Source organism: Phascolarctos cinereus, unplaced genomic scaffold, assembly GCF_003287225.1.
Source record: "Phascolarctos cinereus isolate Bilbo 61053 unplaced genomic scaffold, phaCin_HiC Scaffold_4;HRSCAF=312, whole genome shotgun sequence".
Taxonomy (NCBI): Eukaryota; Metazoa; Chordata; class Mammalia; order Diprotodontia; family Phascolarctidae; genus Phascolarctos; species Phascolarctos cinereus.
This window is the reverse complement of record NW_027555847.1, coordinates 618,738,144-618,870,108: the sequence shown is the minus strand read 5'-3', so window position 1 is coordinate 618,870,108 and position 131,965 is coordinate 618,738,144. Positions and strand designations below refer to the sequence as shown.

General features: G+C 40.0%; 1 protein-coding gene across 1 annotated transcript; it reads right to left on the bottom strand.

Annotated features, from left to right (window-relative positions):
* Window positions 1–61,520: 61,520 nt before the first annotated feature.
* Window positions 61,521–128,285, bottom strand: LOC110193307 (DEP domain-containing mTOR-interacting protein-like). The gene is given in 7 exon segments (XM_020964982.2): window positions 61,521–68,024; window positions 114,024–114,104; window positions 114,107–114,130; window positions 117,461–117,531; window positions 125,988–126,122; window positions 127,443–127,466; window positions 127,469–128,285. Coding segments are annotated over 7 exon segments (645 nt in total). The 5' UTR covers window positions 127,650–128,285; the 3' UTR covers window positions 61,521–67,895.
* Window positions 128,286–131,965: the final 3,680 nt, after the last annotated feature.

The following is a 131,965-nucleotide window of genomic DNA, read 5'->3' as shown; positions in this document are numbered from 1 at the left end:
CTCAGTGTTTCTACTTTTCCCCTCCCTTGCATTTAGGGATTTCCCCAGCGCCCTAGCATACGCAATGCCCACCACCATCCTTCAATTCTCTTCCCAGGAGAGGTGCTCCAGCCTGGCCCCAGTCAAATTTGAACGAGACGGCCCCTAGCGCAGATCAGCGCCCCAAACTCTAATAAGCTCCGCATTCCCACCCCCACCCCACCCCACTCCCTCAAGAGCTTGCACAACCTCCACCGCCGCCGCCTGAATTCTTTCGGTCACTTTCAATCTAGGAGTCTCCTGCACAGCTAAGCGGCAAGGAGGAGACAGGTGGCCCCTTAGGCACCGTTTCGCATCTGCGCTTCAGTTAATGCAGTTCTCAGGGGTCATTCTTCGAGCAGAGCTTTCGAGGAGAAAAGCCACGAGTACAAGCCGTAGCCGACTGGCAGTTAAAAAGTACCCGGGCGCCACCTGGTGTCTGCATGGGTTGCATTTAAGGCTGGATCTGGGGCAGGTGAAATGGACGAGTTATGGAACACGTGCTCACTTTCTGGGCTGGTCATAGGAAAAATGAAGAAGGTCGCAAAGTGTGTACCTTTGCCAGAGTCTCTGGGCAAGCAAGTTGTCCTGCTCCTCCACTTGTGCCATGGAATTTATCCTTTCCCCCTCCACATCGTGGTCTCCAATCACTCACTCTCGTCTTCCGTTTCTTCTGGCCCACTGATTGGCTCTTTCCAAGTTACCTACAAGATCCTTTTATTGTTTGTCGGTCAGTCGTGTGTGACTCATCGTGACCGCATTTGAGGTTTTCTTGACAAAGACACTGGAATGGTTTGCTATTTCCTTCTTCAGCTCATTTTACAGATGACAAAACTGAGGCAAATAGGATTGAGTGACTTGCTCAGGGTCACATGGCTAGTAAGTGTCTGAAGCCAGTTTTGAATTCAGGAAGATGACACTTCCTGACCCCTGGCCTGGCATTCTATCCACTGCCCACTATAGCTGCCTAACCTGACCATGGCTCCAATCTAAAAACAAAATTAATGAAACAAAACAAAAAACCTTGCATTTGACCCTACCATCCCCTCAGATCATCATTCTATAGCCTGGTCACAACCAAATTACTAAAAACAAGAGGTATCTATACTCCTTGTCGATTGATTAACCTATCACTTACTTCACAACCTCTTGCAGGCTGGCTTCTAGCCCTAGTCATCCCCTGAAATTGCATTCTCCAAAATTACAAAGATCTAAATGCTAAATTCAATGGCCTTCTCTCATTCTATTTGTACTCTCTGCTCTTTTTGAAACTGTTGACAATCACTACTAACACCAACACACAACAAAGGCTAATACCCTTCTCTTGTGTGTTTCCTTCTTTTGCTAGATTATCATTCTTCTTCAATCTGATATGCTGGGCATCCCCCAGAATATAGGTCTTCTTCTTTCTCTCTTGACGATTTCATCAGATCTCATGAGTTTGATCATTATCAGAAGATTCCCAGATCTAAATATCCTAAATATCTCATATTGCCACTGTCTGCTGGACTGAGGAAACTAAGGCTGAGCGAGATCAAGTTTCCCAGAGTTACACAGCTAGTAAATCTCTGAAGCTGGATTTGAATCCAGTTCTTCTTGACTCCAAATCAACTCTTTCCACTTCACCACCTGGCTGCCACTTCAAGAGTATTTGCATTTTTTTAGAGAATAAAGCCTTAAGCTAAAGTAATGCAGTTCTGATGGTGCATTAGGAACCTTTCTGGCAAATTTGAAATCTCACCACTTTGGTTGTCCTAGGAGCATTCTGGCATAAAGGATACACAAACATCCTTCAGTGAAAAGAGCTCTGATCTGGGATCCAAGAGCTCTGTCTCTACTCCCAGATCTGTCTAGTTCCAGTTTTGCTTTTAACCACTTCTTTGTTTTGGGGTACATCACTTCATCTCTCACATTTACAGCTTAAAATGCTTGATCTGTACAAAGAAATGGTTAGACCAGATGATCTCTGAGGTTTTTTCCAGCTCTGATGGTCTATGACTTTATGAACAACCTCAGTTCTACATAGCACAATAGTAGGTACACAGTATTTGTTTAATAAATACTTACTGAGTGATTGGAATTTCAGGCATCAGTAAATGAGTGAATGAAAGAGGATGAGTTTGGGAAGGGCCTGAAATCTTTCTGAAATACCAGAAATCACATCCCATAAATCTCTTCTGCGTAAGGGTAAAAGTAAAGGCAACCCTTCCCACTACCTAAATATCATTGAATCTTTGATCTGGAAGAAATCATGAAAGTTGATTCAAGTCTATTAATCTGCCTTCAGTTGGAGCTACAGTCTGGCACACAGATAATGGAGAAACTTTTTTAGATCTTTAGAACTAGACGGATTTGATTGTCTAACTAGATTCTAGATCCTAGAACAGCTGGCTACCATTAAAGGCTTTAGCACCATGCTGAAATTATTGTTGTTCAGTTACGTCTGACTCTTCATGACCCCATTTGGGGTTTTCTTGGCAAAGATACTGGAATGATTTGCCATTTCATTTTCCAGCTCATTTTACAGATGAGGAACTGTAGCAAACAGGGTTAAGTGACTAGCCCAGGGTCACACAGCTGGTAAATGTCTGAGGCCAGATTTGAACTCAGGAAATTCTCTTGACTTCAGGTCTGGCACCCTATTGAAGTTTTTGAGTTGTTAAAATGTTTTCTAAAACTGCATAGGAAATTAATCTCCTGTCTCCTCGAGTGCCTTTTGAATCATAGTGATGCAATAATGTTTGCTAAATAGCCATAGGGAATGTCTGCTGTATTAAAAGCATAAAAGGAAGAGTACCCCTAAAATATTTTCATAACTTTTGATGCTTTGTTTACATTTTACATTATATGTAAATTGCTGTTATCGTCTATTATTTTAAATGAGTATTCAAGTATTCAGCACTACTTGGTACAAGCCTCTGTGTTAGGCACTATGAGGGGGATACAGAATCATAAAATCCCAGAGCTGGAAGGGATCTCGTAATTACATCTATGACCTGTACCACCCACACCTCCTTTACAACTTTGCCCAAAAGTAGTCACCCAGACTCTCCTTGAAAAGGTCCCCTTAAAATGATTTCAAACTATGTCCAACAGAGTATATATCCTTTGACCCAGCAATACTAATACTAATACCCAAAGGAGATCAGAAAAGGAGTAAAAGGACTCATATATACAAAAATATTTATGGCAGCTCTTTTTGCACTGGCAAAGAACTGGAAACTGAGGGGATGCCCATCAGTTGGGGAATGGCTGAGCAAGTTGTGTGTGGTATATGAATGTAATAGAATGTTATTGTGGTTTCATTTTGTTTTTTGGGTTTTTGGTTTGGTTTTTTTGCTAGGCAATGGGGTTAAGTGACTTGCCCAGGGTCAGACAGCTATTAAGTGTTATGTATCTGACGTCACATTTGAACTCAGGTCCTCCTGACTCCAGGGCTGGTGCTCTATCCACTGTGCCACCTAGTTGCCCCTAGAATGCTACGGTAATATAAGAAATGATGAAGGGAATAATTTCAGAAAAACCTGGGAAGACCTGTATGAATTTATGCAAAACGAAGTACTGAGAGCCAGGAGAATAATATACACAGTAACAGCAATTTTGTAAAGAGTTAGTAACTATGATCAACACAATGACTCACCATAATTCTAAACGACTCATGAGGAAACATGCTATCCACCTCCAGACAGATAACTGATAGACTCAGACTGAAGCATAATTTTTCTCTTTTTTTCTTTTTCTTATTTTTTTTTCTGATATTGCTAATTCAGAAATTTGTAAGGTTTCTTATGTCCCTTTGGGTGGAAGAGGGGGCAAGAGGAGGAAGATAATTTGGAGCTAAAAAAAAAAAGACTAAAAAAATCTCTGTGTTTTAAAAATAAATATATAAATAAATAGAATAATATTTTTTTTAAAAAAAGAAAAGGCACCTTTATGAGGGTACCCACTACTTTCTAAGGCAGCCCATTCAACTTTTGAAGAACTCTGAAAGGATGAATAAAACCCCAAGTCACAACCTCCAAGTAGGTTACCATCTACTAGAGACAAATAGGCAATATACACAAATAAACACAAACAAATTTTGTGTGAGACTATTAGAGTTCATGGGGGCTGGGGAGGTGGGTGGAATAGGAGATGACTTTTTTTTCCTTTGTCTAGGCAATAGGGTTAAGTGACTTGCCCAGGGTCACACAGCTAGTACGTATTATGTGTCTGAGGCCGAATTTGAACTTAGGTCCTCCTGAATCCAGGGCTGGTGCTCTATCCAGTGAGCCACCTAGCTGCCCCTAGGAGGTTACTTATGACCACAAGAAATAGGGAAGGATTCGTGAGTATGGTGCACTTTAGCTGGGCCTGTGGAAAGAAAATAGTTGTTATTTTTCATTTCCCATTGTGTGTGAATTTCCAGCGTTTCATGGGAATGTTTACATAATTAACGTTTATCTTACAGTAAGCTCTTGGAAGTTTTTCAAAGTACAAAAAATTGAGTCATAGGAACAAGACTAGAAAGAGGTTGCAGAGGAAGCTACCTGGGGCTACCTGTTCTAATCCCAGGAAGAACATCTCTAAATTATCAGTAGGGAATGCATCAATTTTGGTATTATCAATAATGAAGAAAAAAAATTTACTGGTTTTACACTGCCCCCCTAGTTTTGGTAAATGAAGCTCCCAAGGTGATTTGCCTATATCATATAACCAGGAATAGCATTAAAATTAAAAGACATTTTCCCATTCTAACTCAAAAAGTAAACTTAATCCAAAAAGTGGCTTCATCCAAAGACTGATGTGAGGGGGAAAAAATGTTCAAAAGACAATTCTAAGCCTGAGGACCTTAGCCATTTTTTTTCTGGCTGACTAGATGTGGCTGTGAGTCTGATTCACAAAAGAGGTAAAATAGCCTTAGAAGCTAAGACACTACAATGTCACCCACTCCACACCCAGGTTATATAGTAACTACAATTCAGCAGAAGAATAGCAAATGGCAGCAGAGAGCAGTAGAGAAACCAAACAGAAAGCCCAACAAACATAACAGATGAAAGCACTGAGGAAAGACCAACAGGTAATGGTGCAGCAGAGAGAACAGCCTACCAGTGAATATTGCAGAGTAAGCAGGTATGTGTTACAGCTGAAACTCCAACCCAGGCCTCCTGACTCCTGAGTCAGTGCTATTCCCACTACATTATAATATGCTTTCCTTACTGAAAACCAAATCTCCTACTTCAGATTAAACTCATATTGTCTTGTTCTGTTTTATGGAAGAGCAGACTCCGTGTTCTTCACACAGGCACCTCCTATGATTGAGCACTGTCATTAATCCATTCTGTAACCAGCAGAGCAAAGGCAAGAGAAGTGAAAGGGGAGTGTTCAGACCTCTGATCAAATCCCAGCTCTGCCACTAGCTGAACTTTAGCGAGGTAATTAACCTCCTTGGGTCTCAGTTTTCTCATCTGTAAAATGAAGGCATTGAACTAGATGGCTTCTAAGTTCTAAATCTATGTTCTTATAAACCTACTCTTTTCAAGGGCTCAAGTTAACCATGGCTTAAAAAACAAAGCAAGCTCTATCAGTTGTGATAGCATCTTATGTGCGTGTACAGGTATTTGTGTGTGAGTAACTTAATAGTTTTCAATTGCATACTATTTTAAGTAATTTATATTTGTGATACATCTTTTCCTATCCCCTTTCCTCTCAAAAAGGAATGATCAAGAGGTTCTACAGCAGGAAGGATATTCATTCAACAAACATTTCTACAACCATGCCACTTCATTTCAACAATCTTCTGCATGCATGTGGTTGTTCAGTCATTTCAGTCATGTCTGACTCTTTATGACCCCATTTGGGGTTTTCTTGGTAACTGAAGTGGTTTGCCATTTCCTTCTCCAACTAATTTTTAGATGAAGAACTGAGGCAAATGGGGTTAAGTGACCTGGTCAGGGTCACACAGCTAGTAAGTTTCTGAGGGCCAGGACCTAGATTCAAATCCCAACTCTGCCTACCAGTCAGTGTGATACTGAGCAAACCACTTGATCTTTTTAGGCCTCACTTTCCCCATCTGTAAAATGAGAGGATTGTACTAGGTAGTATCTAAGATCCCTTCTAAACCTATAATCCTCCTTGAGGTTCAGGATTGTTATGGGTCAAGAGCAATCACAGAAGTCTTCAGGGAGGAGATGGCATTTGAGTTGGGCTTTAGACACTCGTCATCTTTGAGAATGAAGGATCAACAACAACAACAATGAATGATGCAGAGAATTTCAACAGGCAAAGAGCAGGAAGAGGAACCATCCTAGCAGAGGGCACAGGTGAGCAGAGTTATGGAAGTCCATGTATATCCAGATGGCACACAAGTCTAACTTGACTGGACCATAAAATGAATGGAGGACAGTAATAGGAGAGGAAGTTCGAAATAGAGTAGATTATTGAGATCGTTTAGGGCCAAGCAAAAGAAATGTAACTTTACACAGTAGAAAAAGAGAGGAAGAGAACCTCTAAAGACACCTGAGCAGAGAAGCGACATGGCCAGATCTAAGAATGACAGATTTTTCTGCCAGTAGTATGGAATTCAGATGGGCTGGGGGACAAGGAGTCAGCAGCCTTATGCAGTGCAAAAAATGGTGAACTTGGAATCAAGAGACCTCAATTCAAATCCAGACTTTTCTCAGACTGCCTCTGTGCCTCTTACTGCCTTGGCAAGTCACTTTTAACTTGTATTTGTTTCCTCATCTATAAAATGAGAAGTTTGGACAAAAATTCTAAGGTTCCTTCCTGCTCTATGGTCCTAAGTATTGTGGTGAGGGGGCTACTGTAATGGCCTAGATGGATAGTAATGAGGGCCTGGGCTAGGGAAATGACGGGGGAAATCAAGAAATTCAGTTGTTTTTAACTTTCCACTTCCACTCCCACATACTTTACACCCTGCTTTTATTTGTCCACACTGAAAGAAGACACCAGGAAAGATGGAGTCTTGTTTTGTTGTTTGGGCCATAGCTATAGTCATCCTCTCTGGCAAACAGCTCACCCAGTCACTACTCTCCAATGCTACCTGTCAGATGAGGTTGGCTGAAGTTTGGTTGGGGTTCCAAGCCTTGCTGGAAGAAGTGATGAATTCATTAAACAAACAAACTAAAGTTTTAGTTACAACACACAGTCAACAGATTGTAGACTGTGATGCTCCTTCCTGCTTCCCTACCCCAGGTAAATCCTATCTTTGTAATTATTCCTCTTTCTAGTTATTCTCTCCTCTGGCCAATCTCCCTCATTCCACTCCAACCCCAGGCATCCAGGACCAACTCATTTATTAAAACTTTGTGTCAGATTATTTCTTCTAAAGTGTACAGAGGAAATATGGTGTAGAAGGAAGAGTATTCAACTGGGAGCAGGAGATCTGGGTTCTAGTCCTAAGTGTATTATTAATTAGCTCCAAAAATTCGAGCAAGTCAGTTCACTTCTCTGGGCCTCTGTTTCTTTATCTGTAAAATAAAGTAATCATCTGTCCTAAATAGGTCCCCTCCAACTCTAAATATAATAATACTATCTGCAAATGAACCATTCTCTAACTCTACCTTTCTGTCTCTTCTTCCTGAGAAGATTGCAATCTCTGAAAGAACAGCAATAAGGTCTGTTAATTCCCCACATGGTCCTACAAGGTCCCTCAAAATGCATATGGTATTGAAGAGGTACTTGGGTGCTTGTACTTGGACCCCACTTCCAAGATATTTCTCCCTAGCCTCAAGGCACTAACCCTGACAGTTTCCCTCCAGCCCAAAGATCCTATCTCTGGCAATAACTCATGAGTGGACCAAATGAGGCAAACTACCTCTCCCTGTTACAAGAACAAGCTGACCTCTCTAGAATTTCCCTTGTATGAACAGGACTATCTTGTAGCAGCAGAACTATCAAGTGCTGATGCCCATGGTTACTGTATACAATCCAGAGGTCAAGCTATAGATGTCAATTCCTGAAACTATCTTGTTACAGACATAACAGACAAAAATATACCCTTTAGGAACCTTCTCTTCCCCACCTCCTCCACAGTTTCCAGTACTGAATGACATAGTTGTATGTTACCACCTAATTAGCATCCTTGCCACACAATCTACTACTTTTCCTGTATAAGCTTTAGCATCATTTCTGTTAGGTTGCAAGTTCCCTAAGGAGCTCTGCCCACCCTGGAAGAATTCCTTAAGGACCTCTGGCCCCTGTATAGTGTAACAATAAATCTTTGCCACCTTGACTTAAAGAATGCTTGAGTCTATGAATTCATTCCAGACAACCCCATCCTATACTCCTGTCCTTGAGGGGTCTCAGTCTCTCAAACATCAACAATATATTTCCAGATAGTATAGAAAGAGTTCTTAAATAAAAGTACTATATAAGCACAACTGCTGAGAAAGTGAGTCCTCCTTTATTAAGACTGTTATGAAGAAAAGGTACATTCTTTTAACTTTTCACTGATCTAGATTTCCCTTTTCTCCCTTAATGAATTACCACTGGAATATTCTGCATTTAAAGGCCTGTGGAACTACACAAGAGTATGTGGGCTTGAATCTCTTATGTAATTCCAATTCATGTTTATTTATATAGGTATTTCTAGTAGCTCTAGGCCCCTTTAGTCTAGGTGTTTTTCCCTAGGTAAATAGATTGCAAAAGTTTAAAATCTGGTGCAATATTACAGCATCATAAACACAACCTTTCCTATGCAACTCTATTATAATATTCACCATTGTTTCAATAGGAAAGATTGAAGTCTTTATGAAATAAAGAGAGGAAGGAAGGAAGGAAGGAAGGAAGGAAGGAAGGAAGGAAGGAAGGAAGGAAGGAAGGAAGGAAAAAAGAAAAGATGGGAAGGGGGAACAAAATGAGAGGGAAGGAAAGAAGGAACAAAGGAAAGAAGGAAGGAAGGAGAAAGAAAAAGAAAAAAGAAAGGAAGGAAGAAAGAAAAAGAAAGAAAGAAAGAAAGAAAGAAAGAAAGAAAGAAAGAAAGAAAGAAAGAAAGAAAGAAGAAAGAAAGAAAGAAAAAAGAAAGAAGAAAGAAAGAAAGAAAGAAAGAAAGAAAGAAAGAAAGAAAGAAAGAAAGAAAGAAAGAAAGAAAAGATGGAAAGAAAGAGGGAGGGAAGAAGGAGGAACAAAGTGGGAGGGAAGGAAGAAAGGAACAAAGGAAGGAAGGAAGAAAAGAAGAAAGAAGGAAGGAAGAAAAGGAATTTATTAAAAATTTGCTTTAGGTCAAGCACAAACACGTATAGAATCAGCTTCAAGTCAGGTGAAAAAAAATCTGTGTTCCCCAGGGTAAAGGAGCAAGGCAGATGGTAATGCATCTTATTTAATGTAATTTCCATTGATAAAAACTACATCTGTCAAGCCATTTGACAGTTCCAATGACTGATGATAAACTTTATTCTGAGTTTCAGTAGCTGTGGCTGCTTCAGCTGCTCAACACAATTGCTCAAAAGGTGAGTCTTGTTAAGACTGTTATGAAGCAAAGATATGTCCTTCTAATTTTTCATTAATATAAATTTCCCATTTCTCCCTCAATGAGCTACCTCTGAACTGTTCTCTATTAAGAGGCCTGTGGAACAAGAGTATGTGGGCTTGAGTCTCTTGTGTAATTCCATTAATGTTCATTTATATAGGTATTTCTAAAAATAGGTGCTTCACAAGGCACTTCTTTCTCTGGATAATGGCTGTGGAGGCAGAGCTGGTGGTCTGGGAGTAATGAGTTGGGGGGGAGTGCATCATGTTGCTACTATTCCTGAGGTGTCCACAAGGGTCTCAGGAGAGTGTAACCACAAGTATTCTAGCAGAAACACTAATAAGTGCAACATGACATTCCCCAATTTTACTAGATAATAATGACTGATAAGGGTATAGGGTTTTAAAGTTTGCAAAGTGCACTGGGTACATTCAATTCTCATAAACACTCTGTGAGGGTAAACATGGAGAAAGTGGTTAGGAATGGTGGCTCAGTGAGGTTTCATGACTCTCCACAGTCACACTGCTAGTACATGTTGGAAGTGACTTGAACCCATCTCTCTCCAAGTACAGTACTTTCCATTAGACCACACTGCCTGCCTTTCCACACCAAAAAGACAACTTGCCTACCACACACACTTCTAGTCGGAGGATCAGAAGCACGGGACATAGCAGACACACCACATCTACCTTCCCTTCTCAGCCCCCATTGGCTGTTGTTCATATCAATGATGAGGGTAGACAGAGGCTCAGCTAGTTTAAGAGGCTTCTATGAGGGGACCTTGCACTACTACAGTCTTCCCTCTCTGTGTGGTTGGTATTTGTGAGCTAGCCTACACTCATCTAGAACTGCACATTTTTGGGAGCTAGAACTGTTTTTTCTTTAGCTCCTTGTACATACCTCAGACTGTGAAGAAATATGAAGTTAGAGTCTGGGTCAGCATCAGTTCTTTTGTAAGATATTTCTCTAAGGATCAGGCTCTAGACCTGACTACTTAGCAGTTATCCATTAATTGACAACTACCTTTAGGAAAGGATAATGATATTCATAGGCATGACTAAGTGTAGAACACTCCATGCATAAAGACAATACTATTTTACATTGACATAGCACTTTATGCATTTTCTATGTCAATCATCTCATGTAATTCTTTCAAAGGATTTTTCAAGGTGCAGGCAGGTAGCAAAGCAGGTAGAATGCCATCTTGGAATCGGAAGACTCACCTTCCTGAGTTCAAATCTGGCCTCAGACACTTACTACTCAGACACATACTTACTTGTATGACCCTGGGCAAGTCACTTGATCCTGTTTGCCTCAGTTCCTCATATATAAAATGAGCTGGAAAAGGAAATGACAAACCATTCCAGTATCTTTGCCAAAAAAAACAAACTCCAAATGGTGTCACAAAGAGTCAGAAATCACTAAACAAAAAATCTTTTCAAAACGTAGGGGGTAGCTATAGAAAGAAAGGTCATCCTTGTTTGACAAATGAGAAAACTAAGATACAAGGGATTAAAGAGGAGGAAAAGCAATCTTTGCCCAGCAGAAGGATCATATCTTGCACTAGATTTGGACACAGGTACCTGCTTGGCAATGCAATTAATTCACCTGACTTAGGATCAAGAGCTGAAAGAGATGACAAATAGAGAGATAGTCCAAGATGTTCAGTTTACAGAAACAGAAATTAACACCCAAAGAGGATCTCTGACTAAGTCACACTGCTAGTTAGTGACAAGGCTAGGATTCAAATTCAGACACCCTTACCACTCTACCACACCATCTCTCACTCTGATTTCCTGAGTCCCAAGTCCAATGCCCAATTTACCACACCATGCCACTTCCCTTTGAGAGGCAGTCTAAAAATTCTTCCTTTTGGAGCAGAAGATGAAGAGCCAGCCCCAGAAAGAGATAGGTACGTTCCTGAGAGAAGGGGTTTCTGAACTGATTTCAACCTTCAATCGTGGGAGAACTTCTCAGAAACATATCACGGTTCATACCAACCCTCCTCAAGTGAGCCTGCCAAGGCTGATCTGTCAGCACTTGGGACAATAAAGTAATTTATGAAGACCTTAGATGACAGACTAAAGTAAAAATTGAATATGTGTTCTTACAACAGAGGGGGAAAAATGTATTTTTACCAGAGACATCTCAAATCAATTGTCATCTGTACCCATTTGATCCACAAAAACATGTGTATGTCATTTACCCGTCATTAATGACTACTGGGACACTGTTTTCCCTAGCTGTTGGCTATTTTATTTAGTACTTCAGGCACATTCAAACAAAGAGATCATAACTTCTGACATTGAGAGTTCTTTGATGCTAAGATGATAAAGAGAAACTTTTAAAATAATATTTACATATCATAGAATCATAGCTGAAAGGGACTTCAGAAACCATCTAGTCTCACTCTTATATTTTACAGCTGTAGGGCTTTACACTTGTAGGGGAATTTGTAGTTTCAAAGTAACTTTCACATTGTCTCACTCAATTTTATAGTAGCCCTGGGGTAAGGGTAAATCTTTTCTAGGAAAAGATTTGTTTAGAGTTGCCTATAGGTAAAGGGTTAAGAGGTTCCTACAGCTTCCTTTAAAAAAAAAAATGTATTCAGCACCTCCCTGGAAATCTACTTTCTTTAACCCTTTAAAATTTTTTTTTCATTTGCATCATTTCAAAAACCATAAAATATTTTTAAATGATACATCTTAAATTTAATAATTTATTGTAAATTTGTGGGTTTTTTCCTGCATTGAAATTTTGATGATGAAATACTACATCATGTAACTGCATAGTATCATATTGCAAACAAGTCATTACATGCACACATTCCTGCCGATGCATACTGGACTTCCTGAAAATGTGCAACAGGCTTGCCAGCCAACACTTGCTTATTGGCAGACCTGACCACTGATTAATTACAACTTGCATTTTGTGTGTTTATTTGGAAAATAATGTAATCGCTACAACTTTAATTTTGTTACACAACAGATGAAACATGTACTAACGGTTTTTCAAATTTTTCTTCTCTTCTTTTCTTATGCTTCCACAGCCCACTTATTTTTATTCAATGGCCCCCAATTGCACTCAAGGCTACTCCCACCCCTTCAATAGTCCCAGCACTCTTCAGGGGCTGGTATTGCCCACTTTGGGAACTTAGAGACTACATGAATAAAATGAGAAGAGCGCTGGATTCCAAGTCAAAGACCTGGGTTCAAATTCCCTCTGTCATTTCTTTCCTGAGTCTCTATACTTTCTCTCAGTTTCTTCATCCATAAAATAAGGAAGTTGTACCAGATGACTTCTGATGTCACTTTCATCTCTGAATCTTTGATCCTATGACCTCTCAAAGTACCTCTCATCTTTTGATTCCATAATGCACTGAAGCAGAAATTTTATTGAATCCAGGGTATCCTTTTTTTCCCCTGTTTTCTTTCACAGCTGCAAAATATGGTCCTCTTTGTCATGGTACCATTTTCTTGTTTGTTTACACACACACACACACACACACACACACACACACACACACACACACACACACACACACAAAACTGTTTTGGTGCTTTCATAGTTCTTAGTTGTTTCCACACCAGATTACTTCATTTTGTTTCCCTGATGAGTTTTAGAAAGATGCATCACCAAGATGAACTCTAAAGGAGTTGAAAGCTCCAGATTTCTTCATTTGGAGTTAGTTGGATTTCCTGTGATGAGATAATGGAAAAAAAATTAGGATGAAAATCCAGCTGAGGGATAAAACTTCAAAATAATAAAATCATCTTTTGGACAAGACTTAACTCTTAATAGGATTATCTAGTTAGGTTCCCTTGCCTCCAGGCAAGACCTCATTCCAAAGCAACAGAGAACTGTCCTATTTTTGGAAAGCACCAAGAAATGAAAGTCATGACATCCTACTATTACCCCATTTCAGTATTTTGTAGCCTCTCAAGCCAGAAAATTATTTCATCTCTCTCATCCAAATCCCTCTGCAGAAAAAGCCATCCCAAATCTTATCTATTTTATGCAAAGGAATAAAATTTTGTGTTACTTTTGAGATGTGATAGCACCCAAATGACACTCAAAGAATTTGATGCAATGCTTTTTGTTTACTCCCAAAAAGCTTGCTTTCGGGGGTTTTTTTAATTTTTAATTCATCTTTAGAAATCACCCATTTAAAAAAAAAATGTCAGGTATTTCTTGATGCCATGTAGCGGAAAAAACACATTGGATTTGGGTTCAAAAGACTTGGCTGCAAACCCATGACCAATGTGACCCTGAACAAGAAACTTTACGTTCCCAGCCTCCATTTTATCATTTTGGACAAGGAAATAGTAAACCACTCTAGTATCTTTCAAGAGAACCCTAAATGGGGTCACAAAGAGTTAGACACAACTGAAACAACTAAATGACATTTTCTCATCTGGTAAATGGGCATAATGATACCTGTAGAGTCTCCCTCATTGAATTGTTAGAAGGATCAAATGTGAAACAACATGCAAAGTACTTTATAAAATCTTTAAGCACTGTAGGTACAGCATTGAACCACCTGGTGGTGCCGCTGCTTCTAACTTGATCCTATTTACCCATAAGAACTAAGTATGAGAAGTCACAGCAAATAGAACTATGGAAAAGTATCAAGCTCTCCATGGTTCCAGAAAACTGGTGACCTCTGTCCCCTAACTCTGTCTCTTCTGTGTGGTAACCCTTGCACTATTAGTCTGAGGAGTATAATCAACTTGGATTTATCCAATCAAAATAGCTCGCAGGCTCCATCCCACTGGGAAAACAAGGCCCAACTCCCTGAGTCTGCTATATTTCAATGTACCCTAATCATGTAAACATAATAAAAATGGGTTCAGTCACACAAGTGACCAGACAAGAATGATTGTTGTATATAGTTTCTTTACTCATAGGTATGATGTCAACAAAAATAACGTCAATTTATAATAGAACCGCCATAAAGCTATGCATATACTTCTTTTTTTTTTCAGCCAAAGACAAGGTTTATTAGAACATCCGTCACATTAGGCAGACTCTTAAGGAGTCTGAAGATTAGTAAACTATTGGCTAGATTATAATAATCTGAGCCTATGCATATACTTCTTGCTAGATGTAGACAATCCTTTAAACAGCCTATTGGTATGCCCTAACCCAAAACTTTTAGGAAAGACACAGTTCAGTTACTTATCCTTCATCGGACCTTCCCACAACCACCGTGGCAGTGAACAAAACCACTTAAGCAATAATATACACTCTTCCACACTGTTCTACCCACAGGCTCCAGGAGGATCAGAGCCAAGTTAGTTGAGGTAATCAGGAACTCAGCCTTATTTGGATGCTCTTTGTGGTACAAAGAAGTAATTTTTAGAATGGCCATCAATCTTGTTTCAGCTGTAGCACAGAGAGAAGCCCAGCTAGAGATGAGGGAATGGTTTCCTTATTGGCTATTTTCTTACCTTGTCAATCTATGTACTGAGGTATGGTTTCCTGACCTGCCCTGGTGGCACAGTGGATAGAGTGCTGGGCCTAGAGTCAGGAAGACCTGAATTCAGATCCAGCCTTAGATACTTACTAGCTGTGTGACTTTGGGCAAGTCATTTAACCTCTGCTTGTGTCAATTTCCTCAGTTGTAAAATGAAGATAATAATAGCACCTATCTTTTAGGGATGTTGTGAGAATCAAATGGGACTATTGTTGTTGTTCAGTCATTTCAGTCTTGTCTGACTCTCCATGACACCATTTTGGGTTTTCTTGGCAGAGATGCTGGAGTGGTTCGCCATTCCCTTCTCCAGCTTATTTTAGATGAGAAAACTGAGGCAAAGAGAATTGCGACTTGCTCAGGGTTACACAGCTAGTAAGTGGAGGTCAGAATTGAACTCAGGAAGATGAATGAGTCTTCTTGACTCCAAACCTAGCACTCTACTTCACCACCTAGCTGCCCTTTAAAATTTTTTTAAAATTACTTAGCATCGTGCTAGGTACATAGTAGGTACTTTCTCTGAAAATTTTCTTTCTCTAGTAGATTTCTTTCTCTGAAAACTGCCTATTCATATCCTTTCACCATTTATTAACTGAGGAATAATATTTTACTGTAAATTAACTCAATTTCTTACATATTTTTAGAAATGAGATTTTTATCAGAGAAACTTGCAGCAAAGATTCCTCCCCGCCCTAGTTTTCTGTCTTCTAATTTTAGCTGCATAAGTTCTGTTTGTGAAAAACATTTTAGTTTCATATAATCTAAATTATCCATTTTATCTCCTATGAACCCCTCCATCTGTTCTTGTTTGGTCAAGAACTCTTCTCTTCTATGTTATACAAATTAGCTTGTGATACCCTTTACCTCTAAATCACGTAACCCATTTTAAGTTTATCTTTGTATATGTTGAATTAATCTGATCAAGGCCTTTGATACTGTCGGTCATGAGGGCTTATGGAAAATTATGTCAAAATTTGGTTGCCCAGGGAAGTTCATTAATACTGTATGTCAATTTCATGATAGCATGCTTGCTCAAGTTCTGGATAAAGAACAGTGCTCTTGTGCTTTCCCAGTCACCAATGGAATGAAGCAAGGCTGTGTTCTTATGAAAGTGAATGTTGAAAACTATCTTTACATGTAATTGGAAAAAATAAAATACTATTAAGTGAAAAAAAATTTAAAAACAGATCCTAGTTTTATACCTTACTTCAATGTTTTTTAACTTTCAGTTTCGTTAATCTCTCCTTTATTTTTCAGGATTTCTATTTTGGTGTGTAATTACGGATTTTAATTTTTTCTTTTTTTTCTAGTTTGCTTAGTTGCATGCCTAATTCAATTGTTCTTTCTCTTTTTTATTGATATAAGTATTTAAAGATAATTTCTACTTTGGCTGAATCTGACAAATTTTCTCCTGTAGTAGCTAGCATTTAGTTAGTGCTTTCAGATTTGTGAAGCACTTCACGTATGCCACATTTAATTCTTGAAAATATTATCTGAGGTAGCTGTTTTTATTAGCCTCCTTTTACTGATGTGGAAATTGAGGCTGAGAACGTTTAAGTGATTTATTGAGGGTCACAAAGTTAAATAAGTGTCTGAGACAGAAGTTAAATTCAAGTCTTGCTGACTCAAAGTCCAATACGCTACCCATACGCCACCTAGCTTCTCGCAAAGCTGGAAAGATGAAAAACTATATAGTCTCCTCCCTCAGTGTTGTCCTCAAGTGAAGGCTTGATGACTAAATGTTGGAATGTTCAGAAGAAATTCCTATTCAGTATGAGTTGAAATGCATAATTGCTGAGATCCCTTTCAGCTCTGAATTTCTATGATTTTGTATTATTCTTTGAAGGAGCTTACAATCCAGTATGAAGGATTTCGTATGAACATAAATAAGTGTAAGACAAGATAGAATGTAACAAGGACAACAAAGATATCTAAGTGACCTAAGAACACTTTAGGAAGAAGGGGTCATCTGTAAGGACTGGGGAACGCTTCCTGGAAAAGGTGGAAGCTGAAAGTAGCCCTTGAAGAAAGGAAAAGGAAAAGGAAAAGGGAAGGGAAGGGAAGGGAAGGGAAGGGAAGGGAAGGGAAGGGAAGGGAAGGGAAGGGAAGGAAGGGAAGGAAGGGAAGGAAGGGAAGGGAAGGGAAGGGAAGGGAAGGGAAGGGAAGGGAAGGGAAGGGAAGGAAGGGAAGGGAAGGGAAGGGAAGGGAAGGGAGGGAGGGGAAGGGAAGGGAAGGGAAGGAAGGGAAGGGGGAAGGAAGGGAAGGGAAGGGAAGGGAAGGGAAGGGAAGGGAAGGGAGGAAGGAAGGGAAGGGAAGGGAAGGAAGGAGGGAAGGGAAGGGAGGGAGGGGAAGGGGAAGGGAAGGGAAGGGAAGGGAAGGGGAGGGAAGGGAAGGGAGGGAGGGGAAGGGAAGGGAAGGGAAGGGAGGGAAGGGAAGGAAGGGAAGGAAGGGAAGGGAGGGGAGGGAAGGGAGGGAAGGGAAGGGAAGGGAAGGGAGGGGAGGGAAGGGAAGGGAAGGGAAGGGAGGGAAGGGAGGGGAAGGGAAGGGAGGGAGGGGAAGGGAAGGGAGGGAGGGGAGGGAAGGGAAGGAAGGGAGGGGAAGGGAGGGGAAGGGAAGGGAGGGGAAGGGAGGGGAGGGGAAGGGAAGGGAAGGGAAGGGAGGGGAAGGAGGGAGGAAGGGAAGGGAGGGGAAAGGGAGGGAAGGGAGGGAAGGGAAGGGAAGGGAAGGGAAGGGAAGGGAAGGAAGGGAAGGGAAGGAGGGAGGGAAGGGAAGGGAGGGAGGGAAGGGAGGGGAGGGGAAGGAAGGGGGGGAAGGGAGAGGGGAGGGGAAGGGAAGGGAGAGGGAAGGGAAGGAAGGGAAGGGAGGAAGGAGGGAAGGAAGGGAAGGGAAGGAGGGGAGGGGAAGGGAAGGGAAGGGAAGGGAGGGGAAGGGAGGGGAAGGAAGGGAGGGGAGGGAAGGGAGGGGAGGGAAGGGAAGGGAAGGGAAGGGAGGGGAAGGAGGGGAAGGGAAGGAGGGGAAGGGAGGGGGGGAAGGGAAGGGAAGGGAAGGGAGGGGAAGGGAGGGAAGGGAAGGAGGGGAAGGAAGGGAAGGGAAGGGAGGGAGGAAGGGAAGGGAAGGGAAGGGAAGGGAAGGGAAGGGAAGGGAAGGGAAGGGAAGGGAAGGGAAGGGAAGGAAAGGGAAGGAGTACAATCCAGGCATAGGGGACAGTTAGCACAGGTCCTTATCTGGTAGCCTACAACCTCTAGGACAAGATTCCCCCAATCTTTAAGGGGATTGTCTGACCCAAAACCTCCAGCTGACTGCCTGTTAGCCACTTGCTGCCAGATTTCCTTGAACAATGGTTTCATGCCTTCTGGGACCTCCATTCATTGCTAAATGCCAGACTCTCTGCTGGTGTAGACCACCAGCCCATTAGGACCTCCATCTGTTGCCTCAGCCAGGCTTCCTGGATGCCAACTGTCTGCCTGTCTGGACTTTTTTGGACTGCCTACCGCTGGGACCTAGTTGCATTTGGACTAAAACAAATACATAATCAAAAAAACACGCCATGTAGTGAATAGATTAAGTAAAGAGATTTGAAATCAGCAAAGCCCCTATATTTGATTCCTGTCTTTAATACTTACTAGCTGGTGGACTATAAACAAGTTATTTAACATAATCTGAGCCTCAATTTCTTCATCTGTAAATGTCAGTTCTTCAAGAAGCCATGGAACTGATCATGACTTGCTCATTAATTAGAAAAGTCTTAGAAGCTCAACGTTTTTCTTGCTCACTTAGTTAGTATATATCAGAAGAACCCAGGTCTTCATGTCTCAAAAATCCAGTAATCTTTGGAGGGCTAATGGGAGACAGATTGCCTTGCCCTGTAGCCATTCAGAAAAAGTTTTTAATCAAAATCTATTAGGCAATCTTGGGTCACTATGGAGAAAGATGGGAAAAAATAAGTTGGAATCAAAGTCAATGTGATTAAATTCTTATTATCATTTGTAACAACAACTCACATATCTATAGCATTTTAGATCTATAAAATGCTTTCCTCACAGCAACCCTGGGTGGTAGGTAGCATAAGTATTATTATTCCCATTGATGAGGAAGTTGAGGCTCTCAGAGATTAAGTGATTTACCAAGGTCACACAGCTAAGAAGCATCGGGGTTGGATTTAAATCTAAGTCTCCTAATTTCAAATCCAGCACTTTTCCAAGTACATTACACTGAGATGCCAATTAGTGAGAAGGGTGGGGAACTAGAATCATTAATTGGCAGGTGTGAAATACAGAAGGAATTTAGGACAGCTTGGTGGAGCTCAAAAGAGCTCACAGGTAAACTTAACAAAGTGTTCCTCTATTTTCCAGTCTTTCTCTTTCTTACCCTCACCAATGGTACAACTTCCCAACCTCACTTTGATTTGTACCTGCTACCATGTGATTTTTCCAACTAGTGCCACCATAGAGTATGGATATGGTAACATAATGCAAGTACCTTGCTAACTTTAAAATGCCATATAAATGTCAGCTACAATTATTAGTGTTGTTGTCATTCCCCTTATAGGTTAAGGAGGGGGAAACTGATGGAGACTTAAGCAAGGAGCTTGTATGGATACTGTTGGTGAAACACTTGAACTAAGCTGCGAACAGGGAGGTTTCCAGGCAGCCTCCTACGTAACATCTTTAAGCCCATATCCTTCCTAGTCAAGATAAGTAGTATCCTTATATACTCAATGAGAGTGCCAATATCTCCTAGACCACATTCAAACAATTAGCATTTATTATGTACCATGTTTGAGTTACTGCGCGAAAGCACTAGGGATACACAGAAAGGCAGAAAAACAATCCTTGATATCAAGGAATTCAGTCTGGTGGAGGAGATTATATGCAAAAAAACTACATACAAACAAGATATAGACAGGATAAATTGGGGATAGTTCAGAGAGGAGGCACTAAAATTGAGATTGAAGTACACATTCTTACTGACCATCAACCATAGGTAATCAGGGTTTGAGTTCTCTCAACTAGATTGAACCCTGGGTTCTTATGGCCATTATGGAGCAAGCAAGTAGGAAATTCTAGTCAAAAGGAGATTTTTTCAGTCCTAATTAATTTTTATTCTCTTTTCTTGGCCAAGAATAATGACCCTTGGACTGGGAAGGACTGAACAAACATGGTTAATAGAGAGTTGAAACCTGAGATAAGTAAAATGGAAGAGAGCATTTAGCTGTCTTCATTGTATTCAAATCAAGCCACCATACCAAGATGAATGACATCTTAGGGACTGAAAGTATTTACAGGTGTGATTGCTGATCCTCCATCTGTGATCTTAGAAATATCAAAAGGGACTGGGAGAGGGGACATAATATTTTTAAAAGGGTAAGGACTATTCCAGTTTTTTTTTAAGTGAAGAGGGTGTAGTCTTCAAACCATAGACTGGTGAACCTTACTTGGATTCCTGGAAACAAAATTCTAAAGCATACTATTAAAGGGATAGATTATGGACTTTTAGAATGGAAATGGTAACCACTGAGAGCCATCATGACTGATTTCATGAAGAATTGGTCATGCTAGATTTATGTACGTTCTTTTTTGACAAGATTATAAGACTCATATGTCTATCATCTGAAGCCAGCCTAGTTACAGTGCAATCAAATTTTAAGCCATGGCAATTTAAAAAACAAAAACAACAACAACAAAACACTAGGGCACAGCAGTTGTTGTGATCTGCATTAATAGGTAGAGAAAAAATGCATCAATAAAACTATGGAAATGTATTAAAATAAGAAATGCTAGTCTAGCAGACCTGTGAAATATTATAAACATGATACAGCTAGATTTTGCCAAAGCATTACGCAAAATCTGTCCTGCTATCCTTGTACTCAAGATGAACAGATGTGGGCTAGAGATAATTTAGTTCAGTGAATTTAGAGGTGGTCAAATAATCAGATGTAAAGAGTAGTCATTAAAATATCGATACAAATTAATATGTCTCTAATAGAGTGCTCTAGGGATGCATCCTCCCTGACCCCACGTAGTGACATTTTTACAAGTGACATGAATGCTGTTATACTTGACATGCTTGTCAAACTTGTAGATGATATAGAGCTTAGAAGAACAGTTAACACATTGGATGACAGAATCTAAATCCAAAAGGCGCTAGAATCTCCTTTCAAAAAAAATCTGGGAGGTTTTAGTGGACTGAAAGCTCAGCTTGAGTCAATAGTTTGACAAGGCAACTAAGAAAAGTTAATGCAAAGTATCTACAATGAGGGAGGTGATGATCCTAATAGCTCAAATCTGGTTGAACTCTGTCTGCAGCACTGTTTTCAGTTTGGGACTCTACATTTTAGAAAGGTCATTAGGAAGCTATAACAGCTACCTTGATAGGAAGGAAACTGGAGGTCATGCTGGAAGTGGAACTGTTGAAGGGCCTGAGGGTGTTTAATCTCAAGAAGGCATACCTTTGAGAGGTTGCTGTTTGCCCTTCATTCTCGAAGAGGACCTTGACATCAGGAGGTGATGCCATAACATACAAGTGAATTGGATTTGGGTGAGGGAGGGCTGTGCAAAGTCATCAGCCTCATCTTTGAGAGGATGAGAAAGCTGTCTGAACTATTTGGAGGGATATCATGTTAAATGGAAATTAAACTTATTCTTGGTCCCGGAGGAGGAAAAAAATGGAGCAATGGATGGTAGTTGCGGAGAATTAAATGTTAGTTTGATAAACGGAAACATCTTCTGAATAATTAGATCTGTCCAAAGTGAAATTGGCTGATTTCTTTGCCATAGGAAGTGTTCGCTTGCCTAGCTGGATGAAAACATCATTAATGTTGTAGAAGGATTCCTTTTCAGATAAAGAAAAAAATATCTTGCACTAGATATAACCATAGATTCCTTCAAATTCTGAATTGTTGTTGTTCAAAGAGGACCCATGACATCACAGGGTGATATCTTATACGTGAATTCAAGTTAAGTGAGGTAGAGCTGCATAAAGTCATCAGCCTCACTTTCTCTTCCAGAGTCATCAAAGTCCAGTGGCAAGACAAGTCAGGACAACTGACGATGGCCTGGGATGCAGTGAATGACCTTGGAGTCTACCATGTTTGACCGAGCTCTAAGCATTCTACAGTGTCTGCGTCAGCCACCCTCCTGGCCGTTGGAACATATTGTTCTGATCTACCCATTCTGCCAGGGGAAGTCTTTACATGTTTGGGGTAGAGATTGCCTAATTCGCTGTCGGGTTTAAGACCTGTCGGTTACCCTCAACCAAGGTTAGCTGTCTGCCAAGACAGTTTTACTGGAATGCTGCACATGTTACAGTTTCATGGAGACACAGGTGAGAGTTGGGGGACAGGTGATCACCAAAGGTGGATGAGGAACCCTGAAAACGATTCAGCAATCCCTCACACAAGAGATGCTAGTCCCCCTAAACATACCAAACACCTCAACTCTGAATGATAACTGCATGTAGAATCCAATTAATTGTTGTGAAGTCCTGGCTCTTTTATTTATTTATTTTTTTTTTAAAAAAAGCTCCCATCCAAAACAAAATAAAATAGGGACCCCAGAAAAGGAGATGTGAGGCGAGATCAACTTCCTGTGAAGATGGACATTAAAGAATTTTCCTAAAATCTACACCTTCAGAACAATTAATGAGCAATTTGTAAGGCCAAAGGTTCCCCACCCCTGGTCTAGAATATCAGGCAGAGAAGTTTGTATTTCATTCTAGAGACAATAAGTCAGTTAGGGTAAACTTGTCGCATTTCAGATCCTGGCTAACAAAGGAACTTCAACTGTGATAATAAAACCAACAGGTACGTTGACAGCTCCTCCAAGGGTCTCCTAGCATGCTCATTCAGAGTCAGACAGTAGGGGGCTCTCTGCAGTCAGGAATGAAATGAACTGTTCTTGGCATGGCCTTCTGGTCTGAATATATGAAACCCCACTCTGCCTTGGTCTGAAACGAAGTCCTGCTGCTGATGGGAAAGATTTTTGTCCCACTGGAACTGCTCCAGCCTCAGTCCCAATTCCAGCTCCAAGAGTTTTAGCCAATTTGGACTCATCTCCAAAATGTAAATAAGTCAAACATTCATTTAACCAACTACATTCAGCTCTTTGTTGGGCAACATTTCCTAAAGCCTCTTAAGTTTTCGGTTTCCAGAAAGTTCCAAGCTTATGACAAAGACCAAGTGTATGCGGACAGACCAGAAGAGAGGGAGAGGGTTTTTGTAGGCCTGTGTCCCTGTACCTCTGTAATCGCTTGACTTAGAGATATGATGTGACCAGTCAGCTATGGCTACCAGGTTTCTCCCAGTGGTCAGTGAAGTCCAGAAACAAAGTGACATTTTACATTACCTAGGGACTCCAGCTCTGCCCCTAACTCAATGACCTTCAGCAAGTCACCCAGCCTTTTTCAATCTCAGTCTCTTCATCCATAAAATTAAAGGATTTGACTAGAATCCCCTAAATAAAAGGATTTGTTCTGGAAAGTTTGGATTCAGTCAATGGGCCACACCTGAGGGCCTAGAAGGCCACATGTGGCCTCGAAGCTGCAAGTTCCCCACCCCTGGACTGGAGGTCTTAAAGATCCCTTCCATATCTAACATCCTGGGGTTTATTATTTCTGATAAAGTATAATCTTGGGTCACTAATCTGTAAATCTCAAACACAAAGGGACTTCAAAGTTCTCTAGTCCAAACCATACCTGAATAGTAGCACTTTCTTAAATATCCCCAAGTGCCTCCATTTCAAGACCTCCATTGTTAAGGAGCTCATTACCTTGTGAGAAAAGCAGCCTGGAATAATGGCTGAGTTGCTTTCCCTGAATATAGGAAAACCTGGGTTCAGATCCTACATCCAACACTGATTAGTTGTGTGATCATGGGCGAGTCAGTGTCTTTACGATCTGGTTTACTTTCCTGCAAAATGAGGAGAGTATTATGCATGTTATTAGGGATATTATCTACCTCTCAGGGTTGCTGTAAGGTTTAAATGAAATAACATAAAATGAAATGAGTCTTGCAAACCTTGAAGTATTTTATTAATGCCTGATATTACTCTAATAGATTTTATTTCTTATAGAAAATCAAGTTTGACTGACTTCTCAGTGTTCCTTCAGAGCTATGGGCTGGCAAGGCCAACAGAAGGACCTCACTGAGGTTTGTCATATTTGTTTGGTTTGTTGTGGTTTCGTCATGTTTCAGTTGTGTCCGACTCTTCATGACCCCATTTGGAGTTTTCTTGACAAAGATTCTTCAGTGGTTTGCCATTTCCTTCTCCAGCCCATTTTACAGATGAGGAAAATGAGGCAAACAGGGTTAAGTGACTTGCCCAAAGTCCCTCAGCTAGGGTCTGAGGCCAGATTTGAACTCAGGAAGATGAGTCTTCCTGACCATAGGCCTGGCACTCTATCCACTAGCTGCCTAATACAATTGGTAGTAATCAATCAAGAAACATTTATTAAGCACCAGCTATGTGGCAGGCACATTGGGGAAACAAAAGGAGACAAAACATGGTCCTTGCCTTCAAGGAGTTTATAATCTAATGAGAAGACAACATGCAAATAATACATACAAAGCAAGCTATATGTAGGATATATGGGAAATAATTAACAGAGGGAAGGCACTAGAAATAAGAGGGGTTGGGAAAAAACTTCCCGTAAAAAATAGGATTTTAGTTGGGACTTAAAGTAGTAAGATTTTGACTCAGTCCTTACTGCCTCCAAGACCAGCATCCACTATATCATTCAATTAAATGTGAAATGGATAAATGTCATCAAAATGTAGTACATCAAAATGGTTAGAGAGCTGGCCTCAGAGCCCCAGAGACCTGGCTTCAAGTCCTGCTTCAGACATGCTGGCTGCCTGACCCAGGGCAAATCACCTAACTTCTCAGTATTCTAAGAAGTTTTCCCATTCTATAAAATGAAGAGATGCCCAGTCACCTTAGTAGAGGGAGTTTCCTTATGAAATTGCTGGTGCAGTTCCTATCTCTCCACTTTCCATATGCAGCTCTGCTTGGTTTCAACTCCATAGGACAAGATGTCCCCCAGCATAATCTGATCGCTGGAAATCTCATCATATGCAGCTAAATTGGATACTCAATACCGTCCAGCTCCATCAGCCTTCCCTCCCCTCCGACTGGAGGGCTGGAGGGCGGAGCACTAAATTCCTCCCAACACCTCCCTTTCAGCAGGACAAAAATTGGACTTTTAGCTCATTTTCCTCCACTTCCCATCTGCAGCTCTGTCTGGTGTCAACCCCACAGGGTAAGATGCGTTTGCGTGGTCTTCCCCTATTAGATTATAAGCTCCTTAAGGGCAGTGAGGAGGTACAGTAGATAGGAAGTTGAGTCAGGAAGACCTGAATTCAAATCTGACCTCGGACACTTACTAGCTCTCTGACCTTAGGCAAAGCACTTAACCTCTGTTTGTCTTGGTTTCCTCATCTGTAAATGGGGATTATAATAGCACTTAACTCTCAGGCTCATTATGAGATAATATTTAAGTGCTTAGCACAGTTCCTGGCACATAGTAAGTTCTATACAGATATTAGCTACTATCACTATTATTATTTGTATCCCTCGGTGTAGGGATGGCATGGTGTCTGGCACATAACAGGCCCTTGGTAAGTGTTTATTGAATTGAAGCAGTTCATTCCACTTTGTCATAGACATAATTCACAGAATCACAGATTTAGAGCTGGAAGGGACCCAGAGGCTGGTTAGTCTAATCTCCCCATTTTATAGACGAGGATCTGAGGCACAGAGGTCACGTAACTTGCATGGCCATGGTCATACAACTTGTGTCCGAGGCAAGACTTGGACCTAATTTCTAATTCCTAAACCAGTAGCCCATCCGCAAACCATGCATTTTTTTATTTAATACCAAAATTGACCTTTCTGAAAACTTCCACGCATTCTTTCTAGTTGTCTTCCTGGACCAACAAAAACATATCTAATCCCTGTCTCATATGGACAGGTCTTCAAATGCTTGGAATCAGGTTTCGTATGGATCATAAAGCTTTCCTTCTTTAGGACAGTCCTCTTCAGTTTCTTCAACTAGTCTTTGTATGGCATTGATTCAGGTACTGCTGCTAATCATTCTAGGGCCCCTTCTATGAACACATCCAATGTGTCAGTGTCTTTCCTAACGTCTTTCTGCTTAAACATAGAGTACTGTGCAAGTGGTTAGAGCAGGAAGCAGATTACCGGTTGGGTCGTCACCTTCCACATTCTGGACAACTTTTTGGATACCATGTCACACTGTTGACTTATATTGAGATCGTTGTCTACTGAAATCCCTCTGTCTTTTTCATGTGAGCTATTGTTTAATCATATTTGTGCAATACTTTACCAGTGTAGTTGATTTCAAACCCAAATACACTTACTATTACTATTAAATTTCATTTTATTAGATTTGGTCCTTATTTCTAGACTGTCAAGATCATTTAGGGTTCCAGTTCTATCAATTGATGTATTAACTATCTCTCTCAACTTCACATTGTTTACAAATCCAATCAGCACTGTTTATACCTTAGTGCAAGTTAGTGGTAACATACTATTGAACACAAGGGCTGAGGACAGAGACCTGGGTTATTTCATCTGAGACCCTGCTTCAAGTTGACATCGATCCATTGATTCCCATTTAGAGGGTCCAATTGTTCAATGATGTCTAAAGTCTGTAACAAAACTTATCATTCAACACATATTTTTAGATCTTCTCCACAAGTTTTGTCATGTGCCTTGTTAAAATTTTATATCTATGACATTCCATGGACTCATCAATCTACTTATTCTGTTTATTATTCTGTCTAAAAAGGAAATGAGGGTAAACTGAAATTATTTATTAATAAATAATGCCTTGTTTATCTGTAGTGATGACCACTTACTTTTCTAAGCTAAGCTTTAATAGCATTCTATAATTTGGCCAGGAATCACATTCAAGTTTGTTAGCTTGTAAATCAATCAATTACTGAACAAATGTTTATTGCGAATGGGCTACTGGTTTAGGAATTAGAAATTAGGTCCAAATCTTGCCTCGGACACAAGTTGTATGACCATGACCATGCAAGTTACGTGACCTCTGTGCCTCAGATCCTCGTCTATAAAATGGGGAGATTAGACTAACCAGCCTCTGGGTCCCTTCCAGCTCTAAATCTGTGATTCTGTGAATTATGTCTATGACAAAGTGGAATGAACTGCTTCAATTCAATAAACACTTACCAAGGGCCTGTTATGTGCCAGACACCATGCCATCCCTACACCGAGGGATACAAATAATAATAGTGATAGTAGCTAATATCTGTATAGAACTTACTATGTGCCAGGAACTGTGCTAAACACTTGAAGTGCTACTTATTTAAGCAGTCTAGAGTTTGGTGAATTTGTTTTGAAAATTGAGCATTTAGCCTTCACTATCATTGCAGCTCTGCTTATATTTCTCCATGATTGTTTTTTAAGATCAATAATTTCTCAGAAAATTGTTTCAATTCCCAGAGAACTATAGTTCATCCAAGAAATGCAGTTCATCCAAGCTTAGAAACTTTAACTCACTGAGGTCAGCTGGAAGTTCTTCTACTGTCCCCTCACTTCTAGAGAATGAAAAAGCATTTATTAACTCCTTGTTAAGTACCAAACACTGGGCTGAGTTGAAGATATAAATACAAAAGCAGAGACAATCTCAGAGACAGCACATTCTTTCTTAAAATAAGTCTTTATTGATGCATCTTGTTTTTTAAGTCACCATTAATTTCTCCCAGTATCATTCCCTTCAACCCTCCAAGACAATTATCCCCCCCTTTTTTTTTTAGTGAGGCAACTGGGGTTAAGTGACTTGCCCAGAGTCAAACAGCTAGGAAGTATTATGTATCTGAGGCTGGATTTCAACTCAGGTCCTCCTAACTCCAGGGCTGGTGCTCTATCCACTGCACCACCTAGCTGCCCCTAATAAATAGTATTTTTAAAGGAAAAAAAAAGAGAAGACAATGAGCACATTTGATCAATATTTTTCAAAAGTCTGAAAATAGATGCAATGTACACTACTTGCGGATCTTCTACCTCTACAAAGGGATGGTATGAGGGTGTCTTCTTCTACCTCTTCCTTTGAGCCATGCTTGATCTTTACCTTTGTGAAAAATGGACATTTGATTTCTCCATGGTTATTCTTTGTATTTGCATTATTGTAGCCAGAGAGTTTACATTGTAATAGGAGAAACAATATACAAAGGGAAGTGGTTGCCAGTGAGGGAAGGCAAAGTGGAGTAAACTCATAGGAGGTAGGTGCTACTACATCCTCATTTTACAGATAAGGAAACTGAGGCAGACAGAGGTTAAAGACTTCCCCAGGTTCACACAGCCAGTAAGTATCTAAGGCTGATTTGAACTCAAGTCTTCCTGACTAGGTCCAGCCTCATAGTCCTCTATCCACTATGCCACCTAGCTGCCTCAGGTTCACAGGGAGGTAGGTGGTAGGTAGAGAACAGCCCATACCTGGTATAAAAGAGAACATGGCGGCTAAAGTCAGCTAGGGAACAAATCATCAAAGGATGAGAGGCACAGAGAGTAGTGCATGTGGTGGGCAGAATAAGGAACAATGAATTGGAGTTAAAAAGAGGTTATTAGGGGCAGCGAGGTGGCACAGTGGATAGAGTACTGGCCCTGGATTCAGGTAGGACCTGAGTTCAAATCCTGCCTCAGACACTAACACTTAGTAGCTATGTGACCCTGGGCAAGTCACTTAACCCCATTGCCTAGGCCCCCCCCCAAAAAAAGAGGTTATTTAGACTTAATGTCAAGGGGAAAAAAAACCTTTCCTAACACTTTTGTTGTTTTGTTATTCAGTCATTTTCAGTCATGTCCAACTCTTTTTGACTCCATTTGGGGTTTCTTGGCAGAGATACTAGAATGGTTTGCCATTTCCTTCTCCAGAATATTTTACAGATGAGGAAACTGAGGCAAAGAGGGCTAAATGATTTGCCCAGGGTCACACAACTAGTAAGAATTTGAGGCCAGATTTAAACTCGAGAAGAGGAGTCTGCCTGACTGACTCTAGACCTGGCACTCTATCCATTGTACCACTTAGCTGCCTTTCCTAACACTTAGATCTATCCAAAAGTAGAACAAATGGCCTGGGGAGGGAGTGGGTTCCTCCTCAGAGGAGATCTTCAAAGATAGACTGGATAACCTTTTGTTGGTTGTGCGATGGTAGGGGGACAGGACAGGGATTCCTTCTGGGTATGATTTGGACTAGATAGGTGCCGAGGGCCCAAATAATTCTAAAAGTCTGTGACTGTGTTTGATCCACCCCACCCCCACCTGTGTGCTGTACGATGTCAGGACATTCACAGATATCTTTGTTGGTCAAAGTTCATGGTTCCTGACATTTCAATGACCACACACAGTCATATGCCACTGGGAAGAAACAAGTAATGACGCAGTCAGATCCAGCCTAGCACTGCCTACCAGAGTGTGAATAGCTGAGCTTGCTTCTGGCTTTCTGTCGCCAGAGAAGTATGCATTGGGTGTGTTAGTAGGGGGGCTCACATAGCACAAAATATCAGCAATAACAGAGATCCAGACTTAAGCATGCCATGGAAATACTGCTTCCCTTCAGCAGGGTGGGGGTTATACCATATCTAAGAGCATTTTGAAACATCACTTCATTATCTTAAAAGGTCTTTTGCTTGGGGAGGTTCTGAAATGAGCAGCTGTGGCTACTTCAGGGAGACCCACAAAATGTCAGCCATATGGATAAAAAGAAATGTATTTGAATGAAGTGGGGACTCAAGCAGAAGGTGTGTGGGGACTCGGGCAGAAGGTGCGTGGGTATGGATGAAATATGCTATAAATATGCACTTCGCTTAACTTAGCATGAGAGAGGGTGCATCTCAAGAGTTATGTTGAAATTGAATCATAATCAAAATGTTGTAGAGGAGATCAGTTTTTTATAGAAAGAATTGTCCATGACTAATGTGGAAATATGTTTTACATGATTGGGCATATATAACCTATATCAAACTGTTTACTGTCTTAGGGAGGAGAAGGGAAAAGAGGGAGAAAAATTTGAAATTTGAAATCTTATTTAAAAAATGAATGTTGAAAATTGCTTTACGTGTAATTGGAAAGAATAAAATACTATTCACATCAAAACAAACAAACAAGAGTTGTCAATCAATTAAAAATATTTGTTGAAAACCTGTTGTGTGCCAGGTACTGAACTAGGGCGCTATGGAGGATATAAAGATGAATAATGCTCTGTCCCTGCTCTCATGAAGATTATACTCTAATTGTGGAGAAAAATCTAGCCATGTCATATTCCCTACTCAATAAACTCCAGCCTCACCTTGTCACTCCAGTATCAAGTACAAAGACTTCTTTTGCCAGTTAAAGTTCTTCCCAATCTGGTTCCTTCCTTCCTTTCCAGGCTTACACTATTCCATCCAGTCACACTGGCTTCCATACTATTTCTCAAACACCAAGGAAGAGTCGACAGAATATTAAACTTGGAGTCAGTAAAACTTGGGTTCAAATCCTACCACAATCACATACTAGCTATATAAACCAGGATAAGTCATTTAATCTCTCAGTGTCTCAGATGCCTCATCTTTAAAACTTTGAGCAACTAAGTCATTTTGACTATTATAAATATCCAAATTAACTACAAAGGACCTATAAAGAAAGATGCTATCTTCATCCAGAGAAAGAACTGATAAATAGACATATAGAAGAATTTTATACAACACACACACACACACACACACACACACACACACACACACACACATCTCTAGGGCGGGGCAGCTAGGTGGTGCAGTGGACAGAGCACCGGCCTTGAAGTCAGGAGGACCTAAGTTCAAATGTGGCCTCAGACACATAACACTTACTAGCTGTGTGACCCTGGGCAAGTCACTTAACCCCAATTGCTTAGCTAAAAAAAATAAAAAGAAATAAAAAGAAAAGAGTATATCTCTAGGGCGGGAATGGGGGAGAGGTGGAGGGAAGAAAAAAAGGAAAAAAATTTACATGATAACTTTGTCATATATTTGGAGGGAATAGTAAGTAGTATGCGGTAGATTTGCAGATTCATGTGCAATCATCTTTTTTATTGGACTGTGTTATGGAGATGCTTTTGTTCCATGAATTGAAAATAAAATAAATTAAAAATAAAATAAAATGAGAGGGTGGGACTTGGTTTCTAAGCCCCTTATGATCCTATGGTCCCTCATTCGTATAGCATTGCATAGCCTGTCTACTGTTCTGGAATGCTTTACCCCCTTAAGCTGGGCCTTGAAAAATGGGGAGAGAATCAGTAGATAGAAAGAAACAAGTCTTTCAAAGAGCGGGGAACAGTAGGAACAAAGTTATGGAAGCAGGAAAGCACAAGGTAGGTTTAGTGGTCCAAGAAGAGGCTATTTTAACTGGAGAAGAATATTGAGAAAAAAGGCTTGATAGGGTAAGGGCTAAATCATAATAGGTTTAGAGCCAAAAGGGACCCTAGATATTGTCTAGCCCAACTTCCTCATTTTACAGATGAGTAAACTGAGTCCTAGAGAACTTAATTGACTTGTCCAAGGTCACACAGGTAGTAAGTGGCAAAGCCAAGATTCAGAGTAAGATCTTACTGGAGTTTGGACTTTGTGTTGCAGGCAATGAGAAGCCACTTGAGATTCTGAGGAGGTGAACGACATGAAAAGACAAAAACCAAAACCCAGCCACATCCCAATTTATGTTTCTAAGGTCCCAGGATCATAGGCCTAGAGTTGGATGGGGTCTTGGCAGTGATCTAGCCCTACCCTCTCATTTTACAGATGGGGAAACTGAGGCCCAGAAAGTTTAAGAGACTTACTTGAGTAAGTCATATAGCAAGTATGTGGTAGAGTTAGGATTTTATTTGTCTCCAAGACTGGAATTTTTCACGATGCACCACACTCTTTCCCATGAAGTTTGGACTTTGGTACGTCATTTTCTTGAAACAAAGTTCAAATGGAACATCAAATAAAGCAAGGATAGATGCAGACATAGCTTAAAAATGTTTTTCAGCACAGGCTGTGAAGGAATAGGGTGTCTGTATGAATGCTGGCTAGCTCACTGGTGATGGCGATTCTTTTTTATGTTTTTATTTGAACTCAGGTTAGCCATGGAAAACAAATACCAGAGTGGTTAAGTGATTTGCCCAAGGTGATGGAGGTAGTAAATAGCGGAGTCAGAATTTGAACACAAGGTCTCTAACTCCAAATTCATTATATGAATGGGAAAGAATTTTTCGATACATTTCAGCAGCCCAGATCACTGGCCTCTCCCTAAGGCAACTGGCCCACCCCCAGCCCACCTAGATCATCTAATTAGCTTACCTGACATTCCTTTCAATGTTGTACCTGGCCCACCCCAGAATACTTACCACTTCTTAATTCCATCCAGATCCTTTCCTTGTCCCTTTTTTGTATATAAGTATCACTCACCCCCATTAAGTTGCAGATTCCCTGAGCATCTTGCCCCCTTCTATTGGTGTTATATATAATAAACCTTGTTATTTGACTGGAAGAAGGTTTGAGTTTGAGAATTCATTCCAGGTGGACATCACCCTGTACCCTGATATTTTGGGGTTCCCAGTAACCCCAGACTGCATCAAAAGTACATTGGAGGAGGGGCAATTCATATCTTCAATGAGGCAAAGCCACTGATACCCTTCCTTGCATTGTTCCTGCCATACCTGGTCTTGAAAGACTGGATGCTGCCCCTCACTGGGCGCCATCAGAACCAGCTCCAGCGGGTGCTACTTCACCACTTGGCTGTAGTCACCACAACCTCAGGCTTAGTACATACACCCTCATACCAGAGGTAACCTGGGCTCTGATATACTGTCATCTCCTAATCCATTTAGGATGTCAGTATCAAGTACCAGACTCTCCGTTCTTCTCACTGATTCCCTTCCATAGCTGGACTCCACTGGACTCTACTGTCCAGAGGGACACCATCCTTCTCCTTTGCTTTTATACTTTCAGTTTCTTCTTCTGCCCTGTCCCATTGAATGGTCTAGGGAAAAAAAAAAGACCAGCCTATTGTCTCTTCCAGTAATCAGCTTCTTCCTACCCTATGCATATATAAGTAAAAGCTCAAAGTATCTCATCATTTTCTATTTGTGAATAGGCTACTAAGGTCTCAACAAGGCAAAGTATGAAAAGGACTTTGTCCCCTGACATATACATGTCATGTTCCTTGTACTAGATTGTAAACTACTTGGGAACACAATCTGTACCATATTTATCATTGCTACCTCTTCTCCACTGTGCTTAGGAACTTAGCAAACATTTGTTAAATTGTACTGAAACCCTACGTGTTCCAGAAGCCCACTGTAATATTATACAGCTGATTGCCCATTTCTAAGATGGCTCCTAGGGAGCTAACTGCCCTGTGTAATGTTATTTCACCTAATAGCAGAAACAATTAACAGTGTTGGGCAGGGTATGCCTGGATCATAGAACTCGATTATTACACAGTTCACTAGATAGTTGATGACTCAGAAACAACCCAGACATATGGCAGTTCTTGCCTTACAATACCTACTGCCAGACACCATAGGAAGCAGCTGTACACAGTCTTGGAACTGTTAGACAATCTGTGGGTTAGGGGAGAGAGGGAAGGAGGAATCTGTCAAAAGGAGGAAAAACTTGAAGGAGTTCACCCCAAGGGCACACTCTCATGTAGGACTGGCTAATCTCTTTGTACTAAAATATCTTCCCCAACATTGTCGAAGTTTTTTTTTTCCACTTCATTTTGCATCACTGTCTGTAATCATAACAATAGGAAACTGACAAATTCTATTTTAAAAAAAATCCAAATATATCTGGGGACATAAAGGGCTACTGAGTCATTTGTACATAAGTACAAATTGGGAGGAGACAGGAATAAGCATTTTTGAGTGCAAAGCATTCTACTAAGCACTTTATAAATACTTCATTCGATCCTCACAACAGTTCTGGGAGATAGAGGTTATTACTACCCTCATTTTACAATTGGGGAAACTGAGGCAGAAAGAGGCAAAGTGATTTGCCACGGTCATGCAGCTAGTAAGATTTGAACTCGGGTCTTCCTGACTCCAACCCCAAAGCTCTATGTGTTGTGCCACCTAACTGCCTGATTTAATTAGTTTAATTTAAATTTCTTTTCTCCTAATAACCTGAGATTATCTATATTCAGGTAATGAGAGTCTTGAGATGAAGCAGAGGTTAGGTAATTTCAGAATATTGGTCTTGATAGAATATTCTACTGGAGAACATGAGGATATTGGATACCTGAGGGCTTGATGAAGTAGCAGAAGGTTCATAAAGGGAGGTGGAAGGCTGCTAAAGAAAATATTGCTTATTTTTTACTCTCCCCCCTGCCCTTTTTGGTCTCTCTGCTGTTCCTGCTATCTCCTGTGCTATGTATCTCACTAATCCCAGAACCCTGACACCAAGCTACTATTATCCATACCATGGTTCAGCTGCGTAGGCTTTTGTGGGATTTCCTAGAAATCTCCCCTCCCACACCCTAGTCCCCAAACACCCTTTATTAAAACTTAGTGTTTTAGACAGTTTCCTAGGGTCTGAGTACATAAGGTTACACAATCCATGGTTACACAATCATTATATGGGAGAAAAAGCACTTGGAACATGACCTTCCTGACTCCAAGGCTGTCATTCTAACCACTGAGCCACTTCTCCTCTCCCAAAGACCTGTCTCCTATAACCTTGTTTCTACAGGAAAATACATTTGAACCTTCAATATATAATTGACAAATGAAGTTTTGAAACACAATATATTCGAGAGTTGGGATTGCCTCTATTATGCAGACACAGGATAAATCTTGCCTCTTCAAATAGTAATATGTAGGTAGAGCCCCGGAGAATTTTTCTTCCATTACCTGTGTTATTAAGATGATTTCCTAAATCTAAAACTCATAAAAGTCCCAAACCTATATACTGACAAGGAGTATGAATTTTTAGTTTTCTGTTGGAATTTTGTTGATATCATAAGATCATAGCTTCAGAGCTGAAAGGCCTTAGGCCTTATCTAGACCAATACTCACCTCTGTTTCACAGAGGAAGAAACCAAGGCCCATAAATTCCAAATGATTCGTCCAAGTTCATATAGCAGAAGATGTCAAAATATAGTTCTTGATTCCAAATCCAACACTCTTTCCACTGAGGCACATTGCTTCCTGTAATATCAAGGACCACAGTAACATGAACAAAATATTTTGATTCAGTGGAAGAAGTATTAGACTAGGAATCAGAAGATCTGGGTTTTTAGCCCCAGATCTGTGACTTCAGGGAAGTAACAACTTTTCTGAGCCTTATTTTCCTCATCTGGAAAATGGGAATAAAACCACCTGACCCCTCAAAGGATTGTTGGGATACCTCAAAGTGATATATCAAGAAAGGGCCACATAAATATTTTATTATTATTATTATGAGCATAGAATTCAGCAAAAGCTAGCATTATAGAAGGCTCTGTTTTAAAAGGCAGATGGAAACCTTTTTTAAACTTTAATTTTAAAAATGTGAAACCTTTCTTGATAACTTGTTTTTATATCACCTTCAGTTCCAAATAAGTCCTGCTGTCTCCTCTCTGCAGTTCCATTCCTTGTAACAAAGAATAAAAAAGAAAGGAGGAAAAGCAGGTCAGCAAAACCAACCAATACATCTGTCGAGTCTGACAGTACATACAGTGATCCATGCCCATAGTTCTAACCTCTGCAAAGAAGGGAAGAGGGTACATCTTCTCATCCCTTCTTTGGGATCAAGCTTGGGGAAGAAGGGAACAATAAGGAAGAATTTGAACAAGGAAAAATTTGTGTCGTTTAAGAAGTCAGAGGTAAATATCCTACCCACCGTCTCATAAGCACTAAAATGGTTGCTTTAACTAAGTTAATTTATTTATTCCTTCCAAATTACAGTCAACAAGGGATCCAATACATTCATTCAATAAATATTTGTTAAGCAGTAATAAGTAAAATGCTGTTCTCGGTGCTATGAAGGATAAAAAAGAATAAGGCACATGGAGCTGCCTTCCTGAAGCTTACAGTTTACTAGAGAATTTAAGGCATGTACACATATAATTATGGTGCAAAACAGAGACCAGTAAGTGCCACAGGGAAGGAACAAACAAAGGGCCATAAGAGATCCAAGGAGGAAATGATCCTCCATCCTGCTAGATGTAGGGATGGGAATCGAGGATAGCTTCAAATAGGAAGTGGCATTATTTATTAAACATATACCATACATGTATTTGAGACATGGGGAGAATGATGGAGTCTGAGCCCTTGACTTCACTGACATAAGGAACCATTCGATTAGGAAACTCCTTCTACCAATGCTGATAGGGACTTTCTCTGTAATGATAGCATTAGAGAGTTGCTGAGCATAAGAAGTTATGTGACTTACCCAGGGTCCACACAGCCACTATAGATCAGAGGTAGGACCTGAACCCAGATCTTCCTGGCTATAAGGCCATCTGTCTAGACGGAAAGTTAGCTTTCTAATATTGGGGATAGGAATATAGAAACAAATTAGTCCTTACCCTCAAGGACCTTAAAAAACTAGAGAAATGAGGAGGAGTAATTTTAGTGGGGCAACTAGGTGGTGGATTGGATAGGGTTCTGGGCCTGGAGTTAGGAAGACTTATCTTCCTGAGTTCAAATCTGGCCTGAGACACTTAGTAGCTGTGTGACCCAGGGCAAGTCACTTTACCCTGTTTGCTTTCACTTTCTCATTTGTAAAATGAGCTGCAGAAGGAAATTACAAACTGCTCCAGTACCTTTGCTACAAAAATCCCAAATAGAGTCATGAAGAGATGGACAGGACTGAACAACAACAATTTTAGTGGAGAAGACTAATTGGGATGATAGGGAAAGGCTTCAGGTGGAGGTGCCATGTGAACTGAGCCTTGAGGGGAGTTAGACAATCTGAAGAAGGATAGTTAGGATTTCTACAGGCAGAGATGAGGGGAAAGGCATACTAGAAGGAATGCAAAGGGAGGAATTCCAGGTGTAGGAAAATGACGTGTTCAAGAGACAGGTCCAGCAGGGCCATGGGAGTACAAGAGGGTCAGTGCTGGGTAATCAGGCTGGGAAATGAGGTTGGTGACTCAAACTGCTTTCTGTGGAATCCCTTCATTTGTGCTACGAACTCAAAAGAAGAGGAGAGCAAATTCTGCCGCTTGCAGCCTTGGCTTGGCTGCCTGGGAAGGGCGGGGTCTTCCAGCCACATTCCCGATGCTCAGCCCAGTGGCAAGAGGGGTGATGTGAGCGCCAGCGACTCTTCAAGGAAGTGAATATGGTTAAGGCTGCAGCTCGGCAGACTGACCACTCTGCGGTTGCAGAATCCTCTCTCGCGCAAACATCGTGTTCCCTATAACGGCGGGGACCCGTTGCGAAACTCCTCCACATTCCGTTGGGCCTCCACCTCCTCCCCAGTGGCTCGGCTGAGAGCATCCCCGAAGAGGCACCGAACGGGGCTGGGGGGGAACTTCGGGCAGTTCAGCTTCGGGCAGATGTAACCATTGCAAAGATTCTCAGGGAAAACAAGCAGAACCAGGGCCTAGACCCTTTGGTTCTTCGCTGCAACGTGGTGAGAAGAGGCTTTTTTGTTTGAGCCCAAGTTTGTCATACATCACCTGTGTCCTACAAGGGTGGAATTAAAAGGGGAGCTGTTGTTCCTCCCTCGTTTTTGAAGAGGGGCAATGACATCATGGGGTGATGTCCTGACTTACGCAGGGATTAAAGTGAGGCAGAGTTGTGCAAAGTCGTCAGGCTCACTCTCTCTTCCAGAGTCATCGAAACAAAAGTAAAGTGACTGCCCGGAGAACGTGCATTTAGTGTCTGAAGCAGGATTTGAACTCGGATCTTTCCGACTCCAGCTCAGGTCCCCCACGTAGGAATGAGATCTAGCTGCCCAAATACTACCTCCACAATCTATAGACCCTCATCTACCCCCTTTTTCACTCATACAGCCACCATTCTGTTTGAGGTCCTTGTCACTGATTGCCCACCTGTATCATTGACTGGTCTCCCTTTTTACAGGTCTTTGCCCTTCTCCAATTCATCCTCAAGACAGCTGCCAAAGTGATATTCCTTAAGCACAGTTCTGACCATGTTCCTGCCTCCCCTGCTCAAGTGACTCCTATTGTTTCTAGGAGAAAATACAGATTCCTTACTTAAAGTCCTTCACAGTTTGACTTCAACATACCTTTCAGGCTTATTGTACATTACTCCCTTTCCTGAATTCTTCATTCCAGTCAAACTAGTGCACTATTTCTCTGAGACAACATTCTATCCCCCATCTCCATTCCTTTATACAAGCTATCCCCCATACCTGGAATTCTCTTCCTCCTCAGCCCTGCCTCTTATTTAAAAAACAAAACAAAACAAAACTAAGAGGCAGGGGTAAGGAAATACAAAAATGAAACCATCCTTGACCTCCAAGAGCTATTTTCTATCAAGGGCGACAGCGTGTGCATGGATGCGCGCGCGTGTGAGTGTGTGTGTGTGTGTGTGTGTGTGTGTGTTAGTGTAAGAGTGAAGGTTTGTATCCCTATGACAATTAAGGTAAACGCAGAAACCCTAGAGCTCTGCTTGAAACAGTCAATCGAACAATTCTATAAACTAAATGAAAATAAGTCTTTCATCAATTCAAGAGGGTTGAAATACTTGGGTCTTTGGGTTATAGTAGATGATGTCACAGGAACTAGGTGGTGCAGTGGGTAGAGCACCAGGCCTGGATTCAGGAACACTCATCTGCCTGAATTCAAATCCAGCCTCAGACACTTACTAGCTGTGTGACCCCTGGGCAAGTCACTTCACCCTGTTTGCCTCAGTTCCTCATCTGTAAAATGAGTCAGGGAAGGAAATGGCAAACCACTCCAATATCTTTGCCAAGAAAACCCCAAACAGGTCACAAAGAGTGGGGCATAACTCAACAACCACAAAGATGTCACACAGAAAATATTTTATGATTGGCTGAAAGACTCAGACACAGCTCTAGGACTACATATAATATAGCCAGTGAGTTTGCAAGCACACAGTATATCAAACAATCAAGCTTTGGGATCTTCAGGCTCAGCAGTGCCTTGAGGAGACAGACCTTTTGCCTGTAACACAGGACAGTAGGGAAAGGGGGAGCGAGCCCAGAGGCAGTGACACTCCTTTCCTGCCACTGACTATGTTGTTGGAAAGCCTAGACCAATAGGACACAGGCATGGAGCATAGAGACACCAACGAAGAACAAACAGGGATAGACATAAACAGAGATAGTCACCCAAGAAAGGAAGAAGCTCCAAGGCATGTGACCTTTTGAACCAGAAAAGAAAACCAGTTACAGACTCAAGAAAAGAGTTCCAATAACCAGGAGTCCTGTGATTACTTTTAGCCACATGCATTCTCTAGACATGTACCTCAATACATCTTACTAAGTTCAAGGCCACTCTTACTTTGGACTGTATGTATATTTGTGGCAGACTGTGTTCCAGGGTTTGGAGGAGGAAATGTTTAGACCAACTGTTCTTACTATATACCATCTTAGTAAACGTCCTTTTATAAAGGCTAATTTAGGCTACTGGAGGATAATCAATGGAAAGCAAACTGGTGGTGGCTCATGTGTGATGGTACTAGAAACAGCAGCCTCTCAGAGTTATCACTGGAGGGGGGAAGTAGCAGCTGCCTTCTGGGAATCTGGCCTGCCAATGCTAGTGAGAGTTGGGGATTTAGCTCCAGAAGGAGTACTACAAAAATACTTTTATAAAATAAATAAAAGATAATTTTGAGGGGGAGAGAAAAAAGAGAATATGGTGAAATGGATAGAGAGTTGGCCTGAGAACCAGGAAGACCCAAATTCAGGTCCAGCCTCTGAAACAGACTGGCTGTATGGCCATGAGCAAGTCATTTAATTTCTTTGCTTTTGAAGTTAACTCTTAAGACTATGAGTTGCACATGACTGATGTGGAAATAGGTTTAATATGATTGTACATGTATGTATAGCCCATTTCAGATTGCATGATGTCTGGGGCGGGGCAGGATTTTGGAACTCAAAATCTTACAAAAGTAAATGTTGAATAGCAAAAATAAAGACTATAAGTTGCAGAAAGGGTACACATGTGCATTTGTAGGGATGGTTCACTCGATTTAAGTTCCTTGCACCAGTGAAATCATAGGTCTTATTTCTATCTCAGTCCTTGTGGGAAGGGTACTAGTAGCTTGAGGGAATTAAAAGGCCTCAAGTATATGTTGGCAATGAGCCAAGCTTTGAAGGAAACTAGGAATTCTAAGAGGCCAAGGAGAACAGGGGAGTATAGTAAGATGGCTCCTAGGACTATTGATCCTGCAATTGGGGCTTCTACATGTGCTTTTGGTAGTCAGAGACAGAGGCCGTATAGGGGTATTTTAACTATGAATGCGGTTATGCATGCATATCATAGGATTGAGTTAGAGTAAGAAGGTTTTAGGGTATTTGAAATTATAGTCACAGTTAGGATATGTAGTGATCCTAGGTTGTTGTGTATAAATAGTAGGGCAATTAGGAGAGGAATGGATCCTACTAGGGTATAGAACAGGAGGTAAAGTCCGGCGTTTAGTTGTTCATTTTGGTTTTCTCATCGTGTAATAATAATTAGGGTGGGGATGAGTGTGGTTTTGAATATGATGTAAAATATTATGAGTTCTGATGCTGAGAAAGCTATAATTAATGATAGTTGAAGGATAATTAGTGTAGTTAGGTAGGTTTTTTTCGGTTTATGCTTTCTTTATTTAGGTGATTCTGGCTGAACATATAGGAGAGGCAGGCAAAATCACTGAGACATGAAGGGTTGTATTTGAGAAACAAGAGAGTCAATCTGGCTGGACCATGGAGTTTGTAAAAGGGAATAATGTAAGTTAAATAAATATGACAAGGTAGATTGAGGTAAGGTTAGAAAGTGCTTTAAATATCAAACAGAATTTTGTCTTTGATGCCAAACTGAATGTGTTTTCTTCCCTTCTTCCTAACTTCCTTATTACTCTTGAGGGTACCACTATTCTACTTCTCCCTCCTTCTCACCCTACCCCATCCAATCTGTTGCCAAGGGCTGTCAATGGTTCCTTCCTAACATCTCTTGTATATATCCCCTTTCTCTCCTTTGACACTGCCACCACTCTGGTGCAGGCCCTTAGCACCTCACACCTAGACCACAGCAATAACCTGATTGATCTCCTCACTCTAGCCCATTTCCCATTCAGCTGTCCAAGTGATTTTCCTAAAGTGTAAGTTTGACCATATCATTTCCCTATTCAATCAATTCCACAACAACAATAGGGGCCCCTTTCTGCCTCCAGGAAAAAATATAAAATCTTCTGTTTGGCTTTTAAAGCCTTTCCTAACCTGGCTCCTTCTTACCTTTCCAATATGTACTGTGGGATCCAGTGACGTTGGCCTCCTAGCTGTAGCTACTCCATCTCCCAACTCTGGGAATTACCACTTGTCCTCTAATCTTTCTCCCTCCTCATCTCTACCTCCTGGCTCCCCTGGCTTCCTTTAAGTTCCAGCTAATATCTTGCCTTCTGCAAGAGGCCTTTCCTGGTTCCCCTTTAGTTCTAGCGCCATATTTCTTTTGATAATCCCCAACATTCGTATTTTCATTCATATTGTGTGTTTGTGTGTGTGTGTGTGTGTGTGTGTATGCATATAGCTTTTTTAATGTTTCCTCCCTGTTAGACTGGGAGCTTCCTGAGAGTAGGGAATATCTTTTACCTTTCTTTGTATCTCTAGCGCTTAACAGGGGCTTAATAAATGCTTGTTGGCTGACTGACTGGTCCTAGACCCCTGGAATTTATTGAACAGCAGAGTGACATGGTGAGATCAGTGCTTTAGGTAAATTGGTTTGTCTGTTGGGTAGAGCAGTAACGTCAAACTCAAATGGAAATGGGTCCCTTCAGGTTGCGTATTTACTTGTTCAGTTGTTTCAGTCATGAGCAACCCTTGGTGACCCCCATTTGGGGTTTTCTTGGCAAAATACTGGAGTGGTTTGGCACTTCCTTCTCCAACTCATTTTACAGAAGAGGAAACTGAGGCAAAGAGGGTTGAATGATTTTCCCAGGGGTCACATAGATAGGTGTCTGAGGACAGATTTGAATTTAGGAAGATGCGTCTTCCTAACTCCAGGCCTGGGCACTTTATTCACTGTGCCACCTAGCTGCCTTCGAATATTAACTTAGAAAATCACAAATTAACATTATCTGTGTTGTATTTTTTATTCATTTTGTTAAATATTTCCTAATTACATTTTAACTTGGTTCTGGCTACACTAGAATAGTGGGCAGCTAGGGAGCTCGGTGGGTAGAGTACTGGGCTTGGTGTCAGGAAGATCCAAGTTTAAATCCATCCTCAATCACTTACTACTATGTGACCCTGGGCAAGTCACTTGACCTCTCTTGGCACTAGAGAAGGAAATAGCAAACCACTCCAGTATCTTTGCCAGAAAACCGCATGGATTGTATGGTCTACAAAGAGTCAGACAGGTCTGAACAACAACAAGTATTTGACTTTGATACCTCTGGGTTAGAGGATGGACTGGATTATCATTTTTATTGATATTTTCAGCAACACACAGAGATCTTTTAGGGCTGAGGTTTTCTGATACTCCTCAAGTTTCACCACATCCATGGCCACCTATTTAGTTTATAAATAAAGCTGGACCTGGCAAGGGGTGTGGCCTAAATTAGGGAGTGGAAAAACCAGCAGTCTTGGGTCCTAAGCCCAGCTTTGCATCTCTGCACAAGTCTTATCACCTCCTCTTTATTCTCTCAGTAAAGGAAAATCCACCCATTCCATGGCCGTCATTTCTGCTTATCCCCAACTTGGAAAAGGAGGTTTACTCCTTACTCTTAGGAAGCTTCAGTACTTTGGTAATACCAAATGCCAGTCACTCAGCACCTGGGCAGGGAGCAGGGAGTGTCTGACCGGGCACAGGGAGAGGCAGGCTCTTTATCAATATGTGACTGGAAGCTTTGTAGGCCTGGGGACAAGAAGGGATGTGATTAGAATGATCACAAACTCCCCAGTTGAGCAATAAAGTAAATGTCACAGCTAGCTCATATGTCTTACTGCATGTCTAGGCTTCATGTCTGACTTGTAAATTTAGCAGCTGTGTAGTATTATATTTTTTAAAATTTTGGCTTAAATTTATAAAGTGTACTTTAAGTTTTGCAAGGTATTTCACATACATTATTTCATTTGAAACTTAAAACCCCTTAAGGTGGGTGCTACTATCATCATTTTACAAATGAGGAAACCTGAGGCTGAGAGAGGTTGAATTAATTGCCTAAATTCACATAGCTAATAAGTGTGGGATTTGAAGCCTGATTTTTCTGGCTCAAAGTTCAACACCTTGGCCCTTATGCCTTTCCACTTTACAATTTCCTTTTCAGAGATTGTGAGGGGTTTTTTGGTAGTACTACTAATTTTGCTCCCCTACTTTTCCCTTTTAGGATACATGCCTAGACGGCTGCTCCTCACCCGGGACATTCCTTTGCATTCATCTATGAAAGTGATATGATTTTTAAATTTTTGTAATGGGTTTGCGCTGACCCTCTCTCCACTCTCACATTTCCCATGATACCCCAGGACTTTTAACTGTCAAATGCCTACTTGAGGTTTAAGGTTTAATCCCTGGTTAGGAAACAGTGAAACTAACAAACCCCTAAGAAAGACCAGACCTTTCCAGCTTAACCTCAATGGCATCATGTTCAAACCAAATGCTCATACAGCAAAATGCAAGACCTTTCTTTACATTTCTTAGAAAGCTTATAGGCCTGCTAACAGCAAAATGTGTGGGCAGTTAGGTGGCACAGCAGATAGAGTGCTGGGCCTGGAGTCAGGAAGACATCTTCCTGAGTTCACATCTGGCCTCAGACCACTTCCTAGCTGTGTGACCCTGGGCAAATCATTTAACCCTGTTTGTCTCAGTTTCCTCATCTGTAAAACAAGCTGGAGAAGGAAATGGCAAATCAGTCCAGTATCCCTGCCAAGAAAACCTCAAATGGGGTTACACAGATTCAGATCGACTGACAACAAAAAAGTGTACGATGAATTTAGGAACTGAAAGAAGACTGAACTAAAAACAGCTCCTGAGGGCAGGGACAGTTTCATTTTTGTCTTTCTTTCTCCAGTACTTCACATAGGGTCTTATCCATCCCAGTTACTCAATAAATGAGTGTTTGACCTGTATTTAAACAGCCATATACTTCATCTAGAAGATTAAACACCAGGGACAAACCTACCCCACACGGGAGGACAGGCCGGTCTTTGATGATACTTGAAAGAGTTTCTTAGAAGAGAAAAAAGCTGTGGCTGTTTTTTCAGCCAAGGTAATTTATATTTGCAATGCCTCCAGTGTCTTCAGACTGCTCCTTGCTGCTGAGGTATCTTTGCTGGGTGCATTGCTCTGTTGGACTCATGGAGTCTAATACACAGCCGTGATCTCTCCCTTCTCTAGCTTTGGGCTCAGCTGAAATCCTGGCTTAGGGACTGCTTAGGGACTTTTTTTTTTTCTGGGAATAAAAAGAAATGGAATCCATACCCTAGGACCAGCAGGAGTTTTGGCTTTGGTGCCAAGCAGGCTCTTGGCTTGCCATCCCCTGAGCAAGATTCCCAGCTCCAGACTCTTGGATCGTTCTCTGACTCAACTGGACGCTACAGCTGGCTCCTTGCGACACTAAATAGCTATCATGTGCTTCTGCTTCAAAACATCCATTGCCAATGGGCGGGGGAGGGCAGAGAGAGAAATGCCCTCCTCCCCATCGCTATACTCTCCAGAAGGCCCAAGAGAAACAGAGCAAAATAAACTCTTTCTTCAGAGTTGACTAACTTAGAATTGTTTGGGTTTTGATGGCTCAGAGTGAGTGTAAATAGCAATATTTTTCTGTTCTGGCCAGAAACCCTGAAGGTCTTCCCTTCCCAGATTGATTTTTTTTTTTAGTAGGTAAAAGAGGCTGTCTCTCACCTCATTTCTTACCTAGCTTTGATCACTCAGACAAAAAGGCCAAGGTCTCCCATTGCATCTGGGGCCACCTCCAGTCATCCTGATCTATGTCTTGCTACTGGACCCAGATGGCTCTAGAGGAGAGAATGAAGCTGGTGACTTTGCCCAGCTCTGCCTCACTTAAATCTAACTCATTTGCAAATCAAGACATCACCTTCCTGATGTCACTGCCCCTTTTCAAGAAGGAAGGACAAGCAACAACTTAGAATGGTGCTAGGCTGCTTTTTGTCTCAGATGCAATGGGCACGGTCCTCCTTATAGTATCTCACAAGTCACCTTCATCTAGTGGCCCGTGCCCTATAATTCCATCAGACTGATTTAAGGAACTTCACACTTTGAGGACTGTTTAGGTAATTCCTTTACAACTATATTGTTGGGTTATTTGGGGAAACTCCCTTCTTTACACTTATATCACATGTATGTTATGATAAATTTTCTATATTTATTTTATTCTCTACTCCACATCTCTTCCTCCAACAAAATGTAAACGACCTCAGGGATGGGCCTATGTTGTGTTATTCCTTGCATCCACAGCACCATACATAATGCCTAATACACAGTAGGTGCTAAACAAATTATATTGTTATTGCAGGGGCTGATCTAGATCAGCAATTCTCTAAGTGAAATTCTAGGACCCCTAGAGTCCTTTAGATTCTCATCTGGGTTAAAATTAATTTTTATAATAATATTTTATAATATAATATTTTACAATAATATTAAGATATTTTCGGGGCAACTAGGTGGTGCAGTAGATCGAGCTCCAGCTTTGGAGTCAAATCCAACCTCAGACACTTGACACTTACTGTCTATGTGACCCTGGGCAAGTCACTTAACCCTGATTGCCTCACCAAAAAAATATATATATTTATATTATATCACATATTATATAATATTATTATTAATACCATTGTTATAATTAATACTATTAAATACTATTAAACCCTCCTCCCTTTTTCAACTACATTTCAATGTTAGGCTGGATTTTCTTGACCTACTTCATTCAGAAAGTCAGAGAATAAGAATATATTAAGTGTCTACTATGTGCCAGGTACTGTTCTAAACACTGGGGATACAAAGAAAGGAAAAAAGACTGTCCCTGCTTTCAAGGAGCTCACAGACTAATGGGAGAGACAACATAGGTATGTAAAAACAAGATACAGACAGAATAAATTGGGGATAATCAACAGAAGGAAGACAGAATAAAGTGAGATTAGGAAAGACTTCCGATAGAAAGTGTAATTTTAGGTGGGACTTGAAGGAAGTCAGGGAAGGCAGAAGATGGGGATGAAGAAGGAAAGCATTCCAGGTATAAGGGACAGGCAGTGAAAATGTCTGAAGTCAGGAGATAAGACACTCTTGTTAAGGAACAGCAAGGAGGCTGTCTCTGGAGGAGGTAGGAAGGAAGAGAAGATAGAAGATTACTGAGAAGTTGGGGATGGGGTGCAGGTTATAAACACCAAACATAGAATTTTTCATTTTTTTCTGGAGGTGACAGGGAACCACTGGAGGTGATCGTGTGTGTGTGTGTGTGTGTGTGTGTGTGTGTGTGTGTGTGTGTGATGATCAGATCTATGCTTTAGAAAGATCACTTTGACAACAACCAACATCAATGAAAACAACGATCACAACAGATTGAATTCAGAAACAGATATAAAAGTCTGTCTTCTATGGAAATCAGAGTCCAGTTTATCTTTCCTATTATCCTTCTATTCCTCCTTATTTTGTGTTCTGGGCAAAGTGAATTACTCTGGACTGCCCCCCCCCTTTTCGTCCTCCCCTGCCCCACCTCTCTGTCTTTGCTCATGCCAACTGCTGTGCCTGAAATGAACTCCTTCCCCAACTTTATCAAGGTTTACCTCTGGTACCACCAGGGAGCAGATGCCACCAGGTGAAATCCATCTTGCTGTTTTTCAGTTGTTTTCAGTCATATCTGACTCTCTGTGACCCCATTTGGGGTTTTCTTGGCAAAGATACTAGAGTGGCTTGCATTTTCTTCTCCAGTTCATTTTTACAAATGAGGAATGTGAGGCAGCCAGTGTTAGGTGACCTGCCCAAAGTCACATAATTAGTGTCTGAGGCCAGATTTGAACTCAGGAAGACGAGTCTTCCTCACTCCAGTCATTCCTCACTCCTCTCTGTCCACTGTGCCACCTAGCTACCCTGAAAGCGATCTATCCCTCCCCAAATCTCACCTCCAACTGCTTGGACCTCTTATTTTTTTGCATTCATATGACTCTGCCCTCTTATCAGCTGATTGCCCATGGCATCTTCCCAATTACATTGTAGGTCCCTTGAGAACAGGTCCTATGTATTCCTGTATCTCCAAGGCTTAGCACAGTGCCTCGCATCCAGTAGGCACTCAATTAAGGTTGGGTTGTTGTTGCTTCTGTTGCCAGTGGAGTAGCATCTCTGTCACGTTCTGTGAAGCTAGAAAGGCCTCAAGCAAAGCTTGGTATGTAAGAGCCAGCCTGGCTAAGTTAAATTAGGAGCTTCTTGAAGGCAGGAACTGTCTTTTGCCTCTTTTTGTATCCACAGCGCTTAATACTGTGCCTGGCACATAGTAGGTGCTTAATAAATATTTAATGACTAGACTAAGTTCAGAGAGGCTCATCACTAGAAGGCTGGCCACTGAGGCATTATGAGATAGAAAAAAAAAGGCACAGGTCACAAAGTCATGAGGCTTAGATTTGAAACCTGGTTCTAACACTTACCAGTTGTGTGATCCTGGAAGGTCACATTCTCTTTGGGCCTCACTTTCCTCATCTATAAAATGGGGATAAAGTTGCTAGAGTTACTTCAGAAAGCATTGAAAAAAGTATTCAATCCACAGGTACTTGAGTGCTTACTATGTGTCAAGCACTTAGAAGCTGGTGATGCAAAGACAAAAATGAAAACAATCCCCCACCTCGAGGAATTTACACCATTGGGGGACACATGCATGAGGATTTACCTAACATGAAAGGAATAAGGGCTGGATTTGTAATTTCATTGGCATAAGGAACTATTAGATGAGGAAATTCTCTCCACCAATGCATGTCAGCACCTTCTCTGAAACTCAGAGTCTTAGAGAGCTGCCTAGGGCACTAAGAAGCGAAAAGACTTGCCCAGGGTCATGCTCCAGGTGTCCCAAAAGTTTTAGGGCAGTATAGCTTAAAACTGCCCTAAGACTTTTGGGACACCATGTATATGTTAGGGTTTAACAGCTTAGAACAACAGTAAGACTTTCGGGATACCATGTATATTATATGTTGCACCTTCATGGCTCAAAACTGCCCTAAGACTTTGGGGATACTATGTTACACTTGAGGCTTTAATAGCTTAAAATAGCACTAAGACTTCTGGGGCATCAGGTACATTATACATTACACTTTAATATTTTAAAACAGCACTAAGTTTTGGGGCACCGTGTGTATGTTGGACTTTCATAGCTTAAAGTGGCCCTAAGATTTTTGCAACTTCCAATATATATTAGCAGTGGGATTTGAACCTAGACCTGGGTTCTGAAGCCAGTTCTTAATCGACTCTGTGATATGTGTGTTATGGTATCTTTTCAGAGGAGGCTTTGATGCGCTAATGAGGTAAAGTTAGGAGATCCCCAACAGCAAAGAAAAATCACATTGTATTAAGTGCCCATGAATGGGCTCCTCCGTTTAGCTCCTTTATTTTAAGTACTGAAAAGTCTTGGATTGTTACCAATCCCTTCCTATTCAGAAAACAGTGCTTACGTCAATGGGCTTAGCCAGTATTCCTGAGTCTATTCCATCTTCCAAGACTGTCTTAGGTGAAGGATATGCTTAAATTCTAAAAGGAAAACACCAGCAGACTTCCCTTGGTTTTTGATTCAGGGAAGATCAACTCAAGGAAAAGAGGTGGGTGAGGCAATAACCGAGCTATTGGCAGCTCTCAGGTTTTTTGTTTTATTTTTTGGCTAGGCAATGTGGTTAAGTGACTTGCCCAGGGTCACACAACTACTAAGTGTTGTGTCTGAGGCTGGATTTGAACTGGGGTCCTCCTGAATCTGGGGCCGATGCTCTATCTATTGCGCCACCTAGCTGTCCCCAGCTCTCAGGTTTTACATAAGGACAGAGGTTTCCAAAGCTTCTGAGCAGAGTCCACCTACCCCAGAGGGCCATATTCTGCTGGCCTAGGGAGCTGTGAATAATCTTCACTTTGGGTATGGTTAAAGAGCTCAAGTGGAAAGGGATGGGGTATCAGGCCCAGAATCTCCAAGTTGGAAGGAATCTACTTCAATAACTACTGAATTGAAGATTTAGCCCCAAAGAGAATACCATAGTCAATGTTCCTGATAAGTTTTGTTTGAAGCCTTTGTTTGAAGGCCTTCAGTAAAGGGGGACCTACTTCCCATGCACCTGCCCATATTATTTCTGGATAACTCTACTTCCAATCCAATCCAATCTACATTTATAAAGCACTTACTATGTGCCAGGCATTGTGCTAAGTGCTGGGCATGCAATTAATAAACAGAAAGATGCCCCCTGCCCTCCTGAATCTTATAATCTAATTGAAGGGGGACAAGACACAAAAGGAGGTGGGAAAGCAGAAGGTGGGGCGAGACCAAGGGACACCTGGTATAGGGGCATTCTGTTCTGTGGGGTCAACATCAGGCAGAGTAGCAGATGCACAGTGGAGTAAGCTGAAAATTCTAGTTTCTGCCCTCTATAAAGGCAGGCATTGGGAGGAGGTTTGGTAGTCCTCCAGTCAGAGGGGAGACAGGGCTGAAGGAGGTGGTATCAATCAAGGCTTGAGTTAGCAGGCTGGTGATGAGATTAGAGGTGATAAAGTTAACCTGGGAGCAGCATCTGTGGAAGTTTGTCTCTGTTTCTAGATTAACCTCTTTTGCTCCTCCCAGCTCCTGCTCCTTGCTTCTTGTTCTGACCTCTGAGGCCAAACAAAACAAATTTAATCATGTCCAAATTTGTGATCTCACTGGTATGGAGAACTTCCAGTGAGGAAACTCCCTCCACCACCATAGGTTGGCAACTGTTGTACAACATAAGTCTTAAACAGTTGCCTGGGGCACTGACAAGTTGTGACATGCTGAACGTGTGTGCCTTTAAGGTAGTACTTGAACTTGGATTTTCCTGACTTCAAGGGCAGCTCCTCATCCACAATATTATCCTCTTCTTCCATTTCATTATTGTCTGACTCTTTGTAACCCCATTTGGGATTTTCTTGGCAAAAGTACTGGAGTGGTTTGCCATTTCCTCGTCCAGCTCATTTGACAGATGAGGAAACTGAGGCAAACAGGGTTAAGTGATTTGCCCTGAGTCAGGCAGATAGTGTCTGAGGCTAGATTTGAACTTGGGAATACGAGTCTTCCTGATTCCAGGCACAGTGCTCTAGCCACTGTACCACCTAGCTTCCACTTTAAGTCCATTCACATACTCCAAAAGAACAATCCTGTTCCCCTGAGTCTTTTCTTCTTCAAACTAAACATACTCTTTTTTCAATTAATGCTCTTATGGCATAAACATGAGTCCTTTTACAGTCCTGGAACAGAGGGAGTGGGAATGGAAAGATGCCCTTCATTTCTCCACTGCTTTTTAGAAACTCTGTCTAGTAGATAGAAATTAAAAATATGGAATACTTTACTTAAACTGCTTTCTGTGGAGCTGGTCCAACTGATTTTGTTTCCTTTGAAAGGATAGATTTCCCTTACTTCCATGGATGCCATGAACACAACTTCCCAGCCCCTCCCCTTGGACTCAGAGAAAGGTGTTTAGATCCCAGGTATATTCTGCAAATCCAATGGAGGTCATCCATACTCTTCTTTGACACCATGTGCTCTCTGGCAGTCACGACACAGAAAGAAGTCAGGCCTGACTAGCTGAAGTATTGGGTAAGTCATCTAATAACTGAAGAAACAAAACCTTACTTTAATGCCTTACCAAGCATGAAAGAGAGTTGGGTCCTCCAGATCTCACAGGGTGTGCTAGTCTCCACTTGCAGTCCTAGCATGTTCTACAACACTAGAAAGGTTTTGTGTATGGGTCCAGCAGTAGACTGCTATCCAAAGATTCATCTAACCAAGAATAAAGAGGCTCCTCACCAGAAGGTTGGCCATTAGATGGTTATTTATTTATTTATTGGCTATGGCAACCTGGCAGGGTGCTTGGTACCTATTAGTTTCTCAATAAATGCTTGTTAATTAGAAATATTATAGAAGGGATTCTTTGTTCGGGCTGGATCACATGATCTTTGAGGCTGCTTCCCAATCTGAGATTCTGAGCTCCTGGGCTCAGGAATGAGTAAGAGAAAGAGATTGGTTTGTATTGTATGTGGGAAATTTGCACAGTATTTTTTGTAATGTCAGGCAGCTTGTTGCTGCAGAAACTCATCTTTTTAATAAACCCAGCATTCCTCCAGTCAGCCTATATGTCTGTGAACCATCGAATACTACAACTTCAGAAGAATCAAAACTGCAGATGACTCAAAGGAAAAAATACCTGTTGAGTGTAAGCATGCGCTGCAACATGGCATTTCAATGATGTGACAAGTGGTGTAAAAGACATCATTGATAGCATGGATGACAGAAATTCAGTCAGACTGGTCACATAGCAAGAATGAAAGACAACAGCTCAAGTCCTGGATTGACATCCAAGAAATTGTAAAAAAAATTCAAAGGAAGGTCTTCAGTGTATTGATGGAGATCTTCTATGAAGGATTTACATTAAGACATGTATAAAAATCACACATGATGATAAAGCCTGGCAGGATGGTAGTTTCAGAGGATTAAAAAGTTGGGCCTGGAAGGAAACTTGAGGGTGGTGCGGTGGATAGAGCATAGGGCCTGAAGTCAGGAAGACCTGAGTTTAAATCCTGACTCAGATACTTCCTAGCTGTGACCCTAGGCAAGTCACTTTAACCTCTGCCTGCCTCAGTTTCCTCATCTGTAAAATGGGGATAATAACAGCACCTATGTCCTAGGGTTGTTGTGAGATGATAACTGTAAGGCGCTGACCACATAACAAAAGCTATACACGTGTTAGCTATTATTATTATTTTACAAATGAGGAGACTGGCATTCAGTTTTATTTCTGACATTCAGAGGGTCACAGAGGTAGTAAATGGTGGATCCAGGTCCTCCGATTCCAAATTTAGCACTCTTTCTATGATGCCAATAGTATTATTCCTACACTATTTTCTACATGTAATGGTCATCCTGTTTCTGGGGCACGCAGAGGTCATAACTGTCCCTCAAGTCACCCAGGTTTGTAATCCTAGTGCCATCCCCAATTCTTGCCTTTTCCTTACCTATCCACATCTAATCAGCAACCAAGATTTTGTTGTTCTTGTTGTTGTTGTTGTTGTTTTGTGAGGCAATCAGGGTCAAGTGACTTGCCCAGGGTCACACAGCTGACCACCAAGTCTCTTTAAGTCCACCTCCGAACCATCAGCCAAATCTGTCCCCTTCTCTTCACTCACAGAGCTAGTCGGGCCCTCATTACCTCTCACCTGGACTAGTGCAAAGGCCTCTCATTGGCTTCTCCATTGCAAGTCTCTTTCCACTCCAATCCATTGTCCACATAGCTTCAAAGGTGATATTCCTAAAACACGAGATTGACTACGTCACTTCCTTGAGGGACACCAGTGACTCCCAGATACCTCTGTGATGAAACACAAATTCCTCTGCTGGGCTTTTAAAGCATCTGTCAACCTAGTTCAAGTCTCCCAGACTTACTGCCCATTACATATCTAGTCAGTTACTGTGTCTAGAGTTGGGAAGATCTGAATTCAAATCCAGCCTCAGATACTTACTAGCTCTGTAACCCAGAGCAAATCACTTAGCCTCTGTCTGCCTCAGTTTCCTCAACTGTAAAATGGTGATAATAACAGCACCTACTTCCCAGGGTTGTTGTAAGATCAAATGAGATAAGCATTTGTAAAAGCACTTACCACATGTTGTTCAGTCGTGTCCAACTCTTTGTGACCCCATTTGGGGCTTTCTTGGCAAAGATACTGGAGTGGTTTGCCATTTCCTTCTCCAGCTCATTTTACAAATGAGAAAACTGACGCAAACAGAGTTAGGTAACTTGCCCAAGGTCACACATCTAATACCTGAGGCCAAATTTGAACTCAGGTCTTCCTGACTCCAGGCCCAGCACTCTATCCACTGCACCACTCAGCTGCCCTGCACATAATAGGTGCTTAATAAATGCTTGCTCTCTCCTCTTCCCCGATCCACTTTTGTACTCTGTTTTCCAATCAAACTGACCTTCTTGCCATTCTCTACACATGACATTTCATCTCCTGTCTCTGTGTCATTGCATAGGCCCTCCCCCACTTCCTGGATCATCCTCTGTCCTCACCTTTGCCTCTTAGAATCTCTAGCATCATACAAAACTCAGATTAAGTGCCAACTCCTACATAAGACTTATCTTGATCCCTGTAGCTGCTAGTGCCCATTTAAAAAGATGTTTATTTATTTATTGTTAGTTTTCAACAACATTCACTTCCATAAGCTTTTGAGTTTTAAATTTTCTCCTCTCTCCTCTTCCTCCTCTCCAAAGCAGCATGCAATCTGACATCAGCTCTACATTTGCATTCATATTAAACATATTTTCACATTAGTCATGTTATAAAGAAGAATTAGAACCAATGGGAGGAATCACGAGAAAGAAGAAACAAAACAAGAGAGAGCAAATAGTAGGCTTCCACATGCATTCAGACTCCACAGTTCTTTCTCTGGATGTGGATGGCATTTTCCATCATGAGTCTTTTGGAGTTGTCTCAGATGGCTGAGAAGAGCCAAGTCTATGAACGTTAGTCATCGCCTGATGTGGCTGTCACAGAGAACAATGCTCTCCTGGTTCCGCTCACTTCACTCAGCATTAGTTCATATAAGTCTCCCTAGGTTTTTCTGAAATCTGCCTGCTCATCACCTTTTTTTTTTTTTGGTGAGGCAATTGGGGTTAAGTGACTTGCCCAGAGTCACAGAGTTAGTGAGTGTGTGTCTGAGGCCAAATTTGAACTCAGGTCCTCCTGGCTCCAAAGCTAGAGCTCTATCCACTGCACTACCTAGCTGCCCCTTATCACTTCTTATATCACAATAGTATTCCATTACGTTCATACACCATAATTTGTTCAGCCATACCTCAACTGATGTAGTGCCCATTTTCTACCTTGAATTATTTTGTATTTATTTTGTATATATTTGCCCCATATATATTTTTATTTCCTTATCTGTGTATCTGCTGTTTCCTCTTATAACATGTAAGCTCTATGAGGACAGGGACTGATTCATTTTTTATCTGTCTCCTCAGCGCCTAGCATGGTACCTGGAACACAGCAGGCACTTAATAAATGCTTATTGGTGAATGAATGATCTTTGAGTTCTGTTAAATGTCCTTAATGAGAACAACTCTAATTTTCAAAAATCTTCTTTTAGTTAAAACAATAGCATTTAAACACTGCTGTTATTTAAAAATAAGTCACGTGGAAGTATTTTGACTTCAGTTATATCCTATTAATAACAACATCATTTGAAACATACTGCCAACTCACTATCAAACATTTGGTGTGATATATGGTGTGTTGCTTTAACTGCTATTCATCAAGAAGTAATTACACAGGTTATTAATAAGGAAATGATACAAAGGAGAGGGGAAGGGAAGAGGGAAGCAACAATGAATTATTCAATTCAAATTTTGCATTTTTTGCAACCTCCTGATGATTTTTTTGTGCTTGTCTTCCTGGACTTTCAGCCTTTCAGACGATGTGGAGTTAGAAGACAAGGGCTGAAAAAGGCAGAGATTTGAAAATTGTGCCTACAGTCTGCACATTAATCCTCCCCACGACATTTTTTAATAATGCCAACACATCGGGCATAGTTGGCCAGCCACATTTCATTTCCCCTGTGTTCTCTAGAGGTTTTGTCTCCCCACTGTTCCTAGAGTGAGTTCTTTATTTCTTACATGCAGCTCATACTTTATCCTGACAAAGCTTTAAAATGATGATTCTTGCTTTGCTGAATCCCAGCAGTAGTCAGGCCTTTAGAGGAAGTAATAGAAGACTAGGTCTTTGCCCCAGGGTGTATGTTTTTAGGGGAAAAAAATAGTGCAGCATCAAAATTTCTAAAGACAAAACAAATTCTACTGGTTGAATAAGCACCTCCCTTTTGACTGTGGAATCTTAGGTATTGCAATATGGATTAGGGGAGGGATTCCCACACTGATGAAAATATAGATCCATCAAAGTGTCATATCATCCAGCACGTAAAAAGTGCAAGAAATAAAACTATGGAAAATAACTTTCCCTTATAGAGTTTATGATCTTTTTTAGGGGGAAAATTGGGCATAAAATATGAGGTAGCTAGATATTGCCAGAGTGATGGATCTGGAATCATTAAGACCTAATTTCAAATTCAGTCTCAGACACTTACTAGATGTATGACCCTGTCTACCTCAGTTTCCACATCTATAAAATGTGGATAATAATAGCATTTACCTCCCAGGGTTGTTGTAAGAAATCACATGAGATAATCTTTGTAAAGTGCTTTGCAAATCTTAAGGTGCTATACAGATGCAATCATCATCATCATCATCATATTACCAGTTATCATCATATGTACATAAATAAGCCTAGCTTCTTTGGGCCTCAGTCTCCTCATTTGTAAAATGAAATGCTTGGTGATAAGACAAAGTGATTTCCAGATCTAATATTCTTTGATTTCCTAACCTTATCTCTTCTAGTTTCTATTTATGGGAGCAAGCTGGGTGGGGACAAATGTCTTAGGGGTATTTGATTATTTAGGACTCAGTCTTTAAGCAAGACAAAAAATATATAATTGGAAGCTGGTCACTAGAGAAACATTTCTTTTCTTTTTTTTTCTGGATGTGTTATCCTGCTGCTTAAAGTGAAAGTGAAAAAGAAGAAGGATAATTTGGTGGTCTCCTAAAATGAAGGTAGCAGTCTATCTTCATCAAACTCTATGTCATACCCTGAGTGTATTTTTTTAAAAGTGCTTTCGTTTTTATTTTTACTCCATTTTGAAGCAGCCCAGGTTGAACCAACGTCTAAAAGCATACTGGACTTTTTATATAGCACTGACTTAGTGGTCTGGCTTACTCCAACACTACTACAACCTCAGATCACCTCTGAATTCTGTTCTCTCTCTCTTTACTATGTTAAGTACTAGACCTAAGGAATCTCATTGTTTATAATCTCATTATTCATGGACTACCATGAACTCCAGGGATACAAGGTTTTTAGTTTCTTTGATTCCTTTGTGGCAAAACCCCCCCCTCATCTTTCTACAGTATTGTTTCTTTAACGGGATAAAACCACATTTAGAAGCAAGTTTCAAAGTGGGAGGAAAAAACTATCTCCCCCCTTTTATGTTAGCTTCCTATATATGACCCATCCTCAGGATCCAAAACCCAGTTAACAGCTGACTTTTCTCTCATTCTGCTTATAGTGGGTCTGCGACCAGCAAGCAAAACAGGCAACTTACGTCTAACTTCAGAGGGCAATTGTTATGACTTGAGCTTTTATGAATCAAGGTATTTCAAGCCTTTTAGGTTTCAGTTAGAGTCTCCCTTAATATGTAAGAAAAATGATGGCATGACTAGACTTCAAGAGTAAACCCCCAAACAGATGCCATAAAAAAAAATGGGCAAGCTAGACGGCCCAATGGATAGAGCACTAGGCCTGGAGTCAGGGAGAGTCATCTTCCCGAGTTCAAATCTGGCCTCAGACACTTACTAACTGTGTGGCCCTGGGCAAGTCACTCTACCACGTTTGCCTCAGTTTCCTCATCTGTAAAGTAAGCTGGAGAAGATAAGGTCAAACCACTCCAGTATCTGCCAAGAAAACCCCAAATGAGGTCACAGAGAGTCAGACACAACTGAAAGGTCTGAACAACGAAACATTCATAGTTGCATTCTTCATGCTATCAAGAAAGTGAGGACAAAATAGGGGTCCATTTATTTTTAAAGGATAGATTATGGACAGAAATGAGAAAGTCATGCAGTACAAAAAATGCAAAGGAAAATTAAAGTAAGATCTCTTTCATCTACCATATTAGCTATTCTTTCTAGCTTTGTGCCATCTGCAAATTTAATGAGTATGCTACTCATGTCTTAATCCAAATCATTGACAAAAATGCAGATGAGCACAGGGCCAAGGACAGATCACTGGGGCCCTCCAGAATGTAAGAGGCCTGGCAACTCTTGCCAACGTCTTCATAGCTCACGCCTTTATTTTTCTTGGTATATTCACCTCACACAGCAGAAGGAACATATAGCCTGTTCTTCAACTTTCTTGGTCACAGAAAGTCCATTTGTAGCCACAGTACAGGGGCGGAGGTTTTTCTTTCCACATTCCTTGAATCTGTCTCCAGAGGCTCTAGAGAAGGCAACCACAAACATGCCTATACAGCCATAACTAAATTAACATGTCTTCTGCGCACATAGCTCCTTTATAAAGAAATGATGGTGTCTAAAAACAAACATATACCAAGAAAAAACACCCCTTCCTAAATCACTACACAGTGTGGTATTGGCAGTGTTCTCTGTGGGCCAGGAGTAAACTAATTGCTGTTTACCGCTTTATTTGAAGAAGCATGTTGGAAAAATTGTTGGGAACCTGCTAAGACATTAACGAAATCTCAGCTAGGTGGTACAGTGGTTAGATTGTTGGGCCTGGAGTCAGGAAAATCTGAGTTTAGACTCAGCCTCAGATACTTAGAAGCTGTGTGACTCTGAGAAAGTCACTTAATCTCTGTTTGCCTCAGTTTTCTCATCTATAAACTGGAGAACATAAAAGCACCTACCTCCCAGTAAATGAGATTACAATTATAAAGTGGTTAGCACAGTGCCTGACACACAGTAAGTCCCATATAAATCATTTGATGAAACCCTTTAGTCCCAGTTTGTGCAGAAGATATCAATATAAATGTTAGTTGTTGTTCTCCAGGTAATTTGATATATTATGGCATAAAGGGTTCAGGTCTGAGACTGTGTGACCCTAGTTAAACCATTCAACTTCTTACTGCCTCTAGTATCAATCTAAGACTAAAAATTGGAAGGCAAGTTCTGATCTATTCATTGGGAATTCTGCAAACTAATGAAATCACATATCCTGTCTCCCTCCACTCCAAAGACATGTTATTTTCTATACAGCCTTAAGTAACAATGGACTACAGAGAAAACATGTCAGGTAGAGAGGAATTATGTTTGCAGTTTCCCTGAGACATAAGTGATATTTGTCTGGTTAATGTAGTCAAAGGACACAAGAAAGAGATAGTAGGAAAGAATCCAGCTGCCTTTAATTAGTTCAAGTTACTGAATCTGGATAAACTATCAACCCAGGCTATAAGAATTGGGGGGTATGATTGTGAAACCAGTGTGAGTGGTCTTGGAAAAACGGCTGGAGGAAAACAAGCATTGGCACAATTTCCAACAAAAGGAAGAAAACAGAACTTGTAAACTTCAATTTCTAGCAAAATTCTAGAACATAATAGAAAGAGAAAAAAAATGACCACAAAACTTCTCAAGTACATTTGGCTTCCTCAAGAATAGGTCATGCCAGATTAACTGAATTTTCTTTTTTTAACAGTCACTGTGCTGGTAGATCTGAGAAATGCTATTCACGTAGCACTTTTGAATTTTAACAAGGGAAGGTCTCACATGCTAGCTTTGTAGATAATAGAGAGAAATGGGGTGAGATGATAATAAATGTGAGCTAGATGGTTCAGGGGGGCAGCTAAATGGCTCAGCGGATAGAGCACTGAGCCTGGAGGCAGGAAGACCCGAGTTCAATCTGACCTCAAACGTTTACTAGCTGTGTGAGGGGAAAGTCACTTGACCTTTGTTTGCCTTAATCCACTGGAGAAGGAAATGGCAAATCACTCCAGTCTCTTTGCCAAGGAAACCTCATGGACAGTGTTGGTGCGCTATGGTCCACAGGGTCATGAAAAGTTGGACACAACCGAATCACTGAACAATTAGTTGAATGACCAGACTCAAAGTGTACTTATTTACAGATTTGTCTCAGTTTAGGGAGAGGTTTCTAGTGCCCCACTACATCAGTTTTTGTGTTTTTTCATCCATGACTTGGATGAAGACATAAATGGCATACTTATTAGGTATTGTAGATGGTACGAAGCCAGAAGGGATAGCTAACATGTTGGACAAAAGAGTCAGATAAAAAAAAAAGATCTCAATTGGCTGGGACCATGAGTTGAACATAAGAAAGTTTAATAGGAATGAAAGTAAAGTCTTTTACTTTGCTTCAAGGAATCAACTTTTTAAGAGCAGGATGGGAGCAGGTTGGCGAGATGACGCTTGCTGAAAAAGGTCTGTTCTGATCACACTTTCATTGTTCTCACTATGGTCAGCTCCCAGTGGCATATTTTAGGAACGATACAGAAAAGCTGAACTATTTCCAGAAGAGAATGACCAGGATGGTGGTGGGGAGAGGGGATTAAAGAATTTACCATAAGTGTGCTGAAGAACTAGGGATGCTTATTCTGGAGAAGAGAAAGCCTTAAGATAGAGGAGGGATGGCCGTGACACATATCTGTAAGTATCTGAAGGGCAGCCATATGGAAGGGGGATTAGATTTGCTCTGCTTGGGCCCAGAAGGCAGAACTAAGAGTAATAACTGGTATTTGCAGAAACAGATTTTGGCTCATGTAAGGAAAATTTCCTTAAGAATTAGAGCTGGACATCTTAAAGTAGAGACAGTATGGTATAATGGTTAGGGTGCTGGACTTGGACTCAGAAGCCCACTCACCCCTTCTTGTCCCATACAATTCTTGCCCATATCTTTCGTAATTCTTCCACAGAGAATCTGCTCAACATAATGGATTTCTTTGGAAATTCAGGAAGCACTTAGATTCAAATACCACCTCCATTACTCTAGATATGTGGCCCTTGACAAATCACTTACTCTCTGAGCCTAAAGTTCCTCCTCTGTAAAATGAGGGCATTGGATTTGATGACCTCCATGGTCTAAATCTTTCGGCTCTACATCTGTGATCTGATGATGCTAAGGCTGGTTGACTACTTATTGAGGCTGTGGCAAAGAAATTCCCAGTCAGGTTGAATTAGACAACTTACGGGGTTCCTTCCAACTCAGAAAGCCTGTAATTGGATCAGCTACTTTCCGCTCCTAGCCTGGTCAGTGTCAAGGAGCTAGTCCACAGCTAAAGGTACATTCTAATGCATTATCTATCTATATACTTATTCGTTAATTCCCTCATTCATCCATTTATTTATCATTTTATTTATTCATCCATTTACTTGTTTTTTTTAATTTTTTGTTTATATTTTTTTGTGGCAAGATTTTCTTCCAAATTTTAGGTGTTAAAATGCTTTATTAATATTTAGATTATATATTTTCTGCATACTTGACTTTTAATTAATACATTCCCTTTTAAAAAGTCCTGCTCTGGCATTTCACTGTGGCACAAAAGTTGTCCTGGTTTTCTGAAGGCTCTTGCTGGAACACAAAGTCTTGTAGGCCCTATTAAGTTGGAAAGACTTCCAGGATGAGCCTCACAATAAACTGTCTGTCTGCCATCAAGAACCAGCCCAACTGAATAGCTATATTCTCAGACTCATCGCCACCTTTGGCCTTACAAAGATGAAAACAATGGTTGCATTATTTATAACATGGAGTTGTTGTGAAGATAAAATGAGATAATATGGGAAGGTATGCAAGCTAAAAGGACTATATAAATGTCTGCTATTCTTATTGTTTGTACTACTCTCCCAAGAGCCACGTCACAAGTTGATGATAGAACCAGGACTAGAATCTTAATCTTTTTACTCCCACCCCACTGCCAACATTCTTTTCCCTCTATTACACTAATTTGTTGTGAGAGTTCTGATAAGTCACTTAGGCTATCTGACCCCCACCCCTCCATTTCCTCTTCTGTTAAACAGTATCTACCTTCTCCATCTCATGGAGTTATTATAAAGATAAAATGAGGTAATGTATTTGAAAATGCTTTGAAAGTATTTTGTTTTTTGGATAATGTTAACATTATCCAAAGAATGTATGTTTAGTTAGTGAAACTCCAAGATAGGATGATTACATCTGACTTTTGAAATGGATATGCAAATTTAGAGACTCTACCCAAATGTTCATAGGGACTATTTGTGCCTGACCTGTGGTAGAACATTCCAAGCTCCTATTGGTCTGATCAGCCACAGTCAGACACACTGTAACTTAACTCTAACATAGTGATGTCATTTTGGTCCTCTTTGACAACAAAGGACAACAATCAACCAACCATGAAACAACAGAACTAATATTCTGCCTTATAAAGATATGCTGAATGATTATGGATATTAAGAGAATCAGAAAAAGGCTTTCATCATGTTGAGTAGTTCTTCTATAGAAGAATTATGAAAGATATGGGCAAGAATTGCACAGGACAAGAAGGGGTGGGTGGGTTGCAATTGGCACTGGTGGAGAAGGTGCTCCCATGAATTCAATGAAATGTTATACCATATATGGAATGAATAATGCATGACATTAAGCAATACTTAATACTGGATCAAACTCAGAAGCATTTTTAATGCATATTTTTCCAGTAAAATAATTTCATAAAACATACCTCATTATGCAGTTTTACAAACTGGACTTTTGGCTACATTTTTTGTTGGAATCTATGTTAATTGATGTTTTAGAGTCCGTTGAGTTTTATTTGATAAGATTAGTAGAAAGTCAATTTTACACTGGTTTTTGAGATAACAAAATAGCTAATATATTCTAAAATACTGTAAAAGCTGAAACAAAAAATAATTGGCTTTGAAAATTAATTTTTTGTTGCTCTGCATGTATTTTATTTTTCAAACCATAATTTTCAGTATTATTCAGCAAGTTAAAAAAAAAAAGGACCCAAATAAGACTAGGCTGAATTTTGAAATCAATGTTTTCTACTTTAAGTACATATACTAATGCATTTAACAATACATATCCATATTAATACCTGATAATCATCGTCATTTTGGTGCTCTGTGGGTTTGACTTTCAAGATGTCTCAATGAAGAAAAACATTTTGTTTCCCAAAGTCTGCTTTATGGCAGTTGCACCCTGAATGATAGCACCAGGATGACATTCTAATCAGTTCAGTTAAATAAGGAAGTTCTAGGGCTACAAAAATCACTGGTGACTTGGGGTTATCAATGCTTCAACACTGAACGTTTTGAGTTCACAGTATCAGCTAAAAGTAGGTATTGGCAGAAGACTCTTTCCACAGCAAGTTTGAAAGGGAAAATTAGACAGGTAAGAGACCAGTTTGAACAACAAAAAAATAGATTTGGTTATCAATTTCCTATTGTGCCAACTTTGCCACATTGAGGAACTTGGTATCAAAGGACCTGGATGTGAGTCCCAGATCTTGTCATCTGCAGGACCTTGGACAAATTACCACTCTACTCAAGCCCTCAGTTCTCTGATCCGTAAAATGACAAAGTTGGCCTAAATCATCTCAAAGGTACGTTCTAGGATTAACACTCTATGATTTTGAGATTCCATTTCTAAATGAATTCTTTCTACATGTTGCCCTCCACTCCTTGATTCCTTCCCCCTGTAAATTTACAGACCTATTTTTCAGGGATTAACACAAAAATGTCAAGCAGTTGGATCTACACAAGTCATTTACTTTGCTGCTTATCATTGTCTGTAATAGAACTGAGTTCATAAACAAAGAGCTGCATTGAGAGCAGACATGTTGCTAATGCAGATTTTAAAAATCATGTTACTTCTAACTTCTATTTTCAAAGAGATAAATATCGGTTAAGGAAGCAGAAAAAGCAACTGCAAAAATTCACAAAGAGTGCCATGTAAAAATGGAACATTTTTGTAAAAGTATCACAGAATCATGAGAGGCAGCATAAAATAGTTGAGAGAGAGCTGGCCTTGGCATTAGGAAGACCTGGGTTGAATTGTCACTTCTAATCTCTAACACATATTAGCTGTATAACCCTGAGCAAATCACTTAATCTCTCCACAGCCCAGGCAACTTTTTAAGACCTTGAGTAGAAAAGAAGATGCTGATTTGTACTAGGAGAGGGAATTCTTCACCTGGAGCTCCCTACTGGAAATTATAAGTCTAGTAAAAATTATATTACATATTTTATATATACATATATAGGTACATATGCATATATGTGTATATATGCATATGTATGTAATAGAATATTACAGCAGGAAGGGACTTCAGAGATCAAATAATCCCTTGATTTTATAGTTATGGACACTGAGATCCAGAAAGACCAAGCAATTTTCTTACAGTCGCACAGCTAGCTAACAGCACAGAAAAGATTCCAGACCATTACTCTGCAGTAGGTACAAGATTTAGAAAAGGAATTTCAAGTCTAAAATTTGGTGAAATATCAAAGGGCACACAAAAATTGCTAATTTTTCACATGATATGAAATAACAGGAGGTCTGTGCAACTGATGATCCTGCTTTATTGGTAATAAACTGCATGATATGCCTTTTTACTTATCACTTATATATATTAATTTCATAATAACAATATCATATGTATTCACTTACGTAAAGAAGTGCCGACTATATTTTCTACTCTTCGCTGCAGATATAAGGTAAATTACTATGGCTGAAGCACCACGTAGTAGAATGAGTATTGGACTGGTATGTAGGAGACCTAGATTTTCATCCTGGTTCCTCTATCACCCTATCTGTGTGACCTTAAGCAAGTTACATGACCTTCTGGAACTCAGTTTCCTGCTCTGTAAAGGGAGGTGGTTGGACTAGGTGATTTTTAGAGCTCTTTCCAATACTTCCCCAAAGTAATGCTCTATGACTATATGATTTACAGGCTTTAATTAGGCTTAAAGCTTCATTCGTAATTAAACATTACAGTCACAGTCAGAGACTAATTGGCTAATTATAGTCATTAGCCTGAAATTAAATCTGAATGATTGTTTATGTATAAAACCTTTCCAAAATCAGATTCACTCATTCCCTCGCCTTGAATTTTACAGTGGGGGTGTAGTGAAAAGCTTCCAACTTGGAGTCAGCAGAGAAGTGGGTTTGAATCCTGCCTCTGACACTAGCAGTGTGACCAAAGACAGGTTCTTGAACTTCACTAGTCAAATGGAGATCACAATAACTGTACTGCCTAAAAGGCAGGGTTGTCTCAGAAGTTCAAACGAGATATTTATAAAGCACTTTGCATACCTCAAAGCACAATGCTACTGTTATTGCCATAACAATAAGGAGTGAAAGGGGAAATCCTCCAGACACTAATGCATGTACAATGACCCTGGATCCTTGTGCCTGGTCCACTTCCTGGCAAATAGCTGCACTTGATGACTTTAACGGAAAGGAGATAAAGTATACCCCAGCTGCACCCAAGAAAAGGGCAGAACAGAGCTGTTCTTTATGAGGGAATCATCACATAATCTCTTTTTCTAATCCAAATTTCTGACATTAATTATCAACTTGTTCAATTCATGAAGCAAACCAAGTCTTTCTGAACTGGTGTGCTGACCTTTGAAATAGAAGGTCAGCGTGGAGTCATGGCTAAAATATGCTCAAGGAAAATTTCACTGAGCTGCCCCAAGTTCTTAGAAATATCGTTTCCTACTGAAACTCACTTGCCCGGCATGTTGGCAAAACACATCATTCCCTAATGGGAGGTGATTATTTTGCATGAGTACCACCAAAAGAAAAGACTGTATTTATAACTGAAGGTTATCAAGACTGGTTTTTTAGCATCTATGCTACAAATGGGATAAGTTTACTTAGACACCCATAAATCAAGTACATACGTAAAATCTACACTTGAACCCCTTTGTGGCAATGTTTCTTTAAGTGTGGCACTGGATTCATGAAAAACTCTGACTTCCCATGGCAGATTATGGAGGCCACCATCCAATGCCATGATATGGCAAACGGAGCACTGGATTGGCATGCAGAAGACCTGAGTTCACATCTTTGCCACGAATCCTGGCTCTGTTACTTACTGCGAGTGGATTAGGCTAAACCACTTTTCCACTCTGTTTCTCAATTTCCTAACTTAGAAAATGAAAAGGTTGGACCTAGACCAAAGCTACCTTGCATTTGCTTTTATAAATATCTGTGTGTGTGTGTGTGTGTGTGTGTGTGTGTGTGTGTGTATCTGGATATGTTGTCCCCCCACGACAATGTAAGCTCCTTAGGGACAGAGTTCGTTTCACTTTTGTCTTAAATTCTCAGCACTCAGAGCAGTTTGGGGCACACAGAATGTGCTTGAGAAGTGCTTGTGGATTGAATGATTGATTGAGTCATTGCTGAATGATCTCCACTGTCCATTCTAGCTCCAAATCTATGCTCCTGTAAATTCCATTGATGTATCGATAAACAAGAGCTGGAACACACCCACTATAGCAAATTAGAATTCAATTCTTTGCTAAAAGTCTTTTTTTCCTTTTGGTGTCAGTCTTCATTTGAGCAAAGGGAACTAAAGCACGTGGAATTCAAGGCAATATCACAGTGAAGACAATGAGAGCAGGAGATGTCCTAAGACTATAGAGATTAGGGTATTAGGGCATGAAAAAAAGATGGAGACTTGGGTGGTTGGACTAGGTGATTTCAAGAGTTCCATGACTGGGATTCTTTCTTAGGTTGAAAAGCCCTTAAGATCTGATAATAGAAAAGATTTGCCTTATCTTTTAAAAATTTAAAAAAAAAATTTAAAGGGTTATTTCCCCTTAAAGCATGGTAGAAGCCTAGCTTCAGAGCCAAGAATGCCTTGGTGCAAACCCTGTCTCTTACACATGTTGGCTCTGTGACCTTGGGTAAATCACTTAACTTTTTTATGGTCCAGGCAACTCTTTAAGACATAAGTTGCAGAGAAGGTGTTGACTATGAATGGTTCAGAAGGCTCCCTACACCAGTCATATCATAGGGGTGGGGAGCCTGCTATGTGGAAAGCAAATGTAGCCTTCTAGGTCCTTGCATGTGGCCTTTTGACTGAGTCCAAGTTTTACAAAACAAATCCTTTTTTATTAAGGGGATTTGTTCTGGGAAGTTTGGATTCAGTCAAAGGGCCACACTCGAGGACCTAGAGGGCCACATGTGGCCTCAAGGCTGTAGGTTCCTCATCCCTGGCTCTAGATATATTTTTTCCCCAATAGAGTTCAATTTAAAGGATGCTAAGAAAAAAAAATCCTTTAAAAATACTATCTGGGGGTCCAAAGAATCATATTAGTGTTAAAGATTCTATTCCTGTTCAACATTCCTGAAGGTCAATTAAGTATTAGACTACAAAGCACTGTATTCACTTATATTCTACCGGTGAGGAGAGAGAGCCACAGTATATTATTACCTCAAAATGGAGTGTCAGCTGTCCTAAGGCCTTCTGCAATGGGGTGAATGGATGCACACCCAATACTATGTGCATCAATCTAGTCGCATTAAGAATTCCTTTACACAGAATTAAGATATATCTAGCAACTCCTGGATACCCTAAACGCAGGCCATTAATAATTTCCTTTGGGATTCATCTCCTTCCTGGAGACCCCAAGTAAACTCTTTCTCATGCCAAAAAAAGAAACCACATCATTCACACACAAGCTCAAAGACACTATACTAGGCTCTGATTTCAGTGGAAGACAATCCTAAAAAAACAAGCACAGAGACACAGGACATGTTACACAAGAAAACCAATGCTAGAGGGGAAAACATGCCCTGAAATAGGAAGGTGACAGACAGTTTCTGTTTTTCTCACATTGTAGGTCAAACTGTAGTTCATTGTTGTTGTTTTTCCCACTGTAAAAAGGTATTCTAATCAACTGCAACAAACACAGTCAGAATATCAGCTATCAATCTACCAAGTATATACATCAGTCATTTTCAGTTGTGTCTGACTCTTTGTGACCCCACCTGGGGTTTTCTCAGCAAAGATACTGGAGAGGTTTGCCATTTTCTTCTTCAGCTCATTTTACAGAGGAGGAAACTGAGGCAAACAGGGTAAAATGACTTGCCTAGGATCACACAGCTAGTAAGTGTCTGAGACTGGATTTCAACTCAGGTCTCCCTGACTCTAGGCTATTCACTGGGCCTCCCAGCTCCCCTAGGTATGTACATACACACACACACATACATACATACATACATACATACATACATACATAAATGACTGTCTATATACATTCAATGGATTGACGATTAAGTCCAGAAAGTGACTGTAGTTTCTGTAGCCTACAAACACTTAGCCCCTGAAGGGCAATGTACCTTCTGAGAGTTGTAGAGTATTTTAAGAAATGCTTAAAAAAAATTACAAAACTTTCTATTACATACCATGTTGGAAAGCAGGTTGTAAATAAAAAGCTGACTGCCAGTGGCAGAGAGCTCAAGTGGGATTCTGTTGGGTTTCAGACGTGTCAATACTTTCAATCTATTTCTTTAAAAAGTTGGCACATAGTTTATTAGAGGGCCCTGCAGGTGTCACTTTGATGCAAGGTTCATTGAATTTTTATCAATGCTACTACACTCATTCATGCTGATTTCACTAAGATTTTAAAATAAGAACCTATATAAGTACGTTCTATCATTCATGGGAATTTTTGGCATCTTGAAGTTTGGAGAGAGAAGAACTTCACTTTCTTTGTAAAAAAGAAAAGATGTAAAAGTAAAAGAACACAACTATGACAAACACTGAAAGTACATGGAGTAAGTGGCACTGTAAATTGGTAAGTTCAGTTTTCTAAATGAGGAGGATGGATTTCTTAAAGGGCACTTGCACATTTAAATCACATATGAAAGTTAAACTAAAGGGGGTAAGGGACACAAATGGTCACTGCCATCCATTTGCGTGGGGAAGGCAGCGTTCCCCTTGCATTGTTTTGTGTTACTTTTTGCAGGTAGTTATGATCACATTTGTCTGATACAGTGGTGAAAGGGGGAAGTCTCCTCCTTAGTACTCCAGCTCTTCCATGACTTCCATGACGATAGTCCGAGGGCCAGTCAGAATCAGATTGCTCACAGTCCGGTAGTCAACATGCAGGACATTGAGACCATTCACAGAAACAACGAACTGACAGACCTGAGAAGACAAAGATAAAAAGTGCTTTTTTGAGATCAAGGCTCTTCACAAAAATTTATTCAACTTTAAAAAGAAAAAAATATATTTTATTGACATATATACACATATATATGTATATATGTAGAGAGAGAGAGAGAGAGAGTGTGTGTGTGTGTGTGTGTGTGTGTGTGTGTGTGTGTGTGTGTGTATAAAACTCTTAGGAGACCTCAGGATAAGACACGCAGAGCTTAAGAAGGAGCTTAAGAAGCCATCCAGTACAACTCCTTCTTTTGACAGGTATGGAAATTGAGGTCTAGGCGGAGTTAGGTGATTTGTCCAAGGTCATTAAGGTAGTAAGCATCAAAGGCAGAATTTAGAGCCAACTCTTCTGGCCCCAAGGCCAGTGCTCTTTTCATTGGAGCACTCTCATTTCCAAATTGTATGAAGTCATGGTATAGGATAGAACACTAGACAGCATAGCAGTATGACTCAACCCTGTCATAGACACGTATGATCATGGGAAAATCATTTAACCTCTTTTAGCCTCAGTTTCCACATCTACAAAATGGGAACAATTATAGCACCTACTTCACAGGGTTGTTGTAAGGTTTCAGTGAGGCAGTGTATATAAAGTAATTTGGAAATCTTAAAGTGTTTATATTGTCACTTAATTTATTATTATTAGATGATAACTCTTGTTTAATAATTAGTTTAAAAAAACACCATCCATCACTTTTTGAGGAGTCCAATGGATAGCAATGGGTATCTAAGGTTTTCTGACTTCTCACACGCACCTACACACAAATGGCTCAAATTAATCAAAGTTATTCTTGCCTTCTCAGTGGGTAGAGGAGAGGGCAGAGACAGGGAATGGGAAGATTTGGAATGGAAAACAAAAATTTTTTAAAAAATTTAAGTTAATAAAGGTTAGCCTCTCTAACTTTTATTAACCTTATTAACAGAAGTTCATGTGAAATGACTAGAGTTTTTAGCTGACTTGTAAACTCAGTGAGTCAAGAAAAAGGGTACTTCAAATTTGTCAGCATTAATGAAGCCTGTCATTCATTACAAGGACTTTTGCAGTGATACTGTACCCTGCATGACCCAGACCATATCTGGAACCCCACTAAAAGCACTGGGCACCACATTCTGAGAGGGATATCAACAGAGTGATGTATGTGCATCCAGAGAACAATGTCTAAGATAGTAAACAGACTTCTTCGTTTGTCCTTCTTTCTGGAAGAGAACCATGACATCAGGAAGGTGGTGCCATGACTTGCAGGTGAATTAGATTTAAGTGCTTTGCTGTGCAAAGTCACTAGCTTCACTTTCTCCTTTGGAGCGATCTGAATCCAGTGTTGAGAAATAGATCAGGACAACCGGAGATGGCCCAGAATGTAATTGGGGACCTTGGCTTTTTTCAGTAAAGGGACTTAAAACTAAGACAAATGAGGCATAGGTAAAGAGACTAGGAATATTTAGCCTTAGAGAAGATTTAAGAAGGACACGATTGCTGTCTTAAAATATTTGATGGGTTGATGGGGAAGAGATCTTGGATAATTTGTGTGGTTTTCAAGAACAGAACTGAGGTTAAATTGAAGCAGATTTCAGTTGCACATGAAAGGGACTTTTTAAAAATTAGAGCCACCTGAAAACGAAAACAGAGCACTTGGTAAGGTACTGAGTGCCCTGTTACTGGACATGTATCAATAGAGGCTGGATGACTACTTTTCAGTTAGAGAAGATTCCTGAGAGGGAGGAATAAAGATGACTTATAATATCTCTTCTACTTCTGAAATCGGTGACCACTTCAATCAAAGAATTAATCAATAAGTGCTTAAGAATCATAGCTGGCATTTATATAGCAATTTAGAGTTTGCAAAATTCTTTACATACATTAACTCATTTGATCCTCACAACAACTTTGGGAGGTGGATGCTATTATTATCTCCATTTTATAGATGAAGCAGTTGAGGGTAGAAGTTTGTCTAGGATTCCCCAGCTAGTAAGTATCTGAGGCAGTATTTGAACTCAGGTCTTTTTGACTTCAAGCACTATATTCTATCTACTGTTCTACCTGTCTAGTACTACGTACCAAATACAAAAATTTTAAAAATCTCCATTCACATGGAAGACTACACACACACACACACACAAACACACACACACACATACACACTCTTATAAAAAAGGGACATGAAACAAATATGTAGAAATCAAAATCAGGAAAAGTCTTTTGTAGGCTGCAACATTTGAGCAGATCTTTGAGGGAAACTAGGGGTTCTAAGAGGGAAAAACAAGTAGGGGCTAGAGCATCTGGCCTGGAAATAAGGGGACTTGAGTTCAAATCCAGCCTCAGACACTTGCTGTATGACCCTGGACAAGTCCCTTTACCTCTGTTTGTCTCAGTTTCCTCATCTGTAAAATGGGGATAATAATAGCACCTACCTCCTAGGGTTGTTGTGAAGATCAAATGAGATAATAATATCTGGCACAGAGTAAGTGTATGTAAATGTCAGCTGCTATTATTAATTATTTAAGGAACACATTGTAAGATTAATAGAAAACCTACTAAACAGTGAAAGAATGAAAGATGGAGTTTCATGTATGCTGAGACCATGAAGAACAACGTATCATGATTCTGAAAAGGTACACTGATGCCAAACCATAAATAATTTAAACAAGAGTTTAAATGTGATTCGAAAGGCAATAGGGAGTCACTGACGTTTACTAAACTCCTGTGACTGCTGTTCAGTAATTTCTGATGCTTCATGACCCCATCTGGGGTACTACAGTGGTTTTCCATTTCCTTCCCCTGCTCATTTGACTGATAAGGAAACTGAGGCAAACAAGGTGAAGTGACTTGCCCAGGGTCACACAGCTAGTAAGCGTCTGAACTCAGGAAGATGACTCTTTCTGAGTCTTGGCCCAGTCCTCTGTCCGCTGCGCCACCTAGCTGACCCAAGTGCCTATGACTATTTGTACTCAATACATGGGTATTGAAAGCTGAGGAAGTTTAAACTAGGAATGTCACTAGATAATGGCCCTTAGGATCAGGTATTTCACAGTTAAAGCACTAGGATCAGCTACCAAAAAGAGTATCTCTGCTGTCGTCAGTGGCAGTATTGTGGTTTCTAGGTCTCCAATGCCAACAGTGATCTGGCCCTCTTCTTTTCACTGAAAATTCACACATGAGCTCCTGTCTGGGTAGAAGGTCTACAGAAATCCTCTCAAGACACGTGTCAGTGGCCTGAGGTCTGCTGGTTTGCAGAGGGTATTTCACCACAGTGCTAGATGACCTTGCCTGCAAGTGATTTCTACCATCATTAAACCTCAAAGGCAACAAGATAAATAGGCTGTCTAACTGCCAGCAACTGGGATGTCCACTTAGCAAAACACACACACACACACACACACACACACACACAAGATTTAATCACAGAATGCAAGGCCTGCAGAGATCACCTAGCTTAATTTAATTGTGTTACACAATAAGACCACAGATTTAGGCCTAGAAAGGGCCTATAAATCCAACTCTCATTTTGAAAATGAAGAAGATGAAGCCCAGCCCAAGGTGAAGTAATTTGCCCGAGTGCATGCACGTATTAAAGGAGTTGACCACAGCAACTTTCAATCCCAGATTTTATTACAAATCCAGCAGTCTTTCCATTGCATCACATTGTTTCCCATACTATCTCCCAGTTTAAATTAAATAAATAAGCCAACTAAATCACAGAACACCACAGTCCTGATGGTATGTGATGTTCAAAACCTGAGACTTCACATGTAGGTGGCCCTCAACCCAAGTTAGATGGCTTCCTTTGTCATTTAAAATTCTTTGCCATCTTTAGAACCACAGAAGATGAAAGGGGTCCTATAAACTGTGTTTCAGAGAAGAGGAAACTGAAGCCCAGAGAAGGGAAGGAAGGAAACACACAATTATTAAGCTGCTATTATGTGCCGGGCCCTTTATAAATATGATCTCATTTGAGCCTTACAACTCTGGGAGGCAAGTGCTATTATTATCCCCACTTTACAGGTGAGGAAACTGAGGTACAGAAAGATTAAGTGATTTGCCCAGAGTCACACAGTTAGTAAGTATCTGCGGCAGGATTTGAACTCAAGTCATCCTGACTGCAGGGCCAGCACTCCATCCACTGCACAGCCAGCTTGCCTTGGTGAACTGACGAAGGTCTCATAGTGAGTTCATAACAAGCGCAGGTCTGTGATTCTGCACTATTCTCTTACCCCCTCCTCATCCCACCCACAATGCCCTAGGTAATAATCTAAGGCTGTAAACTGCAGATGAAGTGCTGATCTGCATTGGGAGAAAGAGTTCTGAGGAATTCCCAATACCAAGAAAATTATAAGTCTGGCTTGAAAAATATAAATTAACATATATCCAATACATTAACATATCATAATTTCTTTTGCCATCTTCAGTTATTGGACATACAGGTTGTAGGAAAGATTTTAGGGGGTTAGGCTTCCACAGCAGGATAAGAAATTCCAAGATCTTGTGGACAGTCCCTCAACCAATCAGAAAGGGCTCCAAACTTTTCTGTAAACAACTAGTTCTTCAGAAAGAGCCCTAGAGGCTAAACCAGATTGAACCAGCCAGGTTCAAGGACAGGGCTTCCACAGGACAAAGGCTTTTCTCCACTGCGCTTGCTTAATAAGCTTACTGAATATGAACTGACACACCCCAACAGTGGAGATAGCTGCCATTTTTGAACATGGGACCCATGAAGTGGGCGGAGCTAACACAACATGGAAGAACATGCGATGGGCTGGCCAGGAAGGGTGTAACTCAGATGAACCAGACCAATAGGAGCCCTGATGGGTGGCGTATGGATCTTAATAACGGTTTAAAAGTTCATTCTACCACTGAACCAGTGCCCACGTGCTACTGAAGTGCCTTGTGTCTGCTTCTCTCACGAAAGCTTAATAAAGACGTTCCTTCACTCACTCACTGTAGTACATTTTTGTTTCAGATTTTTCTAACATTTTTTGCTATTACAAACAGACTAGTTGTGAATGTTTTTATACAAATTGGTGCCTTTTTTCCTTTTTATAATACTTTTAGGATATATAAGATTAATAGGTTGCTACTCTGCATCCACTGCTCTGCCTGGTTTCAGCTCCAAGGAACAAGACAGTCCCTGATGTTCCTCTCCCCCAGCTTTCCTACCTCCTTTTGTGTGTTGTCTCCCCATTTAGATTGTAAGCTCCTCGAGGGCAGGAACTGTCCTTTTTATTAATAATTGTGTCCTCAGCACTGAGCACAGCGTCTGGTACACAGCAGGAACTTAATAAATGTTTAATGGACTGGATAATGCTAGAACACTACACTTTGTGCATATGTGCATCAAACAATAAATTCATTAAATTTTTCATATTTGCATTCTAAATAATCAGAATTTTCAATGTAGGCTAATAAGAAATGTATCATTTACTTCTAAATGGTTTAACTCTACCCACATCTGCCGATTTATAAAATAACATGATGTTCTGCAAACAGAAACAGGTAAAACCATTTAGAAACCCTGGGCACTACCAGGAAATCCATTTAATTATAGTCTATTTAAAATTAATAGCCAACAATACACTCTGCGTGGCAAATCACGTTTACATTACATATAACCACAGCACAAAAACAGCCTCAGGAAAAATAATTATCTCTCTATTCAATAAAAGAGATAAGAATCCAAAAGAGATAAGAATCCCGGAATCTAAGAATGGGAAGATAACTCAGATCCCCACTCGTCCCAACCTGTAACTGAATGAGAATTCTTTTTACAGAACACTCAACAAGTGATCATCTGAGCTCCTACTGAACAGTATGGGAGGCAGGGAAATAACCGAGAACCGCTCTCATGGTAAGGAAGCTTCTCCCCTCATAGGAGCTTAAATACATCTACAACTTCCACCTATGGCACCCACTTCTGCACTCTGTGTCCAAGCAAAGTTGATCTAATTGTTCTGCTTTGTGACAACCCTTCAAATACTTGGAGACTGATAACAATAATAATGATAATAATTACAACAATAATGAGCATTTATGTAGCATTTTGTTTGCAAAGTGCTTTACCAATATTATCTCATTTGATCCTCACAATAACCCTGGGAGGTAGGTGTTATTGTTATCCCCATTTTACAGATGTGACAGATGTAGGTTAAGTAACTTCCCCAAGGGCCACGTAGCCAATAAATGTCTGAGGCTGGATTTGAACTCAGGTCTTCTGACTCCAGATATAATGCTTTACACACTGTGCTACCTGGCTGTTAGTGTTGTCTTCTTAAAGTCTACTTTTTTCCAAACTAAATATTCCCACTTCCCTCAAAAGATGGCACAGTGGATAGAGTGCTGGGCCTGGAGTCAGGAAGACCCCTCTTCCTGAGTTCAAACCCAGTCTTAGATACTTACTAGCTGTGTGACCCTGGGCAAGTCACTTAACCCTGTTTGCCTCAATTTCCTCATTTATAAAATGATCTGGAGAAAACAATGGTAAATTATTCCAGTATCTTTGCCAAGAGAACCCTGAATGGAGTCACAAAGAGTCAGACACAACTGAACAACAATAAAAAATAATGTCAAGTCTTTTTCATGAGAACTGCTGTCTAGCCACAATTCCTCCATCCTGGATAAGTTGATTTTTAAATGCAATTTATTCTTAACAAATGTCATCTTATTAGATTCCAGCTTGTTGAAATCTCTTTTACATATCAACTCTAATCTAACATGTTATACATCTCCATAAGTTTTGTGTTATCTACAAATTTGTAAGCATCCTACTGATTTCTATATCTTAGTGATTGATTAATATGATGACTCATACTGAGAAAAGGGCAGATCCTTAGGATTCTCCATTAAGACATATCCCTCCAAGTGGACACTGACCCAGTAACTATTCTTTGGGTCTAGCCATTCATACTCTTCCAAATCCACCTAACTAGCTTATGTCACTGTCTTCACAAGAATACCATGAGAGACTTTGTTTAAAATGCTGCTAAAATCTAGGTAAAATTTATCTTCTTCATTCCTCTCATTTGCCAGTCTAGTTATCTTATCTAAAAAGGAAATTAGGTTAGGCGGGTGTGACCTATTCTTGATAAAGTCATTCAGGCTTTCAGTGAGAATTACTTCTTTTTTTTTTTTTTTTTTGGTGCTAACAAACTATCTTTAATAATACATTCTAGAACTTTGTCAGGGATTAAGGTCAAGATCACTAGTTTATATCTGTAGATTCTACCATATTCCTGTTTTGAAAAACGGTCCATTTGTCCATCTTCTGTCCAGCAACACCTCTCCCATTTCCAAAAACTTTCAAAGAGCCACTGACTTGAACTCACTGAGAACAGCTAGATGTTATTTGACCATCTTTTCACTTATATTGGGTTGGTATTTCCTGCAAATCATTTATGACCTCTCCTTCACAGTCTGAAGACTACTTCTGCAAGAATACCTTTAGTGTCCATTATCTTCCAAAACTAGCTCTCTTAAGACTCTACCCATGTAAGAAAGGCAGTAATGATCAAGCAGGAGAGTTTTCATCTCCCCACACACATTGGAAATAATTGTTTTAAAAATTGTAATTCCTATTTCCAGTGATTTGTCACCATTCTCTCATTTTTCGCTAAAAAAAGGGGACGCAGTGTTTTTTTATTTTATTCTGAACTTAAGAAATAAAATGAGCATTTCCCCAATAAGTAGAATAGAAAAAAAAATATTGTACATTAAACTGCAAATCTATTATGTATAACTTGCTATTCTTTTAAAATATATAATAAAGTTATGCAACTTTTCCCCCTTTTTTCCTTCCTCCCTCCCCTTCTATAGCTACCATTAGACATAAATATGTATGTGTATATGTATATATGTATATATATGTATATGTGTGTATATATATATATATATATATATATATATATATATATAAAAAATCATTCTATACATACCTCTATTTATCAGTTCTTTCTCTTGGTGCAGAGAATGTCTTTTGTAGTTAATCACTCAAAGTTGTTCTGAAAACAATATTTCTATCCCTGACAACCCCAGGCCATCCCTACAAGGAGGTGGAATCAAGAGTGGATAACCCCCTTCACTAGGGCCAGCCCAGGCAAAGTGCCAGAGGCAGCACCCACAGCAGAGGACAGTATAATTAGCTAAGAAACTAAGTCTGAGCCTTAATGTACTATGCTCCCAGCCAGGATCTAGATTAGGGTTATCAAACTCAATTGGAAATGGGGCCTTTAACCATACAGGTTTTCTTGGCAAGGATATTGGGGTGGTTTGCCATTTCCTTCTCCAGTTCATTTTACAGATGGTGAAACTGAGGCAAACAGGGTTAAATGACTTGCCCAGGGTCACCTACCTAGTAACTGTCTGAGGTCACATTTGAATTCAGGAAAATGAGTCTTTCTGACCCCAGACCCAGAACTCTATCCACTCTGCCACACAGCTACCATAATAAGGATCCTTACAAGCCACATATTTACTTAGAAAGTCACATGTTAACATTACCTTTGTTCTATTGAATATTTTTATGTATTTCGTTAAGTATTTCCTAATCACATTTTAATCTGGTTTGGTTGTAGTCAGGAGTGTTGTTGTGGGAAGCAATGGGCTGCATTTTTGACATCTCTAAGTTATTATTGAAGTTTCAGGAAGTAAACTAAGAGGTATCAGGAGGACTACAGAAACTTGTACCAGGTTGCTGTTCAGTTGAGTCCAACTTTTTGTGAGTCCATTTGGAGTTTTCTTGGCAAAGATACTGGAGCGGTTGCCTTTTCTAGCTCATTTGACAGATGAGGAAATTGAGGCAAATAGGATTGAGTGACTTGCCCAGGTTCAAACACAGCTAATAAGTGTCTGATGCCAGATCTGAACTCAGGAAGATGAGTCTTCCTGACTCTAGACCAAAATTCTATCCACTAAGTTACTTAGCTGCCTATTACCAGGCAGGCTAAGAGAAGGGCATATCTGAGTAGAGTCAGAATGGCAATGAGATCTCAGAGTCAGAGATGGAATCAAGGCTCAAACTGGTCAAAGTGGCATATCTGACCATCCCTTTTTAATCTCCTTTGGAAATTCATCTTTCTCCTTCAGCCTCTTAAGACTGAATGTCTCCCAAGGTTCTATGTTTTTAGTCCTACTTTCTTCTCCCACTGTAATTATATTCATTCCAATGGCTTAGATAGATGGATGGATGGATAGATATATACATACACAGATACACAGATGGATAGATGGATGCATAGATATTTTCTGCTCTGGATGCCACCTCCAACCCTTCATCTGGACCAGCCCCAATGGAATAGGAGAACAACTGTCAATTCTGCCTACCAGTAGGATGCCCTTAGAAGGAACAATTATTGAGTGTTTACTATATAACAGATACTCTGCTAAGTGCTGGGGATATTAAAAAAAAGAGAAAACAAGATTGTTCCTACTCTCAAGGAGCTTACATTCTGAAAGGGGGAGCTGGGAATGAGGCACAGGAGGAAAGGAGAGCACCTATAATGAGAGAAATGATTGTTACTAACCAATAATTTGGGGAGATCCAGAGTTCTCCCCCTTTCTCTAAAGTCCTCATTTCAAAGCTCAGCAGGACAGGACTGATATAGCAGATAGGATTAACATTTTCCTCAGTCTATTTTTTGCTACCCTACCCAACCTCAGAGGGAATTTAATCTAAGGTGAAGCTCTGGCCTATTGTGTTCTGGTCAAGCTTGGGTGGGAGATATAAATTCTTTGAGACTATCAGTGTTTTACTCAGGCACACCAGTTAACTGCTCCTCAGCTAATCTCTTCCTGGATTAGTGTTGTTAACTTTCAAAAGCAAAGTCACTTGTGACTTTCACTCTCTTGCTGAAAAAGGAGAAAAAGAATTCTTAGGAGAAGAGCAGGGACAGCTGACTTTGCTGCACATATGGGAAGGAGAGAAAGAATTCTAAGAACCAAAGTCAGCATTCTAAGTGTTAACAGGATGAGTGCAGCAAGCCGACAGGACCCTGTGATCAAGTTGGGATAACGCCATGGCTGGGCCCCATCTGATAGGAAGCCAGACTAACTGTAAATAATCTTTCCTCCTGTATTAGTTCTGGCAGCTGCGATAGCCCTGCTGTGTGACTGAGAGCCAGTGGGGATTGTGTAATTACACATTTGTTCTTGCATGATGGGAGCCTAAGAAAAACCATCCAGTTGTATAACCCCATAGGAAAAAAAGACACCCAAACAAAAAACTATGCCTGCTTTGCAAACATCTCACCACAACACCAATCGATAAGGAACTGTGTGTTCAAAAAGAGCTGCAGACCCATGTAGAAGGTACTCCTATTTTTTGACCACTTTTTTAAAAAGAAATCTGGAAGGGGAAGGATATACTATAGAGAAAGGCGGCTTACCCTTCCCTTCGATTAGCAGAAAGCAGTTTTCTAACTTGCAGAGAAAATAACTGGTGAGCACTAAGTACAGAGTAGCTGGGAGAGGCCATGAATGGTGGGGGAGGAAGTATCAAAGCACTTTCCTATTGACACTGGAAGAACAGAGCTGTAAACTGGCAAGTAACACTTAACCAGTAGGGAGATGTGAATGCAGCCCTATGATATTTGCCAGAATAAGTAAGAGAAAGTTAAAGCTGCTCTTTAAAGAAGAAAGAAAGCCAGAGTTAAATTCAGCAATGTTTGAAAAACACATGTTTTACGGAAAGGAGGATTACATGTGTACCTTTGTGTTTGCATTCATTTAAACCTTGCTCTAAACTGAGTATCACAATATTGTTAAAAAGAAATTAAAGACTTAAAATAGCGTAAATGTTGATTAAAGAGATCTTTTTTTCAAAATCAACTACATCATGTGTTTTATTCTGTTATCCACTGGAGAGAAAGTCTAACCAGTTAACCTATACAACCAAATCCTAAGGTACCATTTTTCTGGTGACAGCTGTTCAACTTACAGAAATAATGTGCAGAAAGAAACAATGAGTTTTTACATGAGTAGTTCTACAAAACTAATCCTATAAAGTGATGACAAAAACATCACAGATACAAATGTTCCCACATTGTGTTTGGCAGGTACCACCTAAGATGATGTTTGCCATCACTGACAATAAACCAACGAAAGCTCAATGCTTTCAGGCTTTTAGGCCTGGGAATTTAATTACATTATTGAAAACTGAATGATCTCATTGGGAGAAATGAAGGAATTGAAAAGAGAATAAGGTTAAGATTTTTGTGGTTGTTCAGGTTAGTATGGCAGAAACAGACTCTCACCCTTAACTTCTATTCTGATAACTGTTTGTTTACAATAGCTCTGAAAATGAGAAAGGGAATGAGGCTGCAGGTGAGATTAGAAGGTACCAGGTTTCTCACTGCAGGTAACCCCTTTACTCCTAAAAATACAGTATGATACACTATAATGAGGCAAGGAGTAATGAATCCTGGAGAAGACAGGATTATAGAATTCCAGGTGGTTAAGGTGGCATGGTGGATAGAAAGCCAGAGGTGGAGTCAGGAAGGTCTGAATTTGAATCCCACCTATAGTACTTGGTAGTTACATATGACTGTGGGCAAGTCATTTAACATTTTTGTGCCTCAGTTTCCTCATCTGTAAAATAGGCACCTATCTCACAAAGTTATTGTGAGGATCAAATGAGATAATACAGCTAAGTCTCAATTAGTGTGAATAATGAATCTGATGAAGCAGTAGAATGAATTCAAATTTGAACTATTTGAAGTAATAATTATGTAAAATACGGTAACTGGTTCCAGCCCAATGGAAAGTTACAATGTGAATTTGAATGATATAACCACTTCAACAACTTCTCTTGTTTAGTATTTCAGTCATGTCCAACTCTTCGTAAAGATACTTTAGTGGTTTGCCATTTCCTTCGCCAGGAGATTAAGGCTAATAGAGATTAAGTAACTTGCCCAGGGTCACATAAACTAATAAGTGAGACTGAATTTGAACTCAGGTCTTCCTGAGTCCAGGCCCAGAGTTAGCAGCTTTATCCACAAACCATCTACCTGCCTCCAATCAGGACTTAGCTTTAGAAATGAAGCGCTTTAAAAACTTTAAAGTGCCACATACATGCCAGACATTATCATTATTAGACTACAAAGTATACAATAATAATTTATGTACTACCTAATTCAGGCTGCCAGTCACTACAACTTGCACAATTAACTACAGAGACTGCCCTAGCTATTCTCCATCTTTAACCAGTTTTCCCAGTTCCATGTCCTTATAAAAGGTCATTTCTTCACAATAGAAATGGGACTGTAACTATTCAATGTTCACTACATTAGGCTGTCAGCTTTTATACTTCATAAGGTTTGATTCTCTTTTCAACAAAAGAAGTATCTAGATGATTACTTAACCTTAAGGACTCATGTTGAGAGTACAAAATGGTTGGTAATGCTAGAACAAGACGCTTCCAGGACATTTTTCTCCCCTTAATGTTTTTTTTTTAAACCAGATCTTCTGTACCTAATGATAAAAGCCAGTGATGCAGTATGCTGTCTAAAGAGTTAGAAAGTCAGCAAGCTTTTGTTAAGTTTGTGTATGCCACTGTGCTAAGTACTAGACATACAAATATCAAAAAAAAAAAAGAGAGAGAGAGAGAGAAAGAGGGGAAAACCAATCCTTGTCCTCAAGGAGCGTGCATTCTAGTGAAGGAAGAAGCCAAATACACAAAGGGAACTGAAAAATAGAGGGGTAAGTATCCCTGTGTGGGCATGGTGGCAATATGGAAGAAGAATGAAGGATGGCAGATCTGGGACACTCCCCAAAAGAAGAAGCCCCAGGAACAGCAAACCAATGGGAGTGAGAAGGGGGCCTTTGGGGTAGAGAGGTATTCCAAGGTGAGAAGGAGGAGTATGAATTGAGAATGGTGAATGTCAGCTGAACTCTTGATTCTTGAAGAGGACCAGTGACATCACAGGGTGAGGTCTTGACTTGAGAGTGAATTGGATTTAAGTGAGGCAAATGCTATGCAAAGTCCTCCTCCAGAGGCATCAAAGTCCAGTGGCAAGACATAGGTCAAGACTACAGGTGATGGCCCAGTACTCAGTAGGTGACCTTGGCCTTTCTAAATTTAGGTCTTTCCCAGGCCTCAGTCTGTCCGAGGAAACATCCATTATTGTAGGGATGATGGCATGGACTTTGTCTTAACACCTACAAAAGTGCTACTTCCTCTAACAAGTCTTATAGCTCTTCCTAAGGCAAAAATGTTACAGATTTTTCTTTCCTGACAGGGAAAGAGCACATGTATCAATGAGTCAGTTAATACACATTTATTAAGCTCAGCACAGTGCCTGGCACATAGTAGGTGCTTAATAAATGTTAGTTAACTATGTACTAAGAACTGAGCAAAGTGCTAGGTACACAAAAACACAAGTGAGAAAAGTCTCTGCCCTCAAGGAATTTGCATTCTATAGGAGGAGACAACATATACACATAAAGTATATACATAATACAAAATAAATACAAGGTCATTTAGCAAGAGAGGTACCAGGCGGGCAGGGAGGCAGGAGGGGAAGGGAATAAGCATTTTAAAAGTACATTGGGAGGTAGAGAGTTCTATTATTATCCCCATTTTACAGCTGGGGAAACTGAGGCAGACAGCAGTTTTGTGATTTGCCCGAGGTCACACAGCTACTAAATGTCTAAGGGCACATATAAACTCAGATCTTCTTGACTCTAAACCCAGCATTCTATTCACTTAGAAAGCTTCTCTTCAGGCTGGGAAGAAAAAATTAGGGAATAAAGAATACAACTAAATTCTAAGGTTAAAAAAAAGGTTCTTGAGGGGCCACTAGCTGTTTCAGTGGATAGAGTACTAGGCCTGGGGTCAGGAAGACTTCTCTTCCTAAGTCTGAATCCAGCCTCAAATACTTCCTAGCTGTGTGACCCTGGGAAGTCACTTAACCCTGTTTGCCTTAGTTTCCTCACCTGTCAAATGTGCTGGAGAAGGAAATGGCAAAACACTCCAGTATTTTTGCCAAGAAAAGCCTAAATGGGGTCATGAAGAGTTAGATCTGACTGAAAAAACGACTAAAATAACAAACAAGGTTGCTGAAGGAGCTGGTAACAGAATGGCCTTGATCCACTCAGCAGGGAGGCATGCTTATCCACTAAAAATGATAAGATTGAGACCTTGGAAAACTCAATGGGACCTGGGGGAAAGTAGAAAACATTTGGGATACCTCTTCTGGGGAGAATTAAAAAAAAAAAAAAAGACTGCCAAACAGCAATGAGGGCCCAACTGCAGTTACATAGTACAACACGTAGGATTACATTGGGTCTGCTATAGGCAGTTGAGCGGGTCAGTAGATACAGTGCCAAGCCTAGAGTCAGGAAGACCTGAGTTCAAATCTAGCCTATGACACTTACCAGCTGTGTGACCCTGGGCAAGTCACTTAACCTTTGCCTCAGTTTCCTCATTTGTAAACTGAGGATAATAATGGCACTTACATCCCAGGTTATTGTGAGGATAAAATGGGCTATTTGTAAAATGTTTTACAAACCTCAAGGTACTATATAAATATTATTATAACTAGTAAGATACAGATTCTTCCTACCCTCAAAGAAGATTTAAACTTTGAGGTGATGGGGAGCCATTGAAGGTTTTAAGCAGGGGTGTGGCATGGTGAAACTGGTGTTTTGGAACAGTCAGAAAGAATTCACTGCCCCAACAAAGGCTTCACTCAACCAGGCAGCTCTGGCACCAAACCCTTTCCCACAAAGACCTAATTCAAGCAGTTTCCAACAAGGGTTGCTCTGTTTGTGTCTCTGGGCCAAACTTGAGTCTGGCTGCTTTGGTATTTATAATTGAGAGACTGGTGCATGAAGGATAATGACAAGCCTCTGGTCACCGAATCATAGATTTAGAGACAAAAAAGACCTCAGAGGCTGTCTCATCCAACCCCTCATTTTACAGATATGGAAACTGAGGTCCAGCAAGGTCAAGTGACAGGTGGGATTTAAACCCTGGTTATTTTGATCTAAATCACTCAGCAAGCATTTATCGTTGTTAGTATCTGATGTAGGCCAGATGCAGGCAGCTACGTGGTGTAAAGTCTAGAGCAGGGGTGGCCTCCAGGCCACATGTGGCCCTCTAGGTTCTCAAGTGCGGCCCTTTGACTGAATCCAAACTTCACAGAACAAATCCCCTTAAAAAAAGGATTTGTTCTGTACAACTTGGATTGTCAAAACGACCTGGAAGGCCACATGTTTCAAGGTTCCTCACCCCGGAGGACCTGGAGTTGGGAAAGACCCAAGTTCAAATCCAATCTCAGACACTTACTAGCTTTGTGACCCTGGGCAATCTACTTAACCTTTGCCTCAGTTTCTACTACCAGGTGCTGTGCTAGGTGCTGAGAATACAAAGAGGAAAGTGAAACATCCCCTGCCCTCAAGGAGTTTACAATTTAACAGTCTTTACACTAAGCTACTAGTTTTCTCCCAAATTGTAAAGCCAATGGTGTGCTGATAAATGTTTAACAAGTGGCTCTCGAAAGCATGACACACTTTTAAGTTTAATCTGCAGATTAACACTTTCTCCATTGCTTTCTTAGGTCTAAACAATCAACAGAACAATAAATCAAGCCCTTATTTATAGCATTTGCTGATTTCTAAGGTATAAATACTCACACTGACAATTTAATAATCTGCCAGCTGGCTCTAGCACACCCCTGGGTACAACAATCCTAAAAATGTCCCCAAACCCATTAATCCTGAAATCTATTCCTGTGACCTTTGATTACAATCATATTTACACCTTCTCTCTCTCCTCTGAGAAATCCTATTACACAGCCTTCTTAACTCTAGTTATTATTATGGCTTTACCATATTTTGTTTATAGCACTGTGTAGCTTTCATTCCTTGAAAAGCTATCATCATTTTGAAATTTGTACGGTTTAATTTTCCCCAACTTAAAATTTAATATGTGATGACTGGTGAAAAACTAAACTAGACAAAACAAAATGCATACATACTTTTAAAATCTGTTTTAGTTAACACAACCCAGAGAGAGCACATAAGTGAAACAGAGGCAGCAAACACTGCAGCCTTCCCAGACCCAAGGAAAGTCATTCTGGCTTAGAATCCCTTACTGTCTCTAAACTAAAATACAGCTCCAGGGCATGTACCATGCTAAGAGTCCTCTTTGATGGCCCCCAGTTGTGGGCTCTCTCCCTCTGGAGATGACTTCACTTCATTCTATTTACTTCTCGTATATACTTTATACATTCCAATTTCTCCCCCTCTATCCTCCAGAACATAAATTCCTTGAGGGCAGAAACTATTGTTTATCTTCTTGGCAGCCTCAAGATCTTTCTCAAAGTAGGTGCTTAATGCAGGTTAAGTCAAACAGAGCTTGGGGCAGCCCAATCATGGGTCTGGATTAGGAAGTACATCCAAATGCCTCATCTTCCATTTGAGAGATTCCTAGAAGTTTGGCTCACTTTAGATACACATTTTGGCCCATTAGTTAGAACTGGGAGGTGTTACTTAATCAGAGGTCACTCCAGTGGCAAGTGAATAGAGCACTTGACCTTAAATTCAAATCCAGCCTCAGAAACTAGTTGCCTAGGGGAGTGACTCTGGCCAAGTCATTTAACTGGCTTCTGCCTCAGTTAACTCATCTGTAAATGAGGCTAATAATACCACCTACTCCTCAAGGTTATTATGAGGACAGTATGAAATAATACTAACGAAATGTTTTTGCAAACTTTAAAGCATTATAGATATATACAACCATTATTAATAAGGATCCTTGCTCTTTCCCAGAGTGGCCTAGAAAAAGTCTCACACCCCTGAGGCTATCCCCGAATTGACCTGGGGTGGCTGGGTGGGGTTTTATTTTAGCAAAACATGGACCTATCCCATGGCTGGAATCATGAGCTCATTCATGCGAGGTTTGTGGTTATGAGTAGTAAAGCAAGACTACCTACAAATCTGAGGTTTCAGATGATGTTGTGGTAACATAATAAGTATTCTTTTTGAAAATGCATAACAACCCTCTAAGCAGCTGAATGTTCTTTTTTTCAAAAAGTGGGAAAATCTGCAGCTGTGCGTTCAGCTCCATTAATCTTTCTACCAAACATGCAACTGCCTGGATAATGGGTGGTGTGGGAGTAGGCAAAAAGCCAGTTCTTGGACAAACACAGGATTATCTCTCCAGAGAATTACAGCCTCCTTTCAATCTTTATACAATATTTGAGAATGCTACATGGCTATATCATCTTTAAAACACACACACAGAGCAAATATCAGCTAAGGAAAACCATCAACACTTAAATAAAGACGTAAGATTTTTCTCTGCATGGATCGTGTTTTTATTTATCACTCTTCAAATTGTTATACATCTATGAGTCATGGAACACTGTTATGGTCTGCAAAGAGCTGAAAATGAGTATCACTCAAGACGGCAATGGAGAGGTACATGGTGAGTCTGGGTGATCAGGCTGTAACACATAGCAATAACAAAGAATCACAAAAAAGAAGAGAGAAAAAGACGTTATAGTAGAAATATAGCAACAAGAAAATGGAGATTAGGCCAGTCTCATGACAAAAGTGAGAAAGAACTGAAGGGCAACTCGTGTACTCCACTGGTATGCTCTTGCTATCAAGAGAAAGTACAGAAGGCCCCAAGTATTCTGGGTAGATCCTCTCTGCAAATTTAGGGGAAGACATGGGCAAGAGTTGTATAGAATGGGTAAGTGTCTTGCATTGCAATCTATGTCACTGGAGGAGGGGATCCTTCATATCAGTGGGATCACGGATCCACTGGAATAGCAGAATATTAATATTCAAAAGTTCCCAACTACATCCCATAGAAGTAAGAACCCGTTGGGTGGGTCCATCCCAGGTTGTCTGTCCAATTGGTTCCAATTCATTTTGTTTGAGGATGTGAGATTAGGAAGCCCAGTTTAGTACAGATTTCCTAAAATCCTTACCAAGTTAGAGTGCTTGGGCAGTCTCAGAACTGACTTGTCCTCTTAGGGATCTTCTTGGCCACTCTATGAGCTATAATAGGTGGAATTCTTGGAAGTATTTCCATGAGATTATAAGCTTCTTGAAGGCAGGGACTGTCTTTTGCCTCATTTTGTTTCTCTAGAGCTTAGCACAGTGCCTGGTGCATAACAGGCATTTAACAAATATTGATTGATTGATTAAGAATGGGTTACCCAAGCCCAACTACTCAAAAGCAGCCTCTTAGCCACCCTTGAGCCAGCTAGGTAGTACATTTGTTGGAATGCTAGGCCTGGAGTCAGGAAGACTTGAATTCAAATGTGATTTCACATACTTACCAGCTGTGTGACCCTGGTCAAGTTATTACTTAACTTCTACCTGCCTCAGTTTCCTCAATTGTAAAATGCGGATAATAATTGCATCTACCTCTCAGATCAAATCAGACAACTTTTGTAAAACATTTTCTTAGCACAGTGCCTGGCACACAGTAGAAATTTTAAAAATGCTTGTTCCTTCCTCTTTCCCTTTCTCTACAGTTCTCAGAGCTAGCCCGAGGTATGAAATAGGGGCTCCCCAAGATCATCGTGCATCAAAGCTGAACAGCACTTCTGCCTGGGGATGTTTTTGGTGTATATGGAATGGGCCCCATGGTGGACAGGACTGCTGTATATAATATTATCACTGTAAAACCCAACTAACCAACCACCTTTACTACGGAGGTGATAATGGTAGCCATTAAATACTGGCTTTTAGATCATATGTCTTGTGCATAGTCACATTCCAATTAACTGGATATAGCAGAAGTGAAATTTGTTATTATGTGGGTTCAAAGAAGTATTTCTGTCAACTTCGTTATGGATTTGGTATTTAAGAAGGCCAAGGATCCAGATATATATAAAACACATATATATGTACATTAAATCTGTGCATATCTCCCTCTTGAGTATAAGGCTAAAGGGAATCAGAATTCTTTAAAAGAGGTCAGAATCTTTAGCTGACCACAAATTCCTTCCTTTCAACATAAACTTTAACCCATTTAGCTTTCTGGGCAGAGAAATACTTTACAATTAACTACTTCATACCCAAGGAAGGCACTATTATTTTTTCTGGTTCCTGAGGAAATGCAAAATTAAAACATGAAAGAAAATGATTATAAGAAGGATTACCAAAAAGTGTTCATAGAAAGCAATCTTTTAAAACCTGCATCTTAGGGCAGTACCTTCATCCACATTAAGTTTAATCTTCACGAGATTAATTACATTATTAACTTGCCTTCATGTGCTGGCTTTTTTTTTTTTTGGAGAAGCTGAACTTGCTTCCCATGTATTATTTTATTGCCAAGATGAGGCATGTATTACTCTCATTCCAATTTCCCAGAAGAAACAACTCAAAGCAAGAGAAGTCAGGTCCTAGCCCCTGATTATCCAGGCAATGTAATAATACCCTGCAGCCTATTGTCTAGAAGCCTGGTACATTTTGCTTGAATTGTACTTGCTTATGGCACTAAGTCACTCTGTCCTCTTCTCGGTCCTAACTCCTTTGGCCAAAGGATTCGACATGCTATACCTTTGGATGCACGTCCTGCTCAGAGGGAATGTGCCCGCGATCGTTGCTCTGAAGGAGCTGAGGAAGCTACGTCACTGAGTCCTCTTGGGGCTTTATTGAGCACTTGTCTATTGTGATAGCATGAAGTATCCCCCTCATGAAGTTGCTCTCCCAGCAGTCTCACCAGGCCCAAAATCTCTGGCAGCAAGGCACCTACCCACAATGCAGGCAGAACAGTCTTATCTATTATGACAAATGATTAATTGAACCACTATTTTATTTCAAGCAGTATTAATCAATTTGATATGATTCCAGAGGGGTGGTGATTATAAATTCTGCATAGCAGGCTCCAAATCTGTAAACTACAGATTGTAAGTTCATTTGCTTAATCACAGGGAGCTAATTAGAGGACCTCCACCCTTTTTTTTCCTTGTTATGGTGACCAACCCCAGTGTGGTGGAGGTGACTCAATTACATGGAAAGCCCCCCAGCCGTTTTTGTTGACCCTCTGTCCCTTGTCATCCCTTTATTGCCCAACATGGGGAGATGACCTTGGTTGCCTGCCTGTGGCCTGTCTTTCTATTGGCCCATTGGCCCATGGAGATGTTTTTTTTTTCTTTATTAATTAATTTATTTTGATTTATCAACAATCACTTCCATATGCTTTTGAGTTTTAAATTTTTCTCTTCCTTCCTCCCTACTACCCTCTCCAAGATGGCTGCACAATCTCATATAGGCTATACATACACATTCATAGAGATGTTCTGACATCTGTTTATCAGCTAGGTGTACCGATCAGCTTGGTAGGACCTCCCAAAAGGGCAAGATAAGTCTGTCAGGGTCTGCTCATTGGCCTTTTTGTCAACCAGTGGGATTCCGTATTTTGTTTAGACTCTCCAGGAGGGTCAAGGGCAAGGTCCATCCACCAATAAGACTATTTTTGGCCTGCTTCACCTGTATCGTTCAGGTATCAAGCACTACAAAACTAAGGTCCGGGACAAAGGGTGCATCTCAGTTCATGAGAAGATCTGAAGTCCACTTCATTAGACCCTTTAATAAAGTACCATTGGCTCAGAGCTCTGCCTCAGTGGTTTGTCTTGCAGATTGGACAATTTGGAATCCCCAAAATACTGATGTTGATCACTGCAATCTGGTGGGGTTTTCTCACAGTGCCATTAATCTGTGGTTGATTTAACACAGGGTTCAAACCAGGGATATGTGCATAAGATTTCTTAATGGTGGAGAGAATAATGACCAAGCCCCCTGTTCAGACACACAGCCTGTAGAGTCATCATTCTTTTCACCAACAAGGACAATCTTTTGCAAATGTTCCAGGTTTGAACCCTGGATTAAAGGCAAAGAAACTTTTTGCTAGGATTTGGTCATCCACAGGCCATAGACCTGGTGAATATAGGTGAACCATGCCTACCTCAGGAGGTTAGAATCACCTGAGCCTTATTTCAAGCTAAGGGCTGAATCAACTACCTCCAGACAGAATTGTCCAATATATCCTCTGAGTTTCCTAAAGGGTAGGGTTTCACTCTGTTTACAGATATTTTTATGGATTCAACATTACTGGATGCTGATCTGGAATTAGCAGAACTGGAGGGTCTAAAAGTCAGGGAGGAGCGTTAGCTCCCAGAGGCGCTCTTGAAAGACAATGCTCGGAGACCTCATCTTTACCTGGAGCTGGTAGGGAAGTGAATGAGAAAGGAAGAATATGAATCAGTCATGGTCATGTGACCCAACAGAATGCTTAATTGAGAAACTGGCTGGAAAATACTATGCTTGACTCCCAAGAAAGTTTTCAAGATGAGAACATACAACCTCTCCATCAGGGGTGCTTAACTACAAAAGTGAACCACAGCACACATTTTTAAAATATTCTGATAACTCTGTTTTAACATAACTGGTTTCCTTTGTAATTCTACATATTTTATTTTATACATTTAAAAACATGATTCTGAGAAGAGGTCCATAGGCTTCACCAGATAGCCAAAGGGCCTATGACCCACAAAAACATTAAGGACCCCTGTGTCTTAGACATAAGCAGGTCTTGTTTGCACATGGAGGGCACTGGCTGTCACTGTACACAGTGCAGTGAGAGCATTTCTAACTTCTACAGCTGGCCTCACATGGCACTGACAAAGGCAGCCTTTCTATGGGCACCTGAAGTGTGGCTCTGTGGGTCCACTTATGAAACTGGCATGGTACCTCCACTCTACTATGCCCCAGGGAGGGCAAACTCTGGCCCTATAAACTTTTGCTTGGTCTGTAAACTTGCCGGCCAAATCTAGGTAGAATCTTTTCTAGGAAAAAGGATAACATTCAGGAGGGAGATGCTTATAGGACATCTCTTAAGAGACATGCAATGATTGCACACGTATAACATATCAAACTGCTTACTGTCTCAGCAACAGTGGAGGGGAGGGAGAGAATTTGGAACTCAAAACTTTAAAAAACGAATGTTAAAAACTGTTCTTACATGCAATTGGGAAAAAAATTTAAAAGAGAGAGACATACAAGCAAATCTCTTTCAAGACCAAAGAATCAAAGCATCATCTGAGGAACATGGCCCTCTAAAAGTAGCATTAGCTAAACTCTTCTGGAGACTGCCTCACTCTCTTATTCAGACTTGAAAATATTTCCTTTTCTGTAAAAAGTCTCCACTATATAGGAATGAAGGGCAGCACTGGATGAAACCACAGCAGGGCACAAGAGCACAGCTGTTCTCCTGGCAGGCACTAATGCTCACCATGAAATGGGGCAGAACGTTAAGACTAGAATCCCAGCCACTCTAAAAACATAAGCAGAGCAATGTTTTACTGTGGCAGCTCCTAGGAGGACTGGCTCCTTTCACGCCACATGACACAGCTGTAATGACTTAAAACAATCAAGAAAACAGGATGTGCAATACAGGCTAGAAAGATGTTAGAGCCAAAGAAGAACAAAACCTTTTATTAAGGATTGGGGGCTTTTTTTTCTTTGCTTGTTTTCATCCTTGCTAATTTTAAAACCAAACTAAGCTCTAAGCTTACCAAATGTGCTTGGAACTGATAACTGGGTAAGGGAAATACCTCAATGCAAAAAGGGCAATATGAAAACCACCTGACTTTTACAGATTACTTTACAATTTGCAAAAAAACTTTCACATACATTCCCTCAGGTGGTATTTTCATCACAACTAAAGTGAGAGGTTTCAGAAGAAAATGGTAGGTTTGGTGAAGAACATGAGTTTAAAGTTTTAACACTAGAAGCGACCTTGGAGGTTTTTGGAAAACTGCCTGTTCATATCCTTTGACCATTTATCAACTGGGAAATGACTTGTTTTCTTATAAAATCCCACCTTTGACAATTACTAGTTATGTGAACACGGGTAAGTATGAACTTCCGGAGTCTCAGTTTCCTCCACTAGATGGGACTGATCATACCTGTTGTACCCAACTCCCAGAACTGTGAGGCTTAAATAAGATGATCTACACATACTGTGTATGTACGTGTAAATATACATACATACATATATATATAATCTCACATACATACATTCAAATATTCTTACTCTCAGTATTTTGGTCATTGTTAAATCCAAGTACTCTAATTTCAAATCTGGGGAGCTGGAGAACAGGATCTATATTTCTGGATCAGGGCTGTAGATACAGGAATGTTGGGTTCTTGGCCAGGGATGAAATACTACATCTAATAAGGGTTGAGGAGAATATATTTGCCAGACTTGTGGATCTAATCAAAAAGGCTTTAGTCTAAAAACAGAATGAGGATGGAGAAAATGGCTGCTTTATGACGACTGAGTCAGATAGTTGCCTGTACAACAACCCATTTTACAAATGAGGAATATGAGGCAAACAGGGTTAATTGACTTGCCCAGAGTCATGCATCTAGTACGTGTCAGAGGCTAGATTTGAACTCAGAAAAAGGAGTCTGACTCCAGGCACAGAACTCTATCCATTGTACCACCTAGTTGCACTATGGGTCTTCAATTATCTGGATACTTTCTGAAATTCTTTTTGTGCTAAAAGCAAAGTAAGAGATAAAATATTGACTTTCTTGGCTAAGAATTTTCCCCTTCAGGAGGGAGAGGATGCTCCAGGTGGAACTGCTATAGTTTAGGCCTGATTCTGACCTAAAATGATGAAAGAGTAGCCAAAGCAGAAGTACAGGAACCTTGGGAGAAAGGGAACATGGCATCTTAGGGTTTATAACAGATGAAGAAGTCTTACCCTAGACATTGAAAGACTGTATTTCAAAGCCTTTAGGAAAAAAAAGAGAAGTAGAATTGTATGGCCATAGCACTTAGAAAATATAGCAGAAGTCCAATAGAAAATGGATTAAAGTTATTTAAAGAGTGGATTTCAAGGACTCCCGCAAAAAAAAAAAATTAGGTACGATCACATGCCATAAGAGTCTATTGGAGAAATCAGTTCAAAAGGGAACATGATAACTGTCCTCTGGACAGGACTGTCTTGTTTCAAGCCACCACTTATATAGTGCTTTTAAGGTTTGCAAAGTACCATACATGTATCATCTCATTTGAACTTCAACAACCTTGTGGGGTCACTCCATTTTAGTGATGAGGAAATTGGGGCTGCAAGAACCCCAAAGTGATTTGCAAAAGGTCACACAGCAAGTAAGGGTTAGAAATGGGATTTAAATCCAAGATTCTTGATCACAAGTCCATCATTCTATCCACTACATCCTCTCTCCACACCTAAGGTGCATGGATTAGATTTGGGTTTGGTCCCAAAATGGAAAAAAAAACCAGCAACAAACAACTAATGGTAGTTTATAAGGAAGCAAATTTCAGCTCAACAATAAGGAAAAATTTCCTGGTAGTGAGGATGATCCAAAAATGGAATGGGCTACTCTGGAAGATGATGAGTTACCATCACTGAAGACTGAATTAGATAGAGGCTGAAGAAGCACTCTCTCAGGATGCTCTCACAGTGTACTGCTGTTAGATAGGGGCTGGTCCGGATGATGCCAGGGTTAACTTCCAACTTCATTTGCAAGGTGTGATGGTCTCATTTGACCTTCAAAACAGCACAGTCAGGTGGGTGGGGAGGATAGTATCATCTCTATTTTATAGATGAAGAAATGGACTCTTAGAGAGAATGTAAGTGACTTGTGTGAATTCACATACATTGAATGAAAGAGGTGGAACTTGAATTCAAATTTTAGAACCTGGGTCTAATGGTCTTTCTAGTGCATCATGCAGCAATGTGCAAGTGATTAGCCATTTTAACTTGAAAAACATGGATGAATAGTGAGGTTTCAGGTTCAAATCAACTTTTGAGACATGAAAATATACACAATCTTTTTTTCAACTTAACTAAGAATTTATACAGCACTAATATAACTTTTAAAATTATATATTTAAAAGGAAAAGCAAGTTGTACATATTAGATTTGCAGTTTCAAGTGTAATTATCTTTTTATTACACTGTTATAGAAATGCTTGTTATATTCCATAAATAAAAATAAAATTAATTTTAAAAATTAAATTTTATTTTATTGTCAGATCTACATTCTTAATATAGCTTTTTGGGCAAAACTTGCATTGCCTCTGGCACCCTATTTCCTTTACCATGCTATCTCTAGAAGGAAGATAACCAGAGTTCTATTATAATAATCTGCTGAAACAGAGTGCTGGATTTGGAGCTAGGAAGACCTGAGTTCAAATCCAGTCTCTGCCTACTAGCTGTGTGACCCTGGGCAAGTCATCTAATTTCTGATTGAAGCAATTTCCTCATCTGTAAATTGAGATAATAACAACACCCATCTTCCAGGATTGTCTTGAGGATAAAGTGAGATAATATTTGTAAAGCATTTTGCAAAGTTTGAAGTGCTGTTAGCTATTAGCCTATGACATATTTTAAAGCTACAAAAGATTACTTTCCCCAAAGCTCCAACAATGCTAAGGCTGGCCCTGAATGATAATAACATTGCTCTGAAAGCTTAAAAGACATAGAAACAATAGGTGGAATTTTAAACAAACCACGGAGTTTTTGATAAATGTTATCTTTGACACCAATATATTTTTAGTCACAAGGCCACTAGGATGCAAAACTCTAGATAAGAACCAGAAACAGCCTGAGTTAAATGCTTCCCTTTCCTTTCCAGCAGCCAATTGCAGGACAGCCTTGGGTAACTATAGCACTGTGTGAAGAATTTCTAAAAGGTGAAATTAATTCCTAGACCACCTCTAATATTTTGCCTCCAAGTGGGGCTTGTCATGTTTCTTCTTGTTTCTCCCATTAGATTTTCAGAGCCTTGTAGGGCCTATCTTTTGCCTCTTTTTGTGTGCTCGACACTTAGCACAGTGCCTGGCACATAACAGACACTTAATAAATGTTTAATGACTGACCTAAACCTGTGAGACAGATCCCTAGCCTTTCCATCAAAATAATAATAAGGATGATGACAACTAACATTTATATAGTGCTTATTCTATGCCGGGTACTGGGCTAAGTGCTTTACAATTATTATCTCATCTGACCCTCACAACAACCCTGGGAGGTAAATGCTATTATCTCCATTTTACAGATGAGGAAACTGAGGCAGAAACTGGTTAAGTAACTTGCCCAGGGTCACATAGCTAATAGGTGTCTGAGGTTGGATTTGAATTCAGGTCTTTCTGACTGCAGGCCTGGCACTCTATTCACTGTGCCACCTAGCTGCCCAATACTTATCAGAGATTGAAGTGTTGGAATAAATGGTGGGAAGGACCAAAAGACCACAGACAAAGCCAGAACTGGAAGGGCATAGGGCTTACTTAGATACAGTTGTCTTGGATATAAGTGGACCCTGGTTGTCCTGTGTGGCCTGTGGTTGCCTCTGATTACAGCTTCAGTTCTGAGGTCATAAGATCTAGGATCAGAGAATGGGGCCTAGATTGAACCTGACAACCCAACAGTCCTTGCTCCTCTTAAATAGAGTAGGGATAATATCTATGTAGCTAAGGTAGCTTCAATCATGGAGATGGACACAGAACAAACTGTATTATCAACTTGACATTCATAATTTCTGCTCTAGGGAAAGAGAGAGAACGTTCCAGGATTATATGACCTACTGTCAAATGAAATTTTCTCCAGGTCAGAATCTTTTATTGCATTTTCCAATGTTGCTTCTCCCTTTGGGAACTATTACCTGTGAATTTAATGCCAACTGTACTATAGGGAATAGTGGGTGGGATGTGGTAAAATGCAGAAGTAAAATCTACTTTTGCAGCCTTCAGTTTAGGATTTCTTTTTTTTAAGGCAATTGCGGTTAAGTGACTTGCCCAGAGTCACACAGCTAGTAAGTGTCAAGTGTTTGGTCTGAGGCCGGATTTGAACTCAGGTCCTCCTGACTTCTGACTGCTCTATCCACTGGGCCACCTAGCTGCCCCCAGTTTGGAATTTTAAAAAAAGAACAAAACATGAACAAAAAAAGAGATAAAAAAAAAAGATGGCAGAGCCTCCAAAGCTCGGTTTTGTGTGTGTGTGTGTGTGTGTGTGTGTGTGTATGTGTGTGTGTGTGTGTGTGTACGTTTCTAATCTGAATTTTGAACTTGTGTGTGCTCCATGATAGCTGATTAGGAGTCAGTCATATTACTGCCACTTAATCTAGGCTGAGGGTCTTCAGAAATGAGTGCTAATTACATATGTAACAGAGGTGGCATGGTGTGCCAGGTTATTCCTGTCTATTTGTGCCCCTCACTCCCCACTACTGACTGGTTGCCTATATGGGTTTTCCATTATAAATGCTCCTCTACTCTGGAAAGTTGTATCAAAGGATCTATAATACTTCCTTTATCTTTTGTGCTCTAAGCCCCCAGGCACAGATAGCTTTCTGGCAAAATACTGCACTGTTAAATCTCTCTTCTCCAGCAATGTTCTCCCCTATATAAACCCCTTTTTAACTGCCTACCCAGTAAGTATATTCAGATTAATTCAGGACCTTATATTCTAATGGAGAAGGCAACATATACTTGGAAAGGGCTGGAAAAATGAGAAGGGAAACAGACCTGCCAGGGCATAGTCAAGAAATGCCTGGGTAATGAAGTGGACACCTAGACAAGAGAAGGCAAAAAGTTGGTTATCATAACCAGGGGACCTGAGGGTAGATTCCAAAGTTCTAAAGAAGGGAGATGATGATAAGGATGAAGGCTAGAGAAAAGGCTACACCAAGAAGACATCAGGGAAAGTACAGACACTGGATGCTCCCAGGTTAAGGAAAAAATATTGCAAGCAGCCAAAAAGAAACAATTTAAACATCACGGAGCCACAGTCAGGATAACACAAGATTTAGCAGCTTCTACATTAAAGGATCAGAGGGCATGGAATATGATATTCCAGAGGACAAAGGAGTTAGGATTACAACCAAGAATCACCTACCCAGAAAAACTGAGTCTAATCCTTTGGGGGGCGGGGGGTGAGACTTTTTTTTTTTTGGCCAGGCAATAGGGTTAAGTGACTTGCCCAGGGTCACACAGCTAGTAAGTGTTATATGTCTGAGGTCAGATTTGAACTCAGGTCCTCCTGAATCCAGGCCAGTGCTCTATCCACTGTGACACCTAGCTGCCCCCAAGACAGAGGACTTTCAAACATTCTTGATGAAATGATCGGAGAAAATCTGACTTTCAAATACACAGTTCAAGAGAAGCATAGGGGGCAGCTAGGTGGTGCAGTGAATAGAGCACTGGCCCTGGAGTCAGGAGGACCTGAGTTCAAATCCAGCCCCAGACACCTAACACTTAATTAGCTATGTGACCCTGGGCAAGTCATTTAACCCCACTGCCTAGCCAAAAATAAAAAATAAAATAAAGAGAAGCATAAAAAGATAAATAGAAAAGGGAAGTCATAAGTGATTTACTAAGGTTAAACTGTTTACATTCTTACATGGGAAGATGATACTTCTAACTCCTAAGAACTTTCTCATTATTAGGGCAATTAGAAGGAGTATCTACTGATAGAGGACAGAGGTGTGAGTTGAATGTGAAGGGATGATATCTAAAAAATAAAATTAAGGGGTGAGAGAGGAATGTGCTGGGAGAAAGAGAAAGGGAGAGGTAAAATGGAGTAAATTATCTCACATAAAAGGATCAAGAAAAAGCTTTTACATTAGAGGGAAAGATGGGAGAGGTGGAGGGGAGTGAATGAACCTTACTCTCATCAGACTTGGCTCAAAGAGGGAATAACGAGCACACTCAATTGGGTATAGACACCGGTCTTAGCCCATGGGACAGTAGGAAGGCAAGGGGATAAGAGAAGGGGGGGTGATAGAAGGGAGGGCAGATTGGGGGAGGGGGTAGTCAGAAGCAAAATACTTCTGAGGAGGGATAGGGTGAAAGGAGAGAGAGAACAGAATAAACATGGGGAGGGGAAGTAGGACGGAGGGAAATACATTTAGCAATTGTAACTGGGAAAAACATTTTGAAGCAAATTTTTCTGATAAAGGCCTCATTTCTCAAACATATAGAGAACTGAGTCAAATTTATAAAAATGACAGCCATTCCTCAATTGATAAATGATTAAAAGACACGAACAGTTTTCAGATGAAGTAATCAAAACTATCTATAGCCATATGAAAAAATGCTCTAACTCACTATTGATTGGAGAAATGCAAATTACACAATTCTGGGGTACTACTCCTCATACCCATTAGATTGGCTAATAGGACAGAAAAGTAAAATGACAAATGTTGGAGGGGATGTGGAAAAAGAGGGGCATTAATGCATCGTTGGTGGAATTGTGAACTGATTCAACCACTCTGCAGAGCAATTTGGAACTATGTTCAACAGGCTATAAAACCATGCCTACCCTTTAGCAATACCACTGCTAGGTCTGTATCCCAAAAAGAGATAAAAAACAAAAAGGAAAAAGACCTATATGTACAGGAATATTTATAGCTGCTCTTTTTCTGGTGGCAAAGAATTGGAAATTGAGGGGATACCCATCAATTGAGGAATGGCTGAACAAACTGATGGAACTGTACTATAAAAAATGATGAGCAGGATGCTCTCAGAAAAACCTGGAAAGATTTACATGAGCTGATGCAAAGTGAAATGTACTGTGTACAAAGTAACAGCAATATTGTAACATGATTAGCTGTGAATGACTTAGCTATTCTCTATAATAACACAACGATCCAAGACAGTTCTGAAGGACTTATGATGAAAAATGCTACCCATCCCCAGAAAAATAACTGATAGTGTCTGAATACACATTGAAGCATACTTTTCTACTTTCTTTATTTTTCTTGAGGTTTTTTTTTTTGGGAGGGGGCAGGGGTCTATGTTTTCTTTCACAACATGACTATTATGGAAATATTTTGCATGACTACACATGTATAACCTATATTTTGCTTGCCTTCTCAATGAGAGAGATGGGGTGGGGAGAGAAGAAGGGAGAGAATTTGGAACTCAAAGTTTTAAAAACAAATATTAAAAATTATGGAAAAATAAAATACTAAATAAATTAAAAAGGAAAAAAAAGAAAAGAGCAATTCTTATTCTAGTTCTTTCAGAAAGGATTAACACCACTGGTGCTGGAAGCAGCCTCACTAATTCTAGCTCTTTTGAGGCCTAGGCTCTGAGGACATGCCACACTGTCTTTGTAAACTAATGCCCTTTCAGCACTATTTGTGCCCAACTTCTGAGCTCATATTGGTCTGATCAGTCACAATTGGACACATTGTGCCTTGACCCCAACATAGTGATGTCATTTTGGTCCCCTTCATCAAGCCTAAAGTACAACCAACCAGCCTTTCCTTTAAAAAGAAATGTTTTACATTTGAAAAAAAAAGGGAGAAAGTCAATAGTTAGGACTGGCCTTCTAAAGCATTATTTTCATTTGTTTTAGTTTCTCCTTTCTGCAACTTTTTGGTACAGGGTTGAGTTCCCCAACTGAGACACCTGATCCTACTTTATGGTGACTATCCAGTACATTTTCCTAATCCTCATTTCTATAGGAGAGGCCTACGCCATAGCCAGCAATGGCCGTTTGCCTCCAAGTCACCAAATAGCTCTGGCATTCAAGGTTCCAATTTTTTTATACTCTAAATCTCTCTTGTGGGTCCATACAAATCAGGGAATGAAGAAAGGTTAATTTGCCAAGGGTCAAGTTCATTCTCTGCTGGCTGCTCAGTGGCTTTCCTGGCCTTTTCATATGTAAATGAACTACTCAGCGTGCCTGGACAATTTCAAAGCACAAATGAGCCTACTCAAAGTTTTATATTCCTAAGAAAGTACAAAGTGATCCACTCAAATCTGAAAGGAGTCCTCTCTTTAGAAGGTACAAATGCAATCAGAATGTGGGGGCATAATCGTACATATGAGGGGAGAAGTGACTGGCAGTTATGAAAACGCTTCCTTGACTTTAGTCAGGCTATGAATGTTTGTTTGTTTGTTTTTTCACAGTCAGCTACCATAGAAAACTCACTTAGCAAACTGTATCCCCTACCCATGATATGAAAGCTTCAGTATGCTGATCTCATAGTTGGTCTGTTAGTGGTTGGTTCAAACCCAATTCAGAAGGCACTTATGTACCTTTTTCATCGATGGTCCCACAGCAAATCATGGAGTTACAGACTGAGTTGGAAGGAACCTCAGAGGTTATCTTCACTTATAGGAAACTGAGGCAGAGAGGACAAGTGACTTACCTAAGGTCCCAATTAACAAGGAGTAGAGTAAGAATTTGAACCACAGGTTCTCTCCAAATCAAATGCTCTTTCCACTGAAATTTCTGTGAGTGACTGATGGAGGAAAGCCGGGGGGAGGTGGGGAGAGAGATCATGTGAGAGTTTCAGCTGAGTGCTATGCCTGGAGTACAAGCCAATCTGACCTAGAAGGTAAGACCAAGAGAAGCCAGAAAGCAAAAAGCTTTGTTTCTTCAGTGTCTAGGCCAGGGGATCTTAACTTTTTTGGGTCATGGACCCTTTAGCAGTCTAGTAAAGACCATGGACCCCTTCTCATAATAATGTGTGTTTTTTAAAAAATCATATTGGAAGGAAATGCTAAATTTAAGCTAGAGATGAATGAAAATAAAGATGCATTTTTCCCATCCCTGGGTTAAGTTAATGGACCCTGGGTTAAGAACTCCTGGTTTAGATGATGATGTTACCACAATCAGGAAAGCAAGACAACTGATCTGATCAAAAAGGCAATATAGATCAATGGCCCTATTAAGAGTCTTTCTCTTCCTCTGAAGCTGCCAGTAAGCAATACATAAAGACAAGGCAGCTAAAACCTCTGACCTGGAAAAAAGGAAAAAGGAACTAGAATTTTTTTAGCGAACTATGTGAAAAAATACAGAACTAAGAGCACCGCTAGGACTTATCTAATAAGATAGTCTGGGCAACTACAATACCTCTGTAATTTGCCTACTTAAAAAGTATGTGCACCCTCAGAGTCCTCAGGCTGTGTGAAAAGAGCTCCACGAGCTCCAAATGGTGGAGCCCCTGACCCATTACTGAGAAAGAGGGCAGAGAAGATTAAAAAAAAAAAGGCTGTGGTTCTGAGGCCACAGCATAAAGAAAACAGACCTAGAGCTGGAAGGTACTTCAGTCAGGTCATCAAGTCCATGCACCTTTGGTTTATGGGGGAAGAAAAGGAGGCCCAGCTTTTCCGTGGTCACATAAATAGTAAATGATGGAAAGGGACTTGAGCACAGGTCTTCTTCCTCCACATCCAATATTCTTTCTCTTTAAATTCAATGACACTGTGACAGTTGCAAAGGCAGGGAGCTACTCAAATTGAAGTGCATGCACCTTGTCAAGGGGAGAAACAAACTGTAATTATGAGCAGAGCCACTTTTGTGACAAGTGCCTACACACAGTAATAGTATTAATGATGATGATGATAATAGTTAGCATTCATATGGTACTTTAAGGTTTGCAAAGTGCTCTCCACATATTATCACATTTGATCCTCAAACCAACTGTGGGAAGCAGGTGCTATTATCCCCATTTTACAAATAAGGAAACTGAGGCAGAGGTTAAGTGACCTGCTCAGTGTCAGCTGAATTTGAACTCACATCTTCTTGACTCCAGATCCATCACTCTATCCACTGTGTCACCTAGGTGCCTCTAGCAAAAACGGCACATAGTCAAAATGGAATCTTAGAATCAGAGAGTTGGAAGGGATGTCTACGGTTACTGAATCTACTCCTTGTCCAAAGTGTGGAACCCTTCTACAGTACCCAAGCAAGTGACTATCCTCTTTGAACTGGATTATTTCCAGTGATGGGGAACTCTCTCCTCAGATTTTAAGACATGTCTAGATGGAAGCTAGGGATGAACCTAAAAGAGTAGCTCAGGGCTTTGACAACAGTGTCTAGGAATGTTATGATCAGAAAGAGCCAAGGCTCCCAGTGACCGACACAGGCAACAAAAAGCTGTTCTTTTTCAGGAGGCAAAAAGTGCATCAAAGACAGGTAGGACCACTGCTTAGGTTCCATGGGATAAAGATTACAAATGGCAGAGAGGAGACTGAATTTCGCTGTTCCGTTGTGTCCAACTCTCTGTGACCCCATTTGGTGTTTTCTTAGCAGAGATACTAGAGTTGGTTTGCCATTTCCTTCTCCAGCTCATTTTATAGAGGAGGAAACTGAGGCAAACATGGTTAAGTGACTTGCCCAGGGTCACCCAGATAATAGGTGTCTGAGGCTGGATTTTTATTCGGGAGGATGAATCTTCCTGACTCCAGGCCCAGTACTCTATCCACTGAACCACCTAGCAGCTCTAAACTACAGCCCAGAATACTAAGAAGCACTGACAAATTTGATTACTGCTATTACTGATCTTTGAAAGATTTTGGATCATTTAAAAGATGCCACAGGATTGGAATTGGTAAATGACCTGATTTAGAAAAAAATAATAAAAAGAAAGAACACGGGAGTCTTCAGCAAAAACTAATAAGCAAGTTTGACTTTAATTCCTAACAAAATTATAGAAGACATTATTAAAGGAATGATTTGTGAAATAGAAACAGAAGTCACTGATGTGGGAGATAGCATGATACAGTGGAAAGAGCTCTAAACTGAACAGTCTTTAAGTCCCTTTTCTAGCATTAAACCTATAATCCCATTCTTGATCTAGAATGGAGAGGGACAGGCTAAATGCTAGTACTAGATAAAATTGGAAGTGGTTGAATGACCAGGCCCAATAAGAGAGCCGATTGTTAAATTTTCACATTGGAAATCAGCAAATACCACAAATCAGGGCTTCATTTATTGTTTTTGTTGATTGTCTAGACTTAAGAAAGTCATGGAAAAAATTGTAATGATGTAGATTAAATTTAAAAATGTGATCTGGGGACATCCCCCTAGCCAGAGGTTGGCAGGTTGTTAAAATTTTGCACTCTTGGATCTGTGCTTGTTCCAGGGCTGGTTAGGATTTATTACCAATGACCTGATTGCATGTTTGTAACCTCCAAAGGTGATGTAAAGTTGAGCAGAATTGATAACAGGGTAGATGACATAGTCTGGGTCCATAAAGAATTTAAGAATGATGAACTGAGTCCAACGAGATGAAATTTAGTAAGAGGAAATTAAAAGTCTACATTTGGGCTCAAAAAGACAATTTCACAAGTATAGGATGTTAGAAGCATGCTGTTGAACAGTTCCCATTAAAAGGATCTAGGGATTTTTAACAGATTACATTAGAAACCTTCCTGCTATGGGAGCCTTGGTAATATAGTTAACAGCTGAACTCTTGAGTAAAACATTCATTTAGTGCGGTATAGGCTATCATGTGCTCTGTTTTCCAGTACCTAGGAAGATCCTGAGAGGACTGGTTCTCAACAAATGTGAGCTGTAACAATCTCATTGACAGTAAGCTTCATATGAGCTAGTAAGTATTCATGACAGCCAAAAAAGCTAATGCTATACTAGACTGAATTAAGAGGGCCACAGTATTCAGGAATGAGAGAGTTGTTAATTCAACTTTACTCTGCCCTTGTTAGACCACATTTAGAGTATTGTTGTTCAGTCATTTCAGTTGTGTCTGACCCTTCATGACCCCATTTGGGATTTTCTTGGCAAAGATACTGGAGTGTTTTGCCATTTCTTTCTCTAGCACATTTTATAAATGAGGACCCTGGGGCAAACAGGGCTAAATGACTTGTCCAGGGTCACATAGCCAGTAAGGGTCCGAGGCCAAATATGAACTCAGGAAGAGGGCTCTTCCTGATTCCAAGCCCAATGCCCTATCCACTGTCCCACCTACCTGACCTACATTTAGAGTATGGTGTTGGAATCTGTGTGACATATTTTAAGGACAGAAACAAACTATAGGATGTCCAGAGGAAAACAATCAGGCTGGTGAGAAGATTAGGGACCTTGTATGAGGGTAAGTTGAAGAAGATGAGAAAGTTTAACCTAGAAAAGAGTAAATCTAGAGGGACGTGGTAACTGTCTTTATGTATTTGAAAGGCTGACATGTAGAAAAAAGATTAACCTTGTTCTTCTTGATCCAGAGACCAAAAGTCTCAGTTGAGCTGCGCAGGCACATTCCAACATGATGGCAGGGAAAACTTCCTCATGATTCAGTCAGCCACAAAGCAGAACAGGTTTCTTCAAGTTCCCCCTTATTGACATTTAAGCAGAGACTGGAGGCCCACTTGTCACTAATATTGGAAGGGATTTGGGTCAGGTAGACTAGACGAAAGAATTCCATGTTGCGCAAATGAATTCATCAGAGTTTTGAAGGCTTGAACTTTATACAGTTCCTAGTGTGTTTCTTACCAGCTCCTCACTTACCTTTGGCTGGAATTCCCCCTTAATTTTAGAGGGAAAAGTTTTTAGGTAGAGTTCCCTGGACTCTTTCCAGGGTGCATATCATTTTCCCTGACAGAGCATTTGATTGAACCAATGAGCATTTAAGTGCTTACTGTGTGTCTAGCCCTTACTATGTACTAAGTTCTAGGAATACAAATACAAAAGACAGTTCCTACCCTTAATAAGCTTACAATCTAATGGGGGTGGGGGGAGGCGGAGACTATGCTATAGAGAAGTGGTGGCTAGAAAGGGGTATTTTAGTTGGGAAACTTCCTGAGATAGTGAATGGAGCCACAGGGAAGTGTATGAATATGTTTTGGTTTTTTTCCCAGAAGTAATGATAGAGTTGACTTGATTGTGGTTCAATAACTTGGAAAGCATGGGGAGTGGGTAGAGAGAAATGTCAAAGCTAGAATAAGAGAAGGGGCTGAAGAGGGTATATGCACAGTGGCCCAGCTACAGTTGAGAAGATGAAGAATGGAATGAAACATGGCTGAGTTAGGCCTAATATATTGGGTGACTGTGATATATGCAACAGGACAGTGAGACCCCAGGGTGGGAGTTTCCAGCAGTGAAAGGCTTGAGTTCTCCAGGAATGACTTCTGGTCTGAGTATAGAAGCTTCTCGAAAGAAGATGGCTAGGGAGGAAGGTGAAGCATGACTGAGGTTGGGTCTAAATGCAGTGAGAGAATGAGGCAACCATCAATGGGGATAGTAGGACCCCAGAGTGGTATGCAAGGAGATGGTGGTTGAGTAATTTCACTTTCTTTTTATCTGCTATTAACATTGTCCTGTCTAGCCCAAGCAGTTAATAAATTATCCTTAAGAACTTATATGAGGGGTAGAGCTAAGATGTCAGAGTAGCAGAAAGAAATAAGATGAGCTCCAGCCCAAAACACCTTCAAAGACATCTAGAAAAAACACTAGACTTCATCTTGATGGGGAAATCTAAGAAAAAAATCACAGTGAGTCATTTGTCCAGCTCAGGTAAGCATAGGGAGACATACAAAGAGGTCTAAGGACCCTGGGAATGGGGGCTGGCCAGAAGCACACTGCCAGAACATTCCAGATTCCACAGACTGTGCCCAAGGGCAAGACAAAGCTTCCAAGAACCATATAGGGGCACTGCGCAGGGTATTGGAACAGGTGCCAACTGGCAACTTTGTTACCCAGTGATAATAATCATGATAATAATGAAAATAGCTAGCATTTATATAGTGAGGCAGTCAGGTAGCACAGTGGATAGATAGAATGCTGGGTCTGAAGTTAGGAAGACTCATCTTGTTGGATTCAGACACTTATAAGCTGTGTGACCTTAGGCAAGTCACTTAACTATGCCTCAGTTTTATCATCTGTAAAATGAGCTGGAGAAGAAAATGGCAAACCATTCCAACATCATTGACAAGAAAACCCCAAATGGGGTCACAAAGAGTTGTACACAACTGAATAATGACTGACAACAAATACAGTGCCTACTATGTGTTAAGTACTCTACAGATAATACCTCATTTGAGCCTTACAACAAAACTGGGAAGTAGGCATTACTATCATCATCTCCATTTTGCAGTTGAGGAAACTGAAGCAAATAGACCTTAAGTAGCTTGCCCAAGGTCATACAGTTAGCAAGTGTTTGAGGTTGGATTTGAATTCGGGGTTTCTTAACTCCAAACCAAGTTCTCTACCCCAGCACTACCTAGCTGCCTCATTCAGAAGAGGAAGTTTAGAAACAAAAAGTAACTGTGTGGCTCTTACCTAGGAGCAGAATGGGGCCTATCTTCTTCTATCCTATCTGAAGTACCATCTTCTATCCTAGTTTGAAGACTGAAGAAGAATAATCAGGGCAGGAATCCCATACCAAAGGAAAGTTTAAGTCCTGCTACTCTGAAGCAAGCAGCAGTCTTTCATTGCTCCAAAGCCAAACTTCGATTAGGAACTTGCAGAGCTTAAACCAGAAGACTAATAAGATTTTTGTACAGGATCAAACCACTTTGGAAGCACTAAGTCTGTAGGTCTGCAACCTGAATTGTTTCTAATAGCCTAGAATAACACAATACTCAATACTCCTAAGAAAGTAGCAACCTGGTCAGACTAGATCTTAACCTCCATAAGTGTACAAAGCCCAGCCCCAACATAAAGTCTGAGGTCAGAAAGTGGGCTGGAAGAATGAGAAAACAAAAAAAGAATCTCACCAAAAGCCATTGTTGTGACAGGGATGTTCAAGCCATAAACCCAGAAGAATAAAATGATTCTAAAACACCTACAAGCAAAGCCTCAGAGAAAAATACAGTGTGTGTACAAATTTAACTAGAATTCTTAGAAGAAACAAAGCAAGAGTTTTTTTAAGAGTTAAAATATTTTTATAGATGAAACTGAAGCATTAGAGGAAAAAGTTGGAAAAGAAATGAGAGCTAAGAAAGAATTGGAAAGGGAATTAAGAGCTTAGCACAAGAGATATAAAACCATGCCTATGCAACAAACTCCTTGAAAATTAGAAAGAACTACATAGAAGCCAATAACTCCATTGTTAATAGACAACTAGTAATATTTTTAAAGTCAAAAGACTGAAAAAAACAGAAGAAAAAGTAAGGTATCTCATAGCAAAAACACCTAGAAAACAGATCAAGGAGAAAAAATTTAAGAATCATTAGACTATCTGAACACCATGACCAAAAAAGAGACCAAGACATCTTATTTCAGGAAATCTTAAGAGAAAACTGTCTAGATTGCTTAGAACCAAAAGACAAAAAGGAAATAGAAAGTCAAGTCCTGCAGAAAACCCCAAAATGAAAACTTCCAGGTCAAAGAATAAATATTATAAGCAGTCAGAAGGAAAGAATACCAAGGAGTCATGATCAGAATCACACAGTATTTAGCAGCTACCACTATAAAGAAGTGGAGAGCTTAAAATATGATATTTCAGAAGTCAAAGGATATAGGCTTAAAGCCAAGAATAACTTACCCAGCTAAAACTGAGTATAATCCTATAGGGAGAAAATAGGACTTTAATGATATAGAGGATTCCCAAGCATTCCTAATGAATGAGCTGTGTAGAAATTTTGAAATTCAAATATAGGAATTAAGAGAAGGATGAAAAGCTAAACACACATGAATAATAATAAAGTACTAAACAAGGATAAACTGCTTATATTCTAATATGGAGAGATGATACAGGTGTCCCTTATGAACCTTATCATCATCAGGGATCATAAAGGGAGTTTAATTAGACAGAAGGCTTAGGAGTGATTCTGTTATTTCTTGATGAACTTAAAATAAGTATGGAAAGGGAGGGGAAGAGTAACACTCATTTTAAGGGCCCACGTGGATGGAAAGGAAGGTTAGAGAAGAGTATATGACATAATAAGGATGCACAAGTAGAAACCTATACAAAGAGGGAGGTGTGAGGGGAATACCTGACACTTGAACTTTACTCTTACTGAACTTATCACAGCAGAGAAGAACACACACACACACACACACATACACACACACACACACAAATAGGTATACAGGAAAGAAGAGAAGGGAGAAGGGGAACCAGAAGGAGTGTAAATTAAGGGAGACCATTAGCCCTAAGAAAAACAAACTCTAAGAATATTCAAAAATATCTATGGCCTTTTTTGGAGTGGCAAAGAATTAAAATGAGGGGGTGCCCATCAACTGGGGAATGGCTGAAGAAGTTACAGCATATAGTTGTGATGGAGAATATTGTAAGTTATAAAGGGGATGGATTCAGAGAAACCTGAGAAGACTTGTATGAACTAATGCAGAGTGAAGTGAACAGAATTAAGAGAATAACATACAATTACAATAATATTGTAAAGACAAAACACTGTGAAAGACTTAGGAACTCTTATCAATGTAGAAACAGAATGAGATATATACACATATATTATATATGTCTGTGTATATATGTGTATACATAATACATACATACATATATACGTATATGTGTACTGTATATATGTTTCTTTTAGATGTGGTCATTGCAGAAATTTGTTTTGCTTAACCATACATTTATAATGGGTTTTGTTTTTCTTTCTTAGGGGAGGGAGAAAGGTTAGATTTTTGCTGATTGAAAAAAGAAAATTCAATTAAAAAAAGAACTTATGATATCCTTATTCAATGGACAGATTAAGGAATTTACATTTTACTCTGAGAAAGGGTGTGTGAGAACACTGGAAAAGCTATTCTTTGCTGGGTAGAGTAATTTATGAAAGAATATCACACTACAGATAAAACACACATAAACCCCAACATTTTTTACACATTTCATGTGCCTGAACATAGTAGGAAAATGGCAATGAAGAAAACCAAAAAACTTCAAAACTTATCATGTATTTTTCCTCTGATCAATTTGATTTTTTAAAAATATCACAATTTACTACATTAGTGACTCTAATATTTTAACCAAAATCGGGAATTTTAGTAGGTGGGTTTTACCAGCCTGACTTCTTGTTATGAATAATGTAAAATATGCAGGCTTTCTGCTGTGAGAAATGAAGGGTCAAGATGTGGGATTTATATTCTATTGCTCTGTTTGAATGAAATACAAATATGGTGTAGGGGAGGAAGCAAGAAGAAATTGAGAATGAGAATTACAGCTCATTTCCTAACAAAACTAAAATACTTTTGGCAATACATAAAATTGACACTTAAACAATTAAGTAAATGGAGAAAAGAAATCCAGTGGGCCAACATCCATCCATTCATTACAACAGGAAATGAGAGAGAGGCAGGAGTTCTGAAATACTTCTATGATTTTGTAGAACTGTTGGCCCAGAACTGCCCTGGAATAATTTAAATGTTGCTCTCTTTCAGAATTGTATTATTCTTCCTAAGAAAAATAAACCTTTCCGAGAACAGCACTGATGTCTTTTGTACTGAATTTATGACCAGGAGTCAAATTCCATGAATGCACAAAAGCTGCATCGTGTCTCCTCAGCTTGCTCAGGCAAGTCCAAGAACACAAAACGACTTTACAGCTCTCACCTTGGAGCCTCAAGAGCAAATCCCTACCAGGTAGAACAGGGCCAAAAATCACAGTTGTCACTTTCTTTATTTGATCTTAAACAAGCAAGGTCCAGCAGAACATGTGGCCTTCTTGACTTTACCAACCATGGTGTATCGGAACTGAATAGGCATTCATTTATCAACAGGACACCAGCTTGGGGTTTTTGTGATAGGACGTAGGAAACTATTTCCTGTAGTGTTGTGCCTCCTCATTTAAAAAGAAGTCATTTTAATTATTTTCTCTTTTATCCTCCCCCTCCCTCAAAAAAATCTAAGTGAGAAGAATATAATTGAAAGATGCACGAAGCAGGGCATGAGTGGAGAGTTTGGCATAAGGCCATAGTAGAGAACATTCCAAAAATCTTAGTGTATTTGAAATTTAAAACTGAATCAAAATTTTTGGAATGCCTTGTATAAGCAGGACAGTAAAGAAACTAGACTAGAGAGGAGAAAGGTGACATAAAATTAAGTGGTAACAAGGAAGGGCCAGATCATGAAGAGGTTTGAGTTGTATTTTGATTCAGGAGGCAACAGGGAGCTATTGAAGGCTATTGAGGACTTAATGAAAGAAATTACTCACTATTCAGTTAGAGGAATCAGAAGATGGGAAGAAAGTTTTGCATGATATAAATAGAATTTCTGACAGTAGTGATGGATTGGTAAGGGCTCCTCTCTGTTACTGTCTCCAAAAGGAGCAGATAAAAATATTTACAGCTGCTGTTCCCATCAATCTTCTCTCACAGTTTACTGCTATTTAGACAACTTGATCACACTTCTACCTCATCTTAAGCCACCAACATTTAACTATAAGGATTTGTTAAATATTAAAGAATTGGGAGCAACAGGCACACAACCTGGCAGGCTAGGAAATAGCCAATTCCAAGTTCAAATCTCTGGCTACTCTGCACAGGCTATACCTGTAATCAGACATAATGTTCCCACTGTTATAGTTACTCATTGCAATGCAGTATTGACTGACTATAGGATCACAGAAGAAACTGCTTTGAGGCTGGAGTCTTTAAGCTTTTTGAAGTTATCAAACTTTTATCCTTCAGAATGAACAAAGGGGCAGCTAGGTGGCACAATGGATTCCAGGGCATGGGCCCTGGAATCAGGAGGATCTGAGTTCAAATTTGACCTCCGACACTTATTGGCTCTGTGATGCTGAGCAAGTCATTTAACCCTGTTTGCCTTAGCTTTGTCATCTGTCAAATGAGCTGGAGAGAAAAATGGCAAACCACTCCAGTATCTTTGCCAAGAAAACACCAAATGCGGTCACAAAGAGTCAGACACGATTGAAAAACAAAATCCCTTATATAAAATAATGCCAAATGAAAAAAACACGGCAAAATAATAATAACTAGCATTTATGTAGTGCTTTATGGTTTACAAAACATTTACATATGTTATCTCTTTTGGATGCTCACAACCTCCCTATGAGTTAGGTACTATTATCATCTCTATTTTACAGGTGAGGAACCTGAGGCTGAGAGACATTAAGTGACTTGCCCAAGGTCACACAGATGGTAAGGCCAGGTTCAAACTCAGATTTTCCCAACTTCAAATCTAGTGTAATAGCCACTGAGCAACCTAGCTGTCCATGTGCTCATGAATGATGATAATAATGTCAGAATAACTGCAAGTATATTAGAAAAACTGGAAGAAATTATGAATGGTAAATAAAATTCAAGTTAATTAGATTTTTTCTTTTTTTCCTTCCTTCCTCTCTTTTCCTTCTTTTCTTCCTTCCTTTCTCTTTTCTTTCCTTCTTCCCTCTCCCTCTTTTTTTGCTCCCTTCCTCCCTCCGTTCCTTCCTTTCTTCCTTCTTATCGAGTTGCTAAATTCCATAAATTTGAACCAAATTTTACTGTAACACAGATTCTGAAGCTGTTCTCACACCCCCCATTTACCCCGGCAGGCTGGGTCCCACAGATTAGCTACTTGTTCCTTTAGAGTCTAGGAGGATGAGAGGAATGTCGTTCTAAAACTATACCACAGCAAGGTGGTGCAGTGGACATAGTGCCAGGCCTAGAGTCAGGAAGACTCCTCTTCCTGAATTCAAATCTGGCCTTAGACACTTATTAGGAGTGTGACCCCAGGCACGTCACTTAACCCTGTTTGTCTCAGTTTCCTCATCTGTAAAATGAGGTGGAGAAGGAAATGGCAAATCACTTCACTATCTCTGCCAAGAAAACCCCCAATGGGGTTACAAAGAGACAGATACAACTGAACAACAATAACAACATAGTTTATGAGGCCCCACTGGTGTGTTCCCTCCCAATGCTTATCAGTTGATATCAATTGCTTGGTAAGTTAATTAGCTTTTAGTCTCAAAGGTATTTACTAAGGTGGCCACAGTAAAAGCAATTTGTACAAAACTCCATGTCTGTGATTCATTCTCCATAAGTACACACTAAGAAGTCCAGAGGAAATTGGGGCTCGAGCTTAGAGAGTTCAATACAGCATGGGGGTAATTCACAGCTCCAGGAAGTCTTTTTGATGAAGTTCTCAAGATATTTCCCTCAGGGAAGATACAGCTTTTCTATAGGGCTTCTTGTAGATTCTTGAATGTGCCTTTCCTCTCAGTATCCAGTCCATCCTCAGCTCCTTGATTCAGGCACTGACACTAGAAGTCACTATTCTAGGGATACGACCAGGACACTTAAATTCACAAGGTCTTCTTCTGGTCAAACGGGGTGGGGATTTACGTGGAGGCCAAGACCTGAGGCTGGAACTCTTCTCCTCCCCCCAAGGGAGGCTTTCAACAGAAGACTCCAAATGCTGAATCTTTTGGTTCTGAAGTGGCTTCAATATTGTACAGATGACCCAAAGGACATTTTCTGACCAATCTGAACCAAACTTTCTGAGTAATGGGTCTAGCATTTGACACTTACTTTAAGTGGGATGAGTTAACTTGACTGATTGACTTAATTGACCCCTACCCTTATACCAGTAATGAATGTTTGGCAAAAAATTAAAATAAAAATCCAATAATTTCAGAAAAAAGCACCTAAATTTAGCCTAACTCCATAGTGTAGAAAACTATCTATAATAATAATAATAGCTAGCACTTACATAGCACTTTAAGGATGGAAAGCACTTTATATATATTATCTCATTTGATCCTCATAACAACCCTGTGAGGTAGATGATATTATTATCCCCATTTTACAAATGAAGAAAACCGAGACACAGTAGTCAAGGGACTAGCCCAAAGTCAAATAGCCAGTAAATGTCTGAGGCAGGACACATACTAGACTTTGGAGTGTATGGTGAATTGGGCCCCTTTTCAAAGCATTCTACTTCAGTTCCTCAACACTACATGTCCTATTTGAGGGTTAAAATTCGTAATTATTCAATTGATAATGCTTACCACCACTACATCAGCCACTCAACAAATATTACTCAAAGTGAATTTAATTAAGTGAAAAGACACATTTAACTGAGGGATAAGTCCTTGCCTTTCCATAAGTACCCAGCTCAGTGGAAAGGAAAGGAAAGGAAATACTCTTAAAGTGAAAGAAATGAGCAACCATACGTTTCATAAACAAAGAACCTGCACAGTACAAACCACGGCAATCTTCCAAAAATAAACTCTGCTAGGTACATCTCTGTGGAAATAAAATAGAAAATCCTTCCTGTGCCCAAGAGTTCCATTACAAATTGAAATGTTCAGTCCTGGCACACAGACAAATTCTCACCCTTTTTTAATTCCTGCCAATTTTCTTTCTTCAAGTCTCTTTGGTGTTGTGCCCACCACCACATGCCGCAGGGATGGCACTGAACTGTAAGACAAGCCCGCACTGCCAATAATCCTTCTGCACAGCTCTCCCCACCCCCACAGCAGGGCTCCCCACCATCCAGTGAGTTGTATTCCCCAGGGGACTCCACAGCCCTTCAAGAGAATGAGTAAGATTAAGCTTCTGGAAAAGACTGGCCCGCTCTTCTGGGTCTGGGACGTCAACCACGCTCTCTGCTGCTTTTTAATTCTTACCTGCTGCTGTCCTTTCAATTCCTGGAGTGTTAGCATACACACAGGAGGATGAGCAGGGGGAATGATAAGTGCTTCTCTTTCTTGACCTCTCTGTAGCACGTGACATAGTTGAAAAAAATCTTCCTTCTGCATACTGTCTCGCTGGGATTTGGTGACACCCCTCTGTCCTGACTAGGGCCATCATTCATTTCCATATGGATGGGTGTACCCCAAGGCTTGGTCATCAGTCCTTTACTTTTCTATATATATTCTTTCTTCTTGGTGACCTCATAAGTGCTCATAGATTCAGTGTCATCACTATGCAGAAGACTCCCAAATCTACATAAGCAATAGCTAATCATAACTAACATTTATATAGCATTTCCTATGTGCCAGATATCTGCTAAGTGTTTTACAATTACTATCTCATTTGGTCCTCACAATAACCCTGGGAGGTAGCTGCTATTATTGTCCCCATTTAACAGATGAGGAGATTGAGGCAGGTGATTTGCCCAGAATTATACAACTAATAAGTATCTGAGGCCAGATCTGAACAGCACTTAGCACAATGTCTGGCACATGGTAGGTACTTAATAAATGTTTACTGATTGACTACTCTCTCTTTCTGTCCCTGTCTCTCTGTGTCTCTATCTCTGTTTCTGTCTCTCCCTCTTATTTCAATCTTATATCTCCAACTTCTTGCTGGTCATTTCCATTTGGATAACTCCATGTCTAGAACTTCATTAGCCTTGTCACTCCTTTTCTTAACTTCCCTATTTCTTTGGAAGGCACGGCCATTCTTCCAGTCACTCAGATCTGCATCACAATCTTGGAGTTATCTTTAACTATCATTCTCTCTCACTTCCCAAATACAATCAGTTGCTAACACTTGTTGATTTTTCTTCTGTAACATGCTTTCCATTCATCCCCTTCTCTCTTCTTGGACTAAAACCACCCTTATCCAGGTTATCAATCCCTCTCTACCTCTCATAGCTAGGTGACACAGTGGATAGAGAGCTGGGCCTGGAGTTGGAGTTCGGGTGAAGGTCTAGTTCTGGAGCCAAATCCAAAGTCTGGGGCATGGTCGGGGGGCTGGGAGGGTGGAGGGCAGTGTGAGATGAAGATAACAGCCAGAGCGCAGGCAGCACAGTGTGGAAACGGTAGGGTGGACATTAAATTTCTTCTCTCCATTTCTTTGCACAAGCTGTAACCCCACTGCCTGAAATATTCTATCTCCTTGCCTCTGCTCTTTAGAAACCCTATTTCCCTCAAAGCTCAGCTCAGTTTTTTTCTCCCATAAGGGGCCTTTTTTGACTCCTGCAATAGATAATGTTGCCCTTGAAATTTTTTATGTATGCCTTTAAACCTGCAGCCTCGAGACCATACGTGACCCTCTACGCCCTTTGACTGAATCCAAACTTCACAGAACTGCAACTGAGGATCTAGAGGGCCACATGTGTCCTCAAGGCTGAAGGTTCCCCACTCCTGCTTCTAATCCAAAGCAAGTCATTTAGAGGTTGCTCTGCCAAAAGAAAAGCTTAGACATCAAAGAGGCTGAAGCATGAGTGTAGGAGTGAGGTGAAGGGCAGGCTGAGGAGGGCAGCAGGATGGAACAAAAAGCCATGTCTATATTAGGGCACGTGATAAAGCCATAGAGACTTGAGACCCAACAGAGCAATACAAAATAGAAATTGTAACAACAGGTAGATACAAAAGACTATTAGGATAAAGACAAGATAGACATACCTTCATTCCAGCTGCAGCTGCTGGGCCACTGGGATCCACAGCCTGTATATGACATGGCTTGCTTCCTCTTACAACAAAGCCCTCCATCCCACTGCATCACCAACAATCTAGGACCCACAGGAGAAGGGAAAAAAATTCAATTAGGAATCTTTGGAAAACACCTTGTAATTCACCTTTCTTTTCAAGGGAGAAGGAAAATCAACAGATCAATCAATAAACATCTATTGAGCAGCTTCTATGTGCCAGGCACTGTGCTAAGTGCTGGGGTTGGAGGGGGAGGGGAGAAAATAAACAATTATTACTCTTGTTCATTCAGATTTAGTTTAGGTTGTCTCACAACAGTCCTATAAGGTGGCTGGTACATTTCATAGTAACTCCATTTTTTAGATCAGAAAACTAAGGCCCAGAGAAGATAAATGGCTTGCTCACAATAATACCTCTATGAAACATCAAAGATGAGACTTACACATGTGTCCTGATTCTAGATCTTATATTTTCCCCATTATACTGAGCTGCCTCTCTCAAGCACCAGATATGACAAAGCTTGTCTCTGCTTCAGGTTTAACTATTTACCTACCCTGAACTGATCACATTATCAAGATAACTTAGCAGAATAATAATCATCCTGATGGCTGGTATTTGTTGTTGTTGTTCAGTCATTTCTGTCAAGTTCCACTCTTCGTGACCCCATTGGGGGTTTTCTTGGCAAAAATACTGGAGTTGTTTGCCATTTCCTTCTCCAGTTCACTTTACAGATGAGGAAACTGAGTCAAACAGGGTTAAGTGATTTGTCCAAGATCACACAACTAATAGTCTAAGTCGAGCTTTGAACTCAAGAAGGTGAGTCTTCCTGACTCCAGGCCCAACACTCTATCCACTGTGTCACCTAGCTTACCTGGCCAATATTTATACAGTATGAACGGCTGGTGTTTAAGTCCTAGCTCTGACATGTACTGGCTGTGTGTTCCTGTGCAAGCCACCAGACCTCTAAGTGCCTCCCAGGGAACTCTCTAAAACTCTCAGTTATACATGAAGGATCAGAATAATGCAGACCTATGAAATCACAAGTCTAGACAAAGGAGGAACCCTGCAATTGACTCTCCTCAAAGTTTTCTTTGTGCAGAAGGCATGTGAATGACCACAATAACGTAACGAAAAACAACACTGAAAAACATTAGAATTCTGATTAACACAGTGACCAATCTTCACTTCAGAGGACTGGAAATAAAACATGTCCACTATCTCTTAGGGGAAAAGTGGTAAACTACAGTTGCAGAATGAGGCATACATTATCAAGCATGGCCATTATACTGGTTTGTTTTCCTTAACTCTATTTCTTTGTTACAAGGGAATGTTCTATTTGCGAAAAAGGTAGATTTCGAGGTGTGAAAGTTATTTTTTAAAAAGGTAATACAAAAATAGTTTTCTTAAAAAGATACAGCGAATAAAATAAATTTTAAAAAGAGATATAGAGAAGTACTTGACTTGCATGCAGATCATATTCTAAAAGACTCTAAGTTGGCTGTTTCAAACACATTTCCTCATAGAAATAATGTTTTATTTATAATGGTTAAGTTCCCATGCTAGCCTGTAAGCATTTAACCCATTTAATGTAGCTAAAATAGTGCACATTGTGATGAAAAATAATACCACAGGACAAAAATATGATAGTATTTACTCAAAACAGAAACACCAATAAAATGACTTAATATTATTTTGAGCATTGGTGCTTGAGAAGAAGTAGGTTTAACAATGGAGGATATAAAGGTAGATTGAAAAGTGTGGGGATTTAGAAGAGAAATTTCAAGGGTTTGGGAAGTTTTATTATATCTAATTCCATTTAAAAACACGTAGCTTTTACTTTGTACAGGTGTATCACTGCCTGGGCCTCACACTTAGCCATTATTTCTCATGTCTGAAATTGAACAGAAAAAAAGGTGTTAGGTGGGGGGGTGGGGAAGAAGAGGCATGAAGAGATTTTCTCAAGGTCACTGTGGACATTTTCAAAGAGAAAAAGAAAAAAAAAAGGGGAAGGGAGTTAAAGAGGATATAGATGCGTCCTGGAAAAAGTGATTGTGTGAGCTGAAATTGATTGCACTCCAAGGAAGGAAAGTTGGAAGAAACTGAGAAAGTTTCGTGTGGCAGTTCTTTTGAGGGAAAAGAAAAGAGGCAGGGGGAAGAGATTTTTGGATCCGATTTTATTATTCACCAGGCCAACCACCAAGAGCCATTATCCACCTGGGACGTTTTTGTTCTCTTCTGGCTAGAGTAGGAGGTGATAGAAATGTCTTACAGGATCACAGAATCTCAGAGTTGAAAAAGAACTCAGTGGCAACCTAATCCAACCTATAAACAAAAGGAATCCTAGTAAGCCCTACCCAACAAATGGTGGTTATCCAGCCTTTCCTTAAAGACCTTCATCGAGAAGGAACTTACTACCCTCCTAAAGCAGCCCATTCCATTTTAGGATATTTCTATTTGTTAGGAAATGTTTCCCAACATCTGTGGTTGCTTGAGTTCAGTGTGATAGTCTGGTGAATGTAACTAAGGTAAAGCTACATTATCAAAAGCACTGTTTCCCTTCATAGACTCAAGATATAATCACTTGAGAAAGATCCTCAGAGATCATCTAGTTAAACCTCCTCATTTGTAGGTGAGGAAACTGAGGGACAAAAAAATTAATTGACTTATGGTCACACGGGTAGTAAGTAGCAGAAGGAAGATTCAAACTAATGTGTTCTGAATTCCATATTCAACTCTGCTTTGCTAGCGCCATGTTTTTATAAATACAGTACAGTCTATCTCTGCTCTTTCTTCTTTCCTTGATAATCTCCCATACTGATCCCTCTAATTCGTCTAGATTTTTCTCAGAATTTAACTTCAGTTCAGGAGGATTGTACTATTTGTAATTCAAGTGTAATCATGTCTGGCTAGTGCTTTTTTTTTTTAGATTAATAGCACACATTGAACAGAACACATGGAAACATGGAACAATGCCAGTATAATTGCAACATTTTTAGTTCCTTTTTCTGTGAACACATTTGTGATGCAAATGCCCAAAGACCAAGAATTTTTTAAATATTTATATATATTAGCCATCACAATTATATATTATATTTTATAATTATTCGTGTATTTTACATGAAATATAATAATATATAAATATCAACATATTTTGTTACATAATTATTTCTAATTATGGTTATATATAATTATATATTAGTAATTATAATTACTACAAATATGGATATAATATATTATATATGATATAATATATTAATAATTATAATACTAGCACTTTAAGGCTTACCAAATTCTTTACATGTTAACTCATTTATACATGTAGTCATTATACCAAAACAAAATCAGAAAGTCACTTTCACAGCAGTTTACAATCCATACACCAAATGGCACAGGAAAATAACTAAAGTACCTACAGTGAAAGTCTTTCTTGCATATGGCGCCCCAGGTGTCAGGAGTTCTTCAGAAGTGACTGGTCTCTTTAACACTGTGAAAACAGACATAGGTTATTTAATATAAGCTTAAAGAAGCAAATATTTCACAAAACTCATGTAAAATGTACTTTGTTATTTTTTCCAGATCTCAGGCTTTGTCGGTTTTTTAATTTGAGATTTCATGAATATTTGATATTGAACCAAGTTATAAAGGCCTTCCTTATTCAAAGGATGTGCCAATGATCCAGCTACTATATGTACCTGGATGAAGACACAGTGTATCACTGTGGCTGTACTCTTGATCAATAATTACTCAAGAATGGGTTTTCCTCCCTTTCCTCATTATATTGAAAATTTCAGCTACTCTAAAAAAAGTCAGATAACACCCAACTACCTACTTATCCCACTGTTTCCTCTTTTAATAGACTCTGGGATGGCCTGTCATTCAATCACGACTTGATTATTTTAATTATTGCAACATTTTCTTCTTCAGTTCCATGAAAATATTGAGAATACCCCAAAAAGCCCTTAATGATATTTACCATATGATATCATAAGAAAATGGCATATATTATAGAATCATGAACTTTTTTTTAAGAGATGGAAGGCATCCTAGAAATGATCCAGTCCTCCTCACTGTACAGTTGAAGAAAATGAAGTCCAGAGAGAGATGAAATTACTTATCTAAACTCACAAATATTTCTAAATGCTATATGGCAAGGCTCAATTTTTGTGCTCTAAAACAAATGCTCAACTATTTGGGAATATCTCATTCTCCATTTTATCTCTCTTGCTCATAAGTGACAGAGATAAAACTGGGGATTTCTCAGAACAAGAATAAACTTTGAGAATTTTGAGCTGCATGTCAGCATTGGCAACTTGTTCCTGAGAGAGCGAGAGATAGGAAAACAGCCTTGTTGCTTCTAGTTTGGGTATCTTTCTTGAATGAGGACAGAGAGAAGTAAAAAGTAAAAACACCCCTCTACCTTAGCTCAGGCTCTCATCACCCCTGGCTTGAATTTTTTCAAGTCTCTTAACTGGTCTCTCTGCTTCTAATCTCTTCCTTTTCCAATACACAGATCTAATCATGTTACTTTCCTTCTCAAAATTTTAGTGGTTCCTTATTTCCTCTAGGATCAAAATCATCACACAAAATCATTAATCTCACATTTAAAACTTCACAATTTGGCTCCCATCTAACTTTTTGGTATTATTATATGTTACCTCCTTTCCAGTATTCCCCATTCTAACCAAACCGACCAGTTAACTGGTTTCAATATATAGCCTTCCATCTCCCACTTAACTGTACCCCATATCTGAGATGCATTCCCTTCCCAATTCCTTCTCCTAGAAATTCTGGCTTCCTTATAAAGCTCAGCTCAGTTGCCACCTCCCATGTGAGGCCTTTCCAAATGTCCAGTTTTTGGCATACCCTCTCTGTTAAGGTTACTTGGTATTTATTTTACTCTAATTTTACTAAAATTTATTATCAATTTGATAGAACATACTATATTTCCTTTTCTCAGTAGAATGTAAGCTTCTGGAGGGCAGAGACTTTTAAATATTTATATATTCATCGTTTATGTATTTTGTATTTTTTTGTCTTTGTATCCCTTTACCTTGTCGAGTCGATATGCATTTAATACCTACTATGTACTAGGCATTGTGCTAAGTGCTATGCTTGGAACATAACATTTAATAATTTTTTGTGGAATTAAATTGAATTAGCTTAACTCAGAGGAACATTGACAGACCATGTTCATTCATAAAAAACTTGCAACATGAACAATAATTTTAAAATACCCCAGCCATCCTCTTGCTTAATGCAACCAGAAAGATTCAAAACAAGCTAATAAGTTCACCTAATTTTTCTTGAAGCCTTTCCTTTTAAATGGTAAAATATTCAGCACATTTTTATCTGGGCCTCAAATCCCACCCACTTCTTCCTTCCTCCTAACTTATTAGCGGCATTCTTAAGAAACCAGATACTGCAGAGGGATTCTCAATGACTTTTGTAGTCACGGCCTATTGGCAATAGGGTTCTCTTTTCATTGTTAGCTCAACTCTATTTTTTTTTAACTTACTGATACTAGGAAGTACCAACAAGGATACTCCCATACATCCCCTGTAGAAAAATCAAAGTCCATTGGACTCCCGCCCCTCCCCTCCACGTGCTACTGGATAAAATGTGCATATCTGAAAGGACAAATTAAATAAAAATCTAGATTACTGAAATTATTGACTCTTGGAGAATCTGAATTACTTCCAAATCACAGTCAATAAATAAGGAATTAAGTTGGTTTAACCTGTGATGAATTTGGTTAGCTACACATTTTCTCCTGTAACTCTACTGGTATTTTCAAAACTTTAGGAAAATAAAGCTTATTTTACAGCCCACTGTCAGAACAGTAAAATGTTTGGCCAGGGTAGTAAAATGCCAGGTTTTTATCTGGTGATTAAGTTTACTTTTATTTACTCTTCAAGGCACAAAAGACATAAATCTATAAAAGAAGGCTAATAAGAGCACTACCTTACAGGGCTGCTGTGAGGATCAAATAAGATAAAGTGCTATAAAATGTTAGCTATTAAATTTTTAATATGCTTACAAAACAGAATTAAGCTTCTGATCTGATGGATCCATTTTCAACAGCTCAAGTTGTCTTCTTCCTGTCAAACAACACTATGCGTGTTCTGTTCCCAAGTAAAGGTGCAGAAATCCAAAGGCCAGGCAGAAGGCTGGTGAGCTGAACTTTCAAGCCCATCTAGTGAATTTTTACACCTGGTTCCCTGAAAAACTAAAATAGACCATACATAATGGTGCTTATTCTACACCTGCTTAGGACCATCCATATGTACCAGGGGACATAATAAAGTCCAGTTAAATGGTGATCTCATCACTTCCCAGGGATTTCATTGCCACATCTATATTGGTGATTCTCAAATCTACCTATGCTGCCCTAACCTCTCTACCGACTTCCAGTCTTGAGTCTCCAAATGCCTTTCAAACATCTTGAAATGACTGTCCAGTAGACATCTTAAACTCATTATCTTTCCCCCTAACCTCTCCCCACCTTTAACTTTCTCTATTACAGTCAGGGGTAACACTATCCTCCCAGTCCTACATTATTGACTGATTGATAAGTCTATGTGCATTACCTGTGTTGACATGTGTATATGTATACATACATACATGCATACATATATATATAATATATATATGTATATACACATACATACATGCATATATATATATATGTATATGAAATCTGTATTGAGGGTTATGCACATTTTGGGGAATTTCCCACCTTGCTGACCAGCTCATCACAGAATCATGACATTTAAAAGACACAAGAGATCCCCTCATTTTACGGATCATAAACCTGAAACCCAAAGAGGTTAAAGGTTAAAGTTCTTGGCAGAGGTAATAATCAAATGAATCTGTGATCTCATCACTTTTGGATAAGGGGCTGCTTTTTCCCTAGAAAGGACATTTAGAGGGTACTGGCAGCATTTCTAGTTTAACTGGTACAAATGACTGAGTCTGTTACCAAGTGACTAAGAATACTCAAATGAATTTGTGGTCTCATTGATTCTCGAGGTCCCTCCAGTGATCCAAATCACAACCTGTCCAATTGCCTATCCTGTCTGGCCCTTGTCTATGTCCCCCCAGAGGCAAAGAGGCCACATAATGAATGGACAGAGCCCTGGGTTTGGAATCAGGAAGCCATTTACTAGCTCTGTGATCTTATACAAATCACTTAACCTCCCAGACTCAGTTTTCTCATCTGTAAAATCAGCACAATAAGCACATCTTATTCCTTATTGTGATCTTATGTTGTAAGGATAAAAAAGGATGAAGTGCTACATAAATGTTAGCTATTGCTATTGTTAACAATAATAAATTTGTCCCAGGAAATCCACCCAACGTGCTAATGGTTTTCCTTGTTCTCTCCCGATAACCCAAGGAAAACAATGGACTGCTCTGGCTGCTCACATGGAGCCCATCAGCTTTGCCATTTGACCAGCCCATCTTCTTTTCTTGCCATACAATTCCTTGAGGACATTTCCTATGCCTGTCCTTCCTCTTTGGTTGAATGTAGCAGTCTGTTCCCACCCACTCTGTGCTTATTCTTTGTGTGAGATTCATTTTAAAACCTTTGAAGCTCTTATACTGCCATATAGCAACACCTGCAGAATGCTGAGATTTTTTTTTTGTTGGTTTTTTTTTTTTAAGGCAATTGGGGTTAAGTGACTTGCCCAGGGTCACACAGCTAGTAAGTGTCAAGTGTTTGATCTGAGGCCGGATTTCAACTCAGGTCTTCCTGACTTCAGGGCCGGGGCTCTATCCACTGTGCCACCTAGCTACCCCAGAATGCTGAGATTTTTAAAATGGGCCTTTGCTTTTAAGCGGATGTCAGGGGAAGGGAACAAATATTTATTAAGTGCCTATGATGTACCAAGCACTGTGCTATTACTATCTCATTTGATCCTCATAATAACCCTAGGAGGTAGGTGCTATTAACGGCTCCCCTTGTCCAGGAAACTGAAGCAAACAGGTAAAATTACTTGCCTAGAGGGATACGGCTAGTAAGTATCCAAGGCCAAACTTGAATTCAGGTCTTCCTGACTCCAGGCTCAGGGCTCTACCCACTATGCCTCCTAGCTGCTGCTATGGTTCATGAAAATCTTGGGGTTATTAAGGGAGGGAGTCTTGCAATTTCCCAAAGGCAATTACAACAACTCTCCCCCTCCCCCTTTTCAACTCTGGAGCCAATTCAACATCCATATGTACTGTCTGTTCCAGACATACATAGTGATGGCCAAGGTCCACTGGGTGTCCATCCAAATGCAGGTTGTATTCTGGGCAACAGACATTCTTTATCCCTTTGATCTTTCTTTTCCACGTGGATAAGCAAGCCAAACTCTTTTGAGTGATGACAGATCTCTTCCAGGAGGCTCTTCATTGTTCCTGGGCTTGATGAAGTCAACACAATATCTTGTAAAATCAGGAACATCTGGAGGATCTCACCGTCCATAGGGAATCCCTCTTCAACTTGGACTCTGCACTGGAGCTTTCTGATCCATGATGGTGAACACCTCTGGCTGGCATACATCTTCCTGGTTTATGCCTCACCAGATGTTATGATCCGAAGGTCACTGAACAGGGTTATCTATTATATCTGTCTAGATATATATCTCTAAGGATCAGATGGTGACAGAACAGAGTTATATATTGTTATAACATTCAAGAAATCTTGAACGCTTTTAATGCATATACAAGAGATCTTTTGTTGAAAAAGCCTGTAAGATATCATATTGCTCTATCAAATCATATGCTTTTTAAGAATAATCAACAAATAATAAACACAGTAAGATCTTATAGTCCTATATTATTCAGTCAATTGTGAAGTGGTCAAGATGTGGTTCTCGGTGAGTATCACCTGCAAAAGCTTGCATACTTCTCATTAATACTCTCATCAAAGATGTGCTCAGTTTGTATACAGATAACTTTCATAAAGATTTTACATGCACGGAGAACAGGCACATAGGCCAATAGTTAACAATGTTCTCTTGGTTGCCTTTTTTAGCATCAGCAAGGCCTGAGATTTTTTTCCACCTCCCTGTGATGTCTTTCTCTTCTTCAGAAATTTTACATATTGATCCACCTTCATAACTGTGTCACTTCCAGCACGATTCTCCTTTCTATACATTTGGTCCACGTCAGCCTCCAAACAAGGTCAGTTAATAACCCTACCTTTTGGGCTGGCCATATGCACAGGCAGAATACATTAGAGCCTAGGTAATGTGAGTTGGCATATCAAATTCTGCCAATGACCCATTATGATAAGTGATTTAAGAATTCCTAAAACAATCACTGCTTTCAACTAAGAAACTGAACGTAGCAGCTATCTTGGGGTGGGAGGGAAAGGATAAGGTATTAAGTCGCTATCATCCATTAATATTATAACAGGAATCAGATGATCAAACCAGCCAATCACCTGTCAGGGCCCTGAGGGGCGGGACAAAAGCTTTCATCAATTAACCAACACTTACTGAAGGCCTTCTGTGTATGCAAAGTTTTGTTTTTGAGGTTTAGGGGAGAAGAAGATCTAGAGCAGGAGTTCTTAACCTCTTTTGTGTCATGAATCCCCTTTGGCAATCTGGTGAAACCAACAAACTTCTTTTTAAGAAAAACATTTTAAAATATATAAATAAAATACATAGGATTACAAAGGAAAGGAATTCTATTGAACAGTTATCAAAATATCTATTTTTTTAAAAAAGTTCATGGACCCCAAGTTAAGAACCTTTGGTCTACTGGAAGGGATTGGGCATTCTTCAGGGTAGCAAGAAGGGGAGGATGCCAAAAATGCAGTGGGTTGGGGGCCATGCAGAAACAGAGACTGAAGGGCAACAGAGGCTGACTTCAGAATTCTGCCAAGGATTGTATGGCTTTACTGTGTTCCCCTGCAGGCTTCTTCTACTTTCCAACAGCTTTCCTTAATTTCTTTCAGTAGCCTAATAAAGCCTTCTTTATTTGTTTCTCTGCTCTGCTCTTAGCCCCAAATAATATGGCTGTTTGCCAGCTATGGGCATGAAGAGCATTCCTCAAAATTCTCTGATGTTCTTTAAAATAATTCAATTGCTGGCTTCTTCCTCTATCATTTTATGAACAAATCATTTATTCACCATGAAGGCAACCATGCTTCTCTTCTTAGAAATTTAATTATTGCCTACACAGGCCACACTAAGAGTTGAAGAGGGTCTGACATTTTGTGAAGGCAAAAATCCAAGTTGCTGAAGGAGGTCACTTGGACTTTCTGTCTTTTTTTTTTTTAATTTCTTTCTCTATAAGACTTGGATACCACTACAGCCCAGAGAAAGGAAAACTCTGGGCAGATTTGTTTCATTCCTACTGATTATCTCTTTAGGGGACCTTCAACCTGAATGGGACTTTAGAGATAATTTAATGCAACCACTCCATCTTACAGGTGAAGAAACTGAGGCCTGACAAAATTAAGGGACTTGTTCAAGGTCATCCAGGTAGACAGTAAGAGATGCAGAATTCAAACCCAGCTCTTCCAAATCCAGATCTCTTTCAATTGTATTACAAGCTCCCAAATGCTTTGTGGGCAAGGATCTTGTCATACCCCACACCCACCCAAGCAGCTAGCACGGTGTTCTACACACCATCGTAATTTAATGTCTGTTGAACAGAACTAGCAGAAATAACTGAGGCCTATATACTTATTAGTCTCCTTTGTTTCTTTCAAAACTGATCAATTCCCTCCTTCTACATAAAGTCTTTTCTTATCTCCCACCTGCCCTACAAAATGTACTTTGTGTTTATTTTGTGCATGTTTCCCTCAATAGAATGTAAGCCTCTGAGGACAGGAACCTGCTTCACTTTTGTCTTCATGTGACCACCAAGAACAGTGCCAGAAACATAAAAAAAGTTTAATAAATAACTATTGATCAATTAATGACTTTGCTCTTCAGGCTATCACAGATTAAGGAATGCATGTGTTCATCCTGCATTGTTAAAAAAAATCCAGATATTTGCAGATGTATCTCTCTTATGAGTATGCCTTGTTTAGTCATCTTTGACTCTTCACGACCCCATTTTAGGGTTTATTTGGCAGAGATACTAGAGTGGTTTGCCATTTACTTCTTCAGCTCATTTTCAGAGATGAGGAAACTAAGGCAAGCAGGGTTAAGTGACTTGCTCAAGGTCACACGGCTGGTAAGTGTCTGAGACCAGATTTTTACTTTGTACACACAGAAGGCCTTAAGTAAAAATAGCATTCTATCCACTGCACCTGTCCATATGTGTGTATAATCAACAATATAATCCTGAAGCAACTTCTGAACAATTTCATATAAATAATAAAATCTATTTTTGAAAAAATTATAAAAGCTCATTCATAGTAATAGTATCATAGATTTAGAACCAGAAGGGATTCAATAGACAATGTAATCCAACTCCCTCATTTTACAGAGGAAGATCTCAGGCCGGAAAACTGAATGACTTGCTCAAGGTCACACAGAGCAGAAATGGGATTTGAACCCAAGTCCTTTGACTCCAAACCTAATGCATTTTCCATTATACCACTCTATTTCTCTACTCTTCTCTGTTTCTCCATTATCTGTTTAATCAGTTTCTCAAAGGCTACAATCAGGAAGGACCCACCCAGGGTCCTCATAGGAACTAACTCCAGGGCCAATTCACTCTAGGCTGCATGGAATCCCATCTCTACTTTACTGTAATCATTTAATAAACATTTACTAAGCACCTACTATGTGCCAGGCACCGTGCTAACTGCTGGGGATACAAAAAGAGGCAAAAGAAAGTCCCTGCCCTCAAGGAGCTTATGATCTATCCTGAGGACCAGCAAGGACCTCCTCATTTGTTCACAGTCAGGAAAAGTCAAACTCCAGGGCACTCCTACACATTCAAAATGGAGGCGGGGTTTACAGAGAGGGCTGCAAAAGGAGGTGGGACATTTACCTGACTTGGGGTTGCAGAGCACTGGGGGGCTGCTGCTGAGGGTTGGGCTGCTGCTGAAGTAACCGCTGCTGCCACAGCTGCTCATGCTGCTCCTTCTCACTGCAGACACGATCTTGATCTCCTTGCTTGGGCTCACTGTGAAAAACCAGAAAACAAACAGAGCCGCTGCGGTCAGTCCCCCGCTACCTGGAGCATGCTAGTCAGGAAAGCTGGGAGTCAACAGACATTTGCTTCCATGTTGCAGGCCACAAGCTCTAGTAAGAATGAGCAGTGAGGCTCCCTAAAAGATGAAAATAAGCTATAGATGCAGTAACAGTGTGGTGGTCACTGTGCTGGCTACAATATTAATGAGCTAATAATGATAACGAATGCACAGCTGCAATGCCAGCTCACTGAAGATTCAATGATTAGCCACCCACTTCCACAGAGAAGAAGCTTGCCATGCAAAACATGACAAAGCTTTTGAAATTAAATCTTTGATGACTTCACTAGTTTTCCATTCCTGTTTTTGATCTCCACCATGGAATGAGATTCTCAGTCATGAGAAGACAATCAGCTATTTGAAGCCACTTAGGAAATCAGTTTCCCATTGCACTAAAATGAAGTCTATGTCAATTAAGAAGATAATATTTCATAATTGGATCAAAATGCAATCTTATGGGGGAAAATGAGTTGTGTGAACTTGTCATCATTGATCTCAGGGGAAGAGTAATTGACACTGTGAACATCAATAATTATATAACATCATAAAACTGCAGTATGGCCTAGTAGATAAATGGTTGGCTTGTAGTTGGAAAGAACTGGGTTCAAGTCTATATCCAATATACACTTTCCATACGCCCATGGGCAAACCATACTCAGGGCCCAGGAAAACTTTCTATGTCTGCACATAACAGTTATATAAATACCTGTACATGCATCAGTGGAGGGAGATTCCACCCTGGGAGCCCAATGAAATAACAGGATTGGACCAATAGATGAAAACAACAATGCCCTCAGGGACTACACTGGTGTGTTAAGGATGTTGGCTCATATACTAAAAGGCCCCAGAGAGCTCTGCTGCTTTATAGAAAAGCATCAGGATTCTCAGCCTACTCTCTTATATTCAGCTATCACACCTCATCATTGTCCTGGTACCTGGACAGAGTAGCTGCTCTTCTGGCCTTTAATTTGCTATAGTTTAGAAACTAGATGGCCAAACTTATTAGTCAAACTGTGTAAACCACAAGCAAATAGGACCTATGGGAGGCCTTTGAGGCCCTCCCACAAGGAAAATGCATGAGCTTTATGACATTTATTCTGCTGCTGGGAGCTTTTTCACTTGCTTCTTAGTTCTTGAGTGAACCCTAGATAGGTGAGGTTGTCGGAGATCTGAGTGCCAGTAGCCGAGATGTTCTCAGATATTTCTTTTTTCCAAAGCCAAATAAATGACATGACTCATTTTAACCAAGTTACCTGACATAAAACTGGTGGGTTTTCGTTGTCACTGTTCTGTTTCCTCAAGCAAAAGGGGCTATCGTGGGTTTCCTGGGAGGAGGGAGATCGTTCATTGAGCAGTTCCATTAGCCTTCTTCTCCGACGAAAATTCATTCTAAACTGGTAGAGAAGGTTGCTATCCACAAAAGCATGCTTATTAGACACTGTGGAGGAGAAAAGGGACATAGGTAAATAATGTAATGTGTTATAAGTCACTGATCTCACTCCACAGAGGCTGACACCTGACTAAAGTTTGCAGCAGAGTTGCAAAGGTCCCAGTTAAATTAGACAAACATTTACTAAGCACAAACTATGCACAAAATAACATGCAGGATACCGGAGAATAAAGGACAAAACAAAACAGTCCTCAATCTCGAGGAGCTTACGTTCTAGTAGAGAACGCAACATACACAAAAGTAAATATTGCATAATGGTTGGTGGTCGAAGAGATCACTAACAGCAGAGCAATCAGGAAAGGCTTTACAACTGAGCAGAGCCTTGAAAGAACGTAGGGATTAAAAGACATAGAGGCAAGGAGACAATGCTTTCCAATGACTGGGAGCGACTTGAACAAAGGTATGGAGATGGGAAAAGGAACACTGAATTCAGGGATGGGTAATCAGCCAGTTTGGGGAAAACCTAGCATACGTGAAAGACAGTAATATAAAATAAAGGGAGAAGAGCAGGCTGGAAAACATTAGAGAGAGCTTGAATGTGATGGAATTACTATTATGCTGCAAGAAATCAGGAAATAGATGATTTCAGGAAGTTTTGGAAAGATTTATATGGACAAATGAAGAAGGAAATACGTAGAACCAGTACAATGCATATAATGATATAACATCAATATTGTAAACATACACAATTTGGAAGATTTTTTATACACTGAAGAAGAATGAAATAAGCAGATCCAGGAGAATAATTTACGTAATAACAAAAGCATTGTAAAAACAAATAACTTTGAAAGCTGTAAGAAGTATGATCTGTACAATGACCATTCATGATTCCAGAAGACCAATGATTAAACATGCTATCCATGACAAAGAAGTGATGGATGATATGCCTCATTCTGCATTTAGGGTCCAGAATGAGACATACATACATATATACATATGTGTGTGTATATGTGTGTGTGTGTATATATATACATATATATACACACACATATATATATATACATATTATATATATACACATATTATATCTATGTGTGTGTGTATATATATATGTTATATATATATATAGAGAGAGAGAGAGAGAGAGAGAGAGAGAGAGAGAGAGAGAGAGAGAAGAGAGTTGAACCAATGAGGGAATTTGTTTTGCTTGACTATGCATATTTATTACAAGAAATTGTTTTCCTTTTCTTTTTTTTTTTTAAATGGGGTGGGAATGGGAGGGAAAGAAAATAAATTTCTGTTACTTTAAAAAATAGGTGAGGGGGTACTAGAGATTTCAGATGGGATCCCAGTATTATTAGTTTTACTTAATAGTTTTACTTTATTACAAGGGACCTTTCACAAAGCAGGAGTAATCTGTAAATGTAATGTATAAATGTAATCAATAAAAACCTTTTTAAAAAAATGCTAGATAGAGGTGTTTGTCTTTTATCCTAAAACTAATGGGGAATTGCTAAAGACAACTGATGTTCTACTTTTTTTCAATGGTTCTTATTTCTTTTTTAAGGAATATTTTTCACATATGGACAAAAGTCAATCAATTAACTGACCAACTTGATTGATCCACAATTTGACCCTGACACCTTCTTATAGCTTTATCTTTCCCTGTTCTCTTGGAGGAAACATACCTGTGTTGGGCCAAAAGTGGATAACTGGTACTTGTTTTCCCAGAATGAATCCCTACTCTTCTCCAGAGCACTTCCCATGCTTTCCCAAGCCAATGGCTCCCTTATGCTAACTCCTCTCCTGGTATTCATTTACTTCTGTGTCCACTCCTTCCTCTGCCTGTCCAATTCATACCCATTTTTTAAGGCCCCGCTAAAATACTACCTCTTCAATGAAGCTGAAATTTCAACTATGGATTTCCTCTCCTTCCTCTGATCAATGATAGCAATAATTCAGAGTTATTTAGCATCTCAGAGTTCATGCAGGGCTTTCCTCACAGCTCTGTGAGACAGGTAATACAATTCATATCAACTTCATTGTACAGATGAGAGAGGGCAAGTGACTCGCCCTGGGTCAACTCTCTAATAAATCTTGGCAGGGATTCAAAATGAGGTGTCTCCTGACCCTAACTCCCATGCTTTCACTCTATTCTGCTGCCTCTCACACTGTACTTCCATTAATACTCTTTTGTATTTTACTTTGTATCACAGAGAAACAGAGTATTTATCTACGTATGTACATTACAGTGATGTGCACCAACAAATAAACAATTAGAATTGCTTGGCTTACTATGTGCCGGGCACTCACTGTATTAAGTGCTAGGAATATGAAATGAGCCAGCAAGACGGTCCCTGCCTGAAGTAGGGCATTACATCTTAACTGGGTATGGCAACACATGAAGAGCGCTGAAAAGTGGATGGGGAGAATCCAAGTGCCACAGGATGGTACAAGGATGGCTGGGAGTGGTCTGGAAGCCTGGTTCCAAGCTCATCTCAAAAACTGGCACCGTTATTTTAATATTTACCAAGTGAAAAGATACACCACAATAACCCATGCACTGAGGTAGCTTACATGATGTCTTCTGGAACAGACTCACATAAAGTCATTACCAATGGTACTTTCCTCTACCCTCCCTTATCCTAGCAATCAAATTTCAATTAATTAATTTAATGTCAAGTATAAAGCTACCAAAATACAAAAGATCACTGAATTTACCTTCTCTTTTGCTCTTTTAATTATGCCGCTTATACTACAGTTATTTCTAACATACCTCTTCATAAATCTAAACTACAAGGGAATGCTTACTGGTTAAAGGATGAGGGAAAGGAAAAGATTTGGAAATGAATGTGACATCACAGCAAAAAGAATCAACACAAATAGATTTTTAAAAAGAATTAAAGGTCTTCTTCAACTCTACCTGCTAGGTTTATGTATCTCATCCTCCCTCAGCAGATTGTATAACTCCATAATGGCAGGGACTATGTGTCTTCTGTGTGAGTGCGTGAGTGAGTGAGTGACTCTGTGTGTGTGTGTGTGTGTGTGTGTGTGTGTGTGTGTGTGTGTTGTAGTGCTCAGTAGTTATGAGCGCTTACATTTTATAAATACTGAAGGAATAAATGCTTTTTTTTTTTGTAAGAGCCTATGGAGACAACAAAAAGAGCATTCCTGGGCAAAGCATTTCTGGGAGAAATCTGGGTCAAAATCCTTGCTTTAGAGCTCACTAGATGGCTAACCCTAGGCAACTGTGTCTCAGTGTTCTGAGCTGAATAATGGGGATGTCAATACTTGTACTTCTAACTTATAGGGCTGCTGTGAGGAAGGTGTTTGTAAACTGTAAAGCAATCAATCAATAAACATTTATTAATCATCTACTATATGCCAGGCACTGTGCTAAGCACTGAGGATACAAAAAGAGGCAAAAGACAGTCCATGCCCTCAAGGAGCTTACAACCTAATGGAGAATTTTACAATTTAATGAATGGCACCTAGCTAATAAATCTTGGCAGGAATTCAAACTCAGGTGTCTCTTGACCTTAATGGTAATCCAAATTACTGTTGAAACAACTGAATTTCAGAGTTGGCAGTTACCTCAGGAGTCATTTAGCACAAACATTACCTGAAACAAAATAACTACAAGTTGTCATCTAGACTCTGCTATGAGACCTCCAATAAGAGAACTCATTAATTCCCAAGACAGTTCTTTCTACTTTTGAATTGTCCTCATTTTTAGGAAGATTTTTGTTTGACATCAAGTCCAAATTTGCATCTTTGCCATTTCTCCCCATTGTTTCTAGCTCTGTTTTCTCAGGCTAAGCAGGACTTGTCTAAACCTTCCTTCAAATATTTGAAGATGGCTGCAGTGTCCCTAGAGACCTTCTCTTCTCCAGGCTCAGCATTCCAATTCCTTTCTACTGCTTCTCGTATTCAAGAAATTGAAGCCCTTCACTGCCCTACTTGTCCTCCTCCGGGTACTCTCCAATTTATCGATCCCTTCCTTAAAATGTGGCAACCAGAACTGAATACAATATTCTAGATGTTGTCAGAACAGGGCAAAGTACAGTGTGATGATCAGCTCCTTATTACTGGAGATGCTACTGCTGGTTGCTAGGTCATTAGACATCAAGCTTCTTGAATTAGAGGAAAATGTACTTTAAATGAAACTACGGCGGAATATTGGCAGTAAAACTTTTAAAACAGTGTTTTTTTAAAAAAAAGTATTGTACTAATGCTGTCTAATTAGACAAGGCTGTTTTTTGTAAAATCAGATCTTTTTAGATCAACTTTATTACAGATCTAACCATATTACCTTACACACAACTTATTGAACTGACAAGAACACAACTGCCTATTCTCCTTAGATGATTCCCACCTTGGCTCAAT